This window comes from Quercus robur, chromosome 2 (assembly GCF_932294415.1).
Source record: "Quercus robur chromosome 2, dhQueRobu3.1, whole genome shotgun sequence".
Classification (NCBI taxonomy): Eukaryota; Viridiplantae; Streptophyta; class Magnoliopsida; order Fagales; family Fagaceae; genus Quercus; species Quercus robur.
The window spans coordinates 9233350-9360845 of record NC_065535.1 but is presented as its reverse complement, the minus strand read 5'-3'; the positions used below and the strand labels follow the sequence as shown (position 1 = coordinate 9360845).

The window sequence follows — 127496 nt, the reverse complement described above, 5'->3', positions numbered from 1 at the left end:
AAAGTTGGAAGACTGAAATAAATAAAAGTAAAGTTAGAGAACTAAAATGAAATCTAAAAAAAATTAGAAGGTCAGTGTTTGCATTTTAGTCATTTTTATTTTATCTAATTTTTACTAGGCTAACAATTCAAATGTAGTTTCATTAAAAAAAAAAAAAAAAAAATTTAAAATGCAGTGAAAATATTACGATACTCAGTTGTGGGCCTTGTGGCCGTAGGACTGCTTTTGGGAATAGTTTGGATATGAATTTTCTCTTTTTCTATAAACAAAAAATTAAATGATCATTAAATAAGGTTGGGAAGTTGTTTTTCCTTTTCCAGATGTCACATTCCCAATTTTGTTCTGTATTACTACTGCTATCAGGTCATTTAATGATAATTTTTATAAGTATTTATTAGGTCATTTATAAGTTAGTCACGTTAATAGGTACCTTAAAACAATTATTAATAATAAAGAAATGTTAATGAATGTCCTATTGATATTGATTTAGAGATTTTTAACCCAAAAAAAAAATTTAGAGATTATTTTTAAAAATATTTTATGTGAAAATAATAAAGTTATTAATTTTTTTGACTATTTTGTTATATTTTCTATAAAAATTATGTCAAAATTTTCTTTAATATATACGTGACTCTTATTATTTTATTATAAAATATTTATAAAAAATATATATAAAAAGTCATCAAAAAATTAATTAATTATTATTTTTTCGTAAAATATTTATAAAAATAGTTTATAAACTTGTAGGGACACGATTCTCAAACGGCCCAACGATTACGTTGGGCTCGCACGTAAAGGATCCCTCACAATAAAATTTGTAGAGAGTGGGCTTAAAAGGCTAGCGTTTGGTCACAGGGCGTTGGTCAAAACCGGATTTTAAGGAACTCAGATAAGAAAAGGCTTCGGCCTAGATATCCAAGCCCCACAGTTTTATAACTTGTGGGATTGGGCTTCTCGGATTAGGTCCGAGGAGCACTAATGTTTTTCTCCGGTTATCCGGCGGTGACTTTTTAGTGGTGGTTTACATATATTATCCGGTCATTCTCATCCCTGGAGCTTTTTCCGCAGGAAGTGAGATGGATCCCTTTCTTTGTTACCTTACGTTTTCTTTTATACTAGCCTACGTTCGTTGTCCTTCGTCCACGTGTAGGGTCGACTTTTTCAGGACAGATATTTGTCCCGTCAGTCTAATCCCGAAATGGTTAGAGATGGTCAATAAAGCCTAAGAATCCGGTTCTGTCAGGTGCAATGTCATATCAATGAAGGGTATTAAGGACTATTTTCCCGAGATATTTTCTGATCTTTTAAGCTTGCTTGTATGCCACTTTCATCAATGAGACTTTGGGTCTGCCGAGGACAGCTTGTATCTTCGGGCCACTTCGGGCTTACTATTTTTGAGCCTGGGCCCTGGCCTCCTTTAGTTTGGGGCCTGTGGACTCCCCATAAGTGAGCGAACCGAGCCCACAAACTATTGTGCCCCACATTAACCCCTCAAAACCCTGCTGTCCAACGTCTTGGTTGGAAATGTGGGTTTTGGATAATATCAAGCCTTTATTGTGGTTCATTCAATTCAGCCCTTGATCAATGTTGGCGACTCTTCACCTCCCCGAGGAATGCGCTGGTCTACAAGACGTTTCCCTCAATTTGCGCACGTTGCCATTATGCCGTTTGGTTATCTGAAGCGTGCCTTTAATACCTTCCCATTTACGAGACCTCCCAGATCTAACGGTTGCTGATGGCGTGGGAGAATGAAACGGCGCGTTCTTCTTTATAGATTTCCTTGGGGATCTGAACGTGGTATATACCCTTTTCTTCGTTCCCTATATAAAGAGAGAAGACAAAAGGCGATTTTCTCATATCTGAATCCCTCAGGCCCTTCTCAGAGTTCACTTCTTTCATCTGGTTATTCCCTATCCAATAATACATCCACCATAGTAGTCAGCCATGAATAAACCCTTCCTCTCCCAGAAATGCCATGTCCTAACAAAACTTGAGATGGCTCAGTCGGGGCAAGGATGGCGGAGACTTAAGATTTGCCTTCCCATTCTTTTAGCCAAAATCCGAAGCAGGGACTCGTCACATCCCACTTTCGGTGTGACTGAGTTGAAAACCTCCATTATCATCTCCACCCGCTCTCTCATGAGCATACCTAATATGGCTCCAGTGTGCTAAGAGTTAGGATTGAGGCAGGGACTAAATGCCCTTACTTCTTCCTCTCTTTGTTCACTGGCGCCATCCTTTGATTCCCCTTTTCCCTCTTTTGCTCCTTTCTTTTTCTTTTCATTTCTTCCCTCTTCTTCTCCTCCTTCTTGCTCATGTCCTCCATCTTCTTTTTCCTTTGCACTCCTCAGCGACAAGAGCTTGCTGAAGTGCTTCCATGTGTTCCAATTCTTCTTTCTTCTCCTTTATCTTTTCTATATAAGGTTTTTCTCCTGATATGAGCAGTACTGAGGCAGAGATTTTAGAGAGACTTTGAAGGCGAGTTTAAAGGACACCTGACTGTTTACTTATCTGTATTACGGATGTTATTACTGCTTCGGCAGTTCATTTTTTGTATAGGCTTGTTTAAGCCCTTCCTTGTACGTTGTAATAGTTTTTCATATTAATAAAATTTATTGTTACTCTATTTCGTATGTTCTGTTTATATGTTTTAATAAATTTGCAAGCACTGCTCGGTACAATAGTATAGCATTTGAATCAATGACAACTAAGGCCAAAATACTCGCTAATAAAAAGACGCCACAATAACTTTAACAAAATTATTATTCGACATAATGATCCAACCAGTGAGGAACGAGATTTACCTTAAAATTAGCCGAGATGGGGACTAAGTGCCTGATAAGGTGTAAGAAGTAGTTATCCGAGGACATGTCACCCTCCCGATGAACAGTTTCCTTAGGCCGACGATCATCAGGTCGTTTCGCCATCTTCTTAACACACTGGCCTTAACATTTTACGGTATTTGAGCCGAGAACTTTCCCGTCCGAGTACTTGGTTTCCCCATAGGCTTGAGTCCGAGGACCATGCAATGCCTTGGTTCTGTCCAAAACTTATTTAGAGTACTTGGTTTCCCCATAGGCTTGAGTCCGAGGACCATGCAATGCCTTGGTTCTGTCCAAAACTTTTTGAATTCAATTTCTCCCTTTCTTCAGGTATATCGCGAGGCGCCGAGCAGAGGTTGCCCTCGGCAGCGGCTATTCCTCGGCGTGGGCCATAGTCTCTGGGCCCTTATGCAGAACGGGCCTGAGCCGCGAATTCACTAGGCCCACGAATTAAGAGGTACTTATGCAATCTCTGGCCACGCGGCACTTTCTGATGTCCCAGTGTTCGAGGTGCGCCTTTACGAGGCTCCTTTATTCTTGTGGTTGCAGTTGACGTTGGAAGTTGGACCAGAGACATTTTGTCTGTAGTGTTCCTTGGGACGCCGCGTGAGTTGACTGCCACCACCTTGTCTTTTCAAATAAATAGGAGGGAGAGAGAGTTGCCTTATATACGCACCAATCCTTTAGTTTTCTCCCACATCATAAATCCCATATCTGGTGCTATCCTCCCTTAGCATAACATGTTTAAGGCGAGGGTTGGGAAGAAAGAACTCTCTCCGCCGCGGAAGCACCGTGTCCTCATGAGACTCAACATGGTAAGGTATGGGCACAGGAAGCATAAGCTCAGGAGAATACTCCATTCCGACCGAAGGGGAAGGGTATCTCTCCCTCTTTTAGTCAAAATCCGAAGCAAGTTCTGTTCATGCCAGAATTTTGGTGTGTCAGAAGAAAGATTCTCCGCCATCAGCGCCTTTGCCTTGTGGCAGGCAAATATTTAGAGAAAGCCCCTCAACTTCCAACTCCCTGTACCTTTCCTTCAGCGGTGTCAGGCTCAAGTTGGGTCTCTTTTGCTGTTTGAGTTGTGGGCATGTGAAAGCATTGAGGAAGAACAAGGTCTTGGAGCTGTAGCCAACCTCTCCTCTGATCTACTTTCTCAGCTTTATTTTATTCTCTTGTATCTTCCTTTCTTTTTTGGTTATGTAGTGAGTTTTGACACAAACTGATTCCAGCTTTTCATTGTACGTTGTACTATTTCTTTGTTTTAGTAAAAATGGAAATTTCTTTACTTGTTTTGGATACTGTTCCTTTGACAGCACAACTTTGTGAACGGGTGTGCCCCATGTGTGTGTTTCTTCAAGAATATTTAGAGCAAAATAGCTTGAAACGTAATCTAACTAACTCCAATTTATCAATACTACCAGGCATTATATCGATAATTCATAGTAAATCAAACTTAGGAAACTAACCGGGATAACAGTTGAATATTCTGTGATAAGCGCGTGAATACCGTCCAAGGCTGATAATCTCTAAATAATCCATCCGAGCAATCGATTGGGAAGTAGGGAACTCCGATGATGCTTTTGTGTACTTGGTTTTCCCATAGGCTTGAGTCCGAGGACCATACAAGGCCTTGGTTCTGTCCAAAACTTGTAAGATTTCTTATTTGTACTTGGTTTCCCCATAGGCTTGGGTCCGAGGACCATACAAGGCCTTGGTTTTATCCAAAACTTGTAAGATTTCTTTTTTGTAGTTGGTTTCCTCATAGGCTTGGGTCCGAGGACCATACAAGGCCTTAGTTCTGTCCAAAACTTGTAAGATTTCTTGTTTGTACTTGGTTTCCCCATAGGCTTGGGTCCGAGGACCATACAAGGCCTTGGTTCTGTCCAAAACTTGTAAGATTTCTTGTTTGTACTTGGTTTCCCCATAGGCTTGGGTCCGAGGACCATACAAGGCCTTGGTTCTGTCCAAAACTTGTAAGATTTTTTGTTTGTACTTGGTTTCCCCATAGGCTTGGGTCCGAGGACCATATAAGGCCTTGGTTCTGTCCAAAACTTGTAAGATTTCTTGTTTGTACTTGGTTTCCCCATAGGCTTGGGTCCGAGGACCATACAAGGCCTTGGTTCTGTCCAAAACTTGTAAGATTTCTTGTTTGTACTTGGTTTCCCCATAGGCTTGGGTCCGAAGACCATACAAGGCCTTGGTTCTGTCCAAAACTTATTTGAGTACTTTTTTGTACTTTTTTGCTTTTTCGCAGGTCAGCCCTTTGCCCGTGGCGGGGAGAGTTGGCTTGAGGCCGGAAGCCCTTAGAGCTACCCGCGCCGTTAGCAGTGCAAGGCGTAGCCCCTAGCAGAAGCTTATGACGGAGCAACAACTGCACGTCGCCGGAGATGGGAAAGACTCGTGAATCTTTGCTTGCTAGAGAGCTGACTCATGCGCCACCCGTGCCAACGCGCAAGCCTTCCCACAGACGGTGCCAATTGTAGGGACACGATTCTCAAACAGCCCAACGATTACGTTGGGCTCGCACGTAAAGGATCCCTCACAATAAAATTTGTAGAGAGTGGGCTTAAAAGGCTAGCGTTTGGTCACAGAGCGTTGGTCCAAACCGGATTTTAAGGAACTCAGATAAGAAAAGGTTTCGGCCTAGATATCCAAGCCCCACAGTTTTATAACTTGTGGGATTGGGCTTCTCGGATTAGGTCCGAGGAGCACTAATGTTTTTCTCCGGTTATCCGGCGGTGACTTTTTAGTGGTGGTTTACATATATTATCCGGTCATTCTCATCCCTGGAGCTTTTTCCGCAGGAAGTGAGATGGATCCCTTTCTTTGTTACCTTACGTTTTCTTTTATACTAGCCTACGTTCGTTGTCCTTCGTCCACGTGTAGGGTCGACTTTTTCAGGACAGATATTTGTCCCGTTAGTCTAATCCCGAAATGGTTGGAGATGGTCAATAAAGCCTAAGAATCCGGTTCTGTCAGGTGCAATGTCATATCAATGAAGGGTATTAAGGACTATTTCCCCGAGATATTTTCTGATCTTTTAAGCTTGCTTGTATGCCACTTTCATCAATGAGACTTTGGGTCTGCCGAGGACTAAGCTGTCCTCGGCTGTATCTTCGGGCCACTTCGGGCTTACTATTTTTGAGTCTGGGCCCTGGCCTCCTTTAGTTTGGGGTCTGTGGACTCCCCATAAGTGAGCGGGCCGAGCCCACAAACTATTGTGCCCCACAAAACTAATTTCAAATTGATTAATTAATATTTTTTCATACAATATTTATGAAATATAAAAAGCAGTTAAGAAAATTAATTAATTATTTTTTTATAAAATATTTATAAAAAGTCATTAAAAAATTAATTAATTATTATTTTTTCATAAAATATTTATAAAAATAGTTCATAACCTAATTTCTGGACTCTTCAAAAAAAAAAAAAAAAAAAAAAATCCCTGAGTACCTCCATTAACTTGTCAGTGATACGTTTTTTTTTTTCGCGCAAATTCCAAATATCGGTTGGCATGGAAAGGACAGGGCGAGTGAACCCCGGGCTGCGTGTGATTGGTTAAATTGAAAATTCCGTTAAAGAGCTTCCAAGCATCTCTATTGTTCCTTAACCATATTGATCAACTTTGTTCGTTCCTCATAGGTGGTGCAAACCGTGCAATATTCCACAGCGCAATTGAGAGAGAGAGAGAGAGAGAGAGAGAGAAATTAGCCTAAAAAAACGAATCTGAGAAGAACAAGAGGGGGAGGAGGGAAGAAGAAGAAAATGGCTGGGGCTACGAGAGAAAGGGAAAGAGATCTAGAGCTGCTGATCCCGGTTGCCGGAGGAGGAGGAGGAGGAGGTGTAGGAATCATCGCCGATAATGGAGCCTCCAACTCCAAATCTTCATCCCCTTCGTCTTCTCCTGCTGCTGTTATCTCCTCTTCACATCATCACTCCGGCAGAGAGGTGAGTTTCTTTTTCTCTATCTTTTTTTCAATCAGGGTTCAGAATCAACATGGTAGTTTGATTCTTATGGGTATGCAGGAAAGGTATTGTAGGATTTTTTTTTTTTTTTTTTGATGAATAGGTATTGCAGGAAGCCTTTTGATTAAAGAACATCATTTCCTGTATTACTCTGTTGCAGATAGATGATCATGATTTGGTGGTTTTTGTGTGTTTAATTAATCTATGTAGATATGTTTCATTTGAGAGTTTGTTTTCTGGGTTGTTTGTGGATTTTTTTTTCTTCTTATTGTTTCTATATTGGTTTGTGTAGGCACTGTGTTTTCTTGAGGTTATATTGTAATGGGTCAGTGGTGAAACTTTCAAAAGCCAAATTTTAAGAACAAATAAAGATTTGAGACAGTGGAATTTTTAAATGATGGGGTTATAAGAGCACTCCCATCGGCTTATGCACCAAAAAAAAAAAAAGGCATTTTGCATAAGCCATTGAAATGCTGTAGCAAGTTATAAATTTTAGATGCAAAGTGAATAAGCCGATGCAAGGGATTTTTTGTGCATTTGGATGACCTATTATGCATTTTTAAGGTTTATGCATAAGCCATTGGGAATGCTCTAAAGTCATTGTTTGGTTGCTTGTGTAGGCATTTGCTAAAGTCATCCGCAGCTGGGCTTCAAAAAAGTTCATGAGTGGATGGTAAGCTCTTTAGGGTTACATAAAATTAATCTTATTTTGGTGCCTTCTAACAATTAAACTGTTCTTGTTGTTTGAGGCTGATTATTCAGAACATGTCGCCCCCTTTTCTGTATGTAATTTTTAGTACTCCTACTAAGACTACCCCTCTTTCTTTCATCTCCTTGTTTTTTAACTTTTGCACTTTGTTTTGGGTGATTTCTGCATTAGTTTTGGCATTTAGCCTTTGGGGCATTTGGTCTTTTGGAAGAACTTTTTGGAATTATCTATTAGATATGGTCTACCAGTTTTCATGATACTTTTAGAGTTGCATATACAATATAAAAAGGTTGTATGACTCATCAAACTTCTAAAGCCAATAAAGTGGCTTTTTTTTACAGGGAACATTTACTAACGCAACACACACTTCCTCAATAAGCTGTTAGATCTGAACATTCCTTTGAAGAAATCCACTAGCATGAGAACCCCATGTTTGCTGTTCTTCGGCAAATTGTAGACCTGTTCTAAGTTTTAACATAACGGTTATGTAATACTTGAAAAGTGTATTATTTTAATATTTTGAAGAGCTTCTTCAATCAAAAATTTGTGTGGGAAGTCTATAAATTTTTCATATTTCACATGTAAAGGGCAATTCCATTGGGTTCTTCGCTTCCTTGTCATTTGTTCTTTGTTAGATGAGTGATCGATTTGACATGCAAGTTAAAGCTTTTGATTTTGAATTTTCTTTTTTGTAAAATAGTCATTGCTTTCCTAATACTTAAATTTGAAGGTCAGTGTTTAATTGCTAGAATATTATTTGAAATGAGCTTAAACATGGAGCAGTAGTCTGTCTGGATTTTAATGAACCCTGCAAGATGAGAAAAAAAGGTACTTTCTGGGAGTAGGGACTGAAGAGATAATCCTGTTCATTGGTTTTGAGGTAGCAGAAACACATTTACATGTTAAAACCACATATAATGGCAAAAAAGTACCAACAACTTAAGTGGTGATATCTGAGATGAATTGACTCACTGTATTTCTATCGTGCAATTACCCTCAGTTATGCTGCAATGCTCTATCACTGACTATTTTGTTGGAAGCCACTGCAACTTGCATGAAATTTCTTAAGACGTTAAGATGAGTAACCTGTTGCTTATATGCATAACCCTCAGAAAAGTAAATCAACATGTCAAAAGTAAAACTGTTCGTTCAGGTATTTTATTTAATGGGTATCAAGTTTTTTTTGGTAGGTAATGGGTATCAAGTTTTGTACAATTTATTTGAAAATGGATGTTTGTTTCTCCAGAGATGACCAAGGAATTGTTTGGCGATTGCTATTATATCTGCTTTATTTTTATTTATTTATTTATTTTTTTATAAAGTATGTGATAGTTGAGAATCTTTTAAATATGTTCCATGAAAAGGCTCATATTGTTTGCAGCGTCATTCTTCTTCCAATAGCCATTACATTCTACATCACTTGGGGTTTCATTCATTTTGTGGATGGTTTCTTCTCCCCGATCTATAATCATCTGGGGATCAATATTTTTGGTAAGTGGATTTACTTGTTCTGTGTTTAGCAGTTTTCTGAGGATTGGACTACTTGAAATTTTTATTTTTACCGTTCATGTTTTTATCTCATTTGATTGAGTTCATATACGTGAAATGCATATGGACTTTCAAGTTGATGTTAATTTTTCTGAGCAAGGAAAATGTACTTCGATCTTTATCCAGTTGAACTGAAAAATAGTCCTACTCTATGTTCCACTTGCTTCAGACAGGAAAACAACATATTAAAGACAAGTGCTTCCTTGACCAAGTAAATTGAATTGAAAATTTCATGCCATGTGGCCTTAAAATCAATCAAGGGAAAGTTCGTATTAATTTATTTTAAAAGTATCTGCATTATTTTTTGTATGCATGGGACCTTAGTTTTCTTCATAAGAAAGTCCCTGGGGACAGTAGAACCCTTCACATGGAATCTGCACAGCACATTAAGTTGCTGAACAGTCCTTCAAAAGTTACTCAGCAAAATCTGTGCCTAGGCTTTTTGGGAGGAAAATTAATGGAATTGATCTGGCTCTGACTCATGAACGTATCTTAATCATCCTTAGTGAGCTGATTTATGACTCCAAATTACTAATTCCCAAGAAAATTTTGAGTTTGCAGGCATCAACCAAAATAGCCAAGATTTTTCCTCATCTGCAATATTATTTTACTTTTCAATATGTGCCTAATTTGGATAAACTGCAGGTCTTGGATTTGTTACCTCCATCACTTTCATATTCTTGGTTGGTGTTTTCATGTCATCATGGTTGGGAGCTTCTGTTCTTACTCTCGGGGAATGGTTCATCAAGAAAATGCCACTTGTAAGCTACATCTATGCTGCCTCTAAGCAAATCAGTGCCGCAATATCACCTGGTAAATATATCAATAACTTATGCACTCTTGGCTTTTGAGTTTTGTAACTTATGCTCATGTGGTATTACTTTACAGATCAGACCTCTAATGCCTTCAAGGAAGTAGCTATCATAAGGCACCCTCGCATTGGAGAATATGCATTTGGATTTATCACATCTTCGGTTGTTCTTCAGAGAAGTGTGGGTGATGAAGAACTCAGCTGTGTTTATGTACCCACCAACCACTTGTATCTTGGAGATATTTTTCTCGTCAATTCTGATGATATAATACGACCCAATCTCTCAGTTAGAGAAGGAATTGGTATGATTTTAAACATAAAACTAAGACAGTTTCTTCCAGATATGAATTTATAACTAAAGCAGCTTTGGTTGTTATGTGAGGTGCAGAAATTGTTATCTCTGGGGGAATGTCAGTACCCCAAATATTGACTACAGTGAATTCCCAGACCATTCAAGCAACAAGGATTGGCAACTTTCCAGCAGTGAAAGTATAGAGCGGACTATGAATGGTGGGAATAGATTTCGTCTTCTTTCTTCTTCCTCTTTTTTTTATTTTTTATTTTTTTTTTTCTGTTCTTAGTGATCAGGATTGTGTTTTTGTTCTTGGATAATTGACAGCAACTCAACCAATTTTCATGACACAACAGCGCTAGTCAAACAAGTGTTTCTGAGAACATGTAGAAGCATGAAAGTTACTAGCAGAGGCTGGATTAGAAAAGGTGATGACACTTCATGCATTCAGATGAATAGTGGAGAAATCTGAAGTGAAGTGAAGAACATCTAGAAAATATACAGGCACAATTAAGGCAGCTCTTATTAATTGTTTATAGTAGATTCTCTCTCTCTCTCTCTCTCTCTCTCTCTCTAAATAGTGCGTCCATTCTTATTTATGAAATAGAGATTATACTTTTTTTTTTTTTTAAATTATGAAATAGAGATTATATAATTTTCAGGTGTTTAGATTGAACTGATTTGGCCAAGATTAGATTGTTAAAGTCTCAAACTTGACCAAATTTCGGCCTGCAGTACAAAGTTGTATAGACATTGAACCTCAAGGTCTTCAACTAATATCTCTAACATGAGAAAAGTTAAATACAAGTAAAAATCTGGTGTATCTTATGAAGATTGAGACTGAATGGTCAAAATATATGTTTAGTTTTTCCTTTCTTCTGGACCCCTCTTAAAAAAGAAGAAGAAGGAGGAGGAGGAGGAAGCTCTCTTTAGATCTGTAGCAAATACTGATGATGCATTACTTTCAGAACCATTTTTTGTGAGTAGGCATACATCAAAAGCTACAATCGTAAAAACATGATGCGCTTTTAGGTGAGAATTGCCTTTCATGTTTTGTCTTTGACCTTTTTTATTTTTTTATTTTTGGAGAATCTTATCTTTGACATCTTATATGAATTGAAGTGGCACAATATGCTGACAATAAAAATCCCTCTAATTATTGGAGGGACGAGAGTCTTGGAGCTTTAAAAGAACATCGGCTTCAAATACCTTTCTCTTCACATAATTGTAAGTTTCTTTTTTTAAAAGACCATTACAATGCATCGAGGTTGTTCATTGGGTATTTGCCATAATTTCATTCAACCATGTTATGTTCATTATGAACAGGAATTTGAACCCAAATTCTACAAGGGCCTCAGCCTCTTTTTGTGGCATTCGGTGGGTAATAAGTGAACAACTCACATCCTTTTGCATTTGTAATTGTCAGCGATTAAGGCATGGAAAAGCGAGCTAAAAGTTTTTCGATGTCATAATGTCTCATGGTCTTTCGTTTCTGTTTTCTATTTTTCAATTTTTTTTTTTTTTTTGAGAAATTGGTCATAAAACTTGAAGCAAAAGTTATTCGTATTTTTTATTAATATATATATATATATATATAACCGAAACTTTTAAAACTCTCATAATTTTCCACATCATCATTATTTTTAAAACATTAGCATTATAAATAAAAATTTTGATTTTAATAACTATTTCTCCCCGATACTCCTCATTCCTTATAAAAACCCGATCAAGTCTTTCTTCTCCCATCTTCCTCTATATTACAAGCGCAACACAATTCAAAACCAAACCAAAACAGTAAACATGAGCACAAACCCAAACCAAAAGTTTCTCCAAAAAAAAAAAATAATAATAATAATAATCCCATCTCCCTCTTCGTCATATTCCTCCTTATTCCATAAATTTCTTTAAACACAATACAGGATCAATGTTTTAAATACTGTTCTGTTCCAGTATAAGTAACCCTACTATTCTATTCCGTTCCAAAATTCGGTCTGTACTGACGTTCCGGCCAAGGAAGTCAATACTGTTTCGTACCGGCTGGAATAGCAATAATTTTTCGTATTGATGAACAATCCAATACCAGTAGACTCTTATTTCGTTTCATTTTAAATACCGGACTATTCTGGTTTGTGTCGGCCTTTCTGACGAATTTCAGTCATTTCGGCCGAAAAATGCGTTTTGGCTCGGAATGTAATTCCTCTACAACTTGGAGAGAGAGAGAGAGAAGGAGGCATGGTAGTGGTAGTGTGCACAGGGTGGCCGGACTAGCCGGTGAAACATTTGAGTGAGGAGAAGCAACTTGCGAGAGAGAAATTGATCTGTGAGGGAAAGAGAGAAATAGATCTAAGTGTGATTATGGGTTAGTTTTCAATCTTTTGATGAGAAAAGTATGCGTGAGAGACTAGAGAGAGAATGAGAGAAGCAGATTTGTGAGGGACAAGTACTAAAGGACAACGTGGGCTACCGTGTAGTGGATTTTAAGGGTGTGTTGGTTGGAGTGAAAACAGGGAGGATGGAAAATAGGGAGAAGAAAATAGGGTAGACAATATTGTTTGGTTGAGGAAGGAAAATAAGAGAGACAGAAAATAAGGGAGAAAGTTTTCCCTCCTGGGCCTACTTTTTTTATCCTCCCAAATTGGGAGGAAAATGAGGAAGGAAAAGTGCTTAGAAATCCATTTTACACAAATACCCTCTCACCTACCCCTCACTTTATTCATGACTTGACTTTTGCCTTTTCTCATCCTTATCACTTTCTTCTCACAACACAGCAGCAACGTCCCAGGTTCTCTACTCTTTTTTTTTTTTTTTTTTTTTTTTTTTTTTTTTTTTTTTTTTTTTTTTTTTTTTGTCTTGTTTAATCAGCACAACAACATTTGATTATTTGCCCAGGTGTAGAAACTGTTGCCCACAAAAGTTTGCTAACCACGTTTGAACAAGTGGAAGTCCTTTGAACATTTGATTCTATTATTTGCTGACCACGTTTTTGCTGGTTACAAAATCTTTTGCCCAATTAAATTTATATGTACATTATTGTAATTTTTACATTATAATAATATAAATTTATTTGTATGATGTGGTAAATTTTATATTATTTAATGAGTACAAATAAATCTATTTCTTATATATTATGTAACAAGGGTATAATAGTCAATTTATATAAATTACATTTTTCATCCTTCTCTTTTTCTCTCCAACCAAACAAAAGAGTTTTTCACCCTCCCACGTTTCCACCCCTCCAACCAAACACATAAGAGGGAAAACCAAATATTTTCTATCCTCCCACTTTTCCATCCTCCCATAATTTTTCATCCTTTCACTTTTCCACTCCTCCAACCAAATGGATCCTAAGATAAGATTCAATTTGAAAATGTGTGGATGGAAATTAAAGAGACATGAAATAGTTATAAAAAGTAAGTAAATAAACAAAAATATAAAGTTTACTAGACAAGATGGTGGAGGAAAAATAAAATAGAAAACAATGAATTGGAAAAAAGGATTGGGCTTTTATTTTTTGAACACAAAGGGATTGGGCTTTTAGTTTTTTTTTTTTTATAATAAAAAGGGATTGGGATTGAGTTAATGAAGATGTTTATGGTATTGACCAATACTGCAACATAATTGTACAGATTGACCCAATAATTATTTAAAGACTATTAAATTTATTTGTTTTAAATGTTAATAAAAATTATTATTATTATTATTATTAATGGTAATATCGAAACGGTACACCGGTATTAACTGATACCGAAATATATTGTTTTCATGGTTAAATCGAAATGGTCTCCGGTACAGTATTAACTCCATTGGTTCCGGCTGAAATTTCGTCATTCCAAACTGAATATGAATTTTTGAGCTAAATGAAGAATGTGTTTTCACTGAGCAGCTTCTTTTGGATTTGATGGTGTGGACGTTAGAAAAGAAAACCGATTTAAAAAAAAAAAAAGTTGAGCGAAGAAGATGAGACAAAGGAGGAGTGTTATAGATTTGCAGATGCTTATGTAGTCTAAGAAGAGGAATAAAAAGAGTTTAAAAAAAATGTGATGACATTTATGACACTTGGGAGGGGTAGAAAGGAAGTTTATAGGAAGGTGCTTCCTTTACAATGCCATCACATGCCTTTTTATTCACAAAACTGCCATTACATCATTTTATAAAAATATTTCTTTTAAATAAATAATCAGATAATCATTTTTAAATATTTTAGCTTAACAATAACAATAAATAAATTCCGACATAAAAAAAAAAGGTAAACAAATAACTTTATTTCAATTCAAGAAAAAAAAAACTTATTTCAGCCTAAAAATAGTAGAAGTAACAACCATATTATTATTGTCTAAAGTTTAACTGAAATGCATAAAAAAAATTGCATAGGTGATAGCTTAAACTTTTCATTCATTGTTGTTGTTGTTGTTGTTGTTTTTTTTTTTTTTTTTTTTTTTTTTTTTTTTTAAAGTAATAGCTTAAATTCTTCATTCATTATTGGATTTTTCTTCATAATCAATAGATTTTCCGTGCATTTTATTGGTTAGTGACTAGTTATTGATAAAATGATTATTAGATAATCTGTTAGGAACCCCTATGAATGCTCTCAGGATGATTTTATTATATGTACTAGAGCTTTGATCCCTACTTTGGCGACAATAGAAACTAGAAAGGCCTGGCCTTCAGGTGCATCCGAAATTTTTAATTTTCTATTCTTTTAGTCTGAAACTAAAAGGTATCATATTATAAATTCTGTGGATAACGAACAACAAATCCGTTGTCGTCCAGCGGTTAGGATATCTGGCTTTCACCCAGGAGACCCGGGTTCGATTCCCGGCAACGGAAAATTTTTTATTTTTACGGACACCACTCGAAACGATGACGTTTTAATGGTTCTTCTCGAAACGATGACGTTTATTGAGATGCACGAAACGAACTTTTTAATTTTGATGCGTGCTTCTCGAAACGATGACGTTTTAAAGAGGCAAAATTTGGAATCCGCATCACATAAAGACATATACCCCCTCCTTCACGAATCACGCCACGCCCACACGTGGAAACTTCGTTTGTTTGGTCTCTTTCATTCACGGTTCCACAACTTCCACACGCGCGCCAACTCCATTTATTAGTCATTTTACTAGAGTACTGCACAAGTCTTTCATGAATCACGATCTTCTAAGTTCTAATCCTCAGACTTTATTATTCTCTCACCATCAACTCCCCACCCTATAAAATCAAACACACAATCTCTCTCTCTCTCTCTCTGTCGCTTTCATAGCTTCTCTCCCTCAGGTATCACTCTCACCAGTGCGCTCTCTCACTTCCCTATTTCAATTCCTCCTTTTTCTTCTTCTTCTTATTGCTTTTTTTTGGATTTTTATTTCCTTTGCCACCATCAAAATCGGTAATCACTTTCCCTTTCCGATCCTTCTAATTTGAATTTCTCATCGCTTTTATCTGCAATGCTTTTTATTAATAAATTAAATTTCCTTTTGCGAAAGTTTATACCGTAGATTCTGTTAATCCTTCTAAACATAATTTTCTACTATTTTGGAACAGGATTTGCTTGTGTAGTAGTACTCTGACATAACAATTTCAAATGGCTTCTCCTACTCTAATCTCTGACACCGGGGCCTGGAAGGACTTGAAGGTAACTGAGTCTTGAAATACAATACTAGGCAATTGTATTGTGAATGTATCATGCAATCTCTGTTTGTGTGTGTGATGTGAAAAAAAAAAATGTTTCATTATGCAGGGCCATGTTGAGGAGATTAACAAGACTCATTTGCGTGATTTGATGGCTGATGCTGAGCGATGCAAGTCTATGATGGTGTATGATTCATTCTCCATTGGACTCATTGTATAGATAAAAAGTGTTAAACATGAATCAAAGGGATGGATAATAGTGGATTATATTATAAATTATTTTATTTATATGAATTGTCTGTTGAGGATCTATTGCTGATTACAAAGTTTTAGGACTCAGGCTTGGTTGATGTCGATATAATGGCATTAATAACTTTACTTTTTTTTTGCTGTGTGTATTATTTATAGTGAGTTTGATGGGGTTTTGTTGGACTACTCGCGGCAGCGTGCCACTAATGAAACCGTGGATAAGCTCTTCAAGTTGGCAGAGGTGTGTATTTTTTGTATTTAGTATGTGGGATGTGAATACAGTCTTTTAATTATTAAAATAAATTGTTGTTATCCTTGTCCAAATGCAGGAAGCAAAACTTAAAGAAAAGATTAACCGCATGTACAATGGGGAGCATGTAAGTTGAATAATCTTCCTTGGTCAAGTCATTGATACTTCTCATAGGAACTTAATAACTTATGGAGCCTACTGGTTTGGACATCCATTTTAAGTTTAACATCATTTTCTGTACAGACAGTAGTGCTTGCTTAATTTTTATTTTATTCTTCTGCATTAAATTCTAAATTTGGAAATTTGATGTTTTAAATAAATAGCAGTTCCATCTAAATCAAAGTAAGAAAGAAAATTGATGTGATTCGTTTTTCATCATTTTGTTGGCGCCTTCAGATAAACAGTACAGAGAATAGGTCAGTGCTTCATGTAGCTCTCCGTGCTTCAAGGGATGCAGTTATAAAGAGTGATGGAAAGAATGTGGTCCCAGAGGTCTGGAGTGTTCTGGACAAGATCAAGGACTTCTCTGAGAGAGTCCGTAGTGGTTCTTGGGTAATATAAAGCTGATATTAGTATCTAATTTGGACATGAAATATGTGAATTCTTGGTAACTGGAAAATTTTGGTAGGTTGGAGCCACAGGAAAAGTACTGAAGGATGTTGTTGCTGTTGGTATTGGTGGCAGCTTCTTAGGACCTCTATTTGTGCACACTGCTCTTCAAACAGGTTGGGTGTTGCAGTCCCTTATGTGCACCACCACTATGTTGGCTCTTTTTTGTGATAATGTATTATTTTACTACTGAAATCTTTGAAGCCTGTTGTACAAAAAATCTCAGTCAACATGTTCATGGTTTAGTGGTTGTATCTTACAGATCCAGAGGCTATCAAATCTGCAAGGGGACGCCAGCTACGTTTGTGAGTGTTAATATTTCACTATGATACCATAAGTAATGAAGTATTCAAATTCTAGATGTAGATCTTCCTTTTGAGGTCTTACTTTTGTATATGTAACTTTTAGTTTTTGGTTTTCCAGTGTTGTTGGAGAAGGCTGATTTAGCCTTCTTTTAATTCCTTTATCGATGTTTACTTGATTGGCACAGTGAAGTTGTCCGTGCATGTGTCTGGTTTAAGGGTTTCTCAACTGTGGTTGTCACATTATGATTATGAATTTCATGTAGAACAAATACATACCATAATGTTGAAGTATATTATTTTTATGATCAAGCTAAACTTTTGTTGTCATCCCCCTGCAGTCTTGCAAATGTTGATCCTATTGATGTTGCTAGAAATATCACTGGATTAAACCCTGAAACTACCCTTGGTAAATGACAATCTTTTGTTTATTTATTTCCCAGCATAATACTGTTTAAAAGTAACCTAAATTTTATTTCGGGTGTTTTTAATCTCTCTAAGTTTTGCTACTTTTGTGTAAACTAAGCTCTCTTGGGTTTCTTCTGATATTTGCAGTTGTGGTGGTCTCAAAGACCTTTACAACAGCTGAAACTATGTTGAATGCTCGAACTCTTAGGGAATGGATTTCAGCTGCTCTTGGGTTAGTGATTTAAAAGTTCTAGTTCTTCGAGTATATGGATATTATTATTTTTGGGACTCTGAAGTTATTAGTATTTGATAATAGATGTGATTTAGTTATTTAGTTTGGAAAGATTGTGGAAATAATTCAAAAGAAAGTTTATGAATGAATTTGAGACCCGTAAACGTACTTCAAGTATATGGATATTATTTTTTTGGGGGATTCTGAAGTTATCCGTATCTGATAATAGATGTGATATAGTTATTTAGCTTGGAAAGATTGTGGAAATAATTCAAAAGAAAGTTTACGAATGAATTTGAGACCGGTAAACATATTGAACTTTTTTTTTCAGGCCTTCTGCAGTTGCAAAGCATATGGTGGCAGTTAGTACTAACCTTACGGTATTATTCCGTCTCTTATACTTAGGTGATTAAGCATCTCCTTCCAACATGTTTATAAAAAAAATTTAAAAAAAAACATCGGCTTCATGACAACCTTTGTATATTTATTACTGTCTATTGTACAGGTCATATTTAATATATATTTGTAAAAGTTCACCGAGATCCTTGTAGCTCAGTGGCATTATTTGCCTATTTGGTCTCCTGTATGAGGAGAATCAGGGTTCAAATGATTCTCCCTCCCCCACTTGTTGTAACAATTGAATTATCAAAAAAATAAAAAATAAAATCTTCTGTAAAGTTCAAGTTACATATTATGTATCTCTTTATCAATGTTAAATAAGTATAATTAATCAACTATACTTATCAAAAAGTATAATTAATAAACTTTGACACAGTTGAAACAGTTCAATCTTCAACCTCTGGCTAACCTCATCTTAATCTTTGTTTGTTTCTCCTGCAGCTGGTGGAGAAATTTGGCATTGATCCTAATAATGCTTTTGCATTTTGGGATTGGGTTGGTGGCCGCTATAGTGGTAAGTTATTTGCCTTTCCTTGGAGGCATTTATGGCCAATCCAATGGTTAATTGGAAATTTAATTGTTGGATCCAGTTTGCAGTGCTGTTGGAGTTTTGCCATTATCTCTCCAATACGGTTTCTCAGTTGTTGAGCAGTAAGCAACTTATAACTTCCTTTATTTTTGCAAGCATTTCATCTCTTTTGGGTTCTTGGGAACACTTCCGAATTTCATGACACAGATATTTTTTGTAACACTGCAGTAGGCATTACTGATTAGGTAGAACTCTATAATGTGTTCTTTTGTTTGAGGAATATATGCAACTTCATATTTTAGAACAAGAATGGAATGTAAGAGATCATGAATTGAAAACCTCACAAGCTCTTGACAGAGTATCAAAGAATACTTCTTAAAAAGTAGAGTTTTAGTATTGCAATCATTCAAGGCTCAAGTAAATTATCTGCATATATTTTAAAAGGTTGACATGATTTCAGTGTTTTCTTGAATAAAGTGTTGTCTTTTCTTTATTAAAGGTTCTTAAAGGGAGCCTCAAGCATTGATCAACATTTCTACTCGGCACCACATGAGAAAAATATACCTGTAAGTGCCTTAATGACCCAGATTTTTAATGGATTTATAGTCAGGTGTCACCCATTGGGTATATCATAGTATGATAATAGCAATTATGAATCTGGCTAGGCTTCAGATTTCAGAATCAACCAATGCTTTAATGGATCTCATCAAAGAGGAAAATCTTATTCATTATAAGGTTTGCACCCTTTTGGGTTTGGCTATTTGCCTGAATCCCTCAACTCCCAAGATGGATCCATTTGGTGCAACCGTTGATGTTCCTGCACCAATTTTGCTTTTTTTTTTTTTGGGGGGGGGGGGGGGGGGGGGAGTCTTACATTATCCTGATGATCTTCCAGAAGCTAAATTTAACATTGCAATAGATAACTGATGACATGTTTTATAACATTGTGTTGGTGCTTACATTGTGTTGGTGCTTCAGGTGCTTTTAGGTTTGTTGAGTGTATGGAATGTTTCATTTTTTGGGTATCCTGCAAGAGTAAGCACTTAGCATCTGCTCAAGACTTTATTTTCAGCTGCCTCTTAAGCATTTTCTTATGTTGTCTGTTTACTACATGTTAAATAACACCGAGACTCTTGGTATTCCTCCAGGCCATCTTACCTTATTCCCAAGCCCTGGAGAAGTTTGCTCCACACATTCAACAGGCATGTATACCATAGCATTCTGCTTGCACATTTTTTTTGAGGAGCTGCTTTTTGAATGTTTGTATACCTTCTTCATTTAATCAATTCAGGTTAGCATGGAAAGTAATGGCAAGGGTGTCTCAATTGACGGGGTCCCACTACCTTTTGAGGCTGGTGAAATTGACTTTGGTGAGCCAGGAACAAATGGTCAGCACAGCTTCTACCAATTAATTCACCAGGTGATCTAAGTGTTTTTTTAAACAATGACCGTAAAATAATGTTAATAATTGCATGAATGCTTATTAAAAGTTCTATTATCATTTACAATAAATTCTTCAGTTTTTATATACTATTTCTTTTATGATGTTATATTAACTATAGGGCATGGGATCTAATAAATCGAAGTTTTTTTATTTTTTGGGAGATTGTAAATCTTTTGGTGCTGCTCTGATTTATGCCTTGTGTATTTCAGTTTTACTACTTTATTTAATGAAATTATTTGTACAAAAAAAAAAAAAGCAGGTACAAAGTGGTAAAATTCAAAGTAACCATCTTTTAAAATGTAGTCATGTGTGCAATTGTATGCTTAGTATGTATTTTCTGTCTGAGTTTAAACCAATAAATCATAATCAATAGAGCTATAAATCCTGCCATAAGCATGGAAGTGTGCCGCTCTTTGTTTTGATGTGCACACTCAATTTCCAAGAGTAAATCAAAACCTTTTTTTTCCATTGGTCAAGAGTGAATCAAAACTTAGCACCAGTGGAAACATTAATTTCTCAGATGTGTATCCGCTTATGCCGAATGTGCTAATGTGTTTTCAGTTTTCACATGCACAAGAGTGCATGCAGGTGTTGATTCATCATTCATCCCAGCATCCAGATTTTAGGAGTTGTACACTTGTAGTGTTTACCAACCTGTATCTAATTGCTGTGGAACTCCTATAGTAGTTTAATGTTTACTTGTCATGTATTGACTTAAAGCCCTGCTTTATGCTTACTAACCCAATAACAGCTTCTTCTTTTTTTCTGTGATGGAGATGACTGATCTTGACTTCCTGTTGATTTTTAACTCAACTGTGGAAGGTACTAGATCTGACAGCAAACGCCATTATGCACAAATCAATTAATGAATTTGAATAGTGAACTCGTACAAAGACAATAAAGATAAATATGATGAACAAACTTGTGCAACTATAATTATTTGATACCTTTAGCAAAATTATTTTGATCTATATCAATGTTGTGCTGGGTAGTAGTATTTTTACTATGGAATTTATTTGCCATCTCTTGAGTTACACATAACTAACTTCAAATTATGATGTCTTATAATCTGTAAGTGTGTTAAATGATTTCCTGGAACTTTCAGGGACGTGTTATTCCTTGTGATTTTATTGGTGTTGTGAAGAGTCAGCAACCTATCTTCCTGAAAGGTATCTCACACAATCACATTTTTATGGTTGATGGCTTGCTTGAAGGTTATCTGATGCTTGATTTTTAAATAACACAGTATATAATTTTTTATTCGCCTTAGGTGAGGTGGTGAGTAACCACGATGAGCTCATGTCTAACTTTTTTGCACAGCCAGATGCCCTTGCATATGGGAAGGTAAGTTTTATGCTCTTCCCTATCAAGGATGTTCTTTTAGTTTCATAATTATAAGCATACCAGAAGTGTTTGGAGAATAGTTCCTCAATGTTTGATATGGTGCATTTGGCATGAGAGGAATGCTAGAAGCTTTGAGGGTTATGAATGTTCTTTGCTAGAGATTAAGTCTTTTTTCTTGCACGCTCTCTATGATTGGAGTGTGGTCTTTTCTCATTTTTCTTGTTTTTCACTTTTTGTTTTTCTTAATCGTTGTAATTTTGGTTTCTGATTTGTGCCCCCATAGTACATCCCCAATGTACTTGGTTTGGCACTTTTATTAATAATATTTTTACGTTATCTATCCAAAAAAAAAGGTATTCCAGAAGTGTTTTTAACAATCATTTAGCACCCCATACCCGAACCAACTGGAGAAAAGGAGAAAGAACTGTTTTCCGCCATGTAAAATTAATATACAAACTTGTAACTTTAAGTTTGCATTATTTAAAATGTCTTTGTAATTCTTTTCACCTACTAATCTTCCCCCCAACCCCCAAAAAAATAAAATAAAAAATCTATACATTTCCATCTGACTTGTGGCGAAGCATCTGCTTATAAAATCCAAATGTATACTTATTTATCTTTTCCATGTAGACCCCAGAGCAGTTGCACAAGGAGAATGTTGCACCACATCTCATTCCTCATAAAGTGAGTTTCTTTCAGCTTCTCTAGTAGTCTTTGATTTACTGCTTACTGAATACTCCTAATTATTGCTTCATTTTTTACAGACATTCTCTGGCAATCGGCCTTCTCTCAGCCTTCTGCTTCCATCATTAAATGCTTACAATATTGGACAGGTTTGAGATTCTTAAGTTATTGAATTAATATTTCATGGCTGATTGTTTTCAAAATTTCAAATTACTTGAGGAGTAAGGATTTTTCTGATGCTTCTCTGTATTGAGTGTCACAGATGAATTTAGATGGTCAAATAGGTTTTTGTGTACAATTAAATGCTTGAATTTCCATTTGTAGGATGAATGAAGTGACTTAGATTTTATTGACATTGGTCGATATGTGACAGTTGTATCAAGCGTAGTAACTATCTACTTAGAACTTAGTGTAGTTGTAGAACTTAGCTAGGAAAATTATTTCTGCTATGCAAATTTCTCATGTATTGATGTCTTGTTGAGGAATTTTGTTATTAATGACTGCCTTAAGTGGCCATTGGTATCTTGTATTGGACTTTAAAATGCTCGTATTAGCCCCTATTTATTGGAAAATGAATGTCATTTTCATTTATGCGAGTGCAATGCATTCACTCCATCATTCTAATTACATTTCATTGTTCTGTACAGTATTTGGTTGAACATTATCCTGCATCTGATATACATTTAGTGAAGATTCTCCAGTTTAAATGGAGCATGCACACGTTTTATTAATATTGTTATGGATCAGTAATGTCCTGAAAATTTTGTGCATGGTATGGTATGGATACGTACATGTCTTTCATATAAAAAGTGACCTGAGATTTGATTATATAGGTTAAGAATCTCTTAACTAATTACATCAATCAATGTTACTATGCCCAATGAATAAAATATTATTTATTTTTTTCTTATTAAAAAAAATAGTATTTGTTTTCTTGTGAGGTTGTATATGTGAACTGCCTCTTTGGCCTAATACCAGAACTTCTTGTCTGTATTCTTCAGTTGTTGGCCATATATGAACACAGAATTGCTGTGGAAGGTTTTGTATGGGGAATCAATTCTTTTGACCAGTGGGGAGTTGAGTTAGGGAAGGTATGTCTTAACTAAGAAACCTTAATATATTGTTTCCCTAATTCACAAGCTTGCTGTTGTAAGATAGATGATTTATTCTCTGTTTCTAATGGTAGTCTTACTGTTGTGCTTTTACTAATTCACAGTTACTTCAACATTTTATTTCATATTCCTTACATATCTGGGTCATATCCATGAATGCAGTCACTGGCTACTCAAGTCAGAAAGCAACTTCATGCGTCTCGTACAAAAGGCGAACCAGTGGAGGGCTTTAATTTTAGCAATGCAACATTGTTAACAAGATATTTAGAGGTATGAGAATTCCTCCACCTATTGGTAAAAGAAGAACATAGAGTATAGAAAGCAATGGATTAAAAAAAAATTAAATTTGCTGACTTAAGAATTCTGGCAAAAGGGTGATACTGTTTGTTATTATATGACAAAAAAATTAGCTGATAGTTTTCTCAAAATGAGTTTTGATATTGAAGCGTGATGTTCTAAAATCACTTTCAACTTTAAGGCTGCAAAAAAACATTTGTTTTGACCGTCATTCTGGCAAATAACTAGGACAGCATTTCTTCCCCTAAAAATTTGTCATTGTGAGCATGCCTCATTCTAAAATGAGGTGTTTACATATTAAAATTGCAACTATTGGCAAAGCTGTTTGGCTGAGTGGATAGTTTTCAGACAGGTTTTGTTGTATCTTATGGCACTATTGCTAAGTCATTTCCTACTTTGCAGGCAACTGCAGATATCCCTGCTGATCCTCCTACCCTTCTACCAAGGATATAATTGTGTTTGCAAACTTTTGGGCTTCCAAGTCAGGAGAGTGATGTCAACCTTATGTATCAGCTGTTGTATACATCTTTTTACTTTTTCTCAACTTCAAGTCAGATGAGCTCATGATATCAAGCTAATAATCAGTACTTATTCATGCGATTTTGCTTATGTTTTGCACCTTTTTGACATCTAAGTGCAATGAAAACTGCTTGGTTTGGTTTCTTCAATAAGAGGGCAATAAATGGATAGTTTCGACTTTTAGTTATTAAGATGTGACTACGGGCTTATATAAACCACATGTTCAGATTTCAAGATTCTGGGAGCTGAGTTGTGTGATGAATATATTTGTAAATTTTATCGATAAAACAGGAAGCTAAAAGAACTAAGATATTATATAACTATTTTGCGAATCCCATTTATCATATAACTTAATAATTTGCTTGAACTAATGCCTTCATTGAATTGGCTGATCGTGGAGACTGGTTGTGATATAATTAATTCGCATAGATTGGTCTGATTTGGTCTGTTGTGGGCAACTTGCCTTTTCTTCGCTGCACATCAGTGTCATTTATTTGTGGATTGGAAGTCATGTTTGTAATCCATCTAGGTTCAGGTCAGTGCAGGTGACATAAAAGGTTAACAACCATGGGTAGAAACTGATCGTAGAACCTGACATTTTCTAGACCCAACTCAAGTTTGGCATGCTCATGCTTGACTAGGTTTCTGAATGGAACTGGTGTCATGACAAAGCTTCGGCAGATATGTATTGACAAGCTGGAATTGGCACCCTGCTAGTTTAGAGGAGGATGTGTTAAACTGTCTTTTCAGTTTTCCCCTTTTGGTGGATCCATAGGTCAACCAAAAAAATAAAGGTGCATGGTTTTCTAACTTGCAAGGAAAATCCATGTGATTTTTAAGTACAACGAGGGTTTCGTTTAAATAAGTCAAATTAGGGTCTGGATTTTTGGCCAAGTAATGATCTAGCACAATCGATTATTTTTAGGCCAAAGAAACTAAATTATATTGTTCTTATACAAGGGGCTTTGTTTGCATTGTAAAACACCTACTTCCGGACTTAATGTTGAACTGCTAATCATGTAGCACATGATATTATACCATTCATTAGGCAGCCAAAAAAATGGTCCATGTGAGCAACCATAATCTAGCTTACCAAAAAAGCCAAATAAAAAATCCTAAACATATATCTTCCTAATTTGCTCTTAAACCTCTATAATTGGGGGGTAGCTAAGCTTTTTATGTTAAATAGGATATATTCATGAATTCATGTAATGGCACCTAGAGAAATAGGCTGGTGACTTGAGGCTGCCTCTATGTCAAAAGGATCTCCACACACCATGGTCTCTCCTGACCATCCTTTTCCTCATTTTCCTGTTACTGCTCCCCCTCCCCCTCCTTTTCCTCTTATGGGCATTACTGCCATTATTTTTACATATGTTGTGATCTGCTACCTAGTCGTCGATTTCATTGGTCAAGCAGAAGGTATCAATGGCATACCCTCTGGCACAGCAGGCAATTCTTCAGGTCTTTCCAACCAGGAGTTAGGAAAACTCCCTTGTTTTCACTTTGACTATGATGAAGGTGAAACGTCGACTTGCGCTGTTTGCTTAGATGGTTTTCTGATAGGGGAAAGTTGTAGGATCTTTCCTGCTTGCAACCATGTGTATCATGCCCAGTGTATCGATCTTTGGTTGGTGAGAAGACCCACTTGTCCTATTTGCCGTGCACCATTTGAAGCTAGAGTAAGTTCCGATGTTGTGTAGTTAAATTCATCAGAATATGTTGATACACCTCATTTGAAGCCAGCTTGAAACAGACATCTTGTTGCCTAAGCACATGAAATATATTGTGTAAAGTTCAGGGAAAAAAATCATTTAATATAGGATATTGAAAATAATAGATATATCATACTAAAGTTAATCATCTGGTGCTATAAGTGTCTCAAGTCTCAACAGGGATAAAGTCCTTTTATCTTTTTCTTTTCATCTCCAAACCAGTGTTCAAAATAAATACATCTTGTCCCCTACTAACTAGTTGATTTAAACTGACAGGCAAAGCAATTTTCATCTTCATTTTTTTTTTCTTTTATTTTTTAAAGCCAGAAGAGGAACAACAGAGTTATGTAATCAGCCTTACACAGAGACAGCTAAGATTGGAAGTTCATGCAGAAGCTTCTATGCTACACATTGAACTACTTCCCCGATATCCAATTTCAACCTACTAGATACCCATATCCAATCATGCTCTTGTCTAGTATCCTGAATGAAAATGCAATAAAAATATAAGAGTAGCATCTAGGCTTAATGCAATCCACTCTCTTGTAGCATCAATGGAAATGGACATAATAGCATTCATGTGATTGTGACCTTTGTACTCAAGATAAAATGTTTCAGGGTAAGGATTTAATATCCCTTCAACTTGATCACTTGGGCTTCAAAGATTCATGATCAATATTAATGTGGAATATAAAAAAGGAATATTTTTTAATAAATTAATTTGATCACTTTGATTAGAAGTATAACATACAACTGGTAGAAATTTAAGGTGATATTGGAATTACTGAAATTGGTGGAGTCAGACAGAGCATTTTCCCTGTGTAATTTTGAGTAACATAAGATTGGAATGGGAGCAGGGGCGGCCACCTACAAGGTTAGTTATTCTGACCATGACTAGGTTTTTGCTGCCATCAACATTAAGCTTCTGCCACCACCTCAGTCATGTACTCATGTTAATTCTATTGTGATTTTTGTGTACATATGTATTTGAATACATCAATACATATAGAAATATACATAAATGTAAATTGTATACAAGTCAGTCAAAATTGGAAGTAGCATACTTTTAAGTCTGAAGGCGGATGTTAGCTTCCAGCCACATAGAACATTCCATGGATTCCCTGCTGAATTAAAGAGAATGTGTGTTGTCATTTCTAATTAAAATGAACAATAACAACATCATACTCCATGGATTCCCTGTCAAAATAGCTATGGGATTTCCCCGTAGACAAGATATCCGCACATATCTACATGAGTGTAGTTAATAGGGTACACCATGTCACGTCGAGGAGCTTCACAACGTGGGCGAACTTTCACAAATGTCTCTGGCTGGTAAAAAGAATAAAAAAAATCACTACATGATACAGCATCAAGGCACATAATTTAGCCCTCAAATTCATATAACATTAAAATATGGTACCAAAGAAATTTCAAAAACAATGATAGAGAAAATCTAAGAAACATGGATACTTCAAATCTCTTGGCATGTTTGCGCCAGGGACACTTCTACATGCGTGTCCACATTATGTTGGGAGAAAAAAAAAATCTATTGGAAAATAATTCCTTTCATTTTAGATATGTTTTTTTTAAGATTTTGTTAGTTGTTATTTATGTTGAAAACCTATAAATGAACATAAAATAGCCTATAAATATATATATTTATTTATATATATGATTTTAATTAATTAATTAACTATGGTATCTGTGGGGAGTAAAAGACCGAGAAGCCCATGTCAATATCTACATTGGGCCAAGGGCCCAGTCCAAGGAAGAACCCCTCCTCGGCCATGGGAAGAACCCCTCTTCGGCCATATATGGTCGAGGACAAAGGGAACGACTTATCACTGAGAGAGGCACTCCGGGTCATTCCATGGAACAGGAAAAGTACTAAAACAAAAAAGGACAACGGGGAAAATAGAAATGTCTAAGGGAAAAGCTGTCACTATTGCATTCAGTGCCTTGCACCTGACATAGTTATGCTTCTCTGCCTTTACAGCCACTCCGCTACCATTATTGCATTCAGGGCTTTATACCTGACATAGCCATGCTTCTCTACACTTTACAACCACTCCCAACAACTTGGGAGAAAGACTGATGGGATGAGTATCAGCACTAGGAACCCAATTCAGGAGAAAAGAAACTACTATAAAAGAGGGTGAAGGGAAGCAGAAAAGGGGGGCTAGAACCCCTATCACTCAAGAGACTCCAAAAAAAGCTCCTCGGCCCGTGCCGAGGACCAACCCTCAATGACAAACCCAATTCATCTTGGCTTCACTGTGATAAAGGCCATGTTAGCCGTTGCCCATGCACTAAAACCTAGCTCTTCGTCTCACTCTCTACAAATTTATTGTATCGGGCTCACTGGTCCAAGATCCCAAACATCTTGGACTTGGGCTACAAAACGTGACCCTACAATTGGCGCCGTTTGTGGGAAGGGCTTGTGCGTTAGTGAATGCAACGGTTAATCATGGTGGGATCAAACTCCTATCAACAAAAGTCCCTCGAAAGGACCATTTTGACGGTGGTGCATGCTACATGGAAGCTTCCCTATCATTTCCAAGAATACACAGTTATTGTCATAACTCAGCCTTTGCTCAAAGCTACTCTTCAAGGTACTGATTACGCGGAGAGGGTTGCTAAATGAGGCGCAGCTCTAAGGGCTTCTGACGTCAAGTATATGCTTCGTACATACGTCAAGGGGCTAGTTCTCGCGGGTCTAGTAGCCCGGCTCAAGAAGAATCTAAGTGCTAGACAGAATCAAGGTCTTGTATGGTCCTCAGACTCAAATTTATGGGGAAACTAGTTACTTCAAAGAAGAGTCTAAGTACTAAATAGAACTAAGGTCTTGCATGGTTCTCGGACTCAAACCTATGGGGAAACTAGTTACTTCAAAGAAGAATCTAAGTACTAGAAAGAACTAAGGTCTTACATGGTCCTCGGACTCAAATCTATGGGCAAATTAGTTACTTCAAAGAAGAGTCTAAGTGCTAAACAGAATTAATGTCTTGCATGGTCCTCGGACTCAAACCTATGGGAAAACTAGTTACTTCAAAGAAGAATCTAAGTGCTAGACAGAATCAAGGTCTTGTATGGTTCTCGGACTCAAACCTATGGGGAAACTAGTCACTTCAAAGACGAACCCAAGTCTTAGACAGAACCAACATCTTGCATGGTCCTTAGACTCAATCCTGTGGGGAAACTAGTTACTTCAAAGAAGAGTCTAAGTACTAGATAGAACCAAGGTCTTGCATGGTTCTCGGACTCAAACCTATGGGGAAACTAGTTACTTCAAAGAAGAATCTAAGTACTAGACAGAATCAAGGTCTTGCATGGTCCTTGGACTTAAACCTATGGGGAAACTAGTCACTTCAAAGACGAATCCAAGTCCTAGACAGAACCAATGTCTTGCATGGTCCACGGACTCAAACCTATGGGGAAACTAGTTACTTTAAAGAAGAATCTAAGTCCTAGACAGAACCAAGATCTTGCATGGTCCTCGGACTCAAACCTATGGGGAAACTAGTCACTTCAAAGATGAATCTAAGTGCTAGACAAAACTAAGGTCTTGCATGGTCCTCGGACTTAAACCTATGGAGAAACTAGTTACCTCAAAGAAGAATATAAGTGCTAGATAGAACCAAGGTCTTGCATGGTCCTCGGACTCAAACCTATGGGGAAACTAGTCACTTCAAAGACGAACCCAAGTCCTAGATAGAACTAAGGTCTTGCATGGTCCTCAGACTCAAACTTATGGGGAAACTAGTTACTTCAAAGAAGAATCTAAGTGCTAGACAAAACCAAGGTCTTGCATGGTCCTCAGACTCAAACCTATGGGGAAACAAGTCACTTCAAAGACGAATCCAAGTCCTAGACAGAACCAAGGTCTTGCATGGTCCTCGGACTCAAACCTATGGAGAAACTAGTTACTTCAAAGAAGAATTTAAGTGCTAGACAGAATCAAGGTCTTGTATGGTCCTTGAACTCAAACCTATGGGGAAACTAGTTACTTCAAAGACGAATCTAAGTGCTAGACAGAACCAAGGTCTTGCATGATCTTCGGACTCAAATCTATGGGGAAACTAATTACTTTAAAGAAGAATCTAAGTGCTAGACAGAACCAAGGTTTTGCATGGTCCTCGAACTCAAACCTATGGGGAAACTAGTCACTTCAAAGACGAACCCAAGTCCTAGATAGAACCAAGGTCTTGCATAGTCCTCGGACTCAAACCTATAGGGAAACTAGTTACCTCAAAGAAGAGTCTAAGTACTAGACAGAACCAAGGTCTTGCATGGTCCTCGGACTCAAACCTATGGGGAAACTAGTTACTTCAAAGAAGAGTCTAAGTACTAGACAGAACCAAGGTCTTGCATGGTTCTCGAACTCAAACCTATGGGGAAACTAGTTACTTCAAAGAAGAATCTAAGTGCTAGACAGAACCAAGGTCTTGCATGGTCCTCAGACTCAAACCTGTGGAGAAACTAGTCACTTCAAAGACGAACTCAAGTCCTAGACAGAACCAAGGTCTTGCATGATCTTCGGACTTAAACTTATGGGAAAACTAGTTACTTCAAAGAAGAATCTAAGTGCTAGACAAAATCAAGGTCTTGCATGGTCCTTGGACTCGAACCTATGGGGAAACTAGTTACTTCAAAGGAGAGTTTAAGTACTAGACAGAACCAAGGTCTTGCATGGTCCTCGGACTCAAACCTATGGGGAAACTAGTTACTTCAAAGAAGAATCTAAGTGCTAGAAAGAACCAATGTCTTGCATGGTCTTCGGACTCAAACCTATGAGGAACTAGTTACTTCAAAGAAGAATCTAAGTGCTAGACAGAACCAAGGTCTTGCATGGTCCTCGGACTCAAACTTATGGGAAAACTAGTCACTTCAAAGACGAATCAAGGTCTTGTATGGTTCTCGGATCTCCTGTTTTGTGGAAACTAACACGCACCGTCAACTTTCTAAGCGTTTAAGCTAAATTCAATCAGGCCTCGATCCTCGGACTAGATGCCTAAAGCAAGTTAAAGTTATAAACATCATCGTAAACGTTGAAAAGAACCTTAGTACCCGATGATCCCCTTGGACTGTTTACTTTAAATGGCACGTCCTTGGGCGGTTGCACTATTCGCAATGTAGAGCACGCGGTTGCTTTCCTGGTTAGTCCTATATAGTTAACGTATTTAAAGTTAGCGGTCGTGTGCTCGTCAGTTTTGACAAATTTGGGGTGACAACTCTTTACCATCAGCGGCATCAATCCTAAATGCTATTCGAAAGAAAAGGCACCAATACGCCCATTCATAAAACAATTGTGCAGAAAAGGAAAGGTTCGCAAAGTAAAATAAAGTCATCTTTTTATTAGATAAAGAAGAAGTACATTGTACATAAAAGGGCTTAGACAAGCCTATTTCAAAAGCTAACAATAAAAAGCAGTCCACGGGAGCGATAAATCCTCAACCTTATTCTGGCAGCAATCGAGCAAGTATAGATGGTACCGTCGATGGGAGAGAAGAAGAAGCAGAGACGCCAGATCCACAATCTTGCTCTAGCAGCAATCGAGCAAGTATGGATGGCATCGGCGATGGGAGAGAAGAAGAAGCAGAAACGTCAAATCCACATACTTGCTCTAGCAGCAATTGAGCAAGTATTGCTCTAGCAGCAATCAACCAAGTATAGATGATACCGGCGATGAGAAGTCCAAATCCGCACATGTGTGACATACGGCGCCGAGTGAAATCCAAATTTTGCCGCACCAAAAATCTGATGCAACTTACACCTGCTTCGGATTTTGGCTGAAGGAAGAGAGACTTCTTTCTTGTCCAATCGAAGGGGAGAAATATCTTTGGCCTCTACCTCCTTTGCCTTAACTGTGTCATTCTGAATCTCGGTGATGTCCGCGGCTTCTGAAGAGGGCTTGATTCCTTCATCCTCACCCTTATCCTTGATCATTTCACTCCCTAAATCTCAATCACTACTTTGGTGGGGCCCTTGGGAACATTTGAAGAGTTAAGAGCCTAAAACTCCCGCAAAACTCAAGGATCTGTGAATAAAGAAGAATGACCCCCCTTATGTGTCTTATATAGGAGGTAGACCTGGTGGCAATCAATTCGTCCAGATATCCAAGAAAGAATTACAAGCGAGATAAATCCTGCTCAATTTCCAAACAGTCTTTAGCCATTAGATTTGCGTCACCTCGTAAAAAGACCTTAATAAAAGTGCGCCTCGTGTATCGAAATGGTAGGAATGCGGCTTGGATAAACTAAAAGGATGTCTCATAACCCGGAATAGTTCGAAATGGGCGCGAAAGGGCAATCATCACATCGAGATCCTCTTTTCCTCCCATGGGGAAAAAAGAAGAATCTCGAGGGGCTATGATGGGGAGTAAAAGACCGAGAAACCCATGTCAATATCTACATTGGGTCAAGGGCCCAGTCCAAGGAAGAACCCCTCCTTGGCCATGCGAAGAAGCCTTTCTCGGCCATATATGGCCGAGGACAAAGGGAATGGCTTATCACTGAGAGAGGCACTCCGGGTCACTCCATGGAACAGGAAAAGTACTAAAACAAAAAAGGACAACAGGGAAAATAGAAATGTCTAAAGGAAAAGCTGTCACTATTGTATTCAGTGCCTTGCACCTGACATAGCCATGCTTCTTTGCCTTTACAACCACTCCGCTGCCATTATTGCATTCAAGGCTTTGTACCTGACATAACCATGCTTCCCTACACTTTACAACCACTTCCAACAACTTGGGGGAAAGGCTGATGGGACAAGTATCAGCACTAGGAACCCAATTCAGGAGGAAGGAAACTATTATAAAAGAGGGTGAAGGGAAGCAAAAAAGGGGGGCTAGAACCCCTATCACTTAAGAGACTCCAAAAAAAGCTCCTCGGGTTATGCCGAGGACCAAACCTCAATGACAAACCCTGTTCATCCTGGCTTCACCGTGATAAAGGCCATGTTAGCCGTTGCCCATGCACTAAAACCTAACTCTTCGTCCCACTCTCTATAAATTTATTGTACCGGGCTCACTGGTCCAAGATCCCATACATCTTGGGCTTGGGTTGCAAAACGTGACCTTACAGTATCCCTATAGTTATTATGTGTCCTAACTTTTCAAGAATTATCTTGTTGCCGTGTCTCGTGCCGTGTCATGTCAGTGTCCAAGCTTCATAGGAGAAAATGAAGTATTCCAATTTCATTTTCTTTCTAATGTAAAAAATGTATCCTCAACTTCTCAATTCAATATAAATATGAAAAATGTATTAAGTCAGTCCTATTCAAAACAATGATAGTGAAAATGAAATGAATGTACTCTCAAGTTCTCATTTTGAATGTAAATTATGAAATAATTACCAAATTAATTTTTTTTCTTAATGAATTAAGCACAAAAGCTCCAACCTTAGTAATTGTGTTAGAAAAAAAAAAAAAAAAAAAAAAAAAAAAAAAAAAAGTGAATGAATTGAATTTGAAGCAGATAATTTAAACCTAACCTTCTAACGCAAGCCAATGACAATTTCCCATTCGAGTACAGACTTATTGTAAATCCAAATCTATATATATCTAAAAGCTGGAGCGTAGCATTTATTGTTGCTACGCTCTAGTTGAGCCACATCATCAGTCATGTCACCTTTTATTTTTTCTTTTTTTAAGCAATATTAATATTAATATTAATATATATATATATATATATAGTGCAACTTTACACATTCTCTAACTTATTAAATCTAACTCATTATTAACAACCTTACACATTTTTTAACTCATTAAATCCAACTCACTATTAATTCAGCCCTCTTCCAATTCTCAACTCTTCATTTTCCCCCTCTTCCAATTCTCAACTCCTCATTTTCCCCTTCAAAACCGATTGGCTCTTTTAAAGTTCAAACCCTTCAATTGCCACTCTTGCAATTAACTAAGTTATTTTTAACACTATAAATTTCCAATTGCTCTTTCTCTACCTCCTCAAAAGTTGCAATTGTGGCATCAGATTTGAAAAGTCCCTCTAAGGTGTGTTCTTTCCTTTCTTATTTTTTCTTTTTCCCTGACTTCAAATTTTCCATTGGATTTCTATAAAAAGTTTGTGGCTAATATGCTTTTTTTGTGGGTTGCTAACAATGTGATCACTTTATGGCAATGGATGGCTAGGATTTGGTTTGTTGATTACGAGAAGGGTTTTCAACAATTACAAGTCTCTACAAGAACTTCTTACTTTATATTCATGTTGTACAATTTTTATTTTATATTTGTGTTTTACCTGTTCAATTTGTTTATCTTTGACATTTTAGTTTTCTTACATTTGATATTTTTTTAACTCTATGTAAACAAAAGAAGAAAAGAAAATAAAGTTCGATGTAATTACCTCTAATAGTTTTGAAACAATAATAGAGTATACGCTGTAGTTTTACTTCAACTACTACTTTCATATTTTTTAACTCAATGGGAACTTTCTCAATTTCTATTTGGCTTCAACAATCATAAATACTATGTTTAGCATACTGTTTCTTACTATGTGCAGCACATAATAATTTGATCTTGCAGTCCAATAGAAAATAATAGATCTACCTTAAAAGTTTGATGGGTTTGCGTGCCACAAGGAAATAGAAAATCTCAAAACATGATTAGGGGTTTAATTTTTATCCGATTTTGGTAATGCTAAATGTGGAATTTGGTTCTTGTAGGATTTAGGAACATTGATCCAAATACATGGGAGTTTGACAATGAAGTTTTCTTAAGTGGCCAGAGACATTTCAAGTTAGGAAAGCTCGGAGAGAAGTAGTAAACTACAAGAGCATACCTTCAATAAATGGAACAAAGGCTAAAAGAGACTAAAAAAACCAAGCAACAAATGATGTCCTTAGAAAGAGCAATGCAAAATCCAGCAAATGAATCCAGTAAATTATTGTTTGTGGTTTTTAAAACAATAAGACAAACAATTGAGTTCACCATCATTATTTTGATATTAGTTCATGTACAAGTGAATACTCTTGGCTAAATCTATCTAACTAGATAACATTAGATTGATACAACTTAATTATAATTAAAACACCTTTGACTCCCAACTGCTGTATTAATAACAAAACCTCAACTGGCAACCATTTAGACCATGCAAATTAAAACCTACCAAATAATCACTTCATAATTACCCATCACTTCAATTAGATTTTAGAACTAGGTCTTAATGATTTTAACAATCTATTCCTTTGTCTTGACTATTCTACCAAAAAGCCTACTCTTTCTTTGAATTTCGGAAGTGGCAAATTGTTGTCCATAATGTCACTTTGCAAAGAGAAATTCTGAACCACTTTAGGCTTGCATGGTGGGTTTCTTTCACTTCACATGCCTATACACATTTTTTTAAAAATAAATAAATAAATAAATAACGAGAAGCCTATACCCCTATTTGTTTGATTGCTACGAAAATGAAGTAAATTTTAAATAAATAAAACAAGTCTTGAGTCCTTTGTTGGTAGCTTTATTGTTGTTCAGTAATTGCTTCTTTGGTTCGATGATTTTATGTTATAATATACTTTGGTTCCAATATGTTTAGTTACTAATTTTAATCAAGGTGAAACTTTCATTTTTTTTTTTTGGTTCAATTGCTAAGAAAAATGTGATCTCTCTCTCTCCCCTTTAGATTGATGATTTTTTTTTTTTTTCTCTACTTTTGGTTGAGCTGGTGTGTTTTTTGAGTTTCCCATCACATGCACACTCTCTCCCTCTTATAATTTTAGTTGAGTTAATTCTTAGATATTTTGAAAGTGAGAATTTGAATTTATATCAAAATACAATCTACATGGCTATGTATTTCAATGTGCCTATCAACTATTTGAGTACTATCAATTGTATATTTGTGATGAAGTTTAATTATCATGATAATCTTTAATTTTAAGAGAATGAGAAATTTGGATAATTAATTTGAAACTTAAAAACATTTAGTTGTACCAAAAGAAAAGCAAAACATAAAACAATATAACAAAAGTTTGAACAATATAGACCACTTCAAAAAAAAAAAAAAAAAAAAAGTATCTGTAAGGACTCAATTTGTAATGACCTCAAAATGATATTGGGTTCGCACGTTGAGGGCCCAAACAATATAATTTGTAGAGCGTGGGTTTGAAAGGTTAGGTCTTGGTCACCAGACGATGGTTAGTCGTGGTGGTCATACAGAATTAAACCATGTTCGCTTGAGGAGTCTTTCTCCTTGTTGCGGTCTGGGAGGCTCTGATTCTTGGCATTTTTTTCCAGCCCCTTTCCTGGACTGCTTATTTTTCCTTTTATAGTAGCTTTCACTCCCCTCCCAACGTCCACGTGTAGGTTCAATTTTCCAGAACTGATCCTTGTCCCATCAGCCCATACCCAGAGTGGTTGGGGGTGGTTGTAAAAGCTGAAAAACATTGCTCTGTTTGACGCAGAGTATTTAATGGCAGTAATGACAGCCTTTCTTTTGTCCTTTGTCGCCATACTGTCGAAGACTCCTTTATCTATCGATGCGGATGTGTTCGGCTTTTCCCAAAACTGCTCCTATGCCGTTCTTGTCATTTCTTTTAGAAATGCCTTGGGGATGCCGAGGACAGAATCATCCTCGGCTATGTATCAAAGCTACTTGGACTTTCATTGTGTGTCTTCGGCAATTCATCTCCTCGGCTCGGGCCTTGGGCCCCAATGTAAAAGTGGGCCAGGGTCACAAATTATTGGGCCCCACAATATCAATCAAGCACCCCCAAGTTTCTATAATAAATATATTTAAAAAAAAAAAACCAAAATAATAGAACAGAAATGGATAATACTTTTAAAAATAGTTCATTTTTTAAGGAGAACAAATTATTTTCAATAAATTTTAGAGAATAAACTATGCATTATACCATATTCGAAAATAATTATATATTCCCACACATCGCGTGGGTCTATGACTAGTATGCAATAATAAACAAGGTTCCTGCAAGAACAACAAAATTGATTTGCAAATACGAGTGTGAGAGTGATTTGTGAATGAAAGAGAGATGAGAGAGAGAGAGAGAGAGAGAGAAAAAAAGGCAGGTCAAGTTCGAGTAAAGCATACTATTCATCAGAGCTTTCATGGTTTTGATCCACATAATAAGGCTGAACATTATCAGGGGAGGGTGGATACTTCTCTCCAAGAAGCTCATATAATGATTTTTCAGCAGCCTCAAGTACTTCAGACCCCTGAAGCATGTAGTCCTTCTCTTCCATATCTTCTTCCATAAGCATCTGGTTGATGTACTTGAGAACTGCATGCTTCAGGGGTCTGAAGTACTTGAGGCTGCTGAAAAATCATTATATGAGCTTCTTGGAGAGAAGTATCCACCCTCCCCTGATAATGTTCAGCCTTATTATGTGGATCAAAACCATGAAAGCTCTGATGAATATTGTGCTTTGAATCACAGTGACTTTGGTTGTAGTACTAGCAATTACAACTTTGTGATTCATGGCTGGGATTGTGATTTGGTTCAGTATGAATCCTCAAATATTGCTCCTCAGTCCACGTCTGAGCCATCTTATAGCTTGTTGGAGGCACTAGTAATATTCCTGAAACATTTTATGACAGTGAGTTTATTTTGCAATTTAGGAGAGGGTTTGAGGAAGCGAGTAAGTTTCTTCCAAATGGCGACGGTCTTGTTTTTGATTGGGAGAGTAATGCATTTCTTGTCAAAGAGCAGAAGGAGGAAAGTAAGAATACCTTTTGTAAGGCTGAGAAGAAAGATGGGAATCTGTACTCCCTGGATGGTTTGAGGGCAAAAAATGACCCTCATTCTGAGGATGTGAATTTAGAAGAAGGGAGGAGTAGCAAGCAGTCAGCAACTTCTACTGAATCTACTGTGAGTCAGGAAATGTTTGATATGGTTTTGCTACACTCTGAAGAAGATGATTCTGTTCTTTGTGAAGCTGTGCTGAATGAGAAAAGCAAGAACGTACAGCCAAATGATCAGTCCAAAAGGTCAATTAATGTAAGGGCCAATCGGAGGAAGACTGGAGGTAAAAGGGGGTGCAGCAGATGATCAGAGGACAGCCACTGAGCGACTTAAGCAGATCAGACAGCATGCTTCTCCTGTAGGGGATGGGATGCAGAGAATGGCTCACTATTTTGCCAATGGTCTTCAGGCACGCATTGCTGGCTCTGGTACTCAGATTTACAAAGTCATTATGACTAGGCGAACGTCAGCTGCTGATGTACTGAAAGCTTACCATCTGTTTTATACTACATTTCCATTTTTTAAGGTTTTTGATTTCTTCTCAAGTAAGACAATTATGAATTTAGTTGAGAACGAAACAAGACTCCACATTGATGATTTTGGTATTCTTTATGGTTTTCAATGGCCTTCCCTCATACAACTGCTCTCCGCAAGGCCTGGTGGACCTCCTAAGCTTCTGATTACTGGGATTGATTTTGCATAACCAGGTTTCCGACCAGCACAGAGGGTTGAGGAGACAGGGCGTCGCTTGGCAAACTATGCAGAGACTTTCAATGTTCCATTTGAGTTCAATGGAATAGCACAAAAGTGGGACACCATTCAAATTGAAGATCTCAAACTTGACAATAATGAGGTGCTTGTTGTGAATTCTATGTATTCACTCAAATACCTACTTAATGAGACAGTGGTGGTAGAGAGTCCAAGAAATGTTGTCTTGAACCTGATCAGGAAGATGAATCCACATGTTTTCATACAGGGCGTTGTAAATGCAGCCCATTGTGTACCCTTCTTTACTTCAAGATTTCGACAGGCTCTTTTCCACTTCTCTGCTTTATTTGAAATGCTTGACACCTACTTGTCCCGTGATAATCTGGAGAGGATGCTTCTTGAGAGTGAGTCATATGGGCCGCAGGCAATGAATGCCATAGCTTGTGAGGGCTCAGAGAGGATTGAGAGGCCGGAGATATACAAACAGTGGCTGCTTCAGAATGTGAGGGCTGGATTTAGGCAGCTTCCTTTGAATCAGGAGATGATGAACAGTGCAAAGGACAGGGTGAAATCACGCAACCACAAGGATTTTGTTATTGATGAAGATAGCCAGTGTCTGCTACAGGGCTGGAAGGGACGAAATATTTTTGTACTCTCTTTTTGGAGGCCTGATTGTTAAATGCATGATCATTGTTGTTCAGCAAAGGCAACATTAATACTCCTAGCTCGTGTTCAACTTGCTGCCCTTTGTTCTCTATGATTTTGCCTTGGATTTCTTATACACAAAGCTAAGGTATCAAAAACTTTCTAGTTAAATTTAGAATTTATCTTTCTTAGCGTTGTCTTGTCATTAGCATTTTGTGTAATAGATGATCTTAATAATGATTATATCGTTCTGGTTTGGAGCAGGTTAATTGGAGAGTGATCTTGTGGGCACCTGCTCATCATCATGCTGTGGAAGACCTATTCTTAACTGCAAAGATATACGTGCATATCAATGCTTAAATAGTTACTGTGCTTCAAGAGACAAAAATATATTCCATTTTAAATGAATGTAACATAGATGGAAACTTTTTCAGGCAATTGGTTTTTTGACGTAGATATCTATGTATACAAGATAAGACTAGCTGTTTACAGTATATAGTAACTGAACTTTCAAGGCTGCTCCTTTGTTGCATAACTTATGCTCTTAACATAGGAGGTTGGCCTAATTGCAGCTATATCAGTCTTACGTATTTAGGTGAAGTAATGAACCCCAAGGATCAATGATTAAGATGTGAACCAATATGTTTCCTGTAAACTAAACTTCCCACATTGAGTGTAAATGGAAGACTGTATTTTGAACTACTTTCTTTACCAAATTTTCGTGTTCACTGTACTTTATGTTTCTAACATGTAATGTAGAATGTGCAGCAACATTTCTCAAAGTGTAGCTGGCGATACTGAATATGGGCATCTGTTCCACTAATTGATTAAACAAAAAGGGTTGGGGAGGAGATATATGTTGGGTTTTATATGCTGAGTATTTAACTTGTGATATGCATTGCAAGGGTGCCTTTGACCAAACCTGAATCTGCAGAGCAATTAATGTCCTTGTAACGAAACATCCATGCTAATAGATCAAATCTAGGTCACTTTAGATTTAATGTCCATTGTGCTAAGTTTGTCTTAAACCCATGCCAATTCATCATATGCATAATCATTAAAAAAACCCCCCAAAAAAATGAATTAGACGGTCAAAAAATATTATCATCCGAACACTAATGCCCATAATTGTGTTTATAAATGTGCAACTTGTCTAGAGGCAGACAAATTTTTTCATCAGTTGAGGTAACATGGTGTGTTTGCTACTAATAATAGTTAGTGTTAGTAGTAGACTTATGTGAAAGTAATGTTCTAATCACAACTTATCACACACTAGTAGTTTTGAATACAATTATGAAACATTTTGTCTCTTAGCATTACTCACGAACCACATAATTGGTGTATTTTGGATTTGAATTAAATCATCTTAGTACTGCGTCAAATTGATGATGGTAAAATCCTTGTTTTTTTGTCACTATTAAAAGAAGAAGAATATCACAACCTTGTCAATCAGATGGAGAGATAAGATATATATGTGAGAAGCGTCATGGACCTTTGCAAATAGTAAATGGACAAATCATGCTACCAGCTCATCTTATATATATTACAAAAATGTAAAAGTTATATATACATAGCTAGAGCACCAAAGTCCTTGTTTTTGTAATTATTTTATTTTATTTCTCATGTTGTGTACTGTGCAATCCTTTCTTATCTTGTTTTAGTTTGTCTTCTTTCATACTACTACTACTTTGGCTATATGTATATATAGTTGTATTCTTTTGTAAAGAGGCAACTAATGCAATAATAAATTCTCTTTCACATTTCCATAGTCTTTTTTTTTTTTTTTTTTTTTTGATAAGTAAGATGATGTATTACTAAAAAGGCAAAGACAACAATTGGGGAACCGGTCCATCAACTTCCTTACAAAAGACCCATGGAGGGATGGAAGAGATGGGTTGGGGTCCCCAATTTAGAGAAATACACGCCCAACGGGCTAAATGATGAGCAAGCTCATTACAAGAACGATAACAAAAGGAAAATTTTGCAACTGAAAAGTAAGGAAAAAGGTTGCGGATGTCTGAGATAATGGAAGAGATTTCCCATGGTGGATCAGAAGATGGGCAAACTATAGAGTCAATGACAACCTTGGCATCGCCTTCAAAGATCACAAACTTGTAACCAAGATTTATTGCTGTGGACATGGCAAGGAGGGCAGCTTTGGCTTCGCCCCAAACCGGGGATTGAGAAGGTTCCTTTGCTGTACAAACTGAGATAATCATACCATTAGGATCACGACCAACAACAGAGATGAAGGTCGCATTTGGTCTAATGGCAGCGTCGAAGTTGAATTTGATCCAACCTATTGGTGGGGGGTGCCATTGAGAGGCAGTGGTGGGGGATATGGATAGCCAAGCATCAGAATGAGACTTGAAAGATCTATTGATGTCAGCAGCCAGCCGATTAGGAGGGTCGAACAAGTCATCAAAGATCAGTTTGTTTCTACTCCACCAGATGCAGTCACACGTGATTGCAGCTAATAGGGAGAAGGATGGGCCAACTGATGGGCAGAGACCAAGGAGACTCACAGGATTTAGGATGGACTTAATCCAATCAGATGCTGACTTTGGTGGGATGGAAGATAGATTGATGGGGATACTTGTGTGTCTCCATACAATAATGGCAAAAGGGCACTCAAACAAAACATGAACCATTGATTCTTGATGATGATGACACCGGGGACAGGATGAATCCAACCCAGCCATTCTTCGAGCAAGAAATTCTCTAGTGGGGAGAACATCCCACGCAATTTTCCAAATGTGGTATTTGAGTCGTTCATTGAACTTCATGGACCATAATCTCTTCCATTCAACAGCAGTAAGGGGACCAGAATTTGAAAATCTGGCATTTTGGTCAACAAGGTAAGCCGACTTGACAAAAAATTTTCCACTTGGACATTTTGCCCAAAAAATGGAATCTGCAACTGGAGTGAAAGGAATGTGGATTTGTTGAATAGATGAGGCTGTATCATGGTCGAAGAGGTTGTGGAGAAGAGCTCGGTTCCACTGTCTAGTTTCAGGAACAATTAGTTCAGAAACCAATTGTTGGTCTGGCAGCAAGGTTATGTGGGTTGGGGTGAAGGATGGAAGTGAGGGAATCCATGGGTCATGCCAAATGTTCACCGAAGAACCTGATCCAATGAGGTAGCAGTAGCCTTTTTTTATCAAAGGAATGCTTTTGTGAATGCCTTTCCAAATGTAGGATGAGTTTTGTTGGAGGGTAGAGGTTAGGAAGGGACGACCACGAAGGTATTTGGATTGGAGGAGGTTGGCCCAAGGTTTATCTGCACTAGATGCAATAATCCACCCAAGTTTGGATATTAGTGCATTGTTGATGTCATGAGCACGACGGAAGCCCAAACCCCCAGCAGATTTTGGTTTGCATAAAGAATCCCACGCTTTTGGATAGATATGGTGACCGGAATCAGTAAAACCCCAGAAAAAATCTCTGAGTCTGGCATCAATTTTACTGCAAATAGACTTTGGAAGCTTAAATGATGACATCCAATAAGATGGTATTGAGGATAGCACAGACTTTATAAGAGTAGCTTTGGCAGCTTGTGATAAAATCTTTGCTTTCCAACCAGAAATTCTGCTGTTGATTTTTTCCAAAATGGTGTTGAACTGAGCTTGGTGACCTCTTTGGATATGAGTGGGAAGCCCAAGGTAGAAATTCTTGGAAGTTGGTTGGTTCAAACCAATCAGGTTGCATAGAGAGATTTTGCATGATGGAGAAACATTTCGACTAAAAGTTATTGCCGATTTCCTCTTGTTGATGGAAAGCCCAGACCAATTCTGAAATTGAGTTAAGCAAGATTGGACAGTCGCAAGGTCATCATGGTTAGCCCAAGAAAATACCACAAGATCATCAACAAACATAAGATGCGAGATTGGGGGGCAATTTCTTGCAATTTTGATGCCTTGGAGAGAACCGTCAGCCTCTTTCTGAAGAAACAATCTAGACAAAACATCAGTAACCAAAATAAAGAGGAAGGGAGAGATGGGATCACCTTGACGGATGCCACGGTTAGAGGTGAAAAAACCTGCTGGAGAGCCATTTATTAAGATGGAGAAGGATGGCGTAGAGATGCATTGACTAATCATTTGAATCCATTTGTCTGAGAAACCAAAATGCTTGAAGATTGAGAGCAAAAAAGGCCATTCGACCTTGTCAAAGGCTTTTTCCAAGTCAAGGTTTAGGGCTGCCATACCAGAAGTGCCTGTGCGTTTTTGATGAAGGGTGTGGAAAATTTCATGAGCAATGATTGAGTTGTCTTGGATGTTTCTACCAGGAACAGAGGCAGCTTGCCATGGAGTGATGAGTTTAGGAAGGAGAATTTTTAGGCGATTGGCTAAGGTTTTGGAGATTATTTTGTAAGAAACATTGCAAAGGCTTATTGGGCGGAAGTTATTTACAGTGGATGGGTTAGGGGTCTTGGGGATAAGAGTGATGAATGTGTGGTTCATTTCTTTTAACATAAGACCACTGGCGAAAAAAGATTGAACCATGGCGATGACATCTTTGCCAACAGTACCCCAATAGGATTTGTAAAAAATGGCAGACATACCATCGGGACTAGGGGATTTGGAAGATGCGAAGCTGAAAGCAATAGATTTTATTTCATCATCAGAAGGGATGGCACATAAGGCTTCATTTTCTTCAGAGGATATAGAGTGAGGAATGATATTTGAGAGATCGATATGGTGGCTTGGATTGGTATGTTGGGAGGTGAAAAGATTTTTATAGTAATTGATGAAACAATCACTAACCAGATGGCGTCCTGACAACCAAGAACCATTTTCATCTTTTATAAAATCAATTGCATTCTTCCTTCTTCGGATAATGGTGGATAGATGGAAAAATCTGGTATTGAGGTTAGTAGAGGTCAGCCATTGATTACGTGATTTTTGACGCCAATGCATATCTTCACGAATCATGCATTCATTGAGCTCACACAAAAGAGAGTTTTCTGAGGAAAGGTTGGAAGCAGATGGAGGAAGGTCTTGGATTGTGTTTATTTGAGCAGTGAGAGTCTTGATTTTAAAGTGGATGTTGCCGAAGACATCTTTGTTCCATTTTTTCAAGGAGGATTTGGATTCTTTTATTTTTTGGGAAAGGCAAAAGGCTGAAGTGCCAATGAACTGTTTGGACCAGGCAGATTTGACAACAGCAAAACTGGAGGGGTCACGGGTCCACATTGATTCAAAACAGAATGGTTTAGGTGTGTTTCGGGCTTCTCCCATGGTACAGAGAAAGATCGGAGCATGATCAGAGGCAATAATGGGATGGTGAAGGAGGTTGGCACGCGGGAAAAGAAGCCTCCACTGGTCATTTGCAATTGCTCTGTCTAAACGCTGTTTAATGGTACCAACAGAACGTTTATCTGACCAGGTGAATTTATTACCTTGAAAACCAAGGTCGATGAGACCATTGTTGGTGATGAAGCCAGAGAAACCGCCATCGGAGGATGAGGCAAAAGGGCGACCCCCCTGTTTTTCTGACTGGGAGAGGATGCAATTGAAATCACCAATCCCCACCCAAGCTCCACCAAAAGAGTTTAATGTGGTTTCAAGATTGTTCCAAAAGTTGGCTTTGAGAGAAGAGTATGGGGGACCATATACAAGGGAAAGCATCCAGGGAGTGTTTGGGGGATCAGAGAAGATGATGACGTTGATAAGGTTGTTGTTGGAGTAGAGAGGTTCAATATCCAAACCATTTTTCCAAGCAAAACAAAGGCCACCAGCTTTTCGAATTGGATTGATATAGACAATGTTTACAAAACCAAGTTGGGTAAGAAGAGGAGAAATTTTACGTTTAGGAATTTTTGTTTCAGAAAGAAAGATGCAATCGGGGTTGACATCTCTCAAAGGGCCCTTGAATTTTTGGATTGCCGCAGCCCGGGCAAAGCCACGACAATTCCAAGAAAGAAGCTTCATGGGGGGTTGGGGGCATGGGTAGGCCCGCCTCCTCAGCCATAGGTAAAGTCAGATTTGAAAATGAATGGGTGGATTGGAAATGGTTTTTGGTTCTAGCCAATGTCTTCCATTTGGGTTTGGCTTTAATATTCTGGGGGTAAGAACCAAGATGGAAGAGGGGGATATGCTCGGGTGAAGGAGGGCAGGATGGAGGTGGTAGAAGTTTTAACTTCAACTTTTTGTTGCTGGAATTTTCTGGGGATGAAGGGAGTTTTCATTTGGTAGCTGTGGAGGTATCCATAGGAATTTGAATTTGGAGGGAAGAGAGGTCAGGGCATGAGAAGTTGGGCTGGATGATGGGTGATGATGGTTTATCATTGAGGTTGACAAAAGTGATCCATTGGAGGACACGAGATTGGGCTTCAGGAGCTTTGAGCCATGATCCTAATGGATTAGAGTCAAGGATGTTAGGCCCAAGAGAGGGGATTAGAGACTCTAGGATAGATTGTGGGCTTTTTGTGGGCTCAAGTTGATGTTGGGTTCGGTTAAGAGAAGGGCCCATTGTTATTGTTGGCTTATGGATACAAGTGTCTAGGTGGGTTATGTTAGGTAAAGGGGTAGGAGGGTGAGAGTTTTCAGATATTTCAGCCTGTAACGTGTTATCAGAGAGATTGTGGGAGGTGATGGGATTTGGCAAGAGCTTTGTGGTCGGGAAATGGGGATGAGGGGATGGGGATATGGGATTTGGGTGGGTGGTGTTAGGAGTTGATGCTAAAATTACGGGAAGGGTGGCTTGGGGATTTGACTTGAGGGAGGTAGGTGGAGTGTTTTGGTTTGTTTCTTGGGGTAAGGGACTGACCTGGGTATTGCTTGTGTCAGAAAAAGGAGGGCTAGAATCAGCAGCCTCCTCTTTCAGAAATTCCAGCCAGGTGAGGGCCTTGAGGCCGGAGTTGCCAGCTTTGATCCAAGGGCCAAATCCGCGGGGGCCAAGATGAAAGTGGTGCAGATGACTTTTGTGGTGGATCGGCGCTGTACACTGGCTTCTGGCATGCCCAAGTTTGCCACATCCAAAACAAAAATCTTGAAGTTTCTCATATTTGAAATCTATCCACATATCTGGTTTTGGATGGCAGTCTAGATAGAAACCACAAAGGAGTGGTTCATTGACATCAATCTGGACTTTGAGGCGAAGGAATTTGTTCCAACAAAGGCTGCCCTTGACTGGGAGTTCAGAGTCCAGAAGCTTACCCAGTTGGTTCCCAATGGTGTCTGCATTTTCTTGGTACATCCGGTCAGGAGGGAGGTTGTGAACTTGGACCCAAAATGGTGACCAAGTGAAGTCAATGTTGCAAATAGGGGTGAGGCTATTGCAAGGTTTGAGGACCAGAAGAAATCCTTCAACAAACCAAGGGGCAAGATCAAGAATGGTTTGCCTGTCATCTTCAAAATTGAACCTGAAAAGGAAAAGGTTGTCTCCCACATCATTCACTGAGACACCACTGGTTGTTTTCCAAGCTTTAGATAGGATAGCTCGAATTTTGTTTCTGTTGATGGTTTTGCGTGCTATTAAACGACCAGCTAGACCGAGAGATGACAGTTCTTTGGCTGCCTCAGGTTTTGCTGGGAGAGAAAGGGATGAATTTGAGTAGTGGGGATGTTTTTGGTTGTGGGTTATTATATTAAGTTCTGGTTTGTTGGTATTGGTTTCCATGATTGGATGGGAAGATAAAATGTTGGGATGAAAACGCAGATAACGGGGAAAGCAAGGGAGATTGAGGGTATTTAGTGATATAGCTGTTTGAAATTGTTTGAGAAAATGGGTTGTGTTGATGTTTGTCGGATGAGAAAAGGTTGGATTATGGGTTGATATTTTCCAGATGTGGGAAAAGGAAAAGGTGGGATTAGTTGGAGGAAAGGTTAAAGAAAGCTTGGGTAAAAGACGAGGATGATTTGTGAAAAGTTTGGAAAAGCAAGTGGATTGTGTGTGGAAGGTTGGAAAGAAGCCACATACAGTGGAGAAGGACCATAGACGGGCTATGGAGAGAGCCACCACTGCAAGCAGAGTGGATCCATTTCCATAGTCTTTTACATTCTCCTTGTGTTGTAATTGGTATAGAACCTCCTCCTACTTATCTAAAAATAAAAAATAAATCTTTCTACTTTTGAGAATTTTGTTTTGTAATTAAGTGTGAAATGGTCTATCTTGTCTAAATCCAAATTAAAACAAGTGTAATTGGTATAGAACCTCCTCCTACTTATCTAAAAATAAAAAATAAATCTTTCTACTTTTGAGAATTTTGTTTTGTAATTAAGTGTGAAATGGTCTATCTTGTCTAAATCCAAATTAAAACAAGTGTGGGTTTTATTTTATAGGCAGTTAGAATGAAAGGACATTAAAAACCAGTTAAGCATATTGTTTATAATAAGGTTGAATTACGTGACTTAACAAACACTTTTCATCGCCTCTTAATTGATGATGTTAAGTCACAGTACCAACTAATCCATTGTAGTCCAGCCCGGTTAGGATACCCGGGGTCAAATCCCGGCAATGGAAAATTCCTCAAACTGCAAAACCCTTAAACCTCAAAAGGGGTTTTTGGAAATTAAAAAAAAAAGAAGAAAAAAACACAGAGTCAAAGAGAGAGATGAATGGTTCAGGAGCACCAGATTTCTTCTACAGAGAAGCTCAACGCCTTGGCTATGTTGCTCTCTCTGCCTTCAAGGTACTACTACCTTTCTCTCTCTCTCTTAAAATTTTCTGTTCCTTTTTCTACACTCACACACCCATCTGATATCTTTCTCTGTTTGGGAAAGAACAGCTTTTGCAGATGCAGAAGCAGTACAAGCTGATAAAAGTCTGGTTCATCAGTTCTCGACCTCGGTTGCGCCCCTGGTGCTTGGCTTCAGGTTTTTCCATTTGAAAAACAATTTTTTTTTTTTTTTTTTATGGGTTTTAAAGGGTGTCTTTGTTTTTTGTTTTTGTTTTTATTTTTTTATTTTATTTTTATTTTATTGCTTTTCATGATGTTTTGTTCTGCCTTTTATTTTTTTGTTGTAGGTAGCTTGCCAGAGTTTGGGTCCTCTTAAAACTGGTGGGATTGTTGTGGGCATTGATCTCAAGGTTTTGTTTTTATTTATTTATTCTTCAATATTCATTAATTCTTTAGTTGTTTCTGATGGGTAAAGGAAATTGAAAGAAATGATTGTGATTTTGATCTTGATTTTGTGAAATAATGGTATATGCAGAACAGAAGGTGAAGGTTCCTCCTCGTCACTGTGATGCAAGGGTTAAAACTGTTTGTGCTGATGTCATGAAGTTGCCTAAACACCAAGTTAGGGCTCTCTCTCCTCAGGTACATTCTAAATGTATTTTAATTTGACATATTGTCTGATTATTCATTGATTTTTGAGCTATTTTCTTTTGGGGGTATCTGAGGTCCATAACACCCTTTGCCATTCTCACACTGCCAAGAAAGAAGTAAAACCTTAACTGTGGTCCTAGCTTTATTGAGGAGGGTGTTACTTAGGTTCATTACTTGCTTCCTGGTTCAACCTTTTCGATGTCCCTTGTTTGAAACCATCCCTCCCTGCATTTGCTCTTGTTTTTATTAGTTCCATAATCTATTGGATCCTTATGTTTCCCATCAAAGGGCTAGTAGATAAAGATGGAATGGATGAGCTTTCTATAGATGATTTCTTTGTAAATTCAATTTTTATTTACCCAAAGCAGAATGGCTTAATTAATCCAACGGTTCATCACCCTGGGTTCACTATATTTGAAAGCTTAATTACTTTGCAACGTGGTCTAGTTGTGTTGGTTTTATGGAGCCTAGTTGTGTTTAATCCGGTTGATGACCAGACCCCAATCTGAATAATGTTGCATGATTTTTAATGAGAGATTTACTGAGACTTAGTCCATGAATCCTGTGCGCAGGATGTAAAAGACGCAATATTGTGATTAAGATTTGTTGTTGTCGTGTTTTTGAGAGAGAGGAGAAACTGTAGTTGCACTTTGTGTTTTTTCCTGATAATAGTGAAATCCCTGCAACTTTGTGGACGTAGACAAATTGCCGAACTACGTAAATATTGTCTTGTACGTGTGATTGTTTTTTTTGCGTGTGTTTTCTCTATTTTTTTTGTGTTTCTCACAGGTTGGGAATTCAGGTTAATTCCCTACAAGTTGTTGATTCCTTGACACAATGTATGCTAGGTTTTTTTCTGCTTCTTGTTTTAATACAGATTGGCCCTTAACCTTGTTTGCTTTATTATGTTTGAACCTTTGAAACAAAAGCACTTCAGAGATGAGTGTTCATCTTATCTTAAGATTTAGATAGACTGGGATCTTTATGTATATAATCTAACTTGATAGATCTTAGTCTCTCTCAAGGCAAACCATTTGGGGGTCTCTCTCTTTTTTTTTTTGATAGGTAAGAAAAAATATATTAAAAAAAAAAAAAACAGCTAGATGCAAAAAACACCAGCATGATTACAACAAAAAAAAAAACAATAATTACAAAGAAAGAGAGCTAAGGAAAAGAGGAAGAGAGTCACTAGATATGAGTCCCCAAACCCTAGCCCAGTCAAACAGGGAACTAGAAAAGAGAGCAAGCATTTGGTCCTTAGACCTATCCAAATCCTCAAATGTTCGCCGATTGCGTTCCTTCCAAATACACCACATCAAACACAACGAAACTAAGTTCCAAATGTAAGATGAATGCTTCCCCAACCAATTCCACCAACTAAAAGGAAAGTCTGACACCGTACATGAGGGGACCCATGAAATGCCAAAAATCCGATAGACAAAACACCACAGTCAATAAGCCCTTCTACAATTTAACAACAAATGATCCACTGTCTCACCACAGCAACGACACATAATGCACCAGTCAACAAAATCAAAACCTCTAAGCCATAAGTTATCACCCGTGAGGATCCTATCCCATGCTGTCCAAACAAAGAAAGAGACACGCCGGGGAGCCTTAACCTTTCAAATACCTTTCCATGGAAAAACAACGGAAGAAGAACCATGTAACTTAAGATAAAATGAGCGGACAGTAAAATCCCCATTTTTTGTCAACCTCCATCTCAACCGATCACCATCAGTCCCTGTAGGTAAATAGGCTGCCAAGAGTCGAAAGAAATCAACCACCACATCTGCCTCCCAATCATTAGGACCTCGATTGAAACGAACATCCCAAGTTCTCCCATCCCCTGCTCCTTGACATATTAAAGATGATTCTATAGAAGCCTCTCTATTTGCAGGAAAATTGTACAAGATTGGAAAAGCCAGTTGGAGAGAGATCTCCACACCACTTGCCTGTTCAAAATTTCACTCTATCCCCCACCCCAACCTTATACTGGACATTTTTGTTGAAAATTTCCCGGCCTTTCCTGATACTTCTCCACAAACCATAACCATGAGCACCCCTTCTCAACTTAGAGGTCCACCCCCCCCCCCCCCCCTCCCAATTCTTCCCCAAATTTCAAAGGTACCACCCTCCTCCAAAGCCTATTCTCCTCTTTCCCAAAACGCCAAAGCCACTTTCCTAGCAAGGCTTTATTGAAAGTGGTTAATTTTCTAATACCTAGGCTACCATTAGCAATAGGCAGACACACCTTATCCCATCCCAATAAATGAGTCTTAGGGTCTCCCCACAAGAAATCCCTTTGGAGCTTCTCAATTTTGTTTGCCACATGTGTAGAGATGGTGAATAGAGATAAAAAATATGTGGGAAGGCTGGATAGTGTGCTTTTAAGCAATGTCAACCTACCTCCTTTTGACAAATACAACTTCTTCCACCTAGCTAGCTTCCGATCGACTTTTTCCAAAATAGGATTCCAAATAGAGGGGGACTTATGGGATGCCCCCAGCGGCATACCAAGATAAGTCATTGGCAAGGCCCCAACCCTACAACCTAATATCTCTGCCAAAGCCTGCACATTATTTACCTCCCCTATATGAACCATTTCACTTTTAACTCCATTAACCTTTAAACCAGTCACAGCCTGAAAACAAAGTAACAGCAATTGAACATGCAGGACTTGCTCCACCTCTGCATCACAAAACAATATAGTATCATCCGCGAACAGCAAATGTGAAACACTTTCCCCTCTGCCCCTCCTACCTTCCACCCTAAAACCACTAAGTAAACCTGCCCCCTCCATACGCTTCACCATCGTACTAAACACCTCCATTATAACTAAAAATAAAAAGGGAGACAACAGATCCCTTTGTCTCAAACCTCTAGAGCTACCAAAGAAGTCAGCCAGGGTCCCATTTACCAACATAGAAAACTGCATTGTAGAGATACAGGTTCGAATCCAGCTACACCATTTCTCCCCAAAGCCCATTTTCTTCAACAACTTCAGAAGTGCCTCCCAATTCACATTGTCATAAGCTTTCTCAATATCTAACTTACAAATCACTCCTGGAATCTTACTCTTCATTATGCTATCAACACACTTATTGGCAATGAGAATTGAATCAAGGATCTACCTACCTCCCACAAAACTATTCTGAGATTCAGATATCAGTTGATCTAACACCACTTTCAATCTATTAGCCAAAACCTTGGTCAAGATTTTATATAAACTCCCCACCAAACTGATAGGTCTGAAATCACGAATGTTGGGGGTCTCTCTCTTTCACTAGTGTAGGGATACAGATATGACTTCGTTTTCGTACTGTGCAGCAGAAACAGTTTTCTGTGATTCTCTCGGATATGTGTCCCTTGGTTTCTGGAATCACAACTAGGGATGCAGCTTTATCAGTTGAGTTGGGAATGCAAGCACTTGATTTGGCTGTTGGTAGAGCAACATTACATTCTCTGGATGATAATGTTCAGAAGGAAAAAGAGATGGACAGTTCAGCTTCTGATTTAGAGAATGAGGGTGTACTGCTAACGGGGCCAGCTTGTCATAAAGCTTTTAGAGAGTGAAGATGTGAAAGGTTGGATTGTATTTTATAAATGCAGTATCTACTCTATCTAGTTCTTTTCTAGCTGAAAGGTTGGATATAATTCTTGCTTTTCTTTCTGGCTTTTGCCTTCACAGAATTCAGCCAGATATGCAAACCACTGTTTAAAAAAGCATCATGGTTGAGGCCAAAAGCCACAAGATCTTCATCCAGAGAGATTTATCTGATATGTCAAGGGTTGCAGCAAGCACAAAGATAATTTGTTCCATATAATTGGCTTCTTGCGCCAGACTCAGGCCACCAGAAATCAACAATAGTTGGGCAAAATAGTTTACAGGGAAAAACACAATGAGGCCATGACTATTGCCAATGTAGGAAAATATTCAATTCTTTGCAACCTGCAATGTATTTTATGAGCTTCATTTTTTACTTTTACTTACTGTGTACTCTAGGATGTAGTAAGCCTGGTGTTTGTATTTTCAAGTTGGAAACTGAAATTTCATTAATTGATAAACAAGTCATTGTGACCTGTTTAAGAATTGTTTCTTGTTGTGTGCAGTCGTTCAAACCTTCTATTAGCTTCTATGAGTATCACACATACAAAAGCTAATATAGAAATTACTAAAAGCTTTGATTCCACAGATAATAATAAAATGACATTAGGCTAGAGAGAGAGAGAGAGTATAAATTATCTAGTGTTATATTGATGTCCAAGTATTATAAACAAGGAAACACTTTACAGATTCAAAACTATATATAGCAGAAGGGGGGAAAAAAATAGAATACATCATTGCCAATTTCTCAGTACATCTCAGCTGATTACAAATAAATTACAGTTTCATATACAGTATAAACTAGCCCTTTACTTTCCATCTTCATAGCCAAAACATATTCACGTGTGCAAAGAATATCATCGAATTTGGGTTCGCCCAAGAGACCAAAGATCTGTATCTCTCACTGGTGTCTGAAAACACAGTAGTAAACAAGAGAAGTGAATTAGAAAGAGATAGCAAAGTGCAGTTTGATTATTATCAAATATGGTCTGCAATGGTCATGCTTACTGGTGTTTTCATGGATGGGAAGGGATTCCAAAACCGGAGGGTTTCATCACCTGCACCAGTAACTATAGTCTGCAGGAGGCAGTTCAGTTCAAATTAAAAAATTTGTATGTGCATTATAATATATATTTGCATCTATGTTTGGTGTTACTCCTGTGCTGCCAATCAAGTTCACATGCTATGAAAAATGCTTTAAAGGAAATGATGAAGTAACTGACCATCGGGTGATATTGCAATGTAAAGCACTCGCATACTATGTCCCGTTAGAGTTGCAACCTATCAATCAATCCCAAAGTTTCAATAATAAAAAAAAAAAAAAAACAGACAGGTCTAGTTGTCTATAATTTCAAAGGTTACTTTAGACGAAGGTTGACAGATTATGATGGAAATGAAAATGTTATGACTAAAAAGCTAATACCTTTGTCATTGATGGATACTTCCACACCATAATTTGATTCTGGGAATACCCATGAGTGCTTACTAATTCATTCACATTTTTACTCCATGCAAGATTGCAAACCTGCAGGTTAAGCAGCAAACTCTATTTAAGTATTCCTTCAGCACATGAATTTATTCAAGAACAAATTTCCACATGACAGGAACATTTGTTGTTATTCATCAATAAAAAAAAAAAAAAAAAGATCGTATGTTGTTTGAATTGGCAGTAGCACTCACTTCCCCTCTAGGCCCTTATTAGAAATCATAAGTTGCCTATGGGCATTTACAAAGGCCAGCAGAATTTTTTTCCCCCTTACGAAAATCAACTGGTATTCTGATGCATAAAGAATTGAAAAGAACTACCTGGCTCCCCGTGTCAATGCTGTTCAGTTGGTGGCAGTTTGTGGTGTTCCAGAAGTGAATACATCTATCAGCTGTTCCACCGCCAGATGCAAGAAGGCTACTTTGGTGGGGTGACCAAGCAATGGTCTTGGCAGCAGCTGTGTGCTCTGTTAGTCTCAAAGCTGGTTGCTGAGAATGCTGGTTCCAGACCAATAGCTAGGCTCACCAGCAAGAAATCAGATAAGTTATTGACTAGACACAAAGCTTCCAAAGAAGAAGAAACAACTAAAAGTTAGTGATGAATACCCGATTATCATTGCCACAAGATGCAAGTTCCCTGTCATCATGGGACCATTTTAGCCCACATACCTGTGGCATTGAAGTTAAGGAAAGGTTAAGATTACTGCCATTTTCCCTATAACTTTCTGTTTTCTCCCATTAAGTTGTGGTCCATGTTAAAGATAGCATATCAATAATGTTGGATTATAAAGCTAAATGACAATAAAAGATATGTATAGGAAGCTCCAAGTAGGTGGGACTAAGGGCTTTCAGTTGATGAAAAGAGTTATTAGGAAATTTTCAATGGCTTTACCTCAGACTTGTGGCCATTTAGCTTGCTAACAAAGTCATTTTGAACCCGAAGATCATGTTGAAGTATGTTGCAATCCCTGGCTTCCGGGAGGCCAATGTGCACGAATTCCATGCCTAAACCCCTGTTCTTGTTTGATGCCCACCCATGGTTCGGACTTTCTTGCACTGTGTCCCATCCAAGACCTACAACAGTAGACCAAAATGCTAGCTAAATTTCAACTCTATAAGAGACTAACTGAAGATACTAACCTGCAAAGAAGATGTGATAATTAAAGGATCATATGCAATTTTAGAGGACTAGCTACCTGAACTTGACCAAGATTTGTATCAATGGAAATGTATGAACCCTCTCGGGTCCATTGGACAGAACACACACCCATCATTAGGTCCCAAATCACACAACTTTGTTACCTGAGAAAAAAATAGCATAATAGAATGTTACACACAACCCATACCAAACACTACTTCAATTTGTTCCCAACAAAGTAATACCAATCTTACTTTGCTGTTTGATGAACTCCATAGGTAAATACAGGTTCCCAATCCAACTGCAGGGACATTTTGCGACGACCAATCCACTAGGTTCAAGTAAAAGTCATCTTGAAGTGATGGAGCATTAGAACCTGCCACAATTTAACTTCAATTATCAACCACATTTTTTATTGCTATATATATCACTACATTATTCTCTTTATAATTCATTCAAAGTTTGCTCTCTCTCTCTCAGATGAGATTCAGTTAGTTCATTTGCTCTTACATCTTAGTCTATGAAACAACTGTCAGCTTGGCTGCTAAGTAAAATGCTGAGAATTTTTCAAATATTAACTGAGCCTAACACAAACAATTTGCTTGAACTTGGTTTTTCCTTCATAGAAATTGAAAGATAGAAAAGGGCAAAACTTAGTTACAATTCCTTAATTGTTGTACCTTAGATTCTCAAATTAAATTCAATCATGTGGTAGCATTAGCTAATAAGTCAAATCCTTAAATTTAATTGTGCTTTAAGTTAGTTTTGCCCCATACCAAATTTCTCCTGCAAGCAAAAAAGAAAAGAACCAGAAAGAGCATACAATGCATACCTTATGGGGAGTCTTGGGGACCTTGCGAGGTGGCTTGGGAGGCGTGGAAGTCTGTGAAGAAAACCCATTATCATATCATAAGGCGAGTAAGGAGAACTAGGCCCCAAGCTCTCAGTCTTGAACCTCAACATGTTCTTGCTAGGACTCATAGGTGACCAGAACCTGCCTTAGAAAAAGACCCAAAATCAGATCCAAAAAGTTCTGCTCTCAACAACCTCGAATACACCTCATTTCCGCTCTCAGTCTAAAGATTAGTATCATATTGTGTGCTTGTGTGTGTATATATGTTAAAGATTTCTTTCAAATTACAGCAACTTCCTCAAATCCATGTAAATTATATTGCAGTCTAGTACTAGGCTACTGGCATGGCATTGCCAAGCTTTTGGGGAGCTTTAATAGTTGAAGACTACTTTGAATTGTGGTCAATAATTTTGGTTCAGGATACTCAGGACAGAAAATAATCATAAACTCTCACAGTTTCACTTGAAAGAGTGAAAAACCTAATCTGTACAAACTCATGTTTGAACCTAACCTGCAGTTGTGTAGGCACTTGGCCCATGTTTCAACTTTATTATGTTCATCTGTGCTCTGCTGTTCAATACCACGAAATGCATGTATATCACAAGAAAGCTTAATGAACACACTAATTTACAGAATAAAGCTTCTTAAATTCCATTGAAAATATCATAAGGCAATATCAGTACAACTTGCTCACTAAACATTCGACATAATTACTCACTGACCACAATATACAAGTCACTGATCCTAAATCTAATCCCTAAGAAAACGAAGGCAGGAGTAATGGCACCGTTGCTAATAGCAAAGCAGCTTGCTCGTACGCCAGTAGACCCGAACCCACCCTCGCCTCTAACCATGGCGTCCAAATCCTCAACCTCGATCACATCAGGTGTCACGATCTTCTCAATAATCAACTGTGCAATCCATCACCCACTTTCACCTCAAAATCAACATCCGAATGGTTAAACAGTGTAACCCCAACTGGACCCCTGTAGTCAGCATCGATCACACCCGCACCCACATCAATCGATAGCTTCCACGCCAACCCAGACCTTGGCACTACATAATCACAAATACCCATTTCACTAAAACTCCAAAAAACACTAAATAACATCTTTAACACTTAAAAAGGACAAAGGAGAGAGAGAAATTACCAACACGAGCATAAGTTCCTTCAGGGATTGCAATGCTCAGATTGGTTGGAACCAGTGCGCTGGTACTTTAGTCTCCGTTGCACTGCACAAATCATAAAAAAAACCCATAAACAATTTAACCCACAATCAGATAACCTTCAAACAAGCCATCAGCCAAAAAAATGTGATTGTGTGAGATACCTTTCAGGTAAACAGGTTGCTGATTCTTCACAACACCAATAAAATCACAAGGAATAACACGTCCCTGAAAGTTCCAGGAAATCATTTAACACACTTACAGATTATAAGACATCATAATTTGAAGTTAGTTATGTGTAACTCAAGAGATGACAAACACATTCCATGGTAAAAATACTACCACCCGGCACTACATTTTTATATATATCAAAATAATTTTATTAAAAGAAACAGAACAAGATACCTTAAGAAAATTACAGAGTCAAGTTTAGGCTATCTAGGAATTCTAAGAAAGAACAAGGAATATTCCTAAAACAATCATCCAATTATACAAACATCTTAATAATCATTGTTTGATTTGTTGTTTGGATGTTCAACGTAATCAAAAGTTCGACCATTTTGTTTACCCCAAATCATCCACAAGACACGGTCATGCTGCATTCCAAACTTTAGAGCTTCTGTGACAATGAAATCTCCCTTCGCACCAGCAGCACCTGAGCCACTGTCATTGGCATAATCCAAGAAAATTCAAATAAAGTAAAGATGAAACAAATATCTTGTGCCACCATGCAATGAAGTAAAAGATGATCAACTGATTCCCTGCTATTCTTGCACATACAACACCAGTCAATGATCACTAAATAATGCTTCCAAAGATTATCTACTGTTAAAAACTTAAAATTCTATCCAAAGCTGTCGATGTAAAGAATGCAACCTTTTGAGGCACTTTATCACTCCAAAAAAGCTTGACTATGGAAAAATAGCCCTTATAGGAACCCCTCAAAGCCCAGCACTACATGTTCCTTTTCATATGAAAAAGTTCAATTTTTATACTACAATCTGAATGTAAAAGTTACTTATCAAAAAAAGAAAACAAAGGTGGGGATACGTTGATCAAGATAGTAGTCACATCCTTAAAAAGGACTAATAAAAATATTAAACGATATTGAAAAACCTTTAAAAAAAATCCATAGTTATGTCCATCCATTACATATTTATTTCATTCTTTGAAACAATGTATAGTTATCTTCACTTTTACTGAAGGGACCTTTTTGGCCTTGCTGACCCATCAGTGGCAAATTTGAACAGAAATTATAAACTTCTGCAGGAGATGCAAATGCTCAGAGTGGCAATGACAATCACTTCTGAGATATTATGATTTCATCCAATTTTTGGAGAGCTTAAATTTAACCCTTCTAAACAAGACCTTTGTACCTACCTTTTGTGCCAGTGAACCCACTACCCTTCTAAACAAGACATTTGTCCCATGTTTGGTTCAAACACTACCTCCCCCATTATCTACCTATCCCAAAAAACTACAACAGTATCAAATAATTATAGTTGCACAAGTTTGTTCATATTTATCTTTATTGTCTTTGTACAAGTTCACTATTCAAATTCATCAATTGATTTGTGCATATTGGCGTTTGCAATCAGATCTAGTACATTCCACAGATGACTTAAGAATCAACAGGAAGTCACGATCAATCATCTCCATCACCGAAAAAAAAAGACATTATTGGATTTGCAAGCATAAAGCAGGGCTTTATAGCCAATACATGACAAGTAAACATTAAACTACTACAAGAATTCCACGGCAATTAGATACAGGTTGGCAAACACTACAAGTCTACAACTCCTAAAATCTGGATGCTGGAATGAATCAACACCTGCATGCACTCTTTATTTTATATTATTATTTTTTTTGGATAGGTAATAAAACTTTTATTCAAAAATTGAACAAGTTCACGATGGTGAACATTCTAATCAAGGAAAAAATACATCAAAAACTTAATCTAATTGAGTGTACGAATGCTGAACTGGAAATACAATTCGTAAAACCCCAAACATGCGCCCACTGAAACAAAGTGCTAAAGAGAAGAGCTTTTAAAAGATCTAAGGGTCTCTCATTGTCTTCAAAGATGCGTATATTACGTTCCGTCCAACCATATTCCATATGGTTGACAGATGTTTTCCAAACCAGTTTCTCCAAGCAAAGAGGAGAGAGCAAACTGACTTTGGCATTACCCAATGGATCCTGAATACCTCAAAAATTGCACTCCATAATGCATGAGAAAGCTTACAATGGAGTAGAAAATGATCCACAATTTCCCCATCACAACAACATAAACAACATCTATTAACCAAGGATTGACCTCTCTTTAACTAAATTATCAATAGTGAGTATCCCATCCCTAGCTGCCGTCCGTAAAAAGAAAGATACCCGTTTAGGCACCTTTGCACACCAAATACACTCCCAAGGAAAAACCTCAGTGAGAGGGCCAGGCAGCAACTTATAGTAAGAGCAAACATTAAACACCCCCGTCTTAGTAAACTTCCAAGTCAAAGTATCATCTCCCTCACTCCTTGGGTTAGAGGAATACAAAAACTCAATGAAAGAACACATCCCCCTACCTGCATGCACTCTTGTGCATGTGAAAACTGAAAACACATTAAGCATATTCGGCATAAGTGGATACACATCTGAGAAATTAATGTTTCCACTGGTGCTAAGTTTTGATTCACTCTTGACCAATAAATAAAAAGTTTTTATTTACTCTTGGAAATTGAGTGTGCCATCAAAACTAAGAGTGGCGCACTTCCATGCTTATGGCAGGATTTAGAGCTCTATTGATTATGATTTATTGGTTAAAAGTCAGACAGAAAATACATACTAGGCATACAATTGCACACATGACTACATGTTAAAAGATGGTTACTTTGAATTTTACCACTTAGTACCGGCCCTTTTATTATTATTATTATTATTTATTTTAGAACAAATAATTTCATTAAATAAAGTAGTAAAACTCAAATACTCAAGGCATGAATCAGAGCAGCACCAAAAGATTTACAATCTCCCAAAAACAGAACTTCAATTTATTAGACCCCATGACATTCCCTATATAGTTAAAATAACATCATAAGAGAAACAGTATATAAAAATTCAAGAAATTATTGTAAATGATAATAGAAATTTTAATAAGCATTCATGCAATTATTAACATAATTTTATGATCATTGTTTAAAAGAACACTTAGGATCTGTTTGGATACCGTTTATTGCTGAAAACTGAAAATTTATTGCTAAAAACATTATAGCAAAATAATTTTTAAACTATAAATAATGCCTGTGGGACCCAATTTTAAAGTTATTGCCGCGTTTTCCCATACTTGCTGGTCTGTGAACAGTGCATAAGACCCAGGAAAAAAATGCGCACGCCTGCCGCTACGCAAATGCACACTTAGATCACCTGGTGAATTAGTTGGTAGAAGCTGTGCAGACCATTTGTTCCTGGCTCACCAAAGCCAATTTCACCAGCCTCAAAAGGTAGGACCACATCAATTGAGACACCCTTGCCATTACTTTCCATGCTAGCCTGAATTTATTAAATGAAGAAGGTATGCAAACATTCAAAAAGCAGATCCTTGAAAAAAAATTTACAAACAGAATGCTGTGGTATACATGCCTGTTGAATGCGTGGGGCAAACTTCTCCAGGGCTTGGGAATAAGGTAATATGGCCTGGAGGAATACCAAGAGTCTCAGTGTTATTGAACAGGTAGTAAACAGACATCATAAGAATATGCTTAAGCGGCAGCTGAAAATAAAGTCTTGAGCAGACGCTAAGTGCCTCCTCTTGCCGGATACCCAAAAAATGAAACATTCCATATGCTCAACGAACCTAAAAGCACCTGAAGCACCAACACAATGTTATAAAACATGTCATCAGTTATCTAGTGCAATGTTAAATTTAGCTTCTGGAAGATCATCAGGATAATGTAAGCCCCATTCCCCTAAATGGATCCATCTCGGGAGTTGAGGGATTCAGACAAATAGCCTAACCCAAAAGAGTGCAATGCTTATAATGGAAGAGATTTTCCTCTTTGATGAGATACATTAAAGCACTGGTTGATTCTGAAATCTGAAGCCTAGCCAGATTCTTAATTGCCATTATCATCCTATGATATACCCAGTGGGTGACACCTGACTATAAATCGATTAAAAGTCTGGGACATTAGGCCACTTACCGCTGTATTTTTCTCGTGTGGTGCTGAATAGAAATGTTGATCAATGCTTGAGGCTCCCTTTAAGAACCTTTAATAAGACAACACTTTATTCAAGTAAACACCAAAATCATGTCAACATTTTAAAATAAATGCAGATAATTTACTTGAGACTTGAATGATTGGAATACTAAAATTCTACTTTTTAAGAAGTATTACTTGATATTCTGTCAAGAGCTTGTGAGGTTTTCGATTCATGATAAAGAAGAACTCTCTTACACTCCATTCTTGTTCTAAAACATGAAGCTGCATATATTTTCCTCAAACAAAAGAACACATAATAAAGTACTACCTAATCAGTAATGCCTACTGCAGTGTTGCAAAAAATATGTGTCATGATATTCGGAAGTGTTCCCAAGAACCCAAAAGAGATGAAATGCTTGCAAAAATAAAGGAAGTTATAAGTCACTTACTGCTCCACAACTGAGAAACCGTATTATGTAGGCACATGGCCCATGTTTCAACTTTATTATGTTCATCTGTGCTCTGCTGTTCAATAGCATACCACGAATTGTGTGTATACATCACAAGAAAGCTTAATGAACACACTAATTTACAGAATAAGGCTTCTTAAATTCCATTGAAAATATCATTAAGCAATATCAGTACAACTTGCTCACTAACCGTTCGACATAATTACTCACAGACCACAACATCAAACAAGTCACTGATCCAAAATCTAATCCCTAAGAAAACGAAAGCAGGAGTAATGGCACCGTTGCTAATAGCAAAGCAGCTCGCTCATACGCCAGTAGACCCGAACCCACCCTCGCCTCTAACCGTGGCGTCCAAATCCTCAACCTCGATCACATCAGGTGTCAAGATCTTCTCAATAATCAACTGTGCAATCCTATCACCCACTTTCACCTCAAAATCAACATCCGAATGGTTAAACAGTATAACCCCAACTGGACCCCTGTAGTCAGCATCGATCACACCTGCACCCACATCGATCGAGTGCTTCCACGCCAATCCAGACCTTGGCGCTACATAATCACAAATACCCATTTCACTAAAACTCCAAAAAAACACTCAATAACACCTTTAAGACACAGGAGAGTGAGAATTTACCAACACGAGCGTAAGTTCCTTCAGGGATTGCAATGCTCAGATCGGTTGGAACCAGTGCTTTTCCTCTTGCTGGTACTTTAGTCTCCGTTGCACTGCACAAATCATAAAAACCCCCATAAACAATTTTTTCTTTTTTCTTTATTTGGATGAAGAAAATTTGAAAATATTGTGGATTATATGTGTGTGTATATATATATATATATATATACCTGGAGAGATCGTAGCCAGCAGAGAGAGGAGAGCCTCTGGAAGGTAAAACAGCTTTCTCAGAAAGCTTTTTCACTCTGACTAGTGAAATGGGGTCCTTCGAGATTTCAGCAGCGACGCCGTTTTGGCCAAGCTTTGGGATCTTCAGCGATGGTTCTTTGATTTCGGGGCTGTGATTTTGAAGATCTGGCTGAGCCATGGTGAGGACTGTAGAGAAGGAACGGTTGAGAAATGGGTATTTGCAAAAGCTGAGTTTTAGGGACCGAGCAGAATATGGGTTGGGTTTAAATAGAGGGATTGCCACCAAAAATGGAGTTTCGCGGGTTTTGGCGCCAAGCATTCCCGCCATTTTCTTGTAGCGTACGTACTGGGTTAGGTTGCTCAGTCCGATATCTTTCTAATTCCCTCTCAAAAAAAAAAAAAAAAAAAGGTTGCTCAGTCCGAGCTGTGTCCAATTGAGCTTCACTCTTCTCATTCTAATGAAATTTGCTACATTACATTACTCAATTATTTTTCGTATTATACGTTAATATATAGCCCACTCTGCTGCTTATATGGGCTTTGTCTTATTTCATAAAAAAAAAACTAAAAATATGGGCTTTCTTTGCATTGGCTTTCTTTTAATGCAAAGAAAGCCCCAGCTTGTTTTGTATAATTAAATTTATGACTATTCAGAAAACTAGTCGCTAACTCGTGCGATGCACGGGAAAACTATTAAAAAATAATAAAACATGCATATATTAAAAGATAATTTAAGTTCATGTGTGCTTGCAAGGGATACATACCTAAATAGTTCTTGCGGTAGAAATAAAAGTCTTATCTTTGAGATAAAGAACTGATGTAAACAAACTAACCTTACATAAAACAAATTAAAAAAAAAAAAAAACATAAAACTGATGTTACGGAAAATTCAGCCACATAGTAGTAATATATATATCTCTTAAAACCTAAACCTAAACCTAAACCTAAACGTAAGGACTAAATATTTATGCGCCTTCTCTTGCTTTCCCGATGTATTTGGTTAAAAACATAAAACCGATGTCACGGGAAATTTAGCCACATAGTAGTAATATATAAATCTCTTAAAACCTAAACCTAAACCTAAACCTAAACCTAAACGTAAGGACTAAATATATAAACAAACTAACCTTACAAAAGCTGAACTTTATAAGCTAAAATCTATACCGTGAGTTGTAGATTTTGAATGCTATACCGTGCGTTTAGGGCTTCCTACATCTGGAGAGAGAGAGAGTTTGCAGAAACCAAAGAAAATCTCTTTATAACTTAAGAAACACAATATAATAAAATCAAAGAGATAAAATTTTCAGAGGACAAAATATTATAGATAATTTAAAAGAATTTTGGTTTAATTCTTGAACACCGCAACTCCATAAAATTCATACTAATAATAATATTTTATGTTAGCGCAGTTAGAATTTTAGTGGAAAATTATGGTGCCAGCAAAGGCTTCGGTTTTATATATATATAGATGAGTATTCATTGGTGAACAAAGTACTATATATTAATTAATATATAAACAAAACTAACCTTACAAAAACTGAACTTTATAAACTAAAATCTATACCGTGTATTGCAGATCTTGAATGCTTTAGGGCTTCCTACGTCTGGAGAGAGAGAGTTTGCAGAAACCGTGACTTTATATTTCTTAACTTGAGAGAGGGGTAAGGTTGCTAGGGTTTTGTAGATCTTGAATGCTTTAGGGCTTCCTACGTTTGGAGAGAGAGAGAGTTTGCAGAAACCGTGACTTTATATTTCTTAACTTGAGAGAGGAGTAAGATTGCTAGGGTTTTGAGGAGTTATAATTTTTATTTATTTTTTATTTTTTAAATATTGTGCTGACGTGGAAAATTGTGGTGCCAACAAAGGCTTCGGTTTTATATATATATATATATATATATATAGATTAATAATAAAATTATTATTATTAATAAAAATATATAGTCAACAATGATACAAGTATACCACCATGGTACATGATGCTTGATATTTGGTGTCACCGTTACGTGTGTAATGTAGCAACATTCAGATGGAGAATTCACTTTCATAGTTCCATGTGAATGTCATTACATGTGTAACAATAATATAAAATCATTTTTCAGTTGATATTATTCATTTCTTGTAGTATACATAAATGCATGACAAAATTAATATCATCATGAATATTATTTATTATTTAATCCATAAAATCATTCATTTGTGTGTTTTTAAAATAACACGTAATATATAAATATGAACAATTTACTTATGAAATTTGAAGCTTCTCCTTATGTCACCGTGAAATAAACTACACTGTACACCCATATCAAGCATTAAACCTTCAAAATAATGTAGCCGGGGCTTGGTGTGCAATGGTTAATGCATTTTGTGTTGCGAGTTTCGCATTTAGATAGTATACACGCTTTGTGGGGCTACCAAATAGTGAAGCATATCTGGTAGGAACTTGAATGTTGCAGAAATTTCCTATCAGAAAGGTTTGTAAGTTTCCGAGATTTATTTCAAGGAATCCTTGCACAAAAAACCCAACACATGGTTGAACTGTTTGCTTACATGGGATGGAGTCTATGGTTCAATAGGAATGCAAAAAGGGTCGGGTCCACTTCCTTGCCAACAGACAAAATTTTCAGTGATGGTGTGGAACGGTTGCAAGAGTATCACTCGGTGCAAGATTATCCAACACAACAGGACGTGGTTTCTCACTCAACCCAATGGCGGCCTCCCCCACATTCAGGCTACAAAGTAAATTTTGATGGAGCAACTTTCATAGATATGGACTCGGCGGGTTTGGGTGTGGTTGCTCGTGATTCAGACAGCATGGTTATCGCCTCCCTTTTAGAACGCATTAGACTACCACCAACGGTTGCTGACTTGGAAGCTCTGGCATGCAGAAGGGCCATCTTATTCGCACTTGAATTAGGACTCCAAGACGTGGTGTTGGAAGGTGATTCGAAGGTTATTATCAACCACCTCAAAGCAGACTAGCCCTGTTTGACAGCTTTTGGGCACATAATAGAGGAAGCACGGACACTTTTAGCCAAGTTGAGACAAGCATCTTACTCACACACAAGGCGCAAGGGTAACAAAGTAGCTGATAAGCTTGCAAAATTAGCAAAAAACTTGTATGAACCACAAGTGTGGATGGAGGATATTCATAGTAATGCTCTGCAATTTGTATTTTTTGACAGAGGCTTAATGCCTTTTTAATGAAAAGTTCATGATCGTTTTCTCCAAAAAAAAGAAAAAAAAAAAGAACTTGTGTGTTATTATGCATTTTAACCATATGCATGTTCGAAAAGTTTTTTAAAGCACTTTATTATATGCATGTTTTAAGATCTCAGAATAAGACACCCTCTTAAGGTCTATTTGGGAACAACTTATTTGGTTGAAATTGAAAATTTTTTGCTGAAAGTGTAAAAAAAAAAAAAAAAAAAAAAGTTAAAAGTTAGCTTAATAGTACAATAAGACCTATGAATAGTACAAAAAATTACAATGTGACCCATGAATAGCATCAAAAAGAAGCTAAAAACTAAATGAATTGAAGCAAATAAGCTCATCCCAAACTCATCTAATGTCTTAAATCTTATTTATCTAATCTTATTATGCATGTTGCTTGCCATTATCGTGTTGCCGATAAGTAGAGTGTTAACTATGGTAATTGAATTCTAACTTGGTGAACGCCAGACTTCAAGTCTAAACCAAGTGTAAATAGAACCCAAAAAAGGAAGTTTACTAATTTAATTAACATCAAAATCAAATGGTTTGTTTTAAATAACTTTTTTTTTTTTTTTTTTGAGAAACAAACACACACACAAAGGAGATGGAAATTAGTTCTAACACAAAGACACACCACAATTCTACTCAAAAGTCATGGTAACTTTTAAGGGAGGGTGAGACAAGTTATACTACTATCATATATGATTACTTTTATATGTTAAGGTGAGTCTTAATTGTCGACATCTAAACTTTAATGATTTGTGTTGTGATGTTTGAGGCTCAAATAAGTTAAAATATCTTATTGTAGAAAATTTTGGTTATATATTGGTTGGGAAATGTCGATTGGATGATTTTGTAATGCTTATACATTTCATACCATTAATTTCTTTTTAATGAATCATACCATTTTTACTTAGGCTGCATTTTTGTTTCCCTGTAAAATAGTTTACAACAAAAAAATGCTGAAAACAATTGTTTTCTAGTGTTTGGTTAATTAGTTTGATTCTTGAACATGCTTGAGTTTTTTTTTTTTTTTTTGTTAGTGTTTGGCTCCACAAAAAAAAAAAAATAAATAAATAAATGATTAAATATATCAATTCAGTAATTCACACTAGGTCAAAGCAAATTACAACAAATTATACATAAATCAACTTACGCACACCCAAATGTTAGCAATTTCATCAAATGATAATAATAATAACTAGTCTCATCACATGCGCTTTGCACATGCAATGAGGCTTATTTATTTATTTATTTTGAGTTTAATGCAATTTTTTAATTTGAATTTATTTATTGTTAGTGAGGTTGCACAAGAAGGAATGTTTAAAAAACTAAAATTTAGGATTTGAAATTAAGTAAACTATTGAGTTAAGTGTGTGCTAGATTTTAGGAAAAAATGTATCAAATGTGCATGAAATCTATTTAAATAGAAAGTGTGCTAATTTTTAGAAAAAAAAAAAATTCTTTGAGATATATATATTTTTTAATTTTGTTGAATTACAATTTTAACCCCCATTTTTTTTAAGAATAAAGATTATCTAATTAGATTTGAGGTATTTTTGACATTTTTTAAAGTCATAACTAACTTTCTGAATCCTCTTAATATATAGAGATAATAAACCCATATCGACTAAATTGCATTGTTGGATGATGTCTCTAGTGGGATGGACTACGTCAAAGTAACAACACCTCTGACTGGGTGGATTGTAACAAAGTAGCGATGATGATGACTTCAACGATCAAATTGCGAACAATTAAGGGGATGGTAAAAGTGTGAAGAATGATAAAATGAGCAAGAGATGACAACTTGATGTTGGCATCGCTGCCACCTTCTTTGACTGAGTTTGGTGGGTTACTAGAGGAGCACATTATTACAAAAGATAGGGGGCTCGGCTTCGAAGTGAGTGAGAGAGATGTTTTGAGAACATGTTTTACAATCTTTTTGGGCATAAACAATTTTTCACATTGTACAGCTACATTAAACAACCAGAAACATATTTAGGGATGAAAGCTTTTATTGAAATAACCACTTGAAAATGTTGGGAGAAAAAACATTTTATTACAAAGAAAAAATGTTTGTAAAGATATATACATGAAGACTCACCTCGGCCTCATCAAGCTCAATGGGCCACGTGGCAAAAGTGTCCTCCTTGAGCTTGGACTACAAAAGAGAAAAATGAAAGGATACATACATGAAGTTAGCCACTGGTAAAGATAGCAAAATACTAAATAAAGATAAGGGAAAGGTTAGAGATAACATACTTTCCTCTTGGAAGGGGCAGTAGGAGTTAGGGGAGAAGTCTTTCTCTTGCTGCCACAAGTCTTGCTAGAAGGAAGAGCATCTGAAGGCTATTTCAATAGTAAGGGCTTAGGCTTAACCACGATAGATTTCATGGTGGAACAAGTTCTCACAACAAGAGGAGGAGTGCTCTCAAGAATGATACTACCAATAGGGGGGAGGTCTCCTACATATGGAACTATATCAAAACAAACCTCAAGGGTACTCATAGCAATGCCCTTACCCTTCTTGGAAAATTTAGTCTTGGCAACCATAGAGGCTGAACCCTTATTTGGTGCAGATGGAAAGGGGTTCAAAACCTTCACTTTCCTCTCCCAACTTGGGGGGTACTCACCTGCATGCCAGAACCAACCTTGTTTCTTTTCCTGCCACTCAAATCTACCAGACCTATTTTGCTTCCTAACATATGCAATTATGGATCTGGAGGGAACAAGAAGGTGTGGGTTTGGAGAAAGAATAGTGTGCAAGCCTCAAGGAGGTATGTGTGAGAAGCCACGACCACCCACGATATCCTCATGTAAGGAAGTCATAACTGCTTGCCAGTTGGCATGCATAGGGGCAGTACAAAGGCCCACTCTCTAGGAACTAAGGACCATGACAACGGTGAAGAGCTTCCTCCAATAATCAAAGGCATGCAGATAAAGGAAAGGGCGAATCGAAGTGGCAGAATCTAGAACTAAGGAAAAATCATTAAGAACATCCTAGTCAAGGCCAAATTGCCTCTTCACCCTGTGGGTAGAATAGTGCACATACCTTACCCCTTCATCAGTCAAATAGGGCAACCACCCTTTATACTGCTTGCCATGATGAGATTTGTCATTTTTGCCCCTTAATTGCTTTTGGCTCCTTATGAGTGTCCTTCCAAGACTGCCCATTGGCCTGCCGACTGCCCAGCCACTATCATTACACTAAATGTGTTGGATGCACCAGTCCTTATTCCCAAACAAAAATGGCTTGGCTTGTCTTGTTTCTTACCTCTCTCTGTTTTTCACTACTCTTATCTGGATAAGGATTAAGCCTTTCTCTCACCTACCTCTATGGCATGCATCAAGTGGTCCCAACTTATACTTACTTCTTTTGGGTAAGATGTCATCCCAGCAGGACATTTCTCCCTAAAGAAGTTTGAGCGAGAACCCCTAAATAGGCCCTCTCCTCCTCCCCATCACTAGACCACACCCTCTGATACCCTTGACCCATGGCCCACCTCTCATGTATTGCCTTTCATCTCTTCCTCAGACTAGGCATTACTTGGGTGAAGGCTTTCACCTTCCTGCCAAGCCCATGTTCCTTTCTTTCCTGTGTTCGTGGGCCTCTTGACTGTGGGTCCTACCATGCCACTTCATCGTGCTTGCTATAGCATTACCTTTCCTTTTTTATTTCTTGCCCATGGGCTTATGGGTTGATGCTCTTGCCGTGCCAGCTCACTTCTTTATCAATCTTTTGCTCATGGCTTCCTTGGCCCATTTTCCATGTCTTTACATCTTTTGGGCTTTATTGGCCAACATTCCTGCTATGCCAGCCCATTTCATTCCTTATGTTTCCTCGGCCCATTTACTTCTTCTTTACATCTTTTACTCCCATGGGCTTTTTACCAGATCCTTTGGGCTTCCTCGGCCCAATTACCTCATCTTTATCTCTTATTTACTTTTCGGGCTTACTAGCCTTTAAGCCATCCCAATGAATTTACCAACTCATTTCCTAAGCTTCCCCAGCCCATTTACTTTATCTTTACCTCTCTTATTATTCCCATGGACTTACTACTTCATTCCATGGGTTTCGTCGGCCTATTTACTCCCTCTTTATCTTTTTTGATTCTTGTGGGCCTGTTGACCATCAATCTAGTCATTTCAACCTACTAGACTTGCTTCCTTATTCCCTTACTATTTCCCCTTTCCCACTTTTTCCATATTGTTGGGCCTTTTGTCAAAAGTGGGCATCAATAGTGGTCAACTTCTTACTTGTTCTTTTCTGAGTCTACAAATAATATCACTTTTTTGTTTACCAATAATCACTCACTACATCAGTAGTTTGTAAAAGATTTATAAAAAGTTTGTATTTCTAGCATTTTCCATTAGGCAGATATTCCAAAATTTACTTTACAAAAAAAAAAAAAATCTCAAAAATACTTGCAATTTTATATATATATATATATATATATTTATATATTAACTTGGGGGAAGAGAGTAATGGGAATGGTGAGACTTAAGCTTTAATTGAAAAATGAATGTGGGTTAAAGAGTTGGGTAACGATTTATTGGAAGAGAAAAAGGATCAAATGGTTGAATTTCCCATTAAAAAAAATGATGGAATTTAAAATGCCAATCAAGTCAATCATATAAGAGGGGGAAAAAAGAAATAATAAAATTAAGTAATGATAGAATCATTGAATATGTGAGAACTTAAAACTGCAAGTTAAGAGAAGGTAATATGATTGCTCACAGTCTAGTTAGGTATTGCTTTAAATGTTTCAAATTATGTTGTGTGGATGGAGGATGCTGCAGTACAAATTCTCAATGTAATTCAGATGGATTTAGCTAACTTTGCTTTATAAAAGTTCAGCCTTTTCCCTTAAAAAAAAACCGCAAGTTGAGAATAATAGGAAATAATTAAAATAAGATTAAGGAAAGAAAATATATATAAGGGGAAAAACATAGATAAAATTCTAATCAAATAACTAAAAAATATTATCAAACTACTCCTAAAAAACCAATGAAGAAACAAAAAAAAAAAAACTTCCAAAAATATTTCACTATCATTACATTAATTGGATGGTCACTTCATATAATTAGATAGATAGTCCAAATTTTATATTTTTTATAAAAATTCTGAAATATATATAAATCACTTAAATTGGAGATTTTAGAAATTTATAAAAGAAAAGAAAATTGGCACTATAAACATATTAACGGATTTTCAACATAATTTATGGCTTTGGCTTCTTTATTCCTATTCTTATGTCTTTCGAATTCGGCCTATTTCTCCGTTAAACTTTTCTCTTTTTTATTGTCCAATTAATAAATTTGGGGATTTTAAGAGTTTATAGTCATTCTTGAAATAACATTTACAAGGATTTGCCTTTTCATTTCTTAATCAACTTTCCATGATATAAGAAGCACAAAAATGGTCTTCCCCCTCTCTATGTGTAGACACTCAATTTTGCACCTATGATTTAATCAAGGAAGATGACTGGAATGACCATCCATGTACCCCAAAAATCATGATTGCATTACATGCATTAATTCATTCATTGCATATCATAAAAATGATCTTGAGATTCTAACGATTGCGACGGTATGTCTGGTTCCAAATCAGATTGTCGGATCGAAAGATATCGTATGATCAAGTTTGCACAGTCAGCATGCATTGTGTCTAGGTAGAGTCGACCACGCATGATTAATTTAAATTAATTCTGATTGGTTAAAAAATTGGAATTAATTAAATAAATTTGTGATTGGTTGATAATTAGTGTCTAAAATAGGATTGCTTCCATGGGAATAAAAGGGATAAGTGGATAACAATAAAATTATGGATAATCTGAACCTTATCAAGATTTATTTTAGGGTATTTATCTTCAAGATAATTGTTATTTGAAAAGACCTAAATTATCCAAGAAAGAGATAAAAATCTTAGAATATGGATTGGAAATACATCTAAGGGCAAGGCTTGGCTCAAGAAAACCTAAAAAAGGAGTCCAAAATGCACCCGAACACGAAAGTGCGATCAGCACCCAAGAGTACCATTCGGCACTTTTGGATTGCCGATCGGCACTTTAAAAGTGCTGAATGGCACCCTTAAAGGCTAAGGCTCAATTCCCTTCGGGTGTCGATTAGGTACACCCTTTTCGACTTTTTCGCAGAAAGACGCGTCTCGATTCGCATTCTACCAATTGTTACTTATTTTTTAAGCATTCCAGTCTTTATAAATAGGGACTGAATCTCAAAATTTAGCACATTCTTTTACACTCTGAGAGCACATTCTTTTACGCTCTGAGAGCACATTCTTTTTACACTCTAAGAGCACATTCTTTTTACACTCTAGGAGAGACACCTTTTCACACTCTCAAATTTCTCACCCCATTTTTTGGTATTCTCTCATAAACTAGGGTTTTTAGTTTCAAAGATAATTGAATAAATTTTTTTGAACCCTAAAACATCCTCTCAAGAAGAAGAGGTGCTCCATGCAAGAGGTTGTTTCCGATTACCCTCTTCTTTTCTTTATGCTTCTCTTGTAGTGATGATGCATGTTTGTATTTTTTTAGTTTAGTTGTTTCAAGTATCCATAACATGAATTGTTAATTTATATTGTTAAAGCACGTTCTTAATTCCTTTATTACTGTTGTGATCTCTTTCTTATTTTCAAAAATTTGCATGTAAACAATTATTTTTCATGAATAAAAAACAGATCTACATTTTCATTAGATGTAAAAATGAATTTTTCTTAAATCAAAAACGAATCTACATCTTCATTAGATGTAGATTTGAATTTTTCTTAAAATTAAAACGGATCTGCATCTTCCTTAGATGCAGATCTGGATTTTTTTCAAATAAAAAATGGATCTGTATCTTCATTAGATGCGGATCTGAATTTTTTTTAAATAAAAAGCTGATTTGTATCTTCCTTAGATACAGATCTTTTTTTTTTTTTTTTTTAACATAGCAGATTTTGAAATAAAGAAAAAGATCATGCATGGTTGTGTTTGTTGTGTTTGTTTTATTCAATATATGTAGCATAAATTTACTTCATGAATAAAATCCTCTTCTCAAGCAATCTTTTTCATACTTTTTTTAACATATAAAAACAGATCTGATCTTTTATAAACCAAAATCATTTTCTTTAAGTTCTTAAAAACAGATCTGAGTTTTTTTAAAAACTAAAAGACTTTGTTTTATTTAATAAACACAGATTTGAATTTTCTCTCGAAAAACCACTTTTTTTACACAACAAAAGTAGATCTGATTTTTTTATAAACCGAAATCAAATTCTTTTACTCACAACAATAGATTTGATTTTTTTAAACAAAGAGGATGATGCATTCATAAATAAATTTGTGTGATTTAGTTTTGTTCACATGTACAACATATCATTCATAGCATGCATAAAAGGGGTACATAGGTCACAAGAGTCTAGAAGATCAGATTCTGTTTGGGCGAAATGGGTGCCTAACACCTTCTCATTCCGTAACCTAGCCTCCGAATTTAGGTCTTTGGATAAGTAGATCTAAGCCTTGTCTTTATTTTTATTTTGGGTAGTTTGTAACTAGGACAAAAAGCCATGTAATTATTTTGTAGTTTGTAATAGGATCCAAAGCCTTGAAATTTTTCAAATTTTCAAATATGTATTTTTTTTATTCAATCAATGATAAAGGAATAATTCGGTCATGTATTTATATTTAGTTTTTTTTTTTTGGTATAAAAAAAAAGTGGCAGCTTCACACCACTTACCCAAAAAGAGAGATGCCTTTAAAAGTATCCAAATCTTTTTTTTAAAGGCACTTTTGCGGTCTCTCACACTATGATGCATCTTCCTATGAGTAAAACTTCAACTACAGCATAAATTGCACATGTCTCAAAAGGTCTCTCCCTTTCCACTTTTTCATTTTTTATTTTCTTTATAGAGAGCTATATTTGAAAATATTATTCAAAATGCACTAATATTGTATTTTCAATACCATAAATTTGTGTTGAATTTTATGTCAAAATAATTAGTCTTTATTCACTAAATGGTAGCAAGAATTTTTTTGGAATGTTTTTGTGTAACATAAATAATTGGAAAGGGATTGGTTTAGATAAGTATGATAAGGTTGTATATTAATATATCTACTCAATAAAATATGGTTAGTTGCTTAATTATATGTGTACAATATATTTGATAAAATTGCAGGATGCATATTTTTATGTTTATTCTAAAATTCTTAATGCAAGGAATATGGATAGAAGGTAGAGACATGAGGAGGATGAGTTGGTGATGATAGAGTAAGTACCAAAAGACGACATCAAATTAATTAACAATTCAAGTCAAAGTTAAAAGGAAAGTGTTTGTTTGTTTAGACCCCTTGAATACATATTAGTTTAACCTAATTAATTAGCCAAGTAATTACTTAGGTTAATTATTCAGTTTTAGGTAAAACACATAATCATGTCATACAGTGTGGAAAGATGAAGAAGACAATGATATGATTACCCAGGAAAACCAATGAAATCGTCTAGTTTCAAGTTAAAACACTTTGGGAGGATTTGGCCTAACTATCCTTAAGGTAAAAGATTCACTATGATAGAATGGAAGTTTACAATAGATTTTCCCCTAAATCTAAAGCTTCCTCTTGTATAACTTACTCACAAAAACATGTGCAGCTCCAAATCCACATACTCTTCTATCTTAAATTTGTTGCACATAAACACCCACGTTTGTGACTTTGAGATCCCACTTAAAGGTTTTAGATTACTGTCAGTAGTTGATCTTTTATAGCAACTTGGTTCCATCAGTTTTTGATTGTAGATCTCTTGATCTAGTAGATGCTTATTGAGTTAGAAGGTACAAAATCTCTCAAATCTCACAAGAGTAACTCACAAGACTTCCTAGAACCACTAAAACGTAGTTAGGGTTTTTCTTTTATATCCAGAAGTGTTTCACTTGAAACCCTAAACGTTTTTGTAATGTTTGGACTGAAATAGAATTCTGCAAAAAAATCATGTTTGCTATTTTTGATCGGTCAAGGCTTAATTTTGATTGGCCGAATCTCACTGAAATTAAATTCTCCTTTTCTGCAGCTTGAATGTTCTTGAATCCTGATTTGTACTATCATGAGCAATGTCTAATACATAATCTAGACACATTTTAATCTTGGTTTGCCAACATACATAAAAATAGAAATCCAAATATTTAAACCTAAACATTTAGAACCTAATAGAAAGAAATCAATTCTCCAAGTTGCATGATAGCTGTTTGGAATGAAGAAATAACAATGTATATTTTAAAAGACATTGTTCTTATTAATTTAAATTGTTCTATATATTACTTATTGTTCTTTTTAGTTGTGCTCGGCTTGAATGATAATCCTAGAAAAAAAAATGTTACTCTTTGTTTCTATCACTTCTATCAAATTTTAACATTTTCTTTTTCTTTAATATCTTATAAGTTTTAAAATTTTTTTTGGGGGGTCTGTGTGCATAAACTCAACATGAAAGTGTTGTGTTATATTTGGAGTTTTTAGCTCTTTACGTATGATTAAGTTTACAATATAAAATAATTGTAATTAAAATAATCACAAAGAATAATTATTGAAAACTGCACATATTTGTTTAAGTCATAGGGCTCTTCAACAAAAATTTGTTTAAAATGTGCAAATAATGAATGATTAAAATCTGTTAAAATCTCAAGGTTTGCATTTCTTAAATTTCGGTTGTATGTTTCAAGATTCAGTTCTTTGAGAAAATGAGATGTAAAGTAGGTAAAGGTTCGCACGGGTTAAAAACTAGCTTATATAACAAATAAAATAGAGATAAACTTATTTTATTTTTCTTTAATATCATATTTTATTGAAGTTTCTCATGCATTGCATGAGCTGTTAACTAGTTGTTTTGATGAAAAGCCTTGTGTAAAAATTGTTTTCTGCGTTTTTCTTTACTTGATAGTATCAATAAAAGGAAAAAGAAAAATGTGTTAAAGGAAAACCATCTATTGGCTTCTCTTATTTAGCTTGGCATGAGATAGAGTTGTTTTCTAGAAAACAACTTTATTTTAAGCCAAGCTAAAAAAAAAGAATTCAAATGTAGATCTTGTTTTCCTTCTAGAAAACAATTCTATCTCATACTAAGTTAAATAAAAGAAATTAAACAATAGTTTTCCAACTCGTTTTAAGGTTGCTACCAAATATAGGAAAATGTGATAGCTTTCTAAAAAATTTATTTTTAGAAAATGATTCATTTACCAAAAAATGTAATGTTGCTTGCTTCGTTGGTTTTTCCTGTTTTCCTATGCTTGGTCGTATCAAAAAATAATAAGCCAAAAGAAAATTATCTCTTAACTTCCCCTATTTAACTTGGTGTGAGATAGAGAAGTTTTTCATAGAATTTTTTTCCTGAAAATTTTTGTGGAAAACTACTCTATCTCATGTCAACCTCTTAACTTCCCCTATTTAAGTTGGTGTGAGATAGAGAAGTTTTTCATAGAGTTTTTTTTCCTGAAAATTTTTGTGCAAAACTACTCTATCTCATGTCAACCTAAGATACTAAAACCAGGAAGTCGAAAGATACATGAATCAATAATATCATTCTTGACAAAGAACTTAGAAAAAAGAAAAAGAAAATGGCCTCTCCAATTAGCTGCCTATCAATCTTGGTAATCCCTCTACTAGTCACCTCTCTTTTCTACCAAGTTTCAAATGCAGCATACCAAGGGTGGTTTGGTGAAGCCTTCCTGGAAAAGATTTGCAAGAAGTCCACGGACTAGGATCTTTGCTCATCAACTTTACGTTCAGACCCACGTACTTATACAGTTAATCCACATGGTCTTGCCCTCATTTCTATTTCTATAAACACTAATCTGGTACAAACTACCCTTGATCAAATCCCAGGTATTCTTAATACACTCACAGACCCACTGGATAAGACTCGACTTCAAAATTGCCAAATCGATTTTAATGAAGCACTAGTGAAATTTAATGCTGCATACGCAGCTGCATCTTCCACGTCTTATACAGAAGCGACAAATTTACTTACAGAAGCAGGTCTGAAATCTGTAGAATGTGAAAATGAATATAGTTTGAGCTCCAGTGAATCACCAATATCCGATACCACTAACAAAGTGGGGAAGCTAGTCTTTATTACTTATGTCATAGTTGGTGAGATCACGTCAACATAATGTATATGTGATTTATAATAAAAAGAGTTCTGTCAAGGTCCTTGTTACTCAATTGCTACTTCCTGGTGTTATTATAAATAAATAACAAATAAAGACATGTTTGTGTTAATATTTATTTGTAATCGCCCCTCTTTCTCTCAATCAATATGGTATAATTGCATTATATTCAGTAAATCTTTGGTTACATGTTTTTTAATAATATATATATATATATATATATATATTGCTAGAATTGGTGAATGATATCTATATATATACACACACACACAGATAAGTACTCATGCTCAATTTCGTGTCCTTTTTTTTTTTTTTTATTATTTATTTTTATTTTTATAATGTTCTTTCTCTTTTTCACTTGTACCATATTTTGTCACATATATGTGATGAATTTAATTTTTATATATCATGTATTTTAATTATGAGTGAATTCTGTCAATATTGATTCAAAATAAAAAAGGGGACCATCACTATTATATACAGGTAACATAGTCCCTATAATACTCATGTAAATGTTTGAAAAAGATGGACAAAACAGCAAAGCTTTTTGTTCATCGAGAAGTCCCCCTTGAAAGAGAAAACCGGTTCTAACATCAAGAACAAAGTCCAATTTGCATGTACTACTCGCACTACAATGCATGGTAACAAACAATGTCAGGGTGGATCAAAGTTGGTTGTGTCGCACCCAGTAATAGTTCAAGTTTCTATCCTAGGACACCGCAGCTTGGGTATAGATCACTCTCAAGGGCATTCCCCAATCTGATATGGCATGGTTTTCTAGGGTGTTTGCGGCAATCATCGCCGCCGCCATCACTATATGGATGTTTTCTATCGAAACCTCCACAAAAATACAACCCTATTACCCACTAAACCAGTTATTGGGACAATTACCACCTCTAATTGATAGATATAAGTTGCCTTACCATGAGTTGCTCAAGTTATTATTAGACTTTCAAGGGCATTTCCCAATCCGAAATGGCATGGTTTGTGGGTTTTTTTTTTTTACAATCACCACCACTGCCAGAAGCATATCGATGTTCTTTCTATTTCCCTTTGTTTATAGGATTAGATAACAAATTATCACTAGTGTGTCTGCCTCACCTTTTTTGTGTGTGGAATTGTATGAGAAAATAGATTATTGGGAGTGACAGCTTTACCCATCCTTTGTTGCTCAGATTTGGATATGAGGCACAATTTTATTATCTATCAATTTTGTATAAACCAAGCACACAGCATTTTGTATGTTTAATTAAGATAAAAATGTAAATAAGCAATTAAAATGATGTGTTATTTAGAAAGCTCAATGAGCGTTGGGTAAACTAGCACCTCCTGCGGATGTATTATTCAAAATGAATTGTTTATTTAAATTTTAACTAATTGACTTTCTTTTTTTCTTTTTCTTTTTTGGCTAAGCTACCCGTCCAAGTCTTTGAGGCACCCAGTGGTGGTTTATGGCTTATTGCTTTACTTCTACATCGTGAGTTTGTAATTAAAGATAGAAAATTAGAAATCCATCCTTTCTAATTATTATTATATAGATAGCCACGCATCAAATTTATTTCCCCTCTCACATTTTTGTGTATGTTATGGGCATAAGATATTGATGTTTATTCACTGGTATTTACGACATACCCGTAAAGTATTTGTTTGTTTGTAGTTTTGACTTCTCTTATTTAGTTTCGCATAAAATAAAGTTGTTTTGTATTTCTAAAAGAAGATAAAAAAAAATAAAAAAACTCTATTTCATATCAAGCTAAAAAAGGTAATTCAAATATTGATAAAGTTTTTTTTATTTTTTATTTTTTTTAATAAAAAAACATTCTATCTCTACCAAGCTAAATAAAGGAAATCAAACAATAGTTTTCTAACTCATTTTAAGGCTGCTATATATATCTAAAAAAAAAAGCGCAATATTTATTGTTTCTATGCTCCTGTTAAGCCACATTACTTTTTTTTTTTTTTTTTTGAGTTTCCATCTTTATTGATTGTCTATTGCAAAACTAATTCTTTGTGGCCAATGTGATGCATTACACGCCTATCATAAACTCTAATTGTCTATATTGAAAACTCCTTTCAATATTGAGTGTCATTTTCTTTCCATCCTTATATATATTGTACGACACCAAGATCCCAAGACCCAGATGGGCCTTGGGCTCAGGCCCAATGGTACGGCCCCATCGCCCTAAGCCCTTCTTGAAACTGCCTTCATAAAGAACGAATTTTGGGCCTCGGGTCCTGAATTGTGCTTGGCATAAAACTTCCCGAACAATTAGATAAACCTTGTCCGGGTGAACCATAGAATGCTTGGGGAACATCATTACCGAGCAAATTCACCTGAGTTGGAACCAAGTTCCAAGGCCATAATCGTTACATTCCACTCTCACCTAAACATCCATTTAAAACAGATAATATTGGACCTTCAATTGCACTAACGATGACAGTAATCATGATCTCCCCACTAACTTGAAGCTATAAATAGAAGACGTTGGGGAAGAGGAGGGGTTTCAGAAAAAAGGAGAGAAAAAACAGTCATTGAGGAAGAGAGGAGGAACATTACTTTGAGTCTCTGTGCCGAGAAAGACCCAAAGTAGGAAATCCTAAAGCCCACTTTATAAATAAATTGTGAGCCCAAGTGAGTTCGAGCCCAACAGTTTCATTTCAGGCCCGCACAATTGGCACCCATCGTGGGGCTTTCCTACGAAGTTGTGGTTCGATTGAGACTCAAATAAGGGAAATGTCCGAGGGGCGTTCGGGAGGGCGTGCCCAAAGTGGTTTCGTAGGATCTTCTCGGGGATCCACATGGCGGGAGAGAAGGCAGAAAGGGCGCGAGGATAGGGAGCGCTTGCGAGGAGAGGAAGATTCTGGCCTGGGAGAAAAGTCAAATCAGATCCGTCGAATGGTGTCAGGTGTCTCAGGACACGGGCAGTATGATGATAGAGACCGAGAGCTGGAGCGGTTGCGTAGACTGGTAATGGATCTAGAGCTGGAAGTAAGGGGTCGACGCCAAGAAAGGAACCGCAATTGCCGGCAAAGGAGAAATGATAGCACGGGAAATCAGGGCGAAAAGGGCTCTAGCCAATCCGGTACACAACGATTCCAAAACCAATCACCCTCTCAAGAATCAAGCCGGCGTAGGAATCACTCACACTCCTGAGAGACACGTCATCACCGGAACTGCTCACGGTCGCATGGATACGATGACCAAGGATCGAATTCACCAGAGGAACGACGACCCCACAATGCTGCCATGGACGCCATGAGCCGAGCCTTATGAAGGGCTGCTTGATCACCATTCTCCGACGAAATTGAACGGGACCCTATGCCGAGTAGATTTACACAACCGCCATTCAATTCCTACGATGGGAAGATGGACCCTGTGGAGCATGTCAGTCATTATATCCACATGATGTCCTTACATGCACACAATGATGCGTTGATGTGTAAGGTATTGCCCTCTAGTCTCGGCTCCACGACCCTGAGATGGTTCAATGGGTTATGAAAAGGCTCTATTCGTAGCTTTGCCGAGCTAATCCAAGAGTTCGGCAGTAGATTCGTGACATGCAGCCGAGTGCCGCAGCCGGTGGATGCGTTACTTTCCATAAAGGTGAGGGTTGGTGAAACCCTTCGGAGTTATGCCAGCCGGTACTGGGAACTCTACAACGAGATTGGTGGAGGAAATGAAAAGATAGCGGCAAGCACCTTCAGGATGGGGCTTCCCGAAGATTCTGAATTACGGGAGTCATTGACGAAAAGACCTCCTGAGGATATGAGGCAACTTATGAGACGCATTGAGGAGTATAAACACTTGGAAGATGATCGACTGTAGAATAAGGGGAAAGCACCGTTACTCGGGAGATCTTGGCAGGGCATTATGCCGGCAAGACTGAAAAAAGATTTTAGGATGCAGGAACCAGAGGTGCAAATTGAAGGAGTTAATGTGGCATTCAAAGAGCCTGTGCACAAAATCCTAGATCAAATTAAGAACGAATCGTTCTTCAGGTGGCCAAACAAAATGGGGGGTAACCCATCTCGGGGGAACCAAAACTTGTATTGCACATACCATAGGGACAAAGGGCACACCATTGAGCAGTATCAGGTACTAAAAGATCATCTCGGGCAGCTAGTAAAAGTAGGGTATCTGAAAGAGTTTGTGGTGGACTCTGCTGACCGAGAGGCCGGCCAGGGTGTTCAGCAAAAAAGGAATCCCCTCCCACCACCGCTGGGAGTGATCGAAGTCATCCATGCTGCCTCGAGAGGTATGGCAGCAGCTAAAAGGGTAATGACAGTGGCTTACACGGAAGGAGAATCACCCGAGAAGAGGTTGAAAGTTGATCGACTAACCATCTCTTTCAGCGAAGAAGACTTGGAAGGGACGATCTAACCTCATGATGATGCGTTGGTAGTAACAGCTCGGATAAGCGGGTTCTTGGTGAAAAGAGTGATGATAGACCAAGGAAGCGGGGCCGACGTTATGTACTTGGATCTGTTCGAAGGGCTCGGATTGAAAAGTCAGGATTTGGCGAAGTATGACACGCCGCTGGTCTCGTTTGACGGGAGAGTCGTGATTCTCGAAGATCAGATTTCTCTCTCGGTGGACATGGAAGGCAAGGAAGTAATAATGACCTTCATAGTAGTCTGATCATTCTCACCGTACACTGCAATCCTGGGAAGGCCGTGGATTCATGCAATGAAGGCTGTTTCGTCCACCCTGCACGTGAAAGTGAAATTTCCTACTGAGTATGGAGTCGCCGTGGTGCGAGGGAACCAACGAGTGGCTAGGCAATGTCTTGTCACCACGGTCAGGTGGAAAAGTGAACAGCTTAGACAAGCGGAGGAGACCGAAAGAGAAACTATATAGCAACTACAGAAGCCCCGAGGGGAAACGGGGGCGGACGTTGCCGAGGAGGTTTTGAAGGTTAGAATTTTTCCGGATATTGACAGGTATTTCCAGATAGGCACAAGCATGAATGACCGAGAAAAGGTAGAGATGTTGTTGATCCTTTTGTAGAACGTGGATGTTTTTGCTTGGAGCTCGTATGAAGTGCCTGGCGTAGATCTCGAATTCATTGTCCACAAGCTTAACGTGGACCCATCCTTCCCCCCTGAAAAAGCAAAAACCGAGAAGAGTATCAAAGGAGCATGTTGACGCGGTGAACTTGGAAGTCCAGAGGCTGAAGGAAGTAGGAGTGATAAGAGAAATATTCTTTCCGAGATGGTTAGCGAATACAGTGGTAGTGAAGAAAAAGAACGGTAAATGGAGAGTTTGTGTGGATTTCACAGACTTGAATAGGGCATGTCCCAAAGATCCGTTCCCAATGCCTAAGATTGACCAACTAGTAGACGCCACGTATGGGTACCCGAGGATGAGCTTCTTGGATGCTTTCCAGGGATATCACCAGATTGCCTTGGCGCCCGAGGACCGAGAAAAGACATCATTTATCTCCCCAAGTGCAAACTATCACTACGAGGTCATGCCGTTTGGATTGAAGAACGCCGGAGCCATATACTAGCGGATGATGACGAGGATGTTCCGAGAGAAAATTGGGTGCATAGTTGAAGTATACATTGACGACATGGTGGTCAAAGCAGAAAGGAGTCGCAACATATGGAAGACCTCCGGGGAGTATTTAAGATACTCTGGAGGCATAAGTTGCGCCTAAATGCTGAGAAGTGTACTTTCGATGTAGGGGCTGGCAAGTTCTTGGGTTATCTGATTTCTACTCGGGGGATAGAGGCCAATCCTGACCAGATAGAGGCCGTGAATCGCCTCAGACTGCCAAGCAATCCTAAGGAAGTGCAAGTGCTAACCGGGATGTTAGCCACCCTAAACCGATTCATCTCCAAATTCGCTGATCGCTGCAGACCGTTTTATCAACTTCTGAAGAAGTGGAAAGGGTTTCATTGGGACAAGGAATGTGACGAGGCTTTTCGAGAGCTGAAGGAATACTTGGCAAAAGCACCCATGTTAACAGCCCCAGAATCCGGGGAGGATTTGTTTATGTACCTCTCGGTGTCCGACCATACCGTAAGTGCTGTGTTACTAAGGGACCAAGGAGTACAGATGCCAGTGTATTACATAAGTAAAACCTTAGTAGATGCCGAGACGAGATACCTACCCCTGGAGAAGTTAGTTTTAGCACTGGTACATGCCACGAGGAAGTTGCCACATTACTTTCAGGTTCCTACGGTGTTGGTCCTCACCGAGTATCCCCTACAGTTGTTGTTAAAAAGATTGGACTTCACGGGCCGAATTGCCAAATGGAGGACTTAGTTGGGTTCATTCGACATAAGGTACGGACCGCAAAGCTCAGTCAAGAGACAGGTTCTTGCTGATTTCATTGCAGAATTCACCCCTAAGAACGACGGGAAGATAATCTGTAATGTAGAAAGTCGTCTGTGGAAAGTATTTGTAAACAGCGCTTCGAATGCTATGGGTGCTGGAGTTGGTATTGTCATAATCACTCCGGAGGGCATACGACTAGAACACTCCTTCAGATTGGGATTCAAAGCCTCAAACAACGAAACCGAGTACGAGGCCTTTCTGGCCGGGTTGAGGGGCATATTGCATCTGCGCGCAAAGAATGTTGAGATTTATTCAGACTCTCGAGTGGTCGTTTATCAAATCGTAGGAAGCTTTGAAGCTCGGGACTCTCGGATAAAAGCCTATCTAAGTGCAGCTAAGCAGATTATTAGCCGGTTCGGGATAGTAAAGGTGGCCTAGGTAGGTCGGGAACAAAATAGACATGTCGACTCGCTTGCCACGTTGGCTTCATCTGCCACCAAGGATACACCGCGGCTAGTCAAAATAGAGCTTACAAGGGAGCCAAGCATCAGTGTGAAAAGTGATTATAACCAAGCCAGGGTTGAGGTTGCCATGGTGTCAGTGGCCAATTTGTGCTGGATGAACCCGATCATAGATTTCCTTGCCGAGGATAAAATTTCGGACGATGAAAAGAAGGCCAAAAAGATTAGTCGGGTGGTTCCCCAGTACTGGCTGTCGGCAGATCGCAAACTGTACCAGAGGTCTTTCGCAGGCCCTTACCTTTTATGCCTACATCTCGAGAAAGCGAACGAACTTCTAACCGAGCTACATGACGGAGTGTGTGGTGGCCATGTCGAGGGATGGTCTTTAGCGCACAGGGCGATGACCCAGGTGTTTTGGTGGCTACAAATGTAGAAGGATGCCGTGGAATATGTCCGGAGGTGTGAACAATGCCAAAAGCACGCCCCTTTGATCCACCAGCTAGCAGGTCATCTAAACCCCGTCAACAGCCCATGGCCATTCGCACAATGGGGGCTAGACATCCTCGGCCCTTTCCCCGAGCAACAAGTAACTGCCGTTTTGTATTGGTGGCTGTAGATTACTTCACAAAATGGGCGGAAGCCGAGGCCTTGGCCAACATCTAGGATACTGACGTGAAAAAGTTTGGATGGAAAAACATAGTCACAAGGTTTGGGGTACCGAACTCACTAGTATCAGACAATGGGCTACAGTTCGATAGCAAAGCTTTCCAGGCCTTCTGCAGCGATCTCAACATTAAGAACAAGTATTCAACTCCAGCATATCCTCAAAGCAATGGCCAAGCTGAGGCAGTGAACAAGACGATTTTGAACGGGTTGAAGAGGAGGTTGGACGGGGCAAAGGGGAGACGGGTCAAAGAGCTACCTAACGTTTTATAGGCTTTCCGTACGACTCCCAGAAGATCCACGGGTGAGACCCCTTTCTCTTTGACGTATGTGGCGGAGGCCGTAATACCAACCGAGGTAAGCTTGTGCAGTGCACGGGTCGCAGGGTTTGACCTCGACCAGAACGCCGACCTGATGATGGAGCGCTTAGACTGGTTAGAAGAATGCCGGGAGGCCGCAACCATATAGCTCGTGGGGTATCAGCAGAAACTGGCCCAAAGATACAACCAAGATGTAAAGGGGAGGGAATTCAGCGCCAGGGAATTGGTGCTAAGGAAGGTCATGGGAAACATGCGAGACGTAGATGCAGGGAAGCTTGCTCAAACATGGGAAGGACCGTACAGAATTACCGCCATCGCCAGTGCAGGGGCTTACTACCTGGAAGATCTCGATGAGAGGCCGCTCCCCCAGCCATGGAATGCCCACAACTTAAAGATGTTTTACCCGTGACCATCCGTATACTGAAGTGTAAGTCAAAACTTGTACTTTGCTAAAGTCAAGATAATGATGAAGTTACTTGTCTATGCTGTTTTCGATCTCGTCATTGCACATTAAGAGAATTGCATGTTCCTCGGTTCGATTAAAATCGCTGAGCAGGTGGAAACCTTATCGTTACAAAAGAATAAAAACTATAAGGACAGAAACCTTATCCTCGGTTCGATTAAAATCACCGAGCAGGTGGAAACCTTATCGTTACAAAAGAATAAAAACTCTAAGGACGGAAACCTCATCCTCGATTCGATTACAATCACCGAGTAGGTGGAAACCTCGTCGTTACAAAAGAATAAAAACTCTAATGACAAAAACCTCATCCTTGGTTCCATTAAAATCGCCGAGCAGGTGGAAACCTTATCGTTACAAAACAATAAAAACTCTAAGGACAGAAACCTCATCTTCGGTTCGATTACAATCGCCGAGCAGGTGGAAACCTTATCGTTACAAAAGAATAAAAACTTTAAGGACAGAAACCTCATCCTCGATTCGATTAAAATCGCCGAGCAGGTGGAAACCTTATCGTTACAAAAGAATAAAGACTCTAAGGACAGAAACCTCATCCTCGGTTTTATCAAAATCGCCGAGTAGGTGGAAACCTTAACACCCTTACAAACACTAATTGCAATTTCATTCTCGGATTATCCAAACACTGTGCAACAGGTTTTGGGGCATCATGCCGTTTACAGTTAGGGAAAACTAAACCCCATTGTATGAACGCGATATATTAAGGCATGATTTAACTGAACGGGCAGCTCTTGGCCCGACTTACTACAGAATAAGAAACCACAGACATAGTCTAAGCAAACACACAAATGAATAGAAAGTCATTCAACAAGTTAAAAGCAAGATTAAAAAGTAGAGTTAATATCTCATCGCCAAAACTCGGCAACCGTTTACGGGTCATCCCCGCGAAATGAGGAAATTGTTTAGTCACCATAACCCAGTGACATAGGCAAATATACCAATAATAAAATAAAGTAAAAATGCTATAAAAATAAGTAAAAGCATGAAAAGTTGGATGGCAGATAATTAGGTGGGGGGCCGGGTTGGATCTGTCACTTCTTACCGGTCGGTCACGGGAAAATGCGAGTCTTCACCGAGTAGGTCTTGCACAGTTGGGATGCTGGTGGCCTCCATCTCATCAGGCTCGGCATGAGCATCGATCTGTTCCACCAGCTCCCTCATGCTTACCGTTTCTTCCTCCTCAGCGGCCAATGATGGATCCTGCACGGCAGTAATGAGGCTCGGGAAGGTAATTTGGCCGGGGTCTCTCAGGGGGGAATCCTCGGGAACTCCCAAAGCTTGAAGAGCGGCAAACCACCTAGTCTCAAAACCCAGCTTCCGAGCCTGGGCCACCACCGGTTCTGCAGATTTCCTGGCATCTACGAATCCCTCGTTATACCATTTCTGCTCGCAGGCCTCCAGGGCTGCCCTCAGGTCGGTTAGCTCCTTGGCTTGAGAGGTGTTGAGGCTAATGGCTTCAGCTAGCTTTATGTTTGTTTTGTTCTACTTAGCTAGGAGCTTAGCACATCTCTTCTCCGCCAGCGCTTTATTCTTCTCCGCGGCAGCGGCCTTCTTTTCGATGGATTCAGCTGCCTTTAGTTTTTTCTTTGCTGTTTTGGTAGCTGACTCCTGTGCCCCCTTCTTACGATTGACCTTCTTAGCAAGATCTTGTGCATGGACAGCCAGTATGTGAGCCAGTTGAGCAGTCTGGCAATCACAGAAGTTAGTACGGAAGTAAAAATGAATGTATGGAAAGTAATAGACGAATAATGAGTTACCGCAATAGTATGCCACTTTAACCGGCACCCCACGGACTCCTCTGAGCCCTCCTCGAAGTCATGCACGTCGTCGGGAAGAAGAAGACCCTCGGCCAGGGTTTGGGCAATACGACCACCCTTGCCTTTCTCCCACATCTGTACATAGGCGGTTGAAGGCAAAGGCTTGCCGTCCAGCAAAAATTTGGGCTTCCACGCTAGTACGGCTTGGGAGGAGGATGCAACCCCCGAATCGACTTGGGTCTGCGGCTAGTGAATAACGATGCCCCCTGTTGGTTGGGGAGGAGTCTGGACGGTAGCATCTCCCAGACCCGTAGATGGTTGATCGGCAACCCTCTGTTTCTTTTAGGCTCGTCCAGCTTGAGAAGAGGGTGAAGGGTGAGGCACCTGGCTCCGACCTTGAGAAGGTGGGGGCTGGGTGGGTTGCCGTGCACCGGGCACGAAGCGATCAATAGTCATAACCCTCCTTGACACCATGTTTTCGTTGGGGTGGGTATCTGCAGCCAACAAGTTGGTCACTTCAATCACTGGATGCTCGGGCTTTGCAACAGGGTTCTCGAGCTGCGCTTGCTCTTGAACAGGGTCCTTTTGTTGAATAGCCTCGTGAGCTAACTCTCGAAGACGCTGAGACATGCGTTCTGCAGACTTGTCCCGCAAAGGAGCTAGCTCGTTCGAGCAAGTGTAGCGCCTTCTGAACTCCCTCACCTCCCCGGTCTTAAGCTTCGGCGACAAGAAGTTCACGTACCAAATGTCAATATATGACAGCAGTGGACTATCAACCAATAGTGCCTGCATGAAGGACTGCGAGGTAGAATAAACAGGCTTTACTCCGAGGATCAGGTGTGATGCCCGAAGCTGTTCGTCCCAGTGCACGAATATCTCAGAACTGAGGATAAAGTTTAGGTCTTTTACGTGGACTGTTTTGATGTCCGGAACGAACACTTTGCCATTTGCAAAAGAACGAGTGTTATATCAATATCCGATAAGGAAAATCTACTTCGATAAAGAGGAAAGAAAAGGAAAAAGGGGGGGGGGGGGAAGAACAGTTAGATCAAGAGATTGGTAAAAACCCACTTCATGCCGTGAAAGAGGGCAGGGGACTTCCCCAACAAACCAGTCGCCGCGCACCCAGACAAACTCCCCGGCGAAGTTCCTATTCGAATTAGGTAGGTATGATATCAGCCGTACCCGATTATCTCTAGTTTTTAGGTAATAGTTGGTAGCTTTGTTCCCATAGAGGCTATACATATGGTTAATATCTTAGTAATCTAACTGTAAATCAAAGGTGTGGTTCAACCTACTAATGCAGCTAACTATCCAGTAAAATGGGAGGAAGCTGGTCGGGACACAGCCCGTAGTACCAAAGTGTGTTTGTCAAAAGGGGATCCACGGGGAACCTAACCCCACCCTCTAGAATTGCCATTAAAGGAAAAAAGGCTGTGCCTTGTCCTCGGTGGAGTGCGATTTCACTCTCGTGGCAATAAGCCACTTCCATGTCATCGGGAATATCAAACTTGCACCTAAAGGTGGCCAAGGCAGTCGGGGCCTTCAGAAGATAAGGGTAACCAATCTATGACACTTAATGCTATGAAAGGACTTGAAGAAATAAGCTGAAGGAATAGGAAGGAGAAGAGAACTTACTTTGGGTTCTAATGGAGAAAAGAACTCTGGGCAGGTCAGTAAGCGCATAAAGAAGTGGTCAGCAGAGAGTAAGCTCAAAAGATCAGAGGTGGAAAAAATGAAAGAATGTTTTGAAGAAAGCTATTTATAGGATCAGAAAAGGGCATGGGAACGTTTAATCAAGCAATAAATGGGCACGATTCACGAACAACCTTGCGGACGCCAAAGATAACCGACACGCGCGACACTTCAGTTCACGAACCGTTAGGCAATAATGACAACTGAACCTGGCGCTGCGGAACAGCGTGTCTTTTGAGAAGAGCATTAATGAGAAACCATAACCGCATGAGTCCCTGGCCATAGGACTTTCGAGACCAAAAGGCTCGGCTGGCTCCTTGATTCTTCCCGGCAACTGGGTATGAATCAAGAGGGGGCTAATGTACGGCACCAAGATCCTAAGACCCAGATGGGCCTTGGGCTCAGGCCCAATGGTACTGCCCCATCGCCCTAAGCCCTTCTTGAAACTACCTTCATAAAGAACGAATATTTGGCCTCGGGTCCTGAACTATGCTTGGCATAAAACTTCCCGAACAATCAGATAAGCCTTGTCTGGGAGAACCATAGGATGCTCGGGGAACATCATTACCGAGCAAATTCACCTGAGCTGGAACCAAGTTCTAAGGCTATAATCGTTACATTCCGCTCTCACCTAAACATCCACTTAAAACAGATAATATTGGACCTTCAATTGCACTAACGATGGCAGTAATCATGATCTCCCCACTAACTTGAAGCTATAAATAGAAGAAGTTGGGGAAGAGGAGAGGGTTCAGAAAAAAGGAGAGAAAAAACAGTCATTGAGGAAGAGTGGAGGAACATTACTTTGAGTCTCTGTGCCAAGAACGATCCAAAGTAGGAAATCCTAAAACCCACTTTATAAATAAATTGTGAGCCTAAGTGAGTTCGACCCAACAATCTCATTTTAGGCACGAACATATATATATATATATATACTAATTTATGCAATAAATTTTGCTACTCAATCATTGAACCACATCATCCAATTATTTTCTACATCTTTTTTCTCTTTTAAGCTTTTCTTCTCACTACTCGATTAAAAAAAAAAAAAAAAATCTCCTCTTTTCCCTATTAATCCACACCTACGATTACACTTCCTCCAACATTTCCCTTCCCTCTTTACCTCCTCGTTACTCTTTACTTCACCATTACACTTCATCATTTTCTCTTTCTTATAATTTAACTTTTCTTCTTTCCATTTTATTTTGTATAAATTTGATAGCATTTCTCCTATCCAATCTATATTTTCCTCACACAAAAACTGAGCTCTCTCTCTTTCTTTCTCTCTCTCTCTCTGTGAATTTTTGTTATTTCTTATAACTCTAATTAAGGTTTATGACAACATGTTAGGTTTAGAATTGGGTTGTTGATTTAATACTTAGTTTTTTTTTTTTTTTTTTGGAAGTAAAAATTTAAGTTTATATCAAAACACAATATACATGGTTATGAATTTGAATATGCCTACCAATTGTTTAAATAATAAATTATGATAAAGTCTATCTTTTATTCATTTGGTTTCATTTTAATTTTAGTTAAGATAATATTTTGATTTTGTGATGAGTTTGGATTATCATGATAGTCTCCTTATTCCTTAAGAAATGAGAAATTTCAATAATAAATTTGAAACTTATAAAGTTTAGTTATATATTAGGCAAATAGAACACACTACAATAGAAGTTAGCATGATATGGTTCACCTTAAAAAAATATTAATCAAACATAAAATATAATAGAATGATATATTTGTAGAGATAAAAAGATAAATAATATTTTGTGGTCTTGCTTTTCCAACAAACCTGGGTTGATTGGACCTAAAACCCCAATTAATTTATATTATGGATTGGGTTTAACCCATAATGGAAGGTCCCAAAAGTGGTTTGTAGGTTAATGTGAGATGCCTAAGTAGTGCTTTGATACTGGGCTGGTCGAAATTCAGCCCAGCCAAGTAGGCCTTCAAATAGTCGAAGTTCCCTTTCAAAAGTCTGAGCAGAACTATTTGTTTGTTTAGACCCTAGTATACTTAGATTGTTTAACCTAATTAATTAACCAAGTTGATACTTAGGTTTATTATTCAGATCTATATTAAACACATACAATCATATTACTAAGTGTAGAAAAGTAAACAAAACAAGCACTATGATGACCTAGGAAAACCAACAGTTTCAAGGTAAAAAATTTGGGGAGGATTTAAACTAATCTATCCTCAAGGCAACAAATTCACTATGATAGAATGGATGTTTTACAATAGATTTAAACCCTAAATCTAAAGCTACCTCTTTTAATACTTACTCACACGACCATGTGCAGAATTCATGGACTCTTCTATTTGAATTTGTAGCTCACAAATACCCACATTTGTGACTCTGAAATCCCATTCAAAACTTTAAATCATCAACTATGTATGATCTTGTATGCAACAACTTAATCCATCGATTCTTGGATGTAGATCTTTTTTTTGATAGATGCTTGTTGAGTTAGAAGGCTACAAAAACCTCACAAATCTAACAGGAATAACTCACAAGACTTCAAAGAACTTTTGAAACGTATTTAGGATTTTCCTTTTATACTAGGTGTTAGGACATATGTGTTTCACATGTTAAGAACATATGTCATGATTTTATGTAATTGGCTTATCCTTTGACAAAACGCACTTTATTTGTATTTGGGTAGATTTAAGATGTCTTTAAATACTTCAAGAAACCTTGTTTCAAGATCAAGTATTGAAGTCTTTAAGTCTGTTCAAGAAAACAAGTTCAGAGTGCAAATTCATTAAAGCTCGACAGCTGCATCTATCGAGTTTAAGAAAGCTGTTCTACATTCGGTGTGCTCGACACCTTCTCGACACCTGCTATCTATCGAGGTTTAAGATTTTCAGAATTTCAATATGATTTTCTTGGGATCCGTGAATGTGTCTTTAGGCTTTCTTTTCTCCTAACCCTAGACATATAAAATGATCAGTTTAAGAGCCGTCAAAGTGTTCACAAGTTGCACAGGTTTTGAGCAAACTCTGTTCAAGCAAATTGTGACCGGAGACAAAGTTCTTGCCCTAGTTCATCTCTTTCTCTTGAAGAAGTTGCTGTGTATATGCACCGTAGGGTTTTGTGACCAAGCATCTTCGTGATTTTCATCGTGTGGATGAACTAAAGAACTTTGCAACCAAAAACCTTCTTAGTTGGTGATTGAAGTCGCATACTGGGATCCATGCAATTAGTTAGTCATGTACTGGGAGTCGTGCATCTAAAAGGGGAACTGTCACTACAGAACAAGTCCAATTGGGTATTGGGGTAAGGGTTCAACTGTAGGTTGGTAAGGTACTTGGATTCCTTTACTTGTAACCGCTTGTTGTGATAATAGTAGAGTTTCGGGAGTGGTGACCTGAAAATCATCCGGTGGGGTTTTGCCATTAGGTTTTCCCCATTCATAAACAAATCATCGTGTTATTTATTTTTCCACTGCATATTTAGTTTATTGGTGATTTTTTTGTGCTTCCACGTGTTTGCATGATAAATTGATTAATTAATAACTTGGCTAATTAATTAATTAATTTTTATTACAAGGGGTCATTCAGTTTGTGGCCTATCACTAGGTAGTGTTGGACTGAAATCCTAAACGTTTTTGTAGGCTTTGGACCTAATTTAAATTTTGTAGAAAATGACTTTTGATCGGTTGAGCCTTTCTTTCAATTGGTCGAGCCTTGGAGATTCTAACTTTTTCTTTATGCAACTTAACTATTCTTGAAACTTGACTTGAATCATCATGAGTAATGTCTAACACTTAAACTAGACATGTTTTTGTTCTCGGTTTGCCAACTTACATAAAATTAGAACCTAAACACTTATTCCTAAATATTTTGAAACTAACAAGTACTTCCCTATCCCCAGAATCGTATTCTCACTTTTCTCTCATGTATCTCTTACCAACGTTTTTTGTTCCAACACTTAGTTAGATTTCTCTTCCCTTTTTTTATACCCTTCTCTTAGTGGAACCCTTATGACGATGGAATATCCCACACATGCGTGGCCGCTCCACCCTTGGGACTTAAGTGGGTCTTTGGTTCTATGTTACTATTCCTAAATGTCCCATAATATGCTAGAAGTGGGACCTGAATCGTACTACTGGGAAGATCTCTTAGTAACTTGTGTCGACTAACGTCGAATCCTACGCTCGGTTAGTGGGTCCCCTAATACATCAACTTATGTCCTCAGAAGAGATAGGTCTTTGTCAGCAAATTCTTCCAAGGTGATACATACCTAATTATATTTCACCGGGTTAATATGGGTTGCAACCAGGCTGGTTTAACCTCAGAAGTGTATTGAATAACTTCACATTAACCCGGTGAAATATAATTAGGTATGTATCACCCTTTACAACTTCCTTCTCTACAAGTGTATTGAATAACTTCACATCCAACAACAAGTTTCAAGTTGCTGGGAGTTAGTCAACTATTAAGATCCGTGCAAAGAGAAAAAGTCTCTACAAAATCAGGACCAATTGGGGATTGGCATTAGGATTCAACTGTAGGTTAGTACTTTAGGATAGGCCAGGTTTGAGGTAAGATTCCTTGTACTTGTAATTATTTTGTTTTTAATTATTGATTCTTGGAGGTGGTTACCTGAAAATCACCCGAGTTTTTGTCTTATAAGAGGTTTTTCCCATTAGTTAATAAATCACTGTATCAATTTAATTTATGTTGCACTGTAATTATTTGGAGATTTGTTGGTGTTTCCATGATATTCCATGTAATTTGACATAATTAATCAACTTAGGTAATTCAATTAATTTACTAAGGTCAATCTATAATCCAACAAGTTACAGGGGTGGTGCTACTTGTTGGTTAGAGTGGTCATATGACCACCCTAGATTGGAAAAAAAAATTATATACCCTAATTTTTTTTTTTAATTTACATGGGTTGTGCACCACCCTAAAAATATTCTTGACCACCCTAAAAAAATTTGAGTCCACTACAAGTAAAATTTGACCCCTCCACAATCTTAGCCATTGAAGGTTAAGCAAAAAATTGCCCAAATAAATACAAATCAGGATCAAACAACAAGACAAATTAGCCCAAAAAATTTAACAAAAAATAATATAATATAATATCCCTCCCCAAATACACACCAATTTAAAGCAAATATCATGTTTTCACTAAACCAATTTAGTTAGTCAATTCCTCAAAATACCGTCAAACAAGTGATTAAAGACTACTCTTGGTACCCCTCATTAGCTTCTTTGCAAACTACACCAAATTGTGAAGAATCGTCGCAACAAAAAGAAGTCTGGTGGTGGCCAAGATGTTGGGCAGAAGGACCTGGACTTGTGGCTTACCTGACAGTGAGGATAATACTGGGAAGAAAATGAAATAAGCTACACGATGTGGATAACAAATGTAGACTGCAATTGCATCAGTTGATGCATAATTGTGCAAAATGGAAAAAGTGGTTAATTTTACACAATTTGAGCCAAAAAGACACCCACATCAGTGGGTGTAAAATTGTGCATTTATTCACAATTGCTACAGTAAACGTGCATATATACACGGTTACTGTAGCATGTGCATTTAATATTTTATTAGTTTTTTCCCTCTCTTGTCTCTGCTCTCACTCTCACTCTCTCCTTGTTTCTGCTCTCACCTCACCTCACTCCCCCTTTGTCTCTGCCAAGTTCGCTTGTGGGTACAGAGCCAAACTCGTCTTTGCTGGCAGTGAAAGTGGTGGTTTTGATGTTGGAATTTTCGTGGTCAAAGACAAAGCTTTTATCTTTTACCTCTTCTTCTTCTTTCACAAACCCATCTTCGTTAGGCAAGTCAAGTAGTTCATCTACAAAAAAATCGTCACAAGAGCAGAGGCAGATTGGATCTGTGAACATCGCCAAGGAAAAAATCGTCACAAGGTGCTTCCACACATTCCATTTCCGTTTCACTCTACAAAAACAAACAAAACCCAAAATTTTAAAAGACAGAAAAAATTTGTCAAAAAAACCCAAAATTTTAAAAGACAGAAAAAATTTGTCAAAAAAACCCAAAATTTTAAAAGACAGAAAAAATTTGTCAAAAAAAACCCAAAATTTGTTCCATGGCATCCTTTGGATGTTTTGTGGTTATTTTATTATGAAATGGAGGATTGTAATTATTGTTTGGTTGATGAGAAAGTGAGAGAGAGGTGGGGAGGGAGGTGGGTTTCAAATTGGATCTGTGAGAGAGAAGCAGTGAGGGAGAGAAAATAATAAAAAATTGTAAAAGAATTAATATTTAATTGAATAAATGTGTAAAATAAATAAACTGATGTGAGTGTTTTGTAAAAATAGGCGTGTAAAATAAAATAAAATAAAAAAGTAGCTTTTTTGTGCAAAATAGAACGAAAATTTGCATCAACTGATGCAATTGCTCTAGTGTCTTCATTGTGTGAAAGTAGTAAAGTTAGCTACAAGAAACTTGTATTTAAAATTCATTACAAAAGAGAATGGTCTCTTCATTGTCAGGTGAAGTAAGGTGAATTGGTGAAGCACTGCATGTACCTTTATTTATTTAAGTAACGTTATGTTTTGAACATTTTTATAATAATTTTACAACAAATTTTATGTTGCAAGTTATTTTTGCCAACTAATTATAACTTGCCACTTATAATTTTGTTATAAAAATATTGTGGACATATCATTTTTTTCCCTTTAAATTGGACACTTTAATTTTATGTTGGTTAGAACATTCATATCAACTAATGTAAAATTTTTTTTTTTTAAGTATATAAACCTAATTATTATTTTTTATTTTACGTAACAAATTTTTCAAAACATTCACATCACTGGCAAACTAATTGAAAAAGTAAAAACTAATAAATGAATAAAATAATCTGTTTACACATGAATGGTACAAGTATAAACTTACACTGATACCATAATTGTGGAAGGAAATACAAAATTTTAGATGATTTGGGGTGATTTTTTGGATTTGTTAGCCAAAATTTTGCATTAACCCATTTTACATGGGTTGATGCAAGTGCTTTTAGGTCATACATTGATAAATACCAAATATATTGATTGAAGTTGTAGCCTTAGGCTACAACTAAGTTTGTAACAAAACTTTATCTTTATTCAAATGCACACTTGCGATGTCAATAAAGTTCAAGATTTTATTTAATATTATTTAATTTAAGCTTCTTAATAACTACCTTGAGAAAAAATTTTGGACCCGCCATTGATAGATTATATGTTTTTTATTAACGAATTGATTAAAAAAAAAACAGAGACCATCGCTTTTATACACGAATGACATAGTCCCTACAATATTCAAGCAAATGTTTGAAAAGATGGACAAACCAGCAAAGCTTTTATTCTTCGATAAGTCCTCCTTGGAAGAGAAACCTACTTCTAACATCAAGAACAAAGTCTAATTTGCATGTGATGATGATGATGAGTACGTATCCAAAGGGAGCAGTACTACTCTCACTACAATACATGGCAACGAACAATGTCGGGGTGGATCTAACAGCAAAGTTGGTCGTGTTGCTCCCCGTAGTAGTTCAAGTTTCTATACTAGGACACCATGACTTGGATATAGATCACTCTCAAGGGAATTCCCCAATCCGATATGGCATGGTTTTCTAGCGGGTTTGCAGCAATCAACGCCGCCACCACTATACCAGTTAATGGGACAATTACCATCTCTAATTGACATCTATAAGTTGCTTTACCATGAGTTGCTCAAATTATTATTACACTTTCAAAGGCATGGTCTGTGGGTATTTTATTTTTGTTTTTTACAATCACCACCACCGCCAGCAGGATATTGATATTTTTTCTATCACTAGTGTCTACCTCACCTTTTTTGTGTGTGGGACTGTATGAGTGTGAGAGACCGCGCCCCCGGCCCGTTTTTATAGGATGTTGGGCCAAACCCACGTGAATGGGTGGAGTCGTGTTATTACCTCTCAAAATGGAGATTCGACTAGTTATATTTTTCCCTTTAGATTAAGGGTTTTACAATAGAGTCGCCACTTATTTAATTATTGGAAAAATAAGAAAACCATGAATGAAAAATTCCTCATTTTATTAATTTGAAATTGAATTTACATTAATCATAGGAAAATTACATGGCTTTGGTCCTAGATACAATCTAAGATAAAGTACATGGCTTTATTTCCTAGTTACAATCTAAAAATCAAAAATTACATGGATAAGTATTTGATCTACTAACCCTTGATCTAAGCTCGGAGGCTATGTTACAAGATGGGAAGGTGTTAGGCACCCACCTTGCCCGGTGAAACCGGTCTTCTAGACTATGGTGGCCAACATTCATATCACATCATCTAATATGTCAATCAATTTGTATGTTGAATTTAATGTGTGTGCATGTGATAAACCCTAATTCAATTTATTAAGCATGACGTTTGGATTAAAAAATGAACTCTAGTGAATGTGTGTGGATAGTGATAACCTAGATTCAAGAATTTGAAAGAATTACTAAACAAACGTGTTTTTCATATTTTTGATGTGGATTTAAGATTAAATCTAGTGATATGCATGAACATGTGATGAACAACTAAGAACATGTGAAGAACACATAAAAACAATTAAGAACATTCAAATATATTCAAGAGAATTATCATACTTTAATCTTAAATTCTCATCATGGCAATATAAGCAAATAGTTAGGGAAGGGGATTATACCTTCATGCAAGATCCATATGATGGAGGAGGGGATTCTTGATGGAGGTCTTAAGGGTGGAGGAAAAGAAGAGCTAGGAGAGGGAGAGTGAGTCTCACTTAATACCTTGAGTCTCAGGTTGACCAAGATATGACAAGACTACTCAACTTCACTAGAACTCAAGAGAAGAGAAGAGAGGGGGATTTTTTTGTGTCCTTTGGAATGAAGGAGAGGGGGGTTTATATAGTAGTGGTGGAGGAAATATGAATGGAAGGTCATTTAATGAGAGTTGACAAGGAATCATGAACCTAGACCTCATTTTAGCCTTTGAGAAAATCTGGTGCATTAAATGGAAAGATTGGTGGGAGTGGGGAGCAAGCCAAAATTCGGTTTTCCCGTAGCTGCTGTCACAGCCTATAGAGCCAACTTTGAAAAATCATATCTGCCTCAATTCTGATTGGAATTGTCTCATTCTTGTGCTCAAATTGAAGCCCCGGATGTCTAGTTTCTGGGAAAAATAACCTCATTCACAGATTCAAAATATTATGAGAGATATCAATGAAATGGTAAGCAGAGGTCATTTGTTAGAAAATGGTTTCAGCACAATTAACATTAATAGGCCTCCAAATTAGCTCCCAATTAATATTAAATGGCTCCAATCACTCCCATTTCAGACTTAATTGGTTCCAAATTTACTCTAATTAAAAGATAATTGCACAAATTACTCATTGAATAATTAATGTTTAACTATCTAGTTAATTAGGTGTGTGCAACCCTACTATAAAATGTAGTCCTAACCAATCAAATTATGACACATCATCGATCTCAAATTGATTATACTTATAACCAATTGAAATCAATTGTTCATAATCACTTATAGTTGGACTCAATTTGTGATAGTGCATCTCAGCCATTAAAACATGATTTGATGATAACTTTCAATCTAATGGTCTGATTAGGACTTATGACCAGTCGATTTAATCGTTACAACATCAAGATCACTTTGGTGAAATGAGATTAAGGATATAATGATCAGAATTTAGATGCATATTTCCAATGTGAAATTACTCTTTTACCCTCCATGTGAGGTTAAATACGGGTTGCAAAATAGGATGTCAACAATGAGAAAACAAATTATTGGGAGTGACAGCTTTATGGTTTATTGTGTTTTACTGCCACTGTCATAAGACCTTAAACTAAATTTATGATTAATGATTTGAGACCCATCCTTTGTTGCTCAAATTTGGATATGAGGCACAATTTTATTATCTACCAATTTTGTTTAAATCAAGCACATATCATTTTGCATGTTTGATTAAGAATTTAAAATAAACACATAAATAAGCAATTAATATGATGTGTTATTTAGAAAGCTCAATGAGCATTGCTAGCACCTCCTGTGGATGTGTTATTCAAAAAGAATTGTTTATTTAACTAATGACTTTCTTTTTTCTTTTCTTTTTATTGGCTAAGCATCTTTCCAAGTCTTTGGGGCACCCAGTGGTGGCTTATGGCTTATTGTTTTACTTCTACATCGTGAGTTTCTGATTAAAGATAGAAAATTAGAAATCCATCCTTTCTATTTATTATATAGATAGCCACTCATCAAATTTATTTTCCCTCACACATATTTTGAGTATTTTATGGACATAGGATATTGATGTGTATTCACTAGTATTTACTAATTAAATACCTGTAAAGTACTGGTCTATCTATAGTTTTTACTTCTCTTATTTTTCTTGACTTGAGATAGAGTTGTTTTGTAATTTTAGAAAACAACTAGATAAAAATAAATTAAAAAATTAAAAAAAAAACCTCTATCTCTTGTCAAACTACAAAAAGTAATTCAAATATAGATAGAGTTGTTTTCTTTTGAAAAGTAATTCAACCTCTGCCAAGCTAAATAAAAGAAATCAAACGATAATTTTGCAACTCATTTTATGATTGCTACTAAAATATTGGAAAATGAGTTGGCAGGAAATAAAGTTGTTTTTCAAAAAAATTTAGTGAAAAATAGCTATCTCATGCCAACTTAAGATAGTATAAATAGGAAATCAAAAGATACATGAATCAATAATATCATTCTTGACAAAGAACTTGGAAAAAGGAAAAAGAAAATGGTATCTCCAATTAGCTGCCTTTCAATCTTGGTAATCCCCTTACTAGTCACCTCTCTTTTCTACCAAGTTTCTAATGCAGTAAACAATACCTATCTTGATAGCATTTGCCACAAATCCACGGACTATGAGTTGTGCTCATCAACTTTTGCTGCAGACGATCGTACTCCTACAGCTGATCTAGATGTTCTTTTCCGCATTTCTATTACTGCAAACATAAATCTATTACACACTACCAATGTTCAACAAATCCCAAAAATTCTTGAAAAACTCAATAACCCACAGGATAAGACTCTACTTCAGAATTGCCAAACCGATTTTACTAATGCACAAGAGAAATTGAGTAATGCATTCGCGGCTTCGGTTATAAGGAATTATACAGAAGCGACAAATTTAGCTACGGGTGCAGCTTCATTAAATGCAGATTGTGATAATGGATACAGTACGGCCAAACGTCCATCTCCAATTGCAGATGTCACTGGCAAAGTGGGGAAGCTAATCCTCATTAGTTTCATTATAGTTGATGAGATCTTACCATAACGTACATGTGATCTATAATAAAAAGAGGTCTGCCAATGTTCTTGTAACTCAATTGCTACATCTTGGTGTTTTTTCTTTTCTTTTTTTTCTTTGAGAATGTATCTCTTGGTGTTATTGTAAGAAAATAACAAATAAAGACCTATTCGTGTTAATATTTATTTGTAATTACCTTTCTTTCTCTCAATAAATATGGTATTATTGCATTATATTCAATACATCTTTAGTTACATGTTTTTTAATCATGAATTGTAAATTTTTTGTTTGCTAGATGATGAATTATATATATACACATACACATACACATACACATACACTCAGGAAAATAAGGTCAAATTGAAAATTAATGCGTTTGACCGTATAATAACCCACCCACACCTGTAAAATATCTAACAAACTGATACTCCCTTCAAACCATTTACAATCCTTCGAAAAAAATTTGTTCTCCTCACTCTCACTCTCACTCTCATCACTCACGAGTCACGCCAAGCCTAAGTCGAAGGATAGAGAGATTGACCGCCAGTGAAGCCCAAATCGTTGTCCTCAATGCATAGCTTTGCTGTCGTGCATGCAAGCCCTACGATTTGGGTCATATCGTCTCCTCACGATCTCGTTGCCGCCATCCATGATTGATCTTGTATTTTTTTTCCTCTCGATCTCGTTGCCGCTGCCTATAAATCAACCCATCCATGACTGATCTTGTCATTTTTTCCTCTAGATCTCATCCATGACTGTCTTTATTCAAATGCAAACTTGCAATGTCAATAAAGTTCAAGATTTTATTTAATCTTATTTAATTTAAGCTTCTTAATAACTACCTTGAGAAAAAATTTTGGACCCGCCATTGATAGATTATATGTTTTTCATTAACGAATTGATTAAAAAAAAAAAGAGACCGTCACTATTATACATAGATGACATAGTCCCTACAATATTCAAGCAAATCTTTGAAAAGATGGACAAACCAGCAAAGCTTTTATTCTTTGATAAGTCCTCCTCGGAAGAGAAACCAACTTGTAACATCAAGAACAAAGTCTAATTTGCATGTGATGATGATGATGAGTACGTATCCAAAGGGAGCAGTACTACTATCGCTACAATACATGGCAACAAACAATGTCGGGGTGGATCTAACAGCAAAGTTGGTCGTGTTGCTCCCCGTAGTAGTTCAAGTTTCTATACTAGGACACCACGACTTGGATATAGATCATCTCAAGGGCATTCCCCAATCCGATATGGCATGGTTTTCTAGGGGGTTTGCAGCAATCATCGCCGCCACCACTATACCAGTTAATGGGACAATTACCGTCTCTAATTGACATATATAAGTTGCTTTACCATGAGTTGCTCAAGTTATTACACTTTCAAAGGCATGGTCTGTGGGTATTTTGTTTTTGTTTTTTACAATCACCACCACCGCCACCAGGATATTGATATTTTTTTCTATCACTAGTGTCTACCTCACCTTTTTTGTGTGTAGGATTGTATGAGAAAACAGATTATTGGGAGTGACAGTTTTATGGTTTATTGTGTTTTACTGCCATTGTCATAAGACTTTAAACTAAATTTATGATTAATGATTTGAGACCCATCCTTTGTTGCTCAGATTTGGATATGAGGCACAATTTTATTATCTATCAATTTTGTTTAAACCAAGCACATATCATTTTGCATGTTTGATTAAGACTTTAAAATAAACACATAAATAAGCCATTAATATGATGTGTTATTTAGAAAGCTCAATGAGCATTGCTAGCACCTCCTGTGGATGTGTTATTCAAAAAGAATTGTTTATTTAACTAATGACTTTCTTTTTTCTTTTCTTTTTCTTGGCTAAGCATCTTTCCAAGTCTTTGGGGCACCCAGTGGTGGCTTATGGCTTATTGTTTTACTTCTACATCGTGAATTTCTGATTAAATATAGAAAATTAGAAATCCATCCTTTCTAATTATTATATAGATAGCCACTCATCAAATTTATTTTCCCTCACACATTTTTGTGTATTTTATGGACATAGGATATTGATGTGTATTCACTAGTATTTACTAATTAAATACCCATAAAGTACTGGTCTATTTATAGTTTTTACTTCTCTTATTTCTCTTGACTTGATATAGAGTTGTTTTGTAATTTTAGAAAACAACTAGATAAAAATAAATTTAAAAATTAAAAAAAAAAACTCTATCTCTCATCAAACTAAAAAAAGTAATTCAAATAGATAGAGTTGTTTTCTTTTGAAAAGTAATTTGACCTCCGCCAAGCTAAATTAAAGAAATCAAACGATAATTTTGCAACTCATTTTATGATTGCTACTCAAATATTGGAAAATGAGTTGGCATGAAATAAAGTTGTTTTTCAAAAAAATTTAGTGAAGAATAGCTGTCTCATGCCAACTTAAGATATTATAAATAGGAAATCAAAAGATACGTGAATCAATAATATCATTATTGACAAAGAACTTGGAAAAAGGAAAAAGAAAATGGTATCTCCAATTAGCTGCCTATCAATCTTGGTAATCCCCTTACTAGTCACCTCTCTTTTCTACCAAGTTTCTAATGCAGTAAACGATACCTATCTTGATAGCATTTGCCACAAATCCACGGACTATGAGTTGTGCTCATCAACTTTTGCTGTAGAGGATCGTATATACTCCTACAGTTGATCTAAATGGTCTTCTCCTCATTTCTATTTCTGCAAACGTAAATCTATTAGAAACTACCATTGTTAAACGAATCCCAAAAATTCTTGAAATACTCGATGACCCACAGGAAAAGGCTCGACTTCAGAATTGCCAAACCGATTTTACTAATGCACTAGGGAAATTGACTAGTGCATACTTGGCTTCATTTTTAAAGAATTATACAAAAGCGATACATTTAGCTACGGAGGCAGCTTTAATAAATGTAGAATGTGATGAATACAATACGACCAAACATCCATCTCCAATTGCAGATGTCCCTGGCAAAGTGGGGAGGCTAATCCTCATCAGTTTCATTATAGTTGATGAGATCATATGATAATGTACATGTGATCTATAATAAAAAGAGGTCTGCCAAGGTTCTTGACAGTTTTTTTAGACCCCTTACACAATTGATTAAACCTAGGTAATTAGCCAAGTTGTTACTTAGTCCAATTAAACAAAGTCTAGGTTATCACAATAATAAAAATCAAATCATGCAAAGCAGCGGAAAATAGATAACACACGATATGATCACCCAGGAAACCAAACCAGTAAAAACCTGGGGAGGATTTGACCTAGCTATCCTCAAGGTAAACTTGAATCCACTATCTTGAAAGAATCGAAGTTCATACAAAAGGACTTACAAGCACCCCCGCTTGACTTCCTAATGCTACCAACCAGTAGAACTTACTGACACGACTACGTGCAAGCTCCGAATCTACGGACTCCTTCTTTCTTGGATTCCCACCAGCTACAAGCACCCCCGCTTGTGTATTCTTTAAGCTTTAATGGTAGCAACTGTTTTGATCATCAAGGTGTAGAGAATATCTCCTCCTTGAAAACCCTAAGTTTGTGTAAAGGAAAGCTCCTCTAGATCTCACAAGAGATTTACACAAACCGCAATATGAGCAACACTAAAACGTGGCTAGGGTTTGCCTTTTATACTTAGGACAAATAAGAAACCCTAAAAACGTTTTAAAACAACTAGGGCTGAGTTGAAAAATTCTGTAGAAAAGCAATCTGCCCGAGCTTCGATCGGTCGAGCCTAAGCTTCGATTGATCGAGCCAGGCCGAAAGCCACAATGCTTCTTGCTTTAAACTCGATTCCAACTTTTTATCGACATACAACTTTGAGCTAGCTTTAAACACTTCTAAACACATTGTTTTGATCATGGTTTGCCAACAATACAAATTAGAGTTCTAAATACATAAAGTCCTACACTTTAGAACCTAACAGTTCTTGTAACTCAATTGCTACATCTTGGTGTTTTTTCTTTTCTTTTTTTTCTTCGAGAATGTATCTCTTGGTGTTATTGTAAGAAAATAACAAATAAAGACTTATTCGTGTTAATATTTATTTGTAATTACCTCTCTTTCTCTCAATAAATATGGTATTATTGCATTATATTCAATACATTTTTAGTTACATGTTTTTTAATCATGAACTGTAAATTTTCTGTTTGCTAGATGATGAATTTATATATATATACACACACACACATACACTCAAGAAAATAAGGTCAAATTGAAAATTAATGCGTTTGGCTGTAAAATAACCCACCCACGCCTGTAAAATATCTAACACACTGATACTCCTTTCAAACCATTTACAATCCTTCGAAAAAAATTTGTTCTCCTCACTCTCACTCTCACTCTCATCACTCACGAGTCACGCCAAGCCTAAGCCGAAGGATAGAGAGATTGGTCACCAGTGATGCCTAAATCGTTGTCCTCAATGCATAGCTTTGCTGTCGTGCATGCAAGCCCTACGATTTGGGTCATATCATCTCCTTACAATCTTGTTGCCGCCATCCATGATTGACCTCGTATTTTTTTTCCTCTCAATCTTGTTGCTGCCGCCTATAAATCAACCCATCCATGATTGATCTTGTCATTTTTTCCTCTAGATCTCATCATCATCGCCTCTAGATCAACCCACCCATGACTGATCTCTATCTCTTTCTCTTTCTCGATCTACCTCTCTCTCTCCTTCAATCTCTCACTCTTTCTTCCTTTCTCTCTCAATTTGATTGATGATGATGGTATTTAATGAATGGTTTTATTTTGAGTCTTGTTCCATTAAGTTTATATATTAAAATTCTATATTTAAAATTTGTTTGGAAGCTAAAAAAATGTGGGAAAGTAGTAGAAAATAAGCATTTTTAGAATGTAACCGAACACCTGAAAATATTTTCCAAAGTAATTTTCAGAATGCAACCAAACACTTGAAAATATTTTCCTTTCCCAAAAATATTTTCACCTAAAAATATTTTACCCTCGAAAAATATTTTACATGTTGCCAAACATAGCCTTAACAGAAAATATGGGCAAAAATGGTTGCTGATGAAAACAAAATAGAACTTTAGGAGTAAAAATCCAAACCCTGAAACTTCTAGGTGTAAAATCCAAACACCTCTAAATTTCAAAAGATAAAGTCCAAATCCTGAAATTTTAAGAAATAAAATCTGATGTTGCACAGAATCAGTAGGCTGAATGCTCCAGCTTCAGTGGGCTACTAGTGGCTGTGGAAGGCTTACAAAGATGAACACGCAATAAAAAGGGGACTGGAGAAGACTGGCCAAGCACTTTCCGATGGCTAAGTTAGTTTCTCACAAGAATGGAGTTCCAACTTTTTAGGAGTAAAATGTCAGAATGTACTTACCTCTATTTGATTCAGACTGGTCCTTTATATAGAGAACCTTGGATGGCTATTAACCTAGTAACTTCCCCAAGATTCATGAAAGCCAATGAGTTCGGACATAACTTCCTCAACGACTACAGAAGTTGCAACTGCTAACGGAAGTTAAGTATTCGAGGAATTTATGGCAATAATCATGGGTTTGGTAACCGTTCCAAGGTGTCGAAAATTTCCTAAGTGTTGCATGTTCATCCATCCATTGTATGGATGATTTGGTCGTTCTTGGACGTCTGATCATCATCCATGGACGACCTCGTTATCGTCCATGGGAGATTTCATTGTTCATGAGTGATATTCTCGTCCATGAACATCTTTCTCATCTTTGGGTGATTCCTGATCCTGTTTGCTCTCTGGGTCCTAGATGATACTTTTGGATGAATTAAAGGTAAACTAATTTTTCGCTATCCCATCAGTTGCCCCTTTGTTCAAAGGGTCATCCAGGATATTTTTGTGATTTAATGCGAGTTTATATGATTTTAATCAAATTTCCATTTTTTTTTTTGCAATGTGTCGCGAAACTGTTGGTTGACCTGTTGTATCGATCTCGCTTCCCAAAGGAACCACCACGTGTCAATTTTTGAAGGGCATGCGTCATTTCACTGACCCTGTTTTTAGGGCCTATAAATAGTGCATTCCTTTCCTTGCCCCTCATTTTCCTTTCTGCCATCTCGTCCAAGAGCCTCATCTAGCTCTCCTCCTAGTTCTATCAGGTACTTCCTCTTTCTTTTTAGGTTTTCATCTTAATCTTTCTTCATTTCAACCATGTCTTCATCTAGTAGTTTAGAGAAGGAGATAGACAAGTACCAGGACGATTTTTTTGGGAGTGAGGGTAGTGATGAGAGTAGTGAAGGTAGCACGGCATGTAGTGATTCTTCAGACGAGCATTATTCGTCTGGGGTGCCTGGTATTCCCTTGGAGGAATTTTAGGAACTACAATGTAGATGGCTTCTGGATCTGGGGCTAGCTCGTCCAGACAGCCACCTAACCCTCCTCAAGATAAGGAAGAGGATGAGGAAGACGTCATTTATAGTTGTGCCCCAGAGGTAGCATCCACCTTAGACGCTGCCAAGTTAAAAACTCTTGTATATAGATATCAGATTCTTAGGGAGCTTAACCCTTGTCTACCCAAGGCTGGAGAATGGTGTTGTTCTCCTTCCTCTGGTTTAGGGGTATACACTTCCTATCTTTTAGCTGGCCTTAGGTTTCCTCTAAATTTCTTTTGTAGAGACCTTTTCCATAGGTTAGGTATTGGACCTAACTAGCTCAACCCCAATGGTTGGAGGACGATAGTTGCCATGCAAGTGCTATGGCATGAGGCGCTGGAAGGGAACTGTCCAATTACGGTGGACGAGTTCCTTTACTGTTATAAGCCCTCAAAGATAAAGAAGTCTGCTGGTTTTTACCAGTTCTCGTCCAGGGGCTCTTACTATAGTTTAATAAAGGGTCGTAGTTCGTCTGACAGGCTTTGGAAAAAAGAGTTTTTTATTATTTCCGGAAATTGGGCTGTGGACCTAGCTGATGTGGGTAATGCCCCCTTCCCACCTTTTACCAACCCTCTAGGTCGCCTTCATCCTGAGGATATGTTTTCTTTCCATTTTATTTTGTTTCTCTTTACATATTTTTTATCTTTTAATCGTCTAACCTTTTTCCTTTGGTGATGTAGCTGTTATTCGTCCACGTCTGGACAAACTTTACTTGGATCGGATTGACAAAGTTCGTGCCTTCCCTGGGAGAACTTTTCACGATCTAGTTACTCTCAGTCGTCTAGCTGCTTGGGGGCTTAGCCTAGTACCTACTACTGAGAATCTCGGCCACGAAGAAGCTACCCGTTGAAGTAAGTATCGTCCATTCTACTTCTCTCCTTTTTCTTCCCTCTCTTTTTCTCCTTTTTTTTTTTTTAAAATTTTATTTTCCTAGTCGCAGGAATAACGACAATGAGGGAAAATAAGGAGAAAACCATAACCAGTGGGGACGAGGATGTCACTGCACCTCCACTCGTCCAGACAACTTTCGTCTAGATTGGGAAGAGGAAATCTAAGTCTATATCCAGTGCCGTGGATCTGGATGATCTTCCAAGTCATCGAGGTCCTAAGAAGCAAAAGCCTGGTAAGGCTTCTCTTCCTAAGGTTTCCAAAGTCACACCCCTGACGGTAAACCTGGACGACCCTTCAGTTGATATAGAGCCTATCCAAACTATTCATCCCATCCAGACTGATCCTACCCCCCTCCAACCAAGACTCCTCACAAGCCTTATCCGTCGAAGCCATCTAATCGTCCTTCTAACTTGGTGCTAGATGAGAGCTATGCATGGAGGACGTTCAAAGGAATCATTATTGACAATTAAGTTAATGAGTGTTACAATATGTCAATGAAAGAGTTTGAACGCTCTGGTATCCATGATCTCTTTAAGGTAGTGTTTCACTTGTCCTCGTGTGTTTTTATTCAAATTTTCAAATAAAATGTCTAACTTCCCTTCGTCCATACACAGGTTATGTCAAAATTTTACACAGCGGCCTGCTAGGCTAAGGAGCTCGCTTCAGAGGCTAAGACCGCTAAGGATAAGGCTAAGGAGCTGAACAATGAAATTCTGCTAAAAAAGGGGGAGGTGCTTAAGTTGACCGAAGATTTCAGTCATCTACAAGGAAGTGAGACGAAGCTGAAGAACGAGGTGGAAAAGCTTAAGGCTGATAACATTAAAAAAGATACTCGCATCGTTTATCTCAAGGGACAAGTTTCTGAGTTTGTCTCTTCCTTAGAGAAAGCACGTGGAAAAGGCATAGCAACCTTCAAGAAGTCTGATGAGTACAAGAATCATCTAGACAGCCACTATGCCGCTGGCTATGAGGACTTTCGTGTTGATGCCAAAGAAACCTTTCCTGATTTGGACTTTGATTCTTTCAATTCCACTTGCTAATGAAAGCTCCTTGCTGCAGACGAGTTCTGAGGACGTCAACATAACGGATGATGCTAATAATGAAGTGACCCAGGACGACCCCAAGTCTAGCTTACCCAAGTGACTATATTTTCCTTAGAAAATTTATTTTACTTTTATTGGAAGTGCCCATTGTTTTGGGCTTTATTTTTGCTTCTTTTATTCAAGTTTATCAAGTACAATTATCTCGTTTAAGATTATGGACGAGCCTTATATACAATCAGTTATATTTACATAACTTTTAAGGGTTTTTTGGACGTTGGTCGTCCGCCCTTCTTTAAATTCTATGAATGAATGAATGTTTTCCATTTTCACCTTTCTTTATGTTTGAATACATTTACAGCTTTATGTATGAACTTTATTTACATTGTCCATATCATTTCTATGGCTATGTGGTTTGTCCACTTAGGAAATTATTTTATCTCGTCTTGAGTATATGGGTGAATTTCTTATAACATCACCGAAATAGAGCAAAATGAATTCTTTAGCCATCAAGTGCAGCTCGTCTATGAATGACGTTCCTCTTGGCTAGCTTTATTTGTTATTCAAATTTAGGGACGATCATCTTTCCGTCCTTAGTGAAATTGTTTCCAGCAATAACTCGTCCATGCATTGGATTGTTATGCTGGTTAGATTCGTCTATGGGCTTGTGCTTTTACACAATCTTTATTCGTTTATGGTTTGGACGATCATTCCCTAGGTTTCATCTCGTCTTAAGCTTTAGACGGACATAACTTAGGTTTATTCTTTGTTGTTTTATTTTTCCTTTAAGGAAAGCTTATGGACGATACATCCTTGCATCCAAGGATTTTATTCGTCCTTGCTTGTTTGCTTCTCGTGGATCACTTTGAATGAATTTAGAAAAATGAAGGATTCCCATACAATTATGTATATACTTGAAAATACGTCATATATATATTTGGAAATCCAAACTTATGCAAACATTCATCCGTAGGCATGGCACATGCTCGAGAGCTAGTGCCTTTAGGGAATTAAAAATACACACAAACTTGTCCATGAATAGCACAAAAGTGAAAACACTAATGTACTTTCTAGGGGATTATTAAAATACTTAAAACACATAGTAGTAGTAAACAAACAAACACGAGAATACTATATTCCACTCGTCCATGAATCTCGTCTGTGGCCACTTTCGTCCAGAGTCAACATTTATTAATAGTATTTCCTTAAGTGCTCAACATTCCAAGGGTGTTTTAGCCTTCGTCTATCCAAAGCTTCCAAATAGTAGGATCCTTGCCTCTTGCAATTGATAACCCTATAAGGTCTTCCCAATTTGGCCCCAATTTCCCATAGGCCGGGTTTTTTGTTGCCAAGGTAACCCTCTTTGGGATGAGATCCCCAATATTGAAGCGCCTAAGCTTAACCATGGCATCATATTGCCTTGCCATAAGATTTTTGTACCTTGCTGTTCTCTGTTCTGCATCCACCTTCACCTCATCCATAAGGTTAAGGTTAAGACGGAGCTGTTCTTCGTTTTCTTTAGCTTGATACTTCTTCACCCTATGGTTGGCCATGTGCACTTTTTTCGGTATGACTGCCTCACTTCCATAGGCTAGTTTAAAAGGAGTTTCCCCTGTGGGGGTTTTCACTGTCGTTCTGTAAGCCCACAAAACACTTGGTAACCCATCCGGCCATACTCCCTTTGCTCCTTCAAGCCGAGTTTTGATGATCTTCAACAAAGATCAATTTGCTACTTCTGCCTGGCCATTGGCCTGTGGGTGGGTGGGTGAGGAGTAATGGTTCTTAATTCCAAGTTGTTCACAAAATTTCCTGAAAGGAGTGTTGTCAAACTGTCGTCCATTGTCAGACACTAGGTACCCCCTAGGTATCCCAAATTTGCATACAATGTTCTTCTAGACAAAGTTCTTGACATTCTGTTGTGTAATTTTTGCCAAGGGTTCGGCTTCCACCCACTTAGTGAAATAATCTATTCCTACCACCAAAAACTTCATTTGCCTAGTTCTGGTTGGAAAGGGGCCCAAAATATCCAATCCCTATTGTACAAAAGGCCAAGAGGCCATCATTGGGGTAAGATACTCTGCTGGCTATCTAGGAATATTATTGAAATGCTGACATTGATTACATACCTTAACATATGCCTTAGCATCATCTTGGATGGTTGGCCAATAGTATCCGCTACGGATGACCCTTGTGGATAAGTGATCTGGCTCCTGAATGGTTATCACATGCTCCTTCATGAACCTCCCTCAACATGTAGTTCACCTCGTCTAGAGCTAAACACCATAGGAAAGGCTGGGAAAAACCTCTTTTGTATAACACTTCATCCATAAGGATGTACCTGGCTGATTTAACCCTGAGCTTCCTGGCTTCGTCCTTCCCCTCTAGAAGCCTTTCGTCCTTCAAGTATGACACTATTGGGGTCATCCAATTTTCCTCACCTTCTATCTGCAACATTCCTGGGAGGTCTACACTTGGCATGTATTGTATTTCATCAAACTCGTCCATTGCTTCATTCGTGGAGGCTTCCTTTGCTAGAGTATCTGCTTCTACATTCTCTTCCCTTGGGATTTGAACGAAATCAACTTCTTTGAATTTCTTCACAAGGTGTACCACCTTCTTTAAATATCTCTTCATTCTGTCTTCCTTGGCTTCACATGTCCCATTTACTTGGCCTATGACCAACTGAGAGTCTCCCAAGACCAGTATTGAGTTTGCTTCTATAGATTTAGCCAACTCCAACCCTTTTAAAAGGGCTTCATATTCCACTTCATTATTAGTTGTTTGGTATTTCAAGCGAACCTTGTGCTTTAATTTGTCTCCTTCTGGTGACTGCAAAACAACTCCTATACCTCCAGCATGCAGTGTAGACGATCCATCTACATGGACGATTCATTTTTTATTGTCCTCTCTTCCGTCTAAGTCCTCATAACTTGGAGTGAACTCTGTAATGAAATCTGTTAGGGCTTGGGCCTTTATTGCATTTCTCGGTTGGTACCGAATGTCAAATTCACTAAGTTCTACTGCCCATTGAATCAGTCGACCTGTAGCTCCCAGCTTGTTCATTGCCTTCTTGAGCGGATGGTCTGTCATGACATTGATGACATGAACTTGGAAGTAATGTCTTAACTTTCTAGAAGCTGTTATTAGTGCAAAAGCCAACTTCTCTATCAGTGGGTACCTTCCTTCCTTCTGCTCCTCTGAGTGCTCGACTAGTGTAATACACAGGCTTTTGCACCTTTCCTTCCTCCCTGATTAGCGCTGAACTCACGGCATGTGGAGACACCACTAAGTACAGATACAGTTCCTCTCCTTGCACGGACGGACTTAATAATAGAGCCGTAGTGAGATAGTCCTTCAAATCTTGGAAGGCCTTTTGACATTCGTTCGTCCATTCGAACGCCTTTCTGAGGACTTCAAAGAACGGTAAACACTTGTATGTGGCTTTCAAAACAAACCTATTCAAAGCAGCAACTCGCCCAATGAGGGATTGGACTTCCTTGATGCTTTGGTGGTTCCATGTTCAATACGGCTTGGATCTTGTCTGGATTTGCTTCAATTCCTCTTTGTGAAACCATGAATCCCAAAAACTTTCCCAACGATACTCCGAATGCACATTTACTTGGGTTCAGTTTCATCTTATATCGCCTAAGTGTTTCAAAGGTTTCCTATAGATTGTCCAAATGGCTTCCCTCGTCTAGGCTCTTCACAAGCATGTCGTCGATGTACACCTCCACATTCTGTCCTATCTGTGGACGGAACATGTGATTCACCAACCTTTGATAAGTTGCCCTTGCATTTTTTAGATCGAAGGGCATCACCTTATAACAAAACAAACCTTGACTGGTAATAAAGGAGATCTTTTCTTTGTCAACCTCGTCCATCTTTATTTGATTATATCCTGAGAAGGCTCGTTTGGACGAGGGCTTCCAAATACATCGTAAGCTAAACCCGTGCTGACGAATAACCAACCCGCAATGAAAAGGGAAGGTATAGTAATGCTATGAATGACCCAGTATCGAATACTGGTAATAATATCAACAAACGAACGTTCTCCTATGCTTCCAGACATGCCGAGCTACATGTATTCTTGTACAATCAAAAAGGGGATCGATTTCATAAAAGATGAGATCAGTAAATGGGAATTAACTGAAATTAAATCTTTGTGAGATCATCAATAGGGTACCAAGGGTGTCTTTAGAGTATACCGAATCAGTATAGCTATCCTTCTTCTGACACAGCAACACAATTTCACAATTAGTATCTAAATGGAGTGCTAGAGAATTTATTTTTTCTTTTATTGTTGCATGTCGATGTAGTATTCTATACTATTCGGGAAAAAGAGTCAATTGTATGGGAAATACTTCAAGAAGTTATGACTCCCATGTTTGAAGCACGATGTTTTCTAATTTGACCACGAATTACAAATGGCTAGAAAAGTTCTATTGCTATTTCACGAGGCAATCCACATTGATGTAATGAAAGAGAGGGACCCACGACAATGACAGAACGACCCTAATAATCCACCCATTTGCCAAGTAGAGTCTCACGAAATCTTCCCTCTTTGCCTTCAATTACATCCGAAAACGACTTGTAAACCTTCTAATCCTCCACGAAAAGTAAGAAAGTTCGCAAATTTTGACCAATTCAAGGTGAAAAATGGGGTTGCTCCCTCAGTAAAACTGGGATAAAGTTGAGCCAAAAGATCCCGATTCAAGATAAATTCATGAGGAAGTGGGATCTCTTTAGGATCCACTCCAGCATTTAGAAATTGGTTAATCGGTAAAGATACATGTACTTGATGTCCCGCCCAAGAAAGAGACCCAAGTCCTAGTAGCCCTACTAAATGGTGATTCAACATAGATTCTACATCTTGGAACCAAGCCAATTTTGGAGCAGCTTTGTGGTAATGGAACCAACCAGCAAAAAGCATTAAAGCTGCAAAGACCAATGCACCAATTGCGGTACAATAGAGTTGTAATTCACTAGTTATTCCAGATGCTCGCCAAATCTGAAAAAAACCGGAGGTTATTTGTATTCCTCGGAAACCGCCGCCTACATCACCATTCAATATTTCTTGGCCCACTATCGACCAAACCACCTGGGCACTAGGTCCAATATGAGTAGGATCACTTAACCATGCTTCATAATTGGAAAAACGAGCACCGTGGAAATACATGCCACTCAGCCAAAGAAAGATGATGGAGAGTTGGCCGAAATGGGTACTAAATACTTTTCGGGAGATCTCCTCCAAATCACTAGTATGGCTGTCGAAATCGTGAGCATCAGCATGTAGGTTCCAGATCCAAGTGGTAGTATCAGGCCCTTTAGCTATTGGTCTTGAGAAATGGCCGGGTCTGGCCCATTCCTCGAAAGAAGTTTTTATGGGATCCCTATCTACTAAAATTTTTACTATTGGTTCTGGCGAACGAATAATCATTGAGTCCTCCTCTTTCCGGACAACATGTACAAAGAGACCTGCCAATAGTTAATTAATTACTGAACCTATGAGAGATGCTTAAACTTAATTCTTTCTCTGCAATCTCCCATCTATCTATTTCCTTTAGTTATTCACTAGAGCAATTATGATCTGTAAGTCGATCCGGGGCAAGTGTTCGGATCTATTATGACATAACCAATAGGCGCTCAACGGACCTTTTTAATCTTATAAAAACTTTTTCTGGGCTTTGAATTGATGCAAAAACAATTTTTTTTTTGTGCAACTCCGTGTATTTAGTTCTCAATTATAAGTTTCTAAATGGAACTACTTTATGGCATACATAAAACATATTACTTTTTACTCTATTTAAAATTGACTCTATTCCAAATCGCGCGAGCAGTCATTAGCCATTACTAAACTAAAGGACATCCTAGTATTTCTATTTTTTATAGTTATTTAAGAGTCTCTTTTATTATAGTTTTATTTCTTAGTTTTACTAATAGAAAAAATATATTCTATACTCTATCCGTGTATCGGTTATTCCTACGAAATACCGGACGAAATAGAAAACGATCTTAGAAGGGATATAATGAAATTCTTTGATTGGTTCTTTCCGGAGGACCTTCTATTTTGACTGATGGGTACAACAAACAAAACAATTTTATTTTATTATAATAATATTATAACAAATCTAACTTATTATAACTAATACTAAATTAAATAAAATAATAAATAAACAGAGTGCTCCTATTTGAAATGCCTTGTGATCTTCAACCAATTCTGTGCCTTAATATAATTCCCGGGAGTAAGCGTTATAGCTTGTTTCCAATACTCAGCGGGCTTGATCGAACCAAGCCTCCGCAATTTCAAAATTTCCCTGTCGAATGGTCTGTTCTCCCCGGTTGGAATAGGCAGGGAAATTCCTTCCCTTAGAACCGTACTTGAGAGTTTCCTACCTCATACGGCTCAGCAGTCAATTCTTTTGGTGTCCCTTTTTTTAATACCATATCTAATTGAATGAGATTTCTCATGGATCTATCTCATTTTTTTCGAGTTAACCAAAAGAGGTTAAGTAGATGAGTTTGAAACTTTAATTTTGATTAATAGTTGAATCAGTTTTAGTTTTATCTTTTCTCCCACCTTCAGAAGAATAAAACATAGGTCTTTCCGCTATCATTAGAGTTTTCTGAAAGGTAACTATCTCGGTTTCATATATAAATTTATATAGATATAGAATTTTTGAAAAAGTCTTTTCTTCCTTATCAAAGAAAAGACTTACTATCTTTTAGATCTGATTCTACACCACTGCTCAATACCTTAGGGGATCGACTCTATTACATAAGTTGATTCCTAACTTTTATCTCCTATCGTTACATAAGTAAGCAGCTCTTATTGTATCGGACCAAAATCTCACTTAATTGATCTTTACGGTGCTTTTTCTGTCAATTAGACCCTTTCTTTATCCATAGACTAAAGGATCTAGGCATACCTATTACTTCCTACTTCGACTTCCACGAAGTTTTTTTTTTCCAAAATCAAAAGAGCGATTGGGTTGAACAAATAAAGGATTTCTAACCATCTTGTTATCCTCGAATGAACATAAACCAATTAAATTAGATGGAAAAGGAGAGGCTAAAGAGTCCATCGATCAGTCTTATCTGGTTCTGGGGTATATATCTATTTATTTCTTACTATAATATCCTGTTTTGACTGTATCGTACTATGTGTCATTTAATAACCCAAAAGAAATCCCCTATCCCCATCTAATTTTAAATGGAGGAATTTCAAGGATATTTAGAACTCGATAGATTTCGGCAACATGACTTCCTATACCCACTTATCTTTCTAGAATATAGTTATGCACTTGCTCATGGTCATGGTTTAAATAGATACATTTTGTTGGAAAATATAGGTTATGATAACAAATCTAGTTTACTGATTGTAAAACGCTTAATTACTACAATGTATCAACAGAATTATTTGATAATTTCTGCTAATGATTCTAAACAAAATCCATTTTTTGGGTACAACCAGAATTTGCATTCTAAAATTCTATCAGAAGGATTTGTAATCATTGTGGAAATTCCATTTTATCTACGATTAATATCTTCTTTAGAAGGGGCAGAAATTGTAAGATTTTACAATTTACGATCCATTCATTCAATATTTCCCTTTTTAGAGGAAAAGTTCCCACATTTAAATTTTCGGTAGATATACTAATACCCTACCCTACCCATCTGGAAATATTGGTTCAAACCCTTCGTTACTTGGTGAAAGATGCTTCTTATTTGCATTTATTACGGTTCTTTCTTCATGAGTATTCTAATTGTAACAGTCTTATTATTACAAATAAATCTATTTTCATTTTTTCAAAAAGTAATCCAAGATTCTCATTTACAATTAACATCTTCCTTTTTCTCCGTAACCAATCTTCTCATTTACAATTAACATCTTTTGGAGTCCTTTTTGATCGATATATAACACTCATGTCAATAAAATGATTTGAACCCTTTATATTATAAATATTATAATTATAATATTTTTTTTCTATTTATTGGAAAAAAATTATGAGTATTTCAACCCCTCTTTTTTATCCAATGCTGAATCGATGACCTACGTATAAATTAAGAAAAATTCTTTGGATTTGAAAAAAAAAAAAAAAAGAAACAACGTTGCTGACAATTATTTGTTTGTTCAGAAGAGTCCTCCGAATATTTTGGTCTTGGATTAATGATCCGTTTTGATATATATATATATATATATATATATATTTTTTTTTTGAATATGAGATATGAATAGAGAAGAGAGGATAGGTTCATTATATTAAAAAAAAAAGGGAATTTCTCATAAATAATTGAAGTAATTAGGCGTGAGAGCCAAATGATTTGAAAGCTTCATGTTTGGTTCGGGAAGGGATCGTGGAAGTTTTGAAATAAATGGAAAGATAATCTACTTTCATTAAGTGATTTATTAGATAATCGAAAACAGAGGATCTTGAAGTCTATTCGAAATTCAGAAGAACTACGCAGGGGAGCCATTGAACAGCTAGAAAAAGCTCGAGCACATTTAAGGAAAGTGGAAATGGAAGCGGATCAGTTTTGGGTGAATGGATACTCTGATATAGAACGAGAAAAGTTGAACTTGATTAATTCAACTTATCAAACTTTGGAACAATTTGAAATTTACAAAAATGAAACCATTCGTTTTGAACAACAAAGAGCGAGTAATCAAGTCCAACAACGGGTTTTCCAACAAGCCTTAAAAGGAGCTCTAGGAACTCTGACTAGTTCTTTGAACAACGAGTTACATTTACGTACCATCAATGCTAATATTGGCATGTTTGGGACGCTGACAGAAATAATCAATTAGTCCTTCTACTGTCTACTGTAGGCATTTTTTTTTTCCAAAAAAGAATTAAGAAATACTCATGGTAACCATTCGAGCGGATGAAATTAGTAATATTATTCGGGAACGTATTGAGCAATATAATAGAGAAGTAAAGGTTGTAAATACCGATACCGTACTTCAAGTAGGCGACGGCATTGCCCGTATTTATGGTCTTGATGAAGTAATGTCGGGTGAATTAGTAGAATTTAAAGAGGGTACAATAGGCATTGCTTTGAATTTGGAATCAAATAATGTCGGTGTTGTATTAATGGGTGGTGGTTTGATGATCCAAGAAGGAAGTTCTGTAAAAGCAACAGGAAGAATTGCTCAGATACCCGTAAGCGAGAAAAAGAATACTAATGCTATTGATTCCAATATGTAAGATCTCTGAGTGATCTTATAAAGGATAGCATTGAAAGTTCAAAAACGTGTACAAAACACCTTTGAACGTTTAGACCCCCAAATTACAACTTAACCAATACAAGCAATATGTCAAACAACTAGTGTGCGGAAACTTAACACATGCTATAATATGAAATTGGTTAAAAACTATCTAAGCCATAACAAAATAAAATCCACAGCAGATAATAAAAAGGCAAAGATAGAGAGGAAGGAAGATGCAAACACAAAGACAACACGCGATGTGTTATCGAAGAGGAAACCAAAGTCCTCGGCGAAAAACCTCTCTGCCGCCCTCCAAGCGGTAATCAATCCACTAGAAAATACAGTTGGGATACAAGGACAGCAATAGACCCTCCAAGCCTAATCTACCCAGTGCACCTAAGCCCTCCAAGCTTCTTGCTCCAACGAGGTTGCGCCGAACCTTTTTCTTTTCTAGCTTCCCGGATTCCGCTACTAGACCGTAGCATCAACCAATGAAGATTGGTTCCCTCCTAACTGCTTCCCAGAAATCCAAAACAACTGTCTCATAGTGATGATGATGGTGAGAACCAGGTTTGGTATAATGCCTCTCAAGGATTTGACAATGGAGAGGAAGAGAGAAGGGGAATTTGAAGAGACTCTAAGGTATAGATTGTGGGTGAAACAATCTTGTTTTTCTTTAGGGTTTCTCTCTCAAAATTCTCTCTAGAAGCTCTCTTTCAATCGTGGGTAAAAGGGGTATTTATACTGGAGTGGGAGAGGAATGTGAAACGTCAGGTTTTACAAAACAGGGGTGGCTCGCGGCTTGACTAAGTCGCGAGATCCAGTCGCGAGTTAACCGTATGGCCAGTTGTCCTGTTTTGTCCTGTAGTGCTCCAGCTAGCATGACTGTTCATCTTCCAGCATGCTTGGCACGTGTGCTGCTTCTGGCGGCTTGCAACCGCGAGTCACCCCAAGTCCCAGCCGCGAGTCTCTGTTTTCTTGCACACTCTTGAGCAAACTTCACTCTATCTCACTCACTACCCTTACAACAAACCCACCTAAATACAGGGTTACTAAATGCTGAATTACAAGCAAATTTGGCACGGAATAAAGCCAATTAGATGGTTGAATAAAATCAACCTTACAATCTCCCCCTTTGGCTATTCCGTGACAAAACCCTAAAACAGACTCTAGACTTAACATGTGAGTTGGGAACAGTTGAACAAAACTCACTCACCTAACTCTAGAAGCTGTGAAGCACTTGAATCATATGAACATAATACTCCTGAAACACAACAATACACCATGATCATTGTAAGCAGAAAATTATAAACGCATATGAAACAGGCAATATGTGATCAAGCAAAGATGGAGTTAATAAACAAACCATGGCTTGATCAACCAAGTGAACACCATAAGGAAGTGATCACAGTGCTCATTCACACTTGGAATGAACACAAGGACATACAAGTTAACAAGCACAAGGCAAGACACTTGTATGGTCAACAGTCAACCAATGCATAACACACAAGGCATATGCATCTAGGAACAATCCTACAAGGGCACAAGAGTGACAATACATAAACCAAAATGCAGAACATTTAGATTAAAGTACTGATTTCAACATAGCATAAAGGCTGCATTAAGCAAGATACATACCATAAAGCCTACAAACTATGCATAAAACAATAACCCTAAAAGCTTACAAAAGCACATGGGTACAAATCACAAAAACATCCTGAATAACAGTTTACAAAACACAATATATCAACTTAAAGAAAAAAAATTGAAACTGAAGAAGAATGTAAAGACACTCCCCCTTAAGTAATATTCTCCCCCTTTGATCATGCCCATCACTCCCCCTTTTTGTCATGGAATAGGCTAGTCATCCTCTTCCAGCTTTCTCTGAATTTGATCCAATTGAGTTTGAAGAGAAGTAAACTTCATATCCCATCGAGTGTTGTGATGGTGTAAAGAAGCTGTGAGTCCAGACATCTTTGTATTCAACTCGTGGACAGAGGATACAATGCGATCAAGTTTCTCATCTAGGGAGAGAGTGCTAGACTGAGAGTCACTGTGAGATGCAGAAGTTTCTGGTTTGGCTCTCTTCCGACTATGTCCAATGCTTGCATTGAATGTACGCATGTTGATTGGACTTGGTTTGGAGAGGGGAGATTCATCAGCCGTTGGATAAATTCCCTTGAGCTTCAAGATCCGTGAAATGAGACTGCAGAAAGGAACGCATATCCGAGACTCATTTCGAAGAACCGTTTTGCGCAGAACATGAAAGATATGAGCACAGATGTCTATTTCCACATCAGAGATTAGATCATGAAGAAACAAAGCACGTCCGAGGTTCATATACCCAGTGCTTGATAAAAGGTACAAATTGTGAAACATCACAATTGTAAGCACTCTCAGTTTTGGAGAAAGGGAGGAAACACTGATGGATTTGCCATTGGGTGAGAACTCCAAGTCTTGACCAAGACTTTCTTTGAGAAGCTCCTCATCAGGACAGAGATCATCATAAACCGGTGAATGTCGGAAAATGGGTCGGTTGATGTGAAGAATTTCTGCCAGATATGTAGGAGAGACATAAAAGCTCTTGTTCCGAACCCAGCATTTAAGTTCATCTCCTTCTACAATTGCGTTAGCATAAAATTCTTTTACCAACTCTTCATACACGTCATCCGGATCAGATAGAAGGTAATTCCAATCCTTGTGAGCAAACCATTTCGAAATGTCAGTGTCATGAAGTGAGGACTGATCCAAAGCTCTTTCTAGTAATGGTGTGGCATGTAGAAAGAAATTCTCATAAGACTGATAGGCTGTATATGATCTGAACTTGTTGGGATCGAATCTCTTTGAGGAAGAGCGAGTCCCTTTTGGCTGAGGTGGGTAATCATCAACATCAATTATTGGTTCCTTCCCTTTGGAACTACCTCCTTTCACAGCAGCTTTCTTGAATGGTGACATGACCAGTCTGCATTATGAACAAGGGAAATGACAGAACACAATCCAACAGACTAAATTAGCAGTGGGTTAGTGGAATTTTAGGGACAATGAAGAAACCCTAATAGCTGGATGAGAATGGTCAGAAAATAGCAAAGAGGGACACAACTGGCCCAAATTGAACTGCACAGTATAGGGAGACCAAATAGAACCACATAATCAGCTGAAAAAAAAAAAAAAAAAAGGACCCACACTCAACAACACATCAACATGATACCACACAGGATCATAGTGAAACACGACATCAATAGCAGATCAGACAAAAATAGCTAACTCTAGCCAAGCACATGATGAAGAACACAACCACCAAAATAAACTAGCTCAAAAACAGAAACACAAGCATCCAAGCGAAGCATGGACAAGGAATAATAGTTGAGCTAAAAACCCATCACAAAATCACAATCAAATGTGAATAAACCAGAGGGAAAACCATAACAACAAGTAAAATAGAGTGCAGGACAGAAAACCATACCTGTTAGTCGACGATTTTGAGCTGAAAAGAGGCAAGTAATGGAGATCGAAAATGGAGGCACGGTGACAATGAGTAAGAGCAGATGAGAAAGACAATGAACAGTCACAAAAAGATCGAGGGAAAAATAAAAAGTTTAAAAAACAGCCCCTGTATATCCAAAACACGCGATTTTCGCGACTGAAACGAGTCGCCAAAAAGTCGCCAGATCAAGCCGCCAAAACACTCAAGGACAAAAAGTTGAAAAATTTTTCTAACTGTTTTTCGCGACTGGAAGGTCTACCCGCGAGTGAGTCGCGAGCTGAGCCGCGAAAATCTCTGAGTGAACCTCGCGACTGGACCTTCCACTCGCGAACAAGTCGCCAAAAATGACCAGCGAAGATGCGACTGAGTCTCGCGACTTGACATACCTGCGACTGAGCCGCCAAAACAGGGCAAAACTAGATTTTTGAAATTTTCAGATTTTTTAACAAAATACTTTCCAAAAACACCTAAAACACTCAAAAATCTTTTTGTGCTTGAATTAACAAAGATTGAGCATGTGAAAACATATTTCATCAAGTACAATCACACAAATGAATATGGCATTTATTGAACATAAACTTGTGTGTTGTGTGTGGATATCAACAATGAGAGAGTCCTTCGTCTAATGTGAAGCTTCAATGATCAATTCAACCAAGGCATACACAATTAGTACTAGATCATGTGACCCATCTCAATTATAGGAATATGTATATATGACCTCCCACACAACTTGATAACATAACTTGGAGCTTATCATTTGACTCCACTTTCAATCATAACAGTTGATCTTTTTGATCCTTTTGAGGCAATCATCTCTCATTGTGAGAGTGATATATGACATTTCACTTTAAAGAACAGGCCTTTGGCCTTTTTGAATAAACATTCACTTTAATATAAGGTCGCTTACCCTTTTTCCTAGTCAAATACTAGAATGTGCGACAGGCTTTTGCAGCTCAATATCTCTTTTCATTTGGAGATTTACATTTGGTGAGCTCTTTTTAGCAAAATAAAAATAAAAAGTGGGAAGATATATAGACACAAGTCTATGCATGTCTCAAGATCAACATAACCATTCACTAATCATTCATGACAAGTTTGAAGATCTATTTACAACAATCACATAGATTTCAAGATTTTTCCCACAGTAATATAAGTGCATGAAAACAAGCAATGCTCGAAAATGCACAAAGCCATTAGCACAAAGGTACAAGGCAAAACAAGTTTTGAGACAAGACTCAACAAAGTCAATTAAGCTTTTTGATCTTCTAATTTTTATGTGATTTTTGGATTTTTGACACAAGAAACAAAAATGATTGAACAAACATAAAAAGAAGCAACAATATTCACAAATGGACAAACAAACAAGAAACATGTTGCACAAAAAGCTAATCAAAGAGGTGTGTGCCCCAACACAGACAGACTTATCATATTATAAATATGTGAAGCACACAACACACAAGAGAGTCAAGGAATTGTACCAACACCAATGGTCTTACGGAGTGATTCAAACCGTGGACCATCGAGAGGCTTGGTGAAGATATCCGCCTTTTGATTGTCGGTGTGTATGAACTCAAGACACACAACTCTTTCCTCTACCAAATCCCAAATGAAATGGTAACTTATCTCTATGTGTTTGGATTTTGAATGCTGGACAGGATTCTTGGAAAGATTGATGGCACTGGTGTTGTCACAGAAGACACACATCGTTTCTTGAGGAATTCCATAGTCATGAAGTAATTTCTTCATCCAAAGAAGCTGAGTGCAGCAACTTCCAGCAGCGATGTATTCTGCTTCTGCAATAGATAGAGACACTGAATTCTGCTTCTTGCTCATCCACGAGACAAGATTGTTACCAAGATAAAAACAGCCGCCTGAAGTGCTTTTCCGATCGTCTACACGGCCAGCCCAGTCAGCATCTGAATACCCAGCAAGACAAGCATTTGAGTCTTTTGAATACCACAGACCATAGTTTGCAGTACCATTCACATATCGAATGATTCGCTTAGCAGCAGTCAGATGAGATTCCTTCGGATTAGCTTGGTACCTGGCACAAACGCCCACACTGAAAGCAATGTCCGGTCTACTGGCTGTAAGGTAGAGCAAACTCCCTATGATGCTCCTATACAATGTAGGACTTACTTCAACTCCCGACGAATCCACATTCAATTTAGTGGAAGAGCTCATGGGAGTGGAGGCATGTTTTTTGGAGTCTAGTCCAAACTTCTTGACAATGTTTCTGGCATACTTCTCTTGAGATACAAATATACCCTCCTTCTGTTGTTTGACTTGAAGACCCAAGAAGAATGTGAGCTCCCCTACCATACTCATCTCAAACTCCTTCTTCATCTCCTTAGAAAATTCAGTAGCACGATCTTCGATAGTTGCCCCAAACACTATGTCATCAACATAGACTTGTGCCACAAGGAGATAATCTTCATCATTTTTGACAAACAGAGTTCGATCGGCGTACCCTCTCTTGAAACCTCTATCTAGAAGATAATGTGTAAGACGATCGTACCAGGCTCTAGGCGCTTGTTTTAAGCCATAAAGGGCTTTCTTCAATCTTAATACATGATCTGGAAAATGAGGATCCTCAAATCCTTTTGGTTGCTCAACAAATACTTCTTCATTTAGATATCCATTCAGAAATGCGCACTTAACATCCATTTGATAAAGTTTGAAATTCAAAGTGCACGCAATGGACATGAGGATTCGAATGGATTCAAGTCTTGCCACCGGAGCGAATGATTCATCAAAATCCACTCCTTATACTTGAGTGTATCCTTGAGCTACTAACCGAGACTTGTTTCGAATTATCTCTCCATCTTCATCAGTTTTGTTTTTAAAAATCCACTTTGTGCCTATAACATGAACGTTCTCAGGCCGTGGAGCAAGTTCCCACACATCATTCCTCACAAACTGATTCAGCTCTTCATGCATTGACTCAACCCAATTCTCATCTTGAAGAGCCTCTTCAACCCTTTTTGGTTCAAACTGTGCAAGATAACAGTGATATGTTACATGATTGGCTAGCAGAATATTTCCTTTCCTGAGGCGAAGACCGTCATCAAGAGATCCTATGATATTACTTTCCGGATGATTCTTGATAACTCTTGAAGATGGCCTTTTTGAAGTGGAAACTTCATCACTACGAGAGATAGGAGGATGAACTTCTGGAGGAGTAAGAGGACTTGAAGTTCTAGACATCGATCTCGTTTCCATTCTTGGGTTGATGGGAGTCGATTCTACTTCTGGTATAGGTTCTTCACCTTCTATATCCAAAGCTTCTACCTCAACATCAGGCTCTTCGGTGCTCGACCCTTCTACATCATCAATCATTTCCACCTTAGGTAAGGCATCATCAATCTTGACATTTATAGATTCCATCACAGCCTTTGTTCTCTTGTTAAACACTCTATACGCTCGACTTGTAGTAGAGTAGCCAAGAAAAATACCCTCATCACTTCTCGCATCAAACTTCCCAAGATTCTCTCGATCATTTAAGATATAGCATTTACTTCCAAATACCCGGAAATACTTCACTTTAGGCTTCTTCCCATTCCATATCTCATATGCAGTCTTCTTTGTACCAACTCGAAAGAAAATCCTATTGCCAATGTGACACGAGGTGTTGACAGCTTCTCCCCAAAATTTTTGAGGTATTTGCTTGTTAAGCAACATGACTCTTGCCATCTCCTGAATCACACGATTTTTTTTCTCTACCACTCCATTTTGTTGTGGATTTTTGGGAGCTGAAAACTCTCTTTTAATTCCATTCTTCTCACAGAAGGACTCGAATCTTGCATTCTCAAATTCCCTCCCATGATCACTTCTAACTTTGGCTATCGGAATCCCCTTTTCGTTTTGTAGTTTCTTGCACAGAATCTCCAACCTCTCACAAGCTTCTGATTTTTCTCTAAGGAATTCAACCCAAGTGTATCTTGAGTAGTCATCCACAATGACCATAATGTATCTCTTCCCCCCTAGGCTTTCAGTTCTGGTGGGCCCCATTAGATCAACATGAAGTAACTCCAAGCACCGAGAGGTGGCTATCACATTTACCTTGTGATGACTTGCCTTAGTTTGCTTCCCCATTTGACATGCACCACAAACGGTCTTCCTCACTTTTCCAAACTTAGGAAGTCCCTCGACTGCTTCAAGTTTGGAGACTTTTGCTACTTGTTTGAAGTTGGCATGCCCAAATCTGTGATGCCATAGCTCCAACATATCCACCCGAGCACTTCTACACGATATTGGTGCCGTGGGAACTATTCCATAACAGTTATCTGTAGTCCGATTTCCTTCCAAAGCCTGAATCCCCTCTTCATTGATGATCAAACATCCTTTCTTAGAGAATTGTACCAGGAAATCATCATCACAAATTTGAGTGATGCTCAGCAAATTCGCCTTCAGCCTTTTTATGAACAGCACATCTTTCAACAGAGGCAAACCAGGTATCTCAATGGTTCCTTTGCCTAGGACTTGAGCATGACTTCCATCACCAAAGGTCACATAGTCACCAACCTTTTCTTTGAGTGTCTTAAACAGTGACTTATCCCCTGTCATATGGTGAGAACACCCACTGTCAAGATACCACAAACACGCATTAAACACCTTCAATGAGGTATACACAAATAGGTTCACATGTGACAGACATTCTTGACCTTCAAACACAAACTCATCATCAGGTTTCATGCTACTTTTAGATTGATTTTTCATTTTCAGATTCTCAATCATCTCACACAACATTCTATTCTTTCTTTTATATTTCTTAATCAATGATTTAGATTCAGATATGCTACTGTGTAAGACAAGATTCTGATTTTCAAGATATTCCAGCATGTGAACAATAACTCTAGCATGTTTCTTAGTTTTTAACAACTCTACAAGATCATCAGTAAGACACCTTTCAGACATATGCATAGAGTCATTTTCACAAACACTTAAGCTACAATTCAGCATGGTACAAACCAAAACAACAACCACAACTCAGGGGTCTGGGATCACACTTAGGTAATAAAACCACAACAAGTGTACCCGCTCTGATACCAATTGAAAGTTCAAAAACGTGTACAAAACACCTTTGAACGTTTAGACCCCCAAATTACAACTTAACCAATACAAGCAATATGTCAAACAACTAGTGTGCGGAAACTTAACACATGCTATATTATGAAATTGGTTAAAAACTATCTAAGCCATAACAAAATAAAATCCACAGCAGATAATAAAAAGGCAAAGATAGAGAGGAAGGAAGATGCAAACACAAAGACAACACGCGATGTGTTATCGAAGAGGAAACCAAAGTCCTCGGCGAAAAACCTCTCCGCCGCCCTCCAAGCGGTAATCAATCCACTAGAAAATACAGTTGGGATACAAGGACAGCAATAGACCCTCCAAGCCTAATCTACCCAGTGCACCTAAGCCCTCCAAGCTTCTTGCTCCAACGAGGTTGCGCCGAACCTTTTTCTTTTCTAGCTTCCCGGATTCCGCTACTAGACCGTAGCATCAACCAATGAAGATTGGTTCCTTCCTAACTGCTTCTCAGAAATCCAAAACAACTGTCTCACAGTGATGATGATGGTGAGAACCAGGTTTGGTATAATGCCTCTCAAGGATTTGACAATGGAGAGGAAGAGAGTAGGGGAATTTGAAGAGACTCTAAGGTATAGATTGTGGGTGAAACAATCTTGTTTTTCTTTAGGGTTTCTCTCTCAAAATTCTCTCTGGAAGCTCTCTTTCAATCGTGGGTAAAAGGGGTATTTATACTGGAGTGGGAGAGGAATGTGAAACGTCAGGTTTTACAAAACAGGGGTGGCTCGCGGCTTGACCTCGCGGCTTGACTAAGTCGCGAGATCCAGTCGCGAGTTAACCGTATGGCCAGTTGTCCTGTTTTGTCCTGTAGTGCTCCAGCTAGCATGACTGTTCATCTTCCAGCATACTTGGCACGTGTGCTGCTTCTGGCGGCTTGCAGCCGCGAGTCACCCGCGAGTCCCAGCCGCGAGTCTCTGTTTTCTTGCACACTCTTGAGTAAACTTCACTCTATCTCACTCACTACCCTTACAACAAACCCACCTAAATACAGGGTTACTAAATGCTGAATTACAAGTAAATTTGGCACGGAATAAAGCCAATTAGATGGTTGAATAAAATCAACCTTACAAGCATAATAAAGCATCAATACTAATTTGATTTATCTATAATTCTATGAATTTGTTCATAGAACAAAAAAAGTCAAAAGCCCCAGGTCCACAAAGACTGAGAAAATTGACTCAATAACACATTTCATTTTCATTAGGAGCTTTGCTATAGAATTCAGGCCTAACCATTAATCGCGAAGCGATGGGAACGACGGAACCCGTGGATGTAGAAGATTCTATTGAAAACGAATCCTAATAATTCATTGGGTAGGATGGCAAAACGAACTCGGGACCAATCCACTTTTATTCTGAGAGGCCATGTCATAGGATAACCGTACAACTGAAACAGATATGGAAAGAGTAAATATTCGCCTGCGAAAGTTTTTATTTTATTGGATTTCTAAATTTTGATAGATCCAATATAATATGATAATAAAAAAGACAAAACAAAATAAATACTCGTTATAATAAAACGAAATTCTATTATTATTATCTATTATCTCTAACTAATGTACAAAATAATTATCTATAACTATAAATAAATAAGAAATTGAATACATATTTAGTTTTTTTTATATAAACTATCAAAACAAGATATGCAAATTTCTAATAGATTAGATATTAGATAAAATGTCAAAGACTCCCACGATTCAGTATATTATTCATTAAATACATGTATACCATGTCATAATTGTTATTTTTCATTCACGAGGAGCTGGATGAGAAGAAACTCTCGTGTCCAGTTCTGTAGTAGAGATGGAATTGAAATTGAAAAAGAACCATCAACTATAACCCCAAAAGAGCCAGATTCCGTAAACAACATAGAGGAAGAATGAAAGGAGTATCTTATCGAGGTAATCGTATTTGCTTTGGTAGATATGCTCTTCAGGCACTTGAACCCGCGTGGATCATGTCTAGACAAATAGAAACAGGGCGGCGAGCAATGACACGAAACGTATGCCACGGCGGAAAAATATGGGTACGTATATTTCTAGACAAACCTGTTACAGTAAGACCCGTGGAAACGCGTATGGGTTCCAGTAAAGGATCTCCCGAATATTGGGTAGTTATCGTTA

General features: G+C 37.6%; 6 protein-coding genes, 1 non-coding gene and 5 pseudogenes across 18 annotated transcripts; 9 read left to right on the top strand and 3 right to left on the bottom strand.

The window, feature by feature from the left end:
* Positions 1–6299: 6299 nt before the first annotated feature.
* Positions 6300–10980, top strand: LOC126712225 (protein LIKE COV 3-like). 4 transcript variants are annotated; one of them, XM_050411476.1, is made up of 7 exons: positions 6300–6770; positions 7409–7461; positions 8879–8988; positions 9691–9858; positions 9934–10158; positions 10245–10366; positions 10505–10980. In XM_050411476.1, exons 1-6 carry the CDS (start codon positions 6588–6590, stop codon positions 10349–10351), a joined length of 846 nt encoding a protein of 281 aa, XP_050267433.1. In that variant the 5' UTR covers positions 6300–6587; the 3' UTR covers positions 10352–10366; positions 10505–10980. The 4 variants fall into 4 exon arrangements, with proteins under 4 accessions (XP_050267433.1, XP_050267432.1, XP_050267434.1 ...); XM_050411475.1 differs by having other exon boundaries at positions 10438–10980; XM_050411474.1 differs by having other exon boundaries at positions 6302–6770; positions 10476–10980.
* Positions 10981–14903: 3923 nt separating this feature from the next.
* Positions 14904–14975, top strand: TRNAE-UUC (transfer RNA glutamic acid (anticodon UUC)). Its single transcript has one exon. It is a non-coding gene; the product is annotated as a tRNA-Glu (tRNA).
* A 282-nt stretch (positions 14976–15257) lies between these two features.
* On the top strand, positions 15258–24345 carry LOC126712224 (glucose-6-phosphate isomerase, cytosolic 1). 4 transcript variants are annotated; one of them, XM_050411470.1, is made up of 24 exons: positions 15258–15422; positions 15690–15780; positions 15886–15962; positions 16185–16266; positions 16355–16402; positions 16672–16827; positions 16904–17000; positions 17147–17189; positions 17528–17595; positions 17742–17826; positions 18158–18206; positions 18667–18739; positions 18816–18876; positions 19254–19320; positions 19733–19789; positions 19903–19956; positions 20046–20174; positions 21304–21367; positions 21469–21542; positions 22173–22226; positions 22307–22375; positions 23228–23317; positions 23501–23608; positions 24038–24345. In XM_050411470.1, exons 2-24 carry the CDS (start codon positions 15730–15732, stop codon positions 24086–24088), a joined length of 1707 nt encoding a protein of 568 aa, XP_050267427.1. In that variant the 5' UTR covers positions 15258–15422; positions 15690–15729; the 3' UTR covers positions 24089–24345. The 4 variants fall into 4 exon arrangements, with proteins under 4 accessions (XP_050267427.1, XP_050267429.1, XP_050267430.1 ...); XM_050411472.1 differs by having other exon boundaries at positions 15269–15437; XM_050411473.1 differs by having other exon boundaries at positions 15270–15422; positions 15705–15780.
* A 7009-nt stretch (positions 24346–31354) lies between these two features.
* LOC126694514 (scarecrow-like protein 14) lies at positions 31355–38971 on the top strand (annotated as a pseudogene).
* Positions 38972–46458: 7487 nt separating this feature from the next.
* Positions 46459–52300, top strand: LOC126712223 (uncharacterized; annotated as a pseudogene).
* Positions 52301–52437: 137 nt separating this feature from the next.
* On the bottom strand, positions 52438–55828 carry LOC126694500 (protein FIZZY-RELATED 3-like; annotated as a pseudogene).
* LOC126712222 (deoxyuridine 5'-triphosphate nucleotidohydrolase-like) lies at positions 55828–62454 on the bottom strand. 6 transcript variants are annotated; one of them, XR_007651071.1, is made up of 5 exons: positions 62392–62454; positions 61964–62337; positions 61755–61846; positions 61308–61669; positions 55828–55860 (listed from the first exon to the last, which is right to left on the bottom strand). XR_007651071.1 is itself a non-coding variant. In XM_050411468.1 (4 exons), exons 1-4 carry the CDS (start codon positions 62434–62436, stop codon positions 61425–61427), a joined length of 756 nt encoding a protein of 251 aa, XP_050267425.1. In that variant the 5' UTR covers positions 62437–62454; the 3' UTR covers positions 61236–61424. The 6 variants fall into 6 exon arrangements, 2 of the variants coding, with proteins under 2 accessions (XP_050267425.1, XP_050267426.1); XR_007651072.1 differs by having other exon boundaries at positions 55828–55857; XR_007651069.1 differs by lacking the exon at positions 55828–55860 and adding an exon at positions 61097–61172.
* On the bottom strand, positions 55917–60193 carry LOC126694492 (uncharacterized; annotated as a pseudogene).
* A 17764-nt stretch (positions 62455–80218) lies between the features above and the next one.
* LOC126694484 (uncharacterized) lies at positions 80219–80728 on the top strand. The gene has a single exon (XM_050390801.1). The coding sequence runs from the start codon at positions 80219–80221 to the stop codon at positions 80726–80728; it is 510 nt and encodes a 169-aa protein (XP_050246758.1).
* Positions 80729–98759: 18031 nt separating this feature from the next.
* Positions 98760–99299, top strand: LOC126694483 (uncharacterized). Its single transcript, XM_050390789.1, has one exon. It carries the CDS (start codon positions 98760–98762, stop codon positions 99297–99299), a length of 540 nt encoding a protein of 179 aa, XP_050246746.1.
* A 15499-nt stretch (positions 99300–114798) lies between these two features.
* Positions 114799–116394, top strand: LOC126694482 (ATP synthase subunit b, chloroplastic-like; annotated as a pseudogene).
* A 58-nt stretch (positions 116395–116452) lies between these two features.
* Positions 116453–116794, top strand: LOC126694477 (ATP synthase subunit alpha, chloroplastic-like). Its single transcript, XM_050390758.1, has one exon. The coding sequence runs from the start codon at positions 116453–116455 to the stop codon at positions 116792–116794; it is 342 nt and encodes a 113-aa protein (XP_050246715.1).
* The last annotated feature ends 10702 nt before the right edge of the window (positions 116795–127496 follow it).

Coding starts and splice junctions, on each gene's coding strand:
- LOC126712225 (XM_050411476.1), top strand. CDS start 6,588: ATGGCTGGGGCTACGAGAGAAAGGGAAAGAGATCTAGAGCTGCTGATC. Junction 6,771..7,408: donor ATCATCACTCCGGCAGAGAG/GTGAGTTTCTTT, acceptor TTGCTTGTGTAG/GCATTTGCTAAAGTCATCCG. Junction 7,462..8,878: donor AAAAAGTTCATGAGTGGATG/GTAAGCTCTTTA, acceptor TATTGTTTGCAG/CGTCATTCTTCTTCCAATAG.
- LOC126712224 (XM_050411470.1), top strand. CDS start 15,730: ATGGCTTCTCCTACTCTAATCTCTGACACCGGGGCCTGGAAGGACTTG. Junction 15,963..16,184: donor CGATGCAAGTCTATGATGGT/GTATGATTCATT, acceptor TATTATTTATAG/TGAGTTTGATGGGGTTTTGT. Junction 23,609..24,037: donor TGTTAACAAGATATTTAGAG/GTATGAGAATTC, acceptor CCTACTTTGCAG/GCAACTGCAGATATCCCTGC.
- LOC126694483 (XM_050390789.1), top strand. CDS start 98,760: ATGGTATCTCCAATTAGCTGCCTTTCAATCTTGGTAATCCCCTTACTA.
- LOC126694477 (XM_050390758.1), top strand. CDS start 116,453: ATGGTAACCATTCGAGCGGATGAAATTAGTAATATTATTCGGGAACGT.
- LOC126694484 (XM_050390801.1), top strand. CDS start 80,219: ATGCCGGCAAGACTGAAAAAAGATTTTAGGATGCAGGAACCAGAGGTG.
- LOC126712222 (XM_050411468.1), bottom strand. CDS start 62,436: ATGAGAAGAGTGAAGCTCAATTGGACACAGCTCGGACTGAGCAAC. Junction 62,338..62,391: donor CACAGCTCGGACTGAGCAAC/CTTTTTTTTTTT, acceptor GGACTGAGCAAC/CTAACCCAGTACGTACGCTA. Junction 61,847..61,963: donor GCTGGCTACGATCTCTCCAG/GTATATATATAT, acceptor TGATTTGTGCAG/TGCAACGGAGACTAAAGTAC.